This window comes from Bombina bombina, chromosome 8, assembly GCF_027579735.1.
Source record: "Bombina bombina isolate aBomBom1 chromosome 8, aBomBom1.pri, whole genome shotgun sequence".
Classification (NCBI taxonomy): domain Eukaryota; kingdom Metazoa; phylum Chordata; class Amphibia; order Anura; family Bombinatoridae; genus Bombina; species Bombina bombina.
Window position 1 is genome coordinate 177,822,956 of NC_069506.1, and position 144,179 is coordinate 177,967,134.

The following is a 144,179-nucleotide window of genomic DNA, read 5'->3' on the forward strand; positions in this document are numbered from 1 at the left end:
TATTATTCTTTAGCTTTCAAGATTGGACAATGCCAAATTACGAGACCATAACCCTGGCATCCTGTTATTTAAAAACCATCTCCCCTCCATCCCCCCCCCCCCATCGTGCCATTAACTCCACTCGTAATTTTAATCTTAGTATCCTCTACTACAAAACCATGTATTTTTAAAGTATCGATATTGAAATTTATCCAGTTTAAACTAGTGGTTTTAAATAACCATTTTTTATATGATATTAATGTTTTTAAAAATTAAAGAGCTAGCTTTCAATATAAAGGGGTATACTATTAGTTGAAACACTACAAGACTATTATTCCCATTTGTAGATATAGGATAGTTTTTACCAGCAATTAGTGTTATCTAGGCAGGAAGACAAACAGTGTTACATGCTGACCGTAATCCTGGAAAAACACTACTATTTTAATTCACATAAATAAAACTTTTCTTTCATATTTCTATAAATATTTTGTTTGTGGTCTGAACAAACAATATAACTTTTTCCACCTTAATTAAATTTTTTAGCTATTGTCAATACATAGCAATAGAAGAATAGAGTGTATCTTTTTCTGTTTTTAAAATGTAATTTATTATTATGTGTCTTTTACTCATTTATTAACAAATAGAGTTTTTAATTGTGAGTTTTAAACCAGTCATGAATATGGATAAGGACTATATGGCGGCTTTCAAATAGCTGCTGTTCATTTTCCATAAAAGTCTCCATAGCATTTGGCTTATACCTATATGACTATCCACCTTAGCCAGTAACAATTATGGAGGACTAGCTTCACACTGAACTCGTAACCGGATGACAAGTGATACATTAAGATCCAATCAAAACAGATGGGGGCGTGTCGCAGCTCCGCTACAAATCCGACGGATAACCACACAGTCGGTAAATTCCTCTGAAGAAGAAGGTCGTATATGTCCTAGACCTTCGAAACGCGTTAGGACTTCTTATTTACTACACAGCCAATGCCAGATTACGGTAGTTTGGACTGCAGATTTTTTGGATACCACTCACTTTAAATAAGATTGTAAGAGTGATTGCTATGAACACGGATACCGCAGGAGCTGTAATGCAATAGCAGATATACTGTATTCAGGTTTTAATTCATTGATGCTAATAAAATACCTCATATACATCTGAGGTTGTTCTGTGTGAGTAATATTCTTAAGTTATATTGTGCACAGTACTGTTAATTCAACAGGGTTGCACTATTATTGTTCTCTCTCTTCTCATTTACGTATGTGAGCGGAGGTGCTGGGAGACATCTACAAGCCGGTGGACATCTGATACTACGAGGAAAGTCATTCTACTTACCCTGCGCGACACTTACCTCATATGGATTGAGGTTAAGGAGAGAAAGTAGAACCCCCTGAGGGGACAGTGTGCCACACAGCATTGGGATTTCCACTCTTTCCACTTAGTATCACTTCAGGACTGTAATTTCACCATGAACTGCTTGCCTAATATTTGTGCTTTGCCAATTGCATTTGTATTTATCTCACCTGGGGTTTTATATATATATATATATATAGGGAGAGTTCAGTGAAAATTTAATTTTGTCAGGGACACTGTACCTTTAAGCAGTAACGTTCCTTCCTCTCCACCTATTGGTTGCTTTCCTGTTAAAATCCTGCAACTTCCTGGCAATCACTGCTTAGTAATTTTCGTTTGACCTAACAATCTCTTGAAGACCTGAGCTAAACTTGAAATACACCTGAGAAGGGATAAATCCACTGTTTAACTATTTTCCAGTCTCACAAGGACAAATTCAACTTTATCGTCTGTGGCTGAATACACCAATCAATCTGCAACTCATTTGATCAAATCCTCAGAAGAGTCATACTAAATCACATCGAAGTGATAAGGATTTCACAACTCTCACCACTGCTGTCTCTGCCTTGTAAATCAGTCAGTTTGTTTCGTTACCGTATCGGCATCTGTACTACAGCCACATACTGAAGCTGAACCCTCCCCCAACTCAGGCTTCCGCCATCACACGCTGCAGGGAAACGCCGGGGACAGAACCTGAGCAACCGTCTACAGTGTAAGTCAGCCTCATTCAGCAAGGAATAAATAAGGTAACATTAACATCGCTCATTTAATAAAAACGCATTGATGAACTGTTTTGATACCAAGTAATTATTACTCCGGAGAAAAGTAATATCCAATTATATATCCTGTATGATTCAAGGTATTCATTTGTACAGCCTTTGAAATTCATCACATAATTACAAAAGCCTGAACTTCAGTAACAGAAACTCTGGGATTAATTAATCTGTGCAACTTCATACTTGTTACGGACTTTATATAATAATACTTGCTTACTTGCAATAATAATTAAACTCACTGCTACAAAGATACCCTTCATATATATAAGGGGATTCTAAAACCTCAGTGACACAAACAACAACCAGGTTTATTACTTCTGTTTTATAAATAAACTGTGTATTACCTTCTGTATCCACTAACTCATAGCAAAAGAAGTAATCTGCAGCTGAGCTTCTTAAAGGGATAATTAACCTCCTTACATAATTACTAAGCCGCCAGTATGGAGCCAGCAGAGCTTCCTCAAGTAGTGTATAACCTCACACAGAAGGTAGATCAATTAGCACAAGCAGTGCATGACTTACAAATTGAAAATCAATCCCTCAGGAACATTATTAAGGATTCCATTTCGACTAGACCCTCACATCATGATTTAACCCCAGAACCACAGATTGCTCTTCCAGAGCCATTCTCTGGGAATCGTAAACTTTACAGACAGTTTAAGAACTCCTGTCAATTGCTATTCAACTTAAAGCCTAGAACATACCCTACTGAGAGGGTTAAAGTTTTGAGTACAATTTCTTTCCTCAGGGGTGAGCCTCGCACGTGGGCAGACAACCTTTGTGAAACAGATGACCCCTTATTGGGAAGCTTAGAGGATTTCTTTACTTCCTTGGATGAATTATACCAAGACACTGACGTTCAACTCACAGCAGAATCCTCTATGAGAAATCTAAAACAAGGTAAGAGACCAGTGGAGGACTACATAACTGATTTTAAATTGTATGCTACAGATTCACAATGGAACCAAGTGGCTCTCAGGAATCAATTTAGGCTTGGTCTGGCCGATAATTTAAAGGATGAGCTAGCTCGGATTGAACTACCCAAATCTCTGGAAGCACTCATGCGTACAGCCACCTTAATGGACCGCAGGTTACGTGAAAGACGCGCTGAGCGTTATGCAATAGATGCTCGTCCTAGGCCTTCTACTTTTCTACCACCTAGGGAGGCTCCCTCTACAACTAAACAGTTAGACCAACCCATGGAAATTGGAATAATAAGAGGCCCTTTAACTCCTGAGGAACGACTCAGAAGAAGGGTTAAATCTCTATGTATGTACTGTGCCAACCCTGCACATACAGTACAAGATTGCCCTACACTACAAAAAAATAAACGAAGTAAGTTAAACCCTATCTATACATCAGTCATTAACACTAACAAATCTGCTTACTGCATTTTATCTCTTTCCCTACAGTGGGACCAAAGCCAGTTGACACTTGATGGAATTATTGATTCTGGAGCCTATGGAAGTATCATTGATTCAGAAACTGTAAAATCAAATAAAATTCCAACCATTCAAAAAGCAAACCCTATCTGTGTCCGTGTCATTGATGGTTCTACAATCACTACTGGTCCAATAACTCACCACACCATACCCATAAAGGTTTCTGTTGCTGGTCATAGTGAATTACTTTCTTTTGATGTATTACCTTCTCCTCATTTCCCTGTTGTTCTAGGCATTAAATGGTTGCAGCACCATAACCCCCAAATAACATGGACTCCCCAACAAGTGTCATTCAACTCGCAATATTGTTTACATCATTGCAATCAAGATAAAATCCTGTTAAATACTGATACCAATACTCCGGCTTTGCCTGTTGAATATTCTGACTACTCCGATGTTTTCAGTAAAACTGAGTCAGAAACTTTACCACCACATCGTCCGTATGATTGCCCGATAGAACTTCAACCTGGAGCAACTATACCCTACGGACACCTATATCCTCTGAGTCAACCTGAGTTGGATCATTTAAAGACCTACTTGGAAGAAAATCTCAGGAAGGGGTTTATCAGGGCTTCAACCTCACCAGCTGGTGCGGGAATCTTCTTTGTCCGAAATAAAGATTCAAGTCTCAGGCCTATCATCGATTACCGGCAACTGAACAAAGTTACGATAAAAAACCGTTATCCACTCCCTCTAATACCCGAGTTAATTGAGCGTCTCTCGGAAGCCACTATATACTCTAAACTTGATTTAAGAGGAGCGTACAACCTGATAAGAATTAAAGAAGGTCATGAATGGCTTACTGCGTTCAGAACCAGGTATGGGTTGTACGAATATTTGGTCATGCCTTTTGGTTTATGTAATGCTCCCGCCACATTCCAGCATTACATAAATGACGTTTTCCGTGACCTTCTCGACATTTGTGTAGTCGTATACTTAGACGACATTTTAATTTATTCTAAATCTTATACAGATCATGTCGCACATGTGAGGAGTGTCCTCTCCAGGTTACGACAACATAAGCTTTACGCAAAACTAGAAAAATGCATGTTCCACACCGACAGAGTGTCATTCCTCGGCTATAACATTTCACCTTATGGCATAGAAATGCAGAAAGAAAAGGTGGATGCTGTGAAGAATTGGCCTACACCAAAGACCAAAAAAGATCTCCAGAGATTTCTTGGGTTTTCCAACTACTACAGGAAATTTATAAAAAACTTCTCAAAACTTGCAAAACCACTTTCCAGACTTACTAGTTCGTCTGTTGTATTCCATTGGACTCCAGATGCTAACTCAGCTTTCCAAACCTTGAAGAACTGTTTCATTTCTGCACCTATTTTGAGGTTTCCTGACCCAACCTTGTATTATGTTCTAGAAGTAGATTCCTCCGATTACGCCATAGGAGCAATACTATCACAACAGACGTCACCGGATTGTCCCATTCACCCAATATCTTATTTTTCCAAAGTCATGTCTTCAGCTGAGAGGAACTATCCGATTGGGGACAAAGAGCTGTTAGCAATAAAACTTTCCCTAGAACATGGGAGACACTTACTAGAGGGTACAAAATACCCCATTAAGATTTTTACTGACCACAAAAACCTGCAATACTTACAAAGTAACAAGACTCTTTCTGCGAGACAAGTCAGATGGAGCTTGTATTTCTCTAGATTCTCTTTCAACATCATTTACAGACCAGCTAATAAGAATGGGAAAGCTGATGCTTTGTCACGCTTACCAGTAAAACCAGAAAATGAGTACATCAACACTGATGTAATACCAAAAGAAAGATTTATTGGATTAACGTCATCCCTTATGTCACAAATCAAAGAACACACAATCAAAGACAGAAAAGATGTCACATCCGAGCATTCCACTCTTACAACTAAATCCGGGGTTCTATATCATGGTGATAAAATTTATGTACCCCAAGGCATGAGATCGACTATACTGAAGACTTTACATGACTCACCACTCTCTGGTCATCCAGGCTTTCGAAGAACATCAGAACTTATTAAGAGAACTTTCTGGTGGCCCAAGATGGATAAAACTATACACCAGTATGTTAAAACCTGTTTAATTTGCACTACTTCCAAATCTGAAAGAAAACCTCCATATGGATTGCTCATGTCTCTTCCAGTTCCTACAAAACCATGGCAACATTTATCTATAGATTTTATTGTGGACTTACCAATATCTAAAAGTCAAACTACAATTTTTGTTGTTGTTGATATTTTCACCAAGATGGCACATTTCCTTCCATACCATAAACTCCCAACCTCATCAGAGACAGCTCAACTCTTTTTGCACCATATAGTCAGACTACATGGAATACCACCAACTCTCACAACTGACAGAGGTTCCCAGTTTACCTCTCGTTTTTGGACCAACCTCTGCAAACTAACACACATGGATCACAGGTTTTCTACATCCTTTCATCCGCAGACAAATGGCCAAGCAGAGCGAATTAACCAGTGGTTGGAAAAGTACCTAAGATGTTTTTGTGCTTATCATCAAAACGATTGGATGGATTACCTCTCAATGGCAAAGTTTGCTTATAATAATTCTGTCAACTCCTCTACGAAACTTACTCCCTTTTACGCGAACTATGGGTACCATCCAACTTTTTCATTATCTACACAAGAAACAATTGATTCACCTTTAGTGGACGATTTGCATAACTCCCTTGTGAATAACTTTAACTATATACATCAAAATATCAAAGATGCCCAGGATGTCCAAAAGAAGTATTATGATCTTCGTAGAAGGGTACCCCCAGCATATTCCATTGGAGACAAAGTTTGGTTGTCCACAAAGAATCTTAGACTACAGATTCCCAGTAAGAAGATGGCAAGTCTTTACATTGGACCATATTCAATAAAACGAATAGTAAATCAAAATGCAGTTACTTTAGAACTTCCTGATAATTTAAAGATCCATCCCACCATACATGTATCTTTATTAAAGCCTTATGGAGAATTACGTGACACCAGCACTTTACTTCCTCCACCTCCAACTGTTCTGGACCCTAATGAGTATGAGGTTCATTCCATATTGGACTCTCGTATGCGCTCTGGCAAATTACAGTATTTGATACGCTGGAAAAACTTCTCATCAGATGAAGACTCTTGTGAACCTGCTTACAACCTCAAAGCTCCCAGATTGATTTCTGCTTTCCATAGGAGACACCCAGATCGTCCTCGTCCGGTAGCTGTGGAACAGCTCCCTTAAGGGGGGGATCATGTCAGGGACACTGTACCTTTAAGCAGTAACGTTCCTTCCTCTCCACCTATTGGTTGCTTTCCTGTTAAAATCCTGCAACTTCCTGGCAATCACTGCTTAGTAATTTTCGTTTGACCTAACAATCTCTTGAAGACCTGAGCTAAACTTGAAATACACCTGAGAAGGGATAAATCCACTTTTTAACTATTTTCCAGTCTCACAAGGACAAATTCAACTTTATCGTCTGTGGCTGAATACACCAATCAATCTGCAACTCATTTGATCAAATCCTCAGAAGAGTCATACTAAATCACATCGAAGTGATAAGGATTTCACAACTCTCACCACTGCTGTCTCTGCCTTGTAAATCAGTCAGTTTGTTTAGTTACCGTATCGGCATCTGTACTACAGCCACATACTGAAGCTGAACCCTCCCCCAACTCAGGCTTCCGCCATCACACGCTGCAGGGAAACGCCGGGGACAGAACCTGAGCAACCGTCTACAGTGTAAGTCAGCCTCATTCAGCAAGGAATAAATAAGGTAACATTAACATCGCTCATTTAATAAAAACGCATTGATGAACTGTTTTGATACCAAGTAATTATTACTCCGGAGAAAAGTAATATCCAATTATATATCCTGTATGATTCAAGGTATTCATTTGTACAGCCTTTGAAATTCATCACATAATTACAAAAGCCTGAACTTCAGTAACAGAAACTCTGGGATTAATTAATCTGTGCAACTTCATACTTGTTACGGACTTTATATAATAATACTTGCTTACTTGCAATAATAATTAAACTCACTGCTACAAAGATACCCTTCATATATATAAGGGGATTCTAAAACCTCAGTGACACAAACAACAACCAGGTTTATTACTTCTGTTTTATAAATAAACTGTGTATTACCTTCTGTATCCACTAACTCATAGCAAAAGAAGTAATCTGCAGCTGAGCTTCTTAAAGGGATAATTAACCTCCTTACAAATTTACAAGGCCACACCAAATACAAAAATGTTCGCTTTATTGAGAGATAAAAAAAGACACTGAGTATGCCTTTACCTTAAAAACTGTTACATTCTGTGTACCGATGCGGTTCTTCACTTGCCAATTATATGCATAGGGTAATCCGTTGCTCCTATTTCAGAGCCTCTATTCCAGCCTGAAAGGTGGAGGGGCAAGACGCGTAATGTTTGGAAGTGTGAAAGTTTGAAGCATGGAGCTACACGCTATTGCTATCAAGCAGCTCTGAAATAGGACCAACGGATTACCCTACGCATATTATTGGCAAGTGAAGAACAGCATCGGCACACAGAACGTAAGTCTGGAAGAAAGTGGTAGCCAGGAAAAGGCATCGAGTATTGTACTACAGAGTGAAGGTAAGCCGTGCGGGGCCAAGTCTTGCAGTGCGAGTAGAGGTATATCTGATTCCCAGCTATAGAGTATCTTGATCTAAAGAGGAGTCAATACTGGTTTACAGAGATTAATGGCACCTGAACCCAAGCCTAGGGCTATCATGTGGGACAGTTTCGTATTTCAGTCTGACCGGAGCGTGTTTTAACACTTAAGTGTCCGGTTTCTTATAAGACTGTTACTGACCTGGCTTAGGGACATGCTAGCATGTGGGGAATATGAAATGTATACCTTTGTGTTCTATATTTCATCTGCTGAAGATTTTATTGGTACAGTTTTTACTACCCCCTCTTTTCCCATTTTGCACTTGTTCTATTGCTTTAATATAACATTCTTCCTTGTTGTCTTTATGAATTTTTGAGAAGTGATTAATCAGTGGATTCTTGAGGATACCTGCCTTTATATTTTTCATATGCTCAAGGCATCTGATTTTTTAGTCCCTTTTCGTGCGCCCTATGTACCTCAGTGGTTTTTCGCATGTACATTTCAGCATATATACTACATAGTTTGATTTTCAGTTTAGCATTCTTTTGATAGGATGTTTTTCTATTCCTTTGATAAAATCTGCAAAATCAGCCAATAGAATGAGAGCTCAATCCTATTGGTTGATTGGATCAGCCAACAGGATTAAAGCTCAATCCTATTGGCTGATTGCAACAGCCAATAGGATTTCCCCCTTTAATTCCTATTGGTTGATAGAATTCTTTCAGCCAGTCAGAATGTAAAGGAAGTCATTTTGGATGACGTCACTTAAAGTAACCTTCAGTTGACGCCAACAATCGGAAGAAGAGGATGCTCCGCGCCGGATGTCTTGAAGATGGACCCGCTCTGCGCCGGATGGATGAAGATAGAAGATGCCGTCTGGATGAAGACTTCTGCCCACTTGGATGAAGACTTCTGCCGGCTTCGATGAGGACTATAGACTTCTGCCGTCTGGATGAGGATGGATGTTCGTTCTTCGAAAACTGTAAGTGGATCGTCTGGGGTTAGTGTTTAAGGGTTTATTGGGTGGGTTTTATTTTTAGCTTAGGGTGTGGGCACCGTAAAAGAGCTAAATGCCCTTTTAAGGGCAATGCCTATCTAAATGCCCTTTTCAGGGCAATGGTTAGCTTTGGTTTATTTAGACAGAATTTTATTTGGGGGGTTTTGTTGTGTGGGTGGTAGCTTTTACTGTTGTGGGGTGTTTGTATTTTTTTTTTTACAGGTAAAAGAGCTGTTATTTTTGGGGCAATGCCCTGCAAAAGGCCCTTTTAAGGGCTATTGGCAGTTTAGTGTAGGCTAGGTTTTTTTTTATTTTGGAGGGGACTTTTTCATTTTGATACGGCTATTAGATTAGGAGTAATTTGTTTTTATTTTTGATAATTTTGTTTTTTATTTTGTGTAATTTAGTGTTTATTTTTTGTAATTTAGATAATTGTATTAATTTAATTTATTTTATAGTAATGTTAGGTTTTAGTGTAAGTCAGGTTAGGTTTTATTTTACAGGTAACTTTGGGGGGTAATTATCAAGCCGTCTACTTTTCTGGCTTCGCCGGCCCAATACGCCCGCCTAAGCTCGCCTACCTTCGCCGCCGCGGACCTTGAATACGTTCGCCTAAGTTATCAAATAAAGCTGTCAAAAAGCCGCGGGGCGATGAGCAGTGGACTGTGACAGTTATCACTCATCCGATCTCGCTGCCCTTCGGCTTTTTCCCCCCGCAACTAAATAAAGTTACTAACCCCTAAACCGCCGCTCCTAGACCCCGCCGCAACTCTTATAAATGTATTAACCCCTAAACCGCCGCTCCTAGACCCTGCCACAACTCTTATAAATGTATTAACCCCTAAACCGCCGCTCCCGGACACCGCTGCCACCTACAGTATACCTAGTAACCCCTATCCTGCCCCCCCTACACCGTCGCCCTCTATTATAAAATTATTAACCCCTATCCTGCTGATCCCGCACCTCTCCGCAACTAAATAAATAGTTTAACCCCTAAACCGCCGCTCCATGAACCCGCCGCAACCTATATTAAACCTATTAACCCCTATCCTGCCCCCCCTACACCGTCGCCACCTATAATAAATTTATTAACCCCTATCCTGCCCCCCACTACGCTGCCGCCACTGTAATAAAATTATTAACCCCTAAACCTAACCCTAACCCTAATGCCCCCCTAACTTAAATATTAATTAAATAAATCTAAATAAATTAACTCTTATTAACTAAATGAATCCTATTTAAAACTAAATACTTACCTTTAAAATAAACCCTAATATAGCTACAATATAAATAATAATTATATTCTAGCTATCTTAGGATTTATATTTATTTGACAGGTAACTTTCAATTTATTTTAACCATGTACAATAACTATTAAATAGTTATTAACTATTTAATAGCTTACCTAGCTAAAATAAAGAGAAATGTACCTGTGAAATAAATCCTAACCTAAGTTACAATTACACCTAACACTACACTATACTTTAATAAATTATTCCTATTTAAAAATAAATACTTACCTGTAAAATAAACCCTAAGATAGCTACAATATAATTAAAATTACCTTACCAGCCCTTAAAAGGGCCATTTGTGGGGGCATGCCCCAAAAAGTTCAGCTCTTTTGCCTGTAAAAGAAAAATACAACCCCCCCCAACATTAAAACCCACCACCCACATACCCCTAATCTAACCCAAACCCCCCTTACAAAAACCTAACACTAATCCCCTGAAGATCATCCTACCTTGAGTCGTCTTCACTCAGCCGAGCCACCGATGGAATTGAAGAGGACATCCGGAGCGGAAGAAGTTAATCCTCCAAGCGGCGCTGAAGAAATCTTCCATCCGATGAAGTCATCATCCAGGCGGCGCTGAAGAAGTCTTTGATCCGGCCGATGTCATCTTTCAAGAGGCGCTGAAGATGTCTTCTATCCGGGCGAAGTCATCTTCCAAGCTGGGTCTTGAATCTTCCTTCCGCCGACGCGGAACCACCTTCTTCACCGACGGACTACGACGAATGGCGGCTCCTTTAAGGGACGTCATCCAAGATGGCGTCCCCTCAATTCCGATTGGCTGATAGGATTCTATCAGCCAATCGGAATTAAGGTAGGAAAAATCTGATTGGCTGATGGAATCAGCCAATCAGATTGAGCTCGCATTCTATTGGCTGTTCCGATCAGCCAATAGAATGCGAGCTCAATCTGATTGGCTGATTGGATCAGCCAATCGGATTGAACTTGAATCTGATTGGCTGATTCCATCAGCCAATCAGATTTTCCTACCTTAATTCCGATTGGCTGATAGAATCCTATCAGCCAATCGGAATTGAGGGGACGCCATCTTGGATGACGTCCCTTAAAGGAGCCGTCATTCGTCGTAGTCCGTCGGTGAAGAAAGTGGTTCCGCGTTGGCGGAAGGAAGATTCAAGACCCGGCTTGGAAGATGACTTCGCCCGGATAGAAGACATCTTCAGCGCCTCTTGGAAGATGACATCGGCCGGATCAAAGACTTCTTCAGCGCCGCCTGGATGATGACTTCATCGGATGGAAGATTTCTTCAGCGCCGCTTGGAGGATTAACTTCTTCCGCTCCGGATGTCCTCTTCAGTTCCATCGGTGGCTCGGCTGAGTGAAGACGACTCAAGGTAGGATGATCTTCAGGGGATTAGTGTTAGGTTTTTGTAAGGGGGGTTTGGGTTAGATTAGGGGTATGTGGGTGGTGGGTTTTAATGTTGGGGGGGGTTGTATTTTTCTTTTACAGGCAAAAGAGCTGAACTTTTTGGGGCATGCCCCCACAAATGGCCCTTTTAAGGGCTGGTAAGGTAAAAGAGCTTTGAAATTTATTTAATTTAGAATAGGGTAGGGATTTTTCTTATTTTGGGGGGTTTGTTATTTTATTAGGGGGCTTAGATTAGGTGTAAGTAGCTTAAAATTGTTGTAATATTTTTAACATGTTTGTAACTTATTTTTTTATTTTTTGTAACTTAGCTTTTTTTATTTTTTGTACTTTAGTTAGTTTATGTAATTGTATTTAATTGTAGTTATTTGTAGGTAGTTTATTTAGTTAATTTAATGATAGTGTAGTATTAGGTTTAATTGTAACTTAGGTTAGGATTTATTTTACAGGTAATTTTGTATTTCTTTTAGCTAGGTAGTTATTAAATAGTTAATAACTATTTAATAACTATTCTAACTAGCTAAAATAAATACAAAGTTACCTGTAAAATAAATATAAATCCTAAGATAGCTATAATATAATTATTAATTATATTGTAGCTATCTTAGGGTTTATTTTACAGGTAAGTATTTATTTTTAAATAGGAAAAATTTATTAAAGTATAGTGTAGTGTTAGGTGTAATTGTAACTTAGGTTAGGATTTATTTCACAGGTACATTTCTCTTTATTTTAGCTAGGTAAGCTATTAAATAGTTAATAACTATTTAATAGTTATTGTACATGGTTAAAATAAATTGAAAGTTACCTGTCAAATAAATATAAATCCTAAGATAGCTAGAATATAATTCTTATTTATATTGTAGCTATATTAGGGTTTATTTTAAAGGTAAGTATTTAGTTTTAAATAGGATTCATTTAGTTAATAAGAGTTAATTTATTTAGATTTATTTAATTAATTATTTAAGTTAGGGGGGCGTTAGGGTTAGGGTTAGACTTAGGTTTAGGGGTTAATAATTTTATTACAGTGGCGGCGGCGTAGTGGGGGGCAGGATAGGGGTTAATAAATTTATTATAGGTGGCGACGGTGTAGGGGGGGCAGGATAGGGGTTAATACATTTAATATAGGTTGCGGCGGGTTCAGGGAGCAGCGGTTTAGGGGTTAATACATTTATTATAGTTGTGGTGGGCTCCGGGAGCGGCGGTTTAGGGGGTAATAACTTTATTTAGTTGCGGCGGTGTAGGGGGGGTCAGATTAGCGGTGTTTAGACTCGGGGTACATGTTAGGGTGTTAGGTGCAGACAGTTCCCATAGAAATCAATGGGATGTCTGTCAGCAGCGAACTTGTACTTTCGCTATGGTCAGACTCCCATTGATTCCTATGGGATCCGCCGCCTCCAGGCTGGCGCTTTGAAAACCAGGTACGCTGGGCCGTAAAAGTGGCGAGCGTACCTGCTAGTTTTTTGATAACTAGCAAAAGTAGTGAGAATGTGCCGCACTTGTGTGCGGAACATCTGGAGTGACGTAAGAATCGATCTGTGTCGGACTGAGTCCGGCGGATCGAAGTTTACGTCACAAAATTCTACTTTTGCCGGTCTCGAGCCTTTGATAACTAAGGCGAATCAGCCTCGCCACAAATACGCTGCGGAATTCCAGCGTATTTGAGGTTGACGGCTTGATAACTAGGACCCTTTGTATTTATTTTAAATAGGTAGCTAGTAAATAGTTAATAACTATTTAATAACTAGTCTACCTAGTTAAAATAAATACAAACTTACCTGTGGAATAAAAATAAAACCTAAGATAGATACAATAAAACTATTAGTTATTTTGTAGCTAGCTTATGTTTTATTTTACAGGTAAGTATGTATTTAGTTTTAAATAGGAATTATTTAGGTAATAATTGTAAGTTTTATCTAGATTTATTTTAATTATATTTAAGTTAGGGGGTGTTAGGGTTACGTTAGGGTTAGGTTTAGGTTTAGGGGTTAATATATTTATGTAGTGTTAGTGATGTGGGAGGCCAGAGGTTTAGGGGTTAATAACTTTAGTATAGTGGAAGTGACATTGGGGGACAAAAAGTGTAGGTAGGTGGCGGCGATGTTAGCGCCAGCCGATTAGGGGTTAATAAATTTATGTAGTTGGTAGCGATGTTAGGGGCAGCAGATTAGGGGTTAATAACTGTAATGAAGGTGGCGGCAATGTTAGGGGTGGTAGATTAGGGTTTAATAACATTATGTAGGTGGCGACGATGTTGGGGGCGGCAGATTAGGGGTTGATAACTAATGTAGGTGGCGGCAATAATAGGGGCGGTAGATTAGGGGTTAATAGCTGTAATGTAGGTGGCGGCGATGTTAGGGGCGGCAGATTAGGGGTTAATAACATTATGTAGGTTGCGGCTATGTTGGGGGCGGCAGATTAGGGGTGTTTAGACGTGTTTTTTATGTTAGGGTGTTAGGTTTAAACTTAAATTTTTCTTTCCCCGTAGACATCAATGGGGCTGCGTTACAGAGCTTTTCATTCGCAGGTGTTAGGCTTTTTTTTTTTACCGGCTCTCCCCATTGATGTCTATGAAGAAATTGTGCACGAGCATGTCAAAGCAGTGCTTGTATTTGGGTGAGGTATGGAGCTCAACACCACCATATCGCCCACGCAAGCCTGCTTTTTGTAAACTTGCAATAGCAGCGCTATAGGGAGGTGAAATACCGCCACTTTTGTTGCAGTCGTTAATTTCCCTATAGCCCTCAAAACTCGTAATATAGCTGACAGATTTTTCTTTGGCATTTGTAAAAGCCTTCCAAATGCAAAAAGCCCCCTTTGTTGTTTTTTTTCTGCTGGTGGTTTTTTAACATGCTTGGTGCTAATGCTATTGCTAATATGTTTTTCAGATTCTGATTTTTCTTAAAAACAATATCTAGTTTATTGCCCAGTCTTTTTGCAGTCTAGACCAGTTCTTTCTTAATATATTTTTAATTTTCCGGAACCCGTCGTTAAATGTGGCTACAAATTTAACATTATTTTCCTTTCTAGTTATCTGATTTTTCTTTTTATTATTATCGGTCCAATTTCTACTAGATGTGGTTTGAATAAGAGTATGTCTATCTAGAGTTTGGCTCCTTCATATGCTCCCACAATAACTTTTCAGAATTTTTTCTCTCTCTGAATTCTTTTATAATTTGTCTGCTTCTGTTTCAAAATCGTTTGTACTATACAGTTTCTTTTTAGACCCTGGAATTGTCCATACGGAATGTTTTCTATCCACTTAGGATGATGTGCACTCCTAGGGGTATATTTATTAATGTGCGGATGGACATGATACGATGTAGCTTATCATGTCCACCGCACATCTATAAATATCGACAGCATATGCTGTCAGCATTTATCATTGCACCATCAGTTCTTGTGACCTGCTGGTGCAATGCCGCCCCCTGCAGATTTGCGGTCAATTGGCCGTTCGCAGGGGGTGTCAATCAACCCGATGGCATTCGATCGGGTTGATTTCTGTCCGCCGCCTCAGAGCAGGCAGACAGGTTATACAGCAGTGGTCTTTAGACCGCTGCTTCATGACTTCTGTTTCCGGCGAGGCTTCAGCTCCGTACAGAGCTTGATAAATTGACCCCCTAGTGTCCAGATAGCCATTTGTATCGGTCTCTTTACGATATAGTTTGCTGCAGATCATTCCATCCTGAGTGAATAGAGTAACATCTAGGAAATCAAAATGGGTTTTACAATTTCTGAGTGAATTGCAAGTTCATATTGTTAATATTTACACTTGTCGCAAATTCTTCCCATTAATCCTCATCTCAATCCCAAATTATTAAAATAAAGCTACGTCAGACAATAACATTGCTGTTTCTGAAGGTTTCCCCTTCATAGATCATTTCGCCTTTAAACATCCCCCATATACAAATTTGCCAAATTGGGGACAAATTTGGTCCCCATAGCTGTTCTGTTTATCTGTAAGTAGAATTTGGCCCATATTTAACTAGGTCTGGCGGATCTGATCCGACAGTGCGGATCAGGTCCGCCAGACCTCGCTGAATGCGGAGACCAATACGCTCTCCGCATTTACCATTGCATCAGCAGCTCACAAGAGCTGCTGGTGCAACGCCGCCCCCTGCAGACTCGCGGCCAATCCGCCGCCAGCAGGGGGGTGTCAATCAACCCGATCGTACTCGATCGGGTTGATTTCCGGCGATGTCTGAGGGTTATGGAGCAGCGGTCTTTGTGTCTGAAGACTCGCCAGAAACACAGGCCCACAAGCTCCATACGAAGCTTGTTAAATGGGCCCCTTTATCTTCAAACAGAAAGTAGTTCTTTTGTAGTACAAATCGGATAGATAGTATGAAATCTTTCTGTGTATTTGTTAGTTCCTTGACTATGTTCATAGAGTGCTTGATAGCACTAATCCCAGGCTCATGTGGCATAGATGTATATAATGCCGTGACACCTAGGTCTAGGATTTAAATACTAGGTCGACTAGTGACACTTATTATATTTCAATATTTGGCAGAAATCTAATGACACAATCTTATATGTATTTTCCCACTATGGTAACTGCCAACCTTACTAGAAAGGAGAGTGTAGTTGTATGCGATGACTCCTGCTTAGTGTATATACATATAGTATGTATAAAAGATGCAATTATCTGGCAGCTTAATAAATATCTGAGCTGACTAGCCTGTATAATAAAGATAGAAAGAAATGAGAAGCGCTTACAAGAAGTAACAAATATAAGGGCTAATATAAACACTATGTTTAAAATGATAAGGCACTGAACTCCCTGTCAAACAGAGATTATTTGAGCGATACATTATGGACACAAAGTGCTACATTTTGGTACAAGTGTATCTTAAACTGAAAGCCATTCAGTATTGTCTTCGAATATCTATGGATATTCGCAAACAAAGAATTCTCTAGTTTTTAGCTTGAGATTTCTATAATCTTGGACCAATTAGATTACATCCCTCTGCTAGATTTTTAGCACTATTATGTTTTGTATAGTACATTCATAATATTACTAATAGATTATCTACTATAACATTTTACACCGGTCTCATTCTATAGTAATATAATATAAATTAATGTCCTATATAGTAATATATTGTCTTAGTGATCACATTATCAATATCATTTTTATGCATTGATTGTTTTACCATTTTTTATTGTCGGTCCAATAAACATTGAATTATCATTTTAAACATAGTGTTTATATTAACCCTTATATTTGTTACTTTTTATATTTGTTCACTTATCCAGCAGCTTCTTGTAAGCGCTTCTCCTTATTTCGTTCTATCTTTTAACATTTTGAGAGGTTTGGATATCACCTCTTTTTTGAGGAGATAGCTAGGCTGGACATAGGGTCTAACACTATATATTTTTTAATATAGCCTGTATAATAAACCTCTCCATAGATAAGTAAAAGCTGCGCCGCCGCGGCTGCTGGCAGCACAGCAGCAAGAAACAAAGAGGGGATGGTCAGTAATAGAATAGAAGCACAAGATACAACTTAATAGGTCCAGCCAATTAAAATTGCAAAAGTTCAATATACATTCCGCTGTCATTAACCTAGAGAATAGATTTCAAAGCTAAGAGAAATTCTTCTGAGATAAAAAAAATATAGTCAGCTGTGAGTATCATAAAAACTAACGGCTAGATTACGAGTTTTGTCGGTAATGGTGTGCGGTGCTAACAAGCAGTTTCTGCTCACTGCTCACCTACAGACAATGCTGGTATTACGGGTTTTTACAAACCCAACGTTAGCCGCAGAAAAGTGAGCGGAGAGCAAAATTTAGCTCCACATCTCACCTCAATACCAGCGCTACTTACAGTAGTGGTGAGCTGGCTAAACGTGCTTGTGCATGATTTCCCCATAGGAATCAATGGGGGAGAGCTGGCTGAAAAAAAAACTAACACCTGCAAAAAAGCAGCGTTCAGGTCCTAACGCAGCCCCATTGATTTCTATGGGGAAAAACATTTTATGTCTACACCTAACACCCTAACATAAACCCCGAGTCTAAACACCCCTAATCTTACACTTATTAACCCCTAATCTGCCGCCCCCGACATCGCCGACACCTACATTATATTATAAACCCCTAATCTGCCGCCCCCAACGTCGCCACCACTATATTAAAGTTATTAACCCCTAAAACTTAGTCTAACCCTAACCCCCCCAACTTAAATATAATTTAAATAAATCTAAATAAAATTACTACAATTAACTAAATTATTCCTATTTAAAACTAAATACGTACCTATAAAATAAACCCTAAGCTAGCTACAATATAACTAATAGTTACATTGTAGCTAGCTTGGGGTTTATTTTTATTTTACAGGCAACTTTGTATTTATTTTAACTAGGTAGAATAGTTATTAAATAGTTATTAACTATTTAATAGCTACCTAGTTAAAATAAAGACAAATTTACCTGTAAAATAAAACCTAACCTAAGTTAAAATTACACCTAATACTACACTATAATTAAATTAAATCCTTAAATTAACTACAATTAAATACAATTAAATACAATTATCTAAAGTACGAAGAAAACCCCCCACTAAATTACAGAAAATAATAAAATAATTACAAGTTTTTTAAACTAATTACACCTAATCTAATCCCCCCAATAAAATAAAAAAGCCCCCAAAATAATAAAAAGCCCTACCCTATACTTAATTACAAATAGCCCTTAAAAGGGCTTTTTGCTGGACATTGCCCCAAAGTAATCAACTCTTTTACCTGTAAAAAAAAGTACAATACCCCCCCAACATTAAAACCCACCACCCACACACCCAACCCTACTCTAAAACCCACCCAATCCCCCCTTAATAAAACCTAACACTAACCCCTTGAAGATCACCTTACCGGGAGACGTCTTCACCCAACCGGGCAGAAGTCCTCAACGAAGCCGGGCGAAGTGGTCCTCCAGACAGGCAGAAGTCTTCATCCAAGCCGGGAAGAAGAGGTCCTCCAGACGGGCAGAAGTCTTCATCCAGACGACATCTTCTATCTTCATCCATCCGGCGCAGAGTGGGTCCATCTTCAAGACATCCGACGCGGAGCATCCTCTTCTTTCGACGTCGACTGTAGAATAAAGGTTTCTTTAAATTACGTCATCCAAGATGGCGTCCCTTCAATTCCGATTGGCTGATAAAATTCTATCAGCCAATCGGAATTAAGGTAGAAAAAATCCAATCAGCCAATAGGATTGAGCTTGCATTCTATTGGCTAATTGGAACAGCCAATACAATGCTGATTGCATCAGCCAATGGGATTTTTCCTACCTTAATTTCCCATTGGCTGATAGAATTCTATCAGCCAATCGGAATTGAAGGGACGCCATCTTGGATGACGTAATTTAAAGGAACCTTCATTCTACAGTCGACGTCGAAAGAAGAGGATGCTCCGCGTCGGATGTCTTGAAGATGGACCCGCTCCTGACAGATTGATGAAGATAGAAGATGTCGTCTGGATGAAGACTTCTGCCCATCTGGAGGACCTCTTCTTCCCGGCTTGGATGAAGACTTCTGCCCAACTGGAGGACCACTGCACCCCAGCTTCGTTGAGGACTTCGGCCCGGTTTGGTGAAGACGTCTCCCGGTAAGGTGATCTTCAAGGGGTTAGTGTTAGGTTTTATTAAGGGGGGATTGGGTGGGTTTTAGAGTAGGGTTGGGTGTGTGGGTGGTGGGTTTAAATGTTGGGGGGTATTGTACTTTTTTTACAGGTAAAAGAGCTGATTACTTTGGGGCAATGCCCCGCAAAAAGCCCTTTTAAGGGCTATTTGTAATTTAGTATAGGGTAGGGCTTTTTATTATTTTGGGGGGCTTTTTTATTTTATTAGGGGGATTAGATTAGGTGTAATTAGTTTAAAAAACTTGTAATTATTTTATTATTTTCTGTAATTTAATGTTTGTTTTTTTCGTATTTAAGATAATTGTATTTAATTGTAATTAATTGTAGTTAATTTAGGTAATTAATTTAATTATAGTGTAGTGTTAGGTGTAATTATAACTTAGGTTAGGTTTTATTTTACAGGTAAATTTGTCTTTATTTTAACTAGGTAGCTATTAAATAGTTAATAACTATTTCATAACTATTCTACCTAGTTAAAATAAATACAAATTTGCCTGTAAAATAAAAACAAAGCCTGAGATAGCTACAATGTAACCATTAGTTATATTGTAGCTAGCTTAGGGTTTATTTTATAGGTAAGTATTTAGTTTTAAATAGGAATAATTTAGTTAATTATAGTAATTTTATTTAGATTTATTTAAATTATATTTAAGTTAGGGGGGTGTTAGAGTTAGGGTTAGACTTAGATTTAGGGGTTAATACATTTAATATAGTGGCGGCGACGTTGGGGGTGGCAGATTAGGGGTTAATAAATGTAGGTAGGTGTCGGTGATGTTAGGGACGGCAGATTAGGGGTTAATACAATTTAACTAGTGTTTGCGAGGCAGGAGTGCGGCGGTTTAGGGGTTAATATATTTATTATAGTGGAGGTCGATGTCCGGTTCGGCAGATTAAGGGTTAAAAAATTTATTTTAGTGTTTGCGATGTGGGGGGGGGGCTTCGGTTTAGGGGTTAATAGGTAGTTTATGGGTGTTAGTGTACTTTTTAGCACTTTAGTTAAGAGTTTTACACTTCTGTGTTAGCCCATAAAACTCTTAACTACTGACTTTAAAATGCGGTACGAGTCTTGACAGGAGAGGGTGTACCGATCACTTTTTGGAAGACTCGTAATACCGGCGTTAGGCAAATCCCATTGAAAAAATAGGATACGCAATTGACGTAAGTGGATTTGTGGTATTTTCGAGTCTGGCCGAAAAAGTGAGCGTTAAACCTGTACCTCTAAGACTCGTAATACCAGCGGGCGTTAAAAAGCAGTGTTGGGACCTCTCAACCCTGCTTTTTAAGGCTAACGCAAGACTCGTAATCTAGCCGTAATTATAATAACAGGCATGCAGCTATGAGCCTAGCTTTTAAATATATAGACTTACATGCAGTTACTCTTTTGTAAATGCTAATTCTTAAGCTATCGGTATAGTAATAGATCAGGCTAATAGTGTAGAGGGCATATATTAACAACACAGCAGTAGGTATCTGCACTTCTATGAGCTTTTGCGTATTTATAACTGTATACCCACTGTCTATTGTAAGTTAACCCTAGGGCTTGGAGCCAGAATGAGTCTTACTCATATGTGGTTAATATATATTTTGCAGGGGTATAGGACGCTACTGGTATGTTGGTTAAATAATAATACACTTAACTCTCAACAACATAGGTTGAAATTATGAGCAGTCTACAGCTATCATTAAAAACTCAGACAGTAAATCCTCATGAGAATAATAGCTTATTGCCTTACTCCAAAACCTATGCTGGCAGGGATGGGAACAATAATCATAGCTCACAGTGTTTTCTTTCTGGTTCGGGATTACTTACCATAATTCATGAATATTAGTCCTGGTTCTCATATCTTCCTCATCCCACACCTTGTCGCTCAACATGAGGAGCTCTGGTTAAGGTCCGGAGTCCTGAGTATAAAGATTGCTGGTTCCAGAGATTACTCTCTTGCAGGTGGCCCATGTCCACATAACTACGGCTTCCATGAGCAGAATAAAATTCAATACCTGCGATGCCTCCGGCACCAACAAAGTCTGTGCGTGGATGGGAGGAACCTCCCAGTGAAGTGCTACTTTGTAGTGGGTCTAATGCTGCATATGTTCCTCTTCTGAGCGCCGTCCTCGGCTGCCGTACAGACATCAGATTGGGGACCACATGGCCAAACCATGCCACTATCAGTCATGATCCGTTTCAGTAAGAGAGCTGGATACAGCAGCAAGATTCCAGATCGGGTAGCCAAGATGTTGGTCTTAGCTACTTCTCTTGCGTCTGACTCTCTGTCCAGATTGTTATCATGCTCAACTATACGCGCTGTTTCCAGTTCTCTGCGGGTGCCCAGTCCCAGATTTCCCCTCGACAACTGGTCTCTCTCTGGTCTGTCAGTGTCCTCCAGGGGTGCGTGAAGGTGTTGCAGTCGGTGTAATAGGTGCCGAGGCCCCTTAGCATTGCAATCCCGCGGTAAGGTAGCAGTGAGGTTATTTGTGTTATCGCTAGTTTGCAAAACCGCCTTGGAAGGGTTGAAAGCCTCTCTGATGGCCTCAATAAGAGCATTATGATGGACCTCCAAAACATCCACAAGTGTAGTTAAAAGTCCTTTAGTAGCCTCCATGTTTACAAGTATATTTAGCATGTCTTATGGCTGTATGTGTTGCGCCAACACATTAGTTAAAAGTTTAAATAGCAGCATTATGTATCTGCTCCATAACCCGGTTTCCCGAGGGAGGTATTGTGCAGCAGCCCCAGCTACAGAGATAATCGGCCTTACTGAAAATGGCAACCACAATGCAGCTCAACTGAAGAGCATAGGCTGTCAGCGATCTTGTAGTGAGTTCACCCGTGCTTCAAATTTTTTCAGGGCTGGAATCCTTTCAGGGGACATCAGGAGACTGTGAACCTGGTTTTTTGAACTGGTAGTATGAGTTTCTTCCCTAAAGGTTAGATTTAGAGCTGGGAGCTCCTCTTAGATGCGTCCGGTCACTTCAGCTATAGGCTCTGCCCCCAAACTATAGATATTTTTAAAGTAGAAACCCAAGTGGTCAGTTGTCACTCAGTGGTCACTCACCAGTCACTCAGTGGTCACTCAGTGGTCATCAGTCACTCAGTTGTCATTAGTAACAGAGAGCTCACTTAATAAACACCGGTCACTGAATGATTACCAGTCACTCAGTGGTCATTTAGCAGTCACTCAGTGGTTATCAGTCAGTGGTCACTTAGTGGTCACCAGTCACTCAGTGGTCACAGGTCACTTAGTGGTCATCAGTCACTCAGTGGTCACTCAAAGGTTACTTAGTGGTCACTTAGTGGTAATCAGCCACTCAGCAGTCACTTAACTGTCATCAGTAAATTAGTTATCAGTCAGTGGTCACCAGTCGCTCAGTGGTTATTTAGTGGTCATCCTGTGGTCACCGGTCACCCAGTTGTCTACTGTCTCTCCGTAGTCAAATATTACTCCATGGTCCCTTCTGTAGTCAATCAATTATAAATCATTCCAATGGTCTCTGAAAAATCACTAGCCTCAGTGGTCACCCATAACCAAAAGATCAATGAGTGACCACCTGTCCCCATGGTAACCAAGGTCAATCAATAGTCTCTGGTCACTCCACAGATAATTGAAACAATTAGCAGTCATGTGTCATTTATAAATATATATAGGATACTTTGTGATCACCACAAAATGAAAAGGGGGCAAAATAAAAAAATTAAATATATTGCAGAGTTGTTTCATTATGCATAACTAAACATTAATTTTAATTAATACATTAATTTAATGTATTAATTAAAGTTAATACATCCTCCCACTGCATATAATTAATATGAAGAAGTTATTTATATTAATTACTCATGGTGGTAGGAAGGTATGTTATTTGAATTGTATTTATTTCTTTAAAAATGTACTCCCTTCAGACTCTGTGTCATTCTGCATACATTGGGGCCAATTTAACAAGGGCCGAATGGCCCTGAATGTAACTGTTTCCTCGCGAGCCACCGCTGCTCCTTAACTCTGCAGCCTCTGAGGTGACAGACATCGATCTGCCAGATCTCATACGATCAGATTGATTGACATCCCTTACTAGCGGCTGATTGGCCACGAATCTGCAGGGGGCAACATTGCACAAGCAGTTCACCAGAACTGCTTGTGCAATGTTAAATGCTGACAGTGCATGCTGTTGGTATTTAGCGATGCAGGGAGGACATGATTTGCTATAACGAATCATGTCTGCCCAGGGTATGATAAATCTACCCCATTGTGTGTCAAAGACCTGTTTTACAGTATTTATCAGGGAATACCTACAACTTCAGGGGGCAAGTACACAATAGAATATTATGTCATTATATTGAAACAATTGTACATTTCTACATCTCTCTCGGGGCCTGGAGATGATCAAAGGACTCTACAGCTTGGAGAGAAATTGTATTGCAGACTCCACAGGGGCCGAATGCTCAAAAGTGAAAGGGCGTAGCTCTTGAGCATTGTGCAATCTCATTTCTGTATGTGAAGAAGAGTCATTCACCTAGATTACGAGTTTTGAGCGCTATAGGGAAAGTAAAGAACGCAACAAAAGTTGCGTTATTTAACCCCATATAGCGCTGCCATTACAAGTTTAAAAAAAACAGGCTTGTGAGGGCGATATGGCTCAAGTGGTGTTTTGACGTGCTCATGCATGCCTTCCCTATAGACATAATTGAAGGAAAGCCGGCAAAAAAAAACATCTGTGATCGCGGAAACAAAAGCTCCGTAACGTAGCCTCATTAATGTCTATGGGGGAAAAGAAAATAAAGTTTAAACCCTAACATAAACCCCGAGTCTAAACACCCCTAATCTGCTGCCCCTGACATTGCCGACGCCTGCCTACAGTTATTAACCCCTAATCTGCAGCTCCCGATATCACAGCCACCTAAAAAAAATTATTAACCCCTAATGTGCCACTCCCGATATCGCCGCCACTATACTAAAGTTATTAACCCCTATTCAACCACACCCCAACATCGCTGCAACTATATTAAAGTTATTAACCCCTATTCCACCACTCCCCTAACATCTCCGCAACTAAATAAAGTTATTAACCCCTAAACCCGTGGCCTCCCACATCACTACCACTAAATTAACCTACTAACCCCTAAACCGCCAGCCCCCCACATCACAACAACCTAAATTAAACTATTAAGCCCTAAACCTAAGCCTAACCGTAACCCTAACCCTAACGTAAACCTAACCCTAACATAACCCTAACTCTAACATAACTTTAATAACCCTAACACCCCCTAACTTTAACATAATTAAAATAGAGCTAAATTAAACTTACAATTATTAACTAAATAAACCTATTAACCCCTCAACCACCAGCCCCCCACATCGCAACAACCTAAATTAAACTATATTAACCCCTAAACCTAACCCTTACCCTAACGTAACCCTAAACCTAACCCTAACACCTCCTAACTTTAACATAATGAAATTAGATCTAAATTAAATTTACAATTATTAACTTAATAATTCCTATTTAAAACTAAATACTTACCTGTGAAATAAAACCTAAGGTAGCTACAATATAACTAATAGTTACATTGTAGCTAGCTTAGGTTTTATTTTTATTTTACAGGTAAGTTTGTATTTATTTTAACTAGGTAGACTAGTTAGTAAATAGTTATTAACTATTTACCAACTACCTAGCTAAAATAAATACAAACTTACCTGTGAAATAAAACCTAACCTGCCTTACACTAAAAACTAACATTACAAAAAATAAAAAACCTACCATTACAAAAAATAAAAACACCTACCATTACAAAAAATTCAAAACCTACCATTACAAATTTTTTTTAAAAAAAAAAAATACAATTACAAAATAAAATAAATTATCCAAAAAAATTAAGATTATTCCTATTCTAATACCCTTTAAAAAAAAAAAATTACACCCCAAAATAAAAAAGCCTAATCTAGAATAAACTACCAAGGGCCCTTAAAAGGGCCTTTTGTAGGGTATTGCCCTAAGTTAAACTGCTCTTTTGCTAAAAAAAAAAAAAACACCCCCTCCAAATATACATTACTCAAAAAAACAAATAATCAAAAATTAAAAAAATATTCCTATTCTAATACCCATAAAAAACACCTCAAAATAAAAAACCTAATCTAGAATAAACTACCAATGACCCTTAAAAGGGCCTTTTATAGGGCATTGCCCTAAAGATAGCAGCTCTTTTAGTGAAAAAATTACAAAGACTCACTAACATTACAAACCCCCACACCCCCAAAGCCACAAAATAAAAAATAAAACTATCTAAAAAACCTAAGCTACCCATTGCCCTGAAAAGGGCATTTGTATGGGCATTGCCCTTAAAAGGGCATTTAGCTCTTTTACTGCCCAGACCCTAAACTAAAAAAACAAAACACCCAAAAAAGCCTTAAAAAAGCCTAACCCTCTGACGATCCACTTACAGTTTTTAAAGTCCCACTTGAACAATCTTCATCCTGGAGTTGAAGTCCTGATCCAGGTGGCAAGAAGTCTTCATCCAGGCGACCTCTTCAATCTTCATCCCGGCGGCGAAGTCCTGATCCAAGCAGCAAGAAGTCTTCATTCAGGCGGCATCTTCTATCTTGAACCCAGAGGCACAGAGCGGGTCCATCCTGAAGACATCCGGCGCGGAGAATCCTCTTCATACGGTCGCTGCTGTACACTGAATCTTCAATGCAAGGGACGCGATTCAAGATGGTGTCCCTTGCATTCCTATTGGCTGAAAAATTTGAATCAGCCAATAGGAATTAGGGCTGCTAAAATCCTATTTGCTATTCAAATCAGTCAATAGGATTTAAAGGGACACTGACCCCAATTTTTTTTCGTTGTTCAGATAGAGCATGAAATTTTAAGCAATTTTCTGATTTACTCCTATTATCAAATTTCCTTCATTCTCTTGGTATCTTTATTTGAAATGCAAGAATGTAAGTTTAGATGCCGGCCCATTTTTGGTGAACAACCATGGTTGTTCTTGCTGATTGGTGGATAAATTCATCCACCAATAAAAAAGTGCTGTCCAGAGTACTGAAAAAAAAGCTTAGATGCATTCTTGTTCAAATAAAGATAGCAAGAGAATGAAGAAAAATTGATAATAGGAGTAAATTAGAAAGTTGCTTTAAAATTGCATGCTCTTTCTGAATAACGGAAGAAAAATTGTGGGTTCAGTGTAATTTTTTTTTCTGTATTTATATACTTTGTAAATTATAGAGTAGTGTTAGGATTTTTTTAATGTGTAGTTTAGTTTAATTTAATTTAATTGGTAGTTAGTTTAATTTTAATTTAATTATTATATTAGTTTAATTGGTAGTTTAAACTTAGTTTTTTTAATTTGACAGGTAAATTTTAATTTAGTTTAAGCTAGGGAAATTGTAATATAAAGTTAGGGGGTTGTGAGGTTTAAGGGTAAATAGCTTAATTTAGTTTATTTCGATGTGGGGGCTTTCAGTTTAGGGGTTAATAGTTTAGTTTAGTATATTTCGGTGTGGGGGGGCTTGCGGTTTAGGGGTTAATAGGTTTAGTATAGTGGCGGAGATGTAGGGCTTAATAACTTTAGTATAGTGGGGGCGATGTGGGCGGGCGGCAGATAAGGGGTTAATAATATTTGAATAGTGTTTGCAATGCGGGAGGGCGGAGGTTTAGGGGTTAATAACTTTAGTATAGTGGTGAGGATATCAAGGAGCGGCGGAGTAGGGGTTAATATATTTTGAAAGCGGCGGCGATATCGGGAGCGGCAGATTAGGGGTTAAGAAATGTAATATAGTTTTTGCGATGCGGGAGGGCTTCGGTTTAGGAGTTAATAGGTAGTTTATGGGTATTTAGTGTACTTTGTAGCAGTTTAGTTATGAGTTTTATGTTACAGCTTTGTAACGTTAAACTCATAACTACTGACTTTAGATGGCATTACAGATCTTGTTGTTTTAGAGTGAAATGCTTGCTTTTAACCAGAACGCAAAACTCATAATACCGGCGCTATGGGAATCCCATGAAAAAACATAATTTTTACGAGTGCTGTACTAACGTTGCATTACAGGCTAAAAGGCTTGTGGTACACCTATACCGACAAGACTTGTAATGGCTGCGTTAGGGAAAATGATGTGTTATGGGACACAACACTGCTATTTGACTCATAACGCAAACATTGTAATCTTGGTGTTTGTGATTTATATTTTATATTACTTTATACTTCAGATTGGATCCTTTTATAATTAATGCATTCAAGCTTTGCACTTTCTTTTTTATATTTTTAAACATTTAGATCTAGTAGGTATTTTGCAAATTCTGATTATGTTTTGAAAGTTTTACTTAAACAAATTAGGATCATGCTTTATATATTTCTCTGTATCTTTTACAAATGACATTGCACTTTATATTTGCTCTATTGTAAAACTAAAACTGACATCTTCAGAAAGTGGGAGGGACAGTGCAGTTCCCTGGGCTGAATAGGGGAGTTACTAGGGTATGTCTGAAACTCTCTCACAAGTCTTGTCAAATGATGTAAGCATTTTAAACAAGCTGGTCTCATTGATTTATCTCTCCGGCTGTATACAGGTGAAGTTTGCTCAAAATTCACTATACATTTATTTCAACTAACAGAAAAGCAAAATATACTAAAATATAGACAAAAGCAATTTAAATTGTTGTGAAAACATTTCTGTTTGAATTGTAATTTATGCAAACTGAGCCTTTATATCAGTTCCAAGTGTTCTCTAGTTACCTTCTCTCTATCTGGTGAAATGTTGTATCCCAGATAGCGTCATTACTTTCTATAGGAGCCATTTCTCTGGGACTTCTGGGTTCTTTTATTTTTCTTAGAAAATTCAGTATGCACTTTGAAGTATGAACTATAATTTCTCTCCAAACTAGAGAATGTTTGATTATCTGGCCCAAAGAAAGTATAGTAAACTGAAGCTGCCAGATTTTAGGTTTGTTTAAAATAAAAGAAATGCCAAGTGCTATGTAATTTGTAAAAGATATACATAAATATACAAAGTAACTAATCTGTTAAAGCTACACAGAAACTGTGGAATCAGAATTTGTAAAATCACAATTCTAAACACACTGCTGTATACAAAATAAAATAGAAAATAGAAAGTGCAATGTTTAAATGTAATAAAATGTAATCTGAAGTGTAGAGTAATATAAAATACAAAGCACAAAGTGTAAATGCAGCAGAACTGCCATGTCATGCAGTGCTATATTTCACTGGGCTTGTAACTCGTTCACATAGAGAAATGAAAGGAACGCCCCTTGGAGAAGTATAGTAAAATTTGCCATTTTAGAGTTTTGCTAGGGATCATCTCACCTAAGCAGAGAGCTTTCAATCATCCGGCCCTCGTTGTCTATCCATGTGTTTGATACAATGAATAAATCACTTATCTGTATTTAGAAATGGGATAGGGAAGAGATAAAGGGTACAGAGATATTAAAGGGACACTAAAGTCAATATTAAACATTTTGATTCAGATAGAGCATGCAGTTTTAAGAGAATTTCCAGTTTGTTTCCATTATATATATTTTTATATGCACATGTTCTGTGGAACCAGCTCCTACTGAGCATGTGCAAGAATTCACAGTGTATTCTTACATAAATATGTGCTTGGCTATTGGCTGTCACATAGTACAGGGTCTAAAAATTAAAGTCAATTTTAAAATTTGTCAGAAAAAAATGTGTTGCATTGACTATTATTATGCACTTGATTATGCAATTCCACTTTATTTAATTGTCCTGTAAGGTTTCTATTATTGCATATATTTTGTACCCTGAGGAAACAAAATGCAGTCAGCATTAACATTCAGAGTGCTAAGCTTGTAAATATAATGCATGTTGAAGAGGAAGTGAAAGGGTGGGACACAATTCAGTTTATTTAGAATGAAAAAAAGGCTATGTTCTTTCCATTCAAGAAGAGGAACTGACAAAATAAAAGAAAATCCAGATAGAAAATTCAACAGCAAAATCTGCTTACACAAAAATAAAATGAAAATATGTAAGAAATTAGTAAATCGGAGGCTTTCAAGTATATTTTCCCAAGGATTTTGAGACCTTCATAGCATCAAAATATTCTAGGCCAAAGCAAATGTTACTGTAGGGATAATAGGACAGGGGGGTCTTAACTACTTAAAGGGACAGTCTACACCAGGATTTTGTATTGTTTTTAAATGATTGATAATCCTTTATTAGTAATTATTACCCATACCCTAGTTTTGCATAACCAACACAGTTATAATAATACACATTTTACTTCTGTAATTACCTTGTATCAAAGCTTTTGCAAACTGGCCCCTTATTTCAGTTCTTTTGACAGACTTGCATTTTAGCCAATCAGTGCTGACTCCTAGGTAACTCCACATGCGTGAGCACAGTGTTATCTATATGACACGCATGAACTAACAACCTCTAGTGGTAAAAAACTGTCAAAATGCATTTAGGTAAGAGGCAGCCTTCAAGAAATTAGCATATGAACCTCCTAGGTTTAACTTTCTACTAAGAATGCCAAGAGAACAAAGCAAAATTGGTGAAAAAAGTAAATTGGAAAGTTGTTTAAAGTGGCATGCCCTATCTGAATCATGAAAGTTTATTTTAGACCAGGCTGTCCCTTTAATTCTGTATAATAACATGTTGTCATTGTCCAAAACAATTTATTATCTAAAACAAATAACAGTAGGGTACCCTATCAGTTAAAACATAATGCAATATTATAGTTGTGGTAACGAAAGTCCAAAATAAAATGTTGCAAAGCTGATAATATGAGCCAGTGTGCACAATAGTTGTTCCTCAACAAACTCAAGCAGTACCCTTCTACGTGTTTCGGCCCTACCGTGGACCTTTTTCAAGAACCTTGAAAAAGGCCCATGCTGGTGCCGAAATGCGTAGAAGGGTACTGCTCGAGTTTTCTAAACTGGTAAGCATTACTTTATATAGGTCTGGATTGTTACTTGCGATATTGCACTATGTTAATTTTTCTTTCCACAGGTACTTTTTTTCACTAAAGTTACCACAGACTGCGTGTCCGAGAACCTTTAAAAGCATGTTGTGAGGGGTGGGATCAATGGTTAGGTTCCCAGAGGCGGTTGTGGCGCACGAGACTCTGATTAGCACAGAACTCTCTGGGGTGTATCTGCCCTTGGCATTAATGCATGATCGGATTGGTGCGTTTCTCCGTGAGGTGACTGGATGCACAACCAATCAGATAACTGATAGGGTTTGTTGCTAAGGCCTAGTCTCTTCCTGCAGCTTGGAGCTTTGTATGCACACTCCTCAAATGGCTAAATATGCTTAAAAGTGTGGGGGCCTGGTAAACCTGGACATTGGCATGTCCAGTACTGTGTTAGAAGTAAAACCAGGCACACAGTTTGAAACGCAGACTGTCTGCATCAATCCTGGAAAGGTGTCAAACCCTATGTGATGGTCAGCTTGGAAACCCTGCCATCAAATTTTTTTTTCCATTTATTTCATATCCAACAGTGTACACAAAATATAGTTAAGCACATTTACTTTTATATTGCACCACGCAGGGTGAATCAACCTCAAGATCAATGTTATATTGTACAAAAAAGAAAACATTATCATTCTTAACGTATTCTAACATGATAACTAAAACAAAATAATAAAAGCAAAAATAACTGTACTGTAACTGTTGGAGTTTTTCTTTACCCCCCCCCCCCCCAACACATCTATTACAATCAAAACAAAATAAAAAAAAATTATCACCCTCTGCTCTCCGTCTCTCACCTCCATCAGAAATCATTATTAGAGACCAAATATCGTAATATCTTGAACTAAGATTTCTTATGCACTTCTCTTTTAAAAAGAGAAAGAAAAATTACGATAAGCTTCTGAATAACTTATGGGAGCTAGGATACGTTTTTGAATCGTAACTGAATATAGTTTGAGTATAGGATTCCACTTGCTAAATAATTCTTCGACCCTGTCCCTAAAATAGTAAGAGGTGTTGTATGATTCAAAAACTATTGGCTAGATTATGAGTTCTGCGTTAGCCTTAAAAAGCAGCGTTGAGAGGTCCCAACGCTGCTTTTTGACGCCTGCTGGTATTACAAGTTTGGCAGGTACAGGTGTACCGCTCACTTTACTTCCGCGACTTTTGGCTACCACAAATCCCCTTATGTCAATTGTGTATCCTATCTTTTTAATGGGATTTTCCTAACGCTGGTATTACAAGTCTTGGAAGAAGTGAGCGGTACACCCTCTCCTGTCAAGAATTCTACCTCATTTAAAAGTCAGTAGTTAAGAGTTTTATGGGCTAACGCCGGAACATAAAGCTCTTAACTAAAGTGCTAAAAAGTACACTAACGCCCATAAACTACCTATGAACCCCTAAACCAAGGCCCCCCACATCGCAAACACTATAATAAAAATGTTTAATCCCTAATCTGCCGACCGGACATCACTGCCACTATAATAAATGTATTAACCCCTAAACCACCGCACTCCCGCCTCGCAAACACTATAATTTTTTTTATTAACCCCTAATCTGCCGTCCCTAACATCGCCGCCACCTACCTATAATTATTAACCCCTAATCTGCCGCCCCCAACGTGGCCGCTACTGTATTAAATGTATTAACCCCTAAACCTAAGTCTAACCCTAACCCTAACACCCCCCTAACTTAAATCTATTTTTAATAAATATAAATAAAATTACTATAATTAAATAAATTATTCCTATTTCAAAATAAATAATATTTAATTTAATTGTATTTAATTGTAGGTAGTTAAGGTAATTCATTTAATTATAGTGTAGTGTTAGGTGTATTTGTAACTTAGGTTAGGGTTTATTTTACAGGTATATTTGTATTTTTTTCATCTAGGTAGTTATTAAATAGTTAATAACTATTTAATAACTATTGTACCTAGTTAAAAAAAATACAAAGTTGGCTGTAAAATTAAAATAAACCCTAAAATAACTATAATGAAACTATTAGTTATATTGTAGCTATATTAGGGTTTATTTTATAGGTAAGTATTTAGTTTTAAATAGGAATAATTTATTTAATTATAGTAATTTTATTTAGATTTATTTAAATAATATTTAACTTAGGGGGGTGTTAGGGTTAGACTTAGGTTTAGGGGTTAATACATTTAGTATAGTGGCGGCGACATTGGGGGCAGCAGATTAGGGGTTAATAATTGTAGGTAGGTGGCGGCGACATTGGGGGCGACAGATTAGGGGTTAATAAATATAATGTAGGTGCCGGCGGTGTTAGGGGCAGCAGATTAGGGGTTCATAGGTATAATGTAGGTGGCGACGGTGTCCGGAGCAGCAGATTAGGGGTTAATAGTATAATGCAGGTGGCGACGATGTCGGGGGCGGCAGATTAGGGGTTAATAAGTGTTAGATTAGGGGTGTTTAGACTCGGGGTTCATGTTAGGGTGTTAGGTGTAGACTTAGAAAGTATTTTTCCGTAGGAAACAATGGGGCTGCGTTTGGAGCTGGATGCTGCTTTTTTGCAGGTGTTAGGTTTTTTTTCAGCCGTCTCAGCCCCATTGTTTCCTATGGGGAAATCATGCACGAGCACGTTTAGCCAGTTTACCACTACCTGGTATTACAGTGAGAAGTGGAGCTAAATTTGTTCCACGCTCACTTTTCTGAAGCTAGCGCAGCCATTCAGAAAACTTGTAATACCAGCGTTGTTTAAAGTCAGCGCTAGAAAAAAAAGGCTTGTTAGCAACGCACGGCTTTACCGCAAAACTCGTAATCTAGCAGTATTTGTTGTAGAAGGAGATTACGAAAACTGGAATATTTGAGTGGGCGCGCATCCTTCCAATTTTTCAAAATCAAAAGTCTAGTTACCAAAATTATAGTATTTAATAAACTTATATTTGTTGGTTTAGTCAGTACTAGATTAGGGTTGATAAGAAAAATTATATGAATATTTTGTATTTGAAAATTATCTTTATAGAGCTTTCCGTACCATAAATTCACTTTGCCCCAGAATTGTTTAATTTTTGGACAAGAAAAAAACATATGCAAAACATCAGCATTTGCCAAACAACATTTCGGGCACTGTTGATTTGTAGATGAGGAAAATTTAGATAATTTAGCAGGAGTTAGGTATGCGTTATGTAATAATTTAATATGGGATTCTTTCCAGCTAGCTGGAATATTTAATTTTCCAAGTACAGCAAAGCTGAAGTTAATATTAGCAGATTCAAAATAAGGAAAAAAAATTTAACCAAAAAATAACTAATTTATAGAAGAGCAATTGTCCTTGTTTGGCAAACATAATGTTGTATAAGAGAGAAATTGTACATTTTCCCAACAGCAAATTTATTAATACACTCAGTTACCTCAGACCATTGAAAGCCGTCATCCTACCCATAATCTTGTGAGTTAATAAAATGGCGTACTTGAAAGTAGGCAAATAAACTATGTCTAGGAAGATCAAACATATTTATTAAGTTATTGAAAGAGAGAATGTGACCTATGGGAGAGACTAATTGTTGAATATATTTAAGTCCTTTTTGATTTCATTCACGGGAAACAGAATAGTGAATTCCTGCAATAAACTGTGTAGAGCTTTTAATGAAAAAGGAAATTGTATTAGCCTCTGTGATCCAATGCAATGCTATTTTACCTAGAGTGGTTAAATTATATAGTTTAATATCAGGAAGGACGAGGCCACCTACCATCTTATTTTGTGATAGTTTCATTATTGAGATACGTGCCCAGTGCCCTATCCACAAAAATTAAGAGCATGCAGAGTAGAATTTACGAAGCTCTATATTGGGGATAAATAAAGGAAGATTTATTCGTGCTAATAGAGACAAAGGGAATATAGCCCAATTTTTAAGATCTACAATAGCTTTTCCAAATACAGGTGGAAAGTTTAATTTATACCACATATTAGGGTTTTTTATGGAGTATGATACCAAGATAGTTAATACTATCCGAAATTTTAAAGGGATGATCAGAGTAACTCTTTCTGCTTTTTTGAATCCACAAAAGCTCACTTTTTTTGAACATTGATTTTGTAACCTGAAAAGGAACTAAAAAAAAGACAAAGATTTAAGAGTATTCAGGATAGAGTTAATAGAGTCTTCTAAAAAACAACCAATCAGATAATTGATAGGGTTTGTTGCTAAGGCCTAGTCTCTTCCTGCAGCTTGGAGCTTTGTATGCACACTCCTCAAATGGCTAAATATGCTTAAAAGTGTGGGGGCCTGGTAAAACTGGACATTGGCATGTCCAGTACTATGTAAGAAGTAAAACCAGGCACACAGTTTGAAACCCAGACTGTCTGCGTCAATCCTGGAAAGGTGTCAAACACTATGTGATGGTCAGCTTGGAAACCCTGCCATCACATTTTTAAAGGCAAATCTATATACTTTCCTTAAACTTAGGGTCTAATTATTATTGCATATTGCAGATGGTTCCTTGGTTGCCCTGTAGCAAAAAACAATACTGATTGCAGGGTTAGATGGGCCCCCAAGAGATGTGGGCCCACTCACAATTAAGTGCTCTGAGATCCCAGTTGCACATTATTCTTAGCATAGGTCCAATTGCAAAAAAAAGCACTATCTATTGGGCTCCACTTGTAATCTACCCTATAATTTATGTCTGTCTGTCTATTTATCTGTATGGTTGTGTTAGCTAGTTAAAGCAGTAGAAGTTGAATAGTTTATTAACTTCATATGTTTCAACTTAAATCATATTCAATCAAAAAACGTACAAAAAAAAAGCTCTATATGTCACTCACCAAATTACAAGCTGCTTAATATATATTCATAAAATGTAAATAATGTGAAGCATATGGTTTACAGGGATTGTCAGTCTGACTAAAATACTAAGATCTTATGTTTGTCTCTCTTGCCATTGTTTTACACAGATTATCTCTCAGAGATCCCCCTCCTTGTGATGATGTTGATGACCATTTAGACCTGATAAACATTTCAAATGTAAGGCTTTTTCAAGTATGACTATCTGTTGTAATCCTCTTCTTTTTAAACACCTCTCTCCATCCTGATTAGTCATTCATAATGAGCCCATCTGAAACGTATTTTGGTAACCAATATTTTATATAAATAACTCCCCAAGAGTAAGTAAACAGTAGGCATGTTCATTTGTTTTGTTACATATAAAATATTTTTAAAATAATTATAAAAATTATTAAGCATACTGTAAAATATTCTAAATAATCCATAGAATATATCTATATATTTTAAAGAACCTTTAATCATTTTTAATAAATTACATTAATGTATTCTAATAATTTATATGTAATATTTCCATAACAGAGATTCTTGGGTGGGAGGAAACGTATGCTAACCTCACCGTGTTAAGATCTAAATTGAGAAAAACAATGTGCAATGCAAACCACATATTTTACATTCCTATGTTCTTCACATAGAAAATAATGTACTTTTTATTATTAAAGTGAAAGTAAAGTCACCTCTAGTGCTTAACACAATATTGTCAAGCAAATCAAATTAGGTGGACTTTAATTCATGGTTTTTGCCAATGTTATTAATGAAGCTTAAATTATACCTTTTTATCTTTTATATTGTGCCGCGCTTTCTCCGCCAGCCATATTGTCCCTCATTATAACAATGGTTGACAGCTAGTCTTGCCAATCCGCTTTCCCCCCCCCCCCCCCCCAGGGCATTCACCCCCTTTTTCGATACATCATGCGCTTCTTCTGCGCATGCGTTAGGACATTTTCTCTGCATTCTAAAGCAATGCACAGAACGCGCATGCTCTATACCATGCAATTCTTAACAGTAATGGCGTTTTTTCTGCTGCCAGGTGTTTTGCAGCTTATGTGCTTAGGGGTGATTCTAATACACTGTTGAGCTGAACCTCTGTAGGAGTTATATGTATCTCCTAGTAAAAACTGTACTTGTGAATGCATTCAAAAGGGTTAATTGAATCTTCTGTTGCGCATCTAACCTAAAATGTTTACTATGCAACCGCCAATGAAAATATTAAACCACCTATGAAACGTCTCTTTATATGGACACGACATTGAGCGTACAGTTAAGGAGCAGTGTAATAGTGTCTGTCTCTCTGTTCAAGACCTAAATTCTTAATTGAGCACTACACAAGAATGCCGGGTTTTAACGCATGCGGGTGCCGGGTGGGAAGAGGAACATCGAAATTGCCAACAAGTTTATTATTAAAATATATAATTGCTGCTATTTTTTTGTTTTTAAGTGTAAAATAAGTATTAGGAGGCAGGAGCGGTAACAAAATTGACATTCACTTTAAATACTAGGCGATAAGCCTGCACAAAGCTAAAATTACAAAAAATAAAAAATTTAAAATTACAGAAAAAAATAAACAAAGCTATCAAAAATAAAAAAATTAAACCTAAACTGATACCCCTATAAAAATAAAAAATCCCCCCAAAATAAAAACACCCCCTAATCTAATATTAAACTACCAATAGCCCTTAAAAGGGCTTTTGTAGGGCATTACCCTAAGTTAAACAACTCTTTTACCTAAACAAACTACCAATTACCCCCTTATAGTAAAAAACCCCACCCACCAAACCCCAAAAATAAAAAAACTAACACTAAAAAAAACTAAACTACCCATTGCCCCTAAAGGGGCATTTCATGGTCATTGCCCTTAAAAGGGCAATCAGCTCTTTTCCAGCCCATTAAATAACCTAATCTTAAAAATAAAAAATAAATAAAAAAAATGCTAACACTAAGCCCGAAATAGGTCCTCACCATTCCTAAAGTCCGGTGGAGAAGGTCTTCTTCCAGATGGCTCCATTATCTTCTATCTTCATCTGGAGCGAAGGTGCGGAGCTGTGGATCCTCTGTGGCAGTCCTCACTGGCAGCGCGATGCAGAGGTATGGAGCTGTCTCCCCCGACGCATGGATCCTCAGTGGCTGTCCTCAATGGCAGCGGTCCTCGGCGGCATGGAGGCTCCTCTTTATCCGATGTCCGTCGTCCACTAAAGATTGAATGCAAGGTACCACAATCAATTTGGTGTACCTTGCATTACTATTGGCTGAAAAAAAGACGGGAGCTACTGAAATCCTATTTCAGCAAATAGGAATGCAAGATACCCCAATAAATATGGGATACCTTGCATTCAATCTTCAGTGTGCGACAGACGATCGCATGAAGAGTAGCCACCACCCCGCCTGAGGACCGCGGCTGCCAAGGACCGCCGACAAGAACCACCGCCATTGAGGACCACCGCTGAGGATCCAGGCATCGGGAAGACAGCTCCTCACCTCCCCTTCATGCCGCCTTCACTTTGGATGAAGATAAAAATAGATGGAGCAGCCTGGAAGAAGACCACCTCCGCCGGACTTCAGGAACAGTGAGTACCTATTTGGGGTTTAGGTTTAGGCTTTTTTATTTAAATTTTTTTGGTGTGTTTTTTTTTTAGATTAGGGTTTTTTTGGGCTTGAAAAAGAGCTGATTGCTCTTTTAAGGGCAGTAAAAGAGCTGAATGCCATTTTAAGGGCAATGCCCATATAAATGCCCATTTAGGGGCAATAGATAGTTTAGTTTTTTTACTATTAGTATTTTTCTTAGGGGGGACTTAGTATTTTTTATAGGTATAAGAGCTGTTTAACTTTGGGCAATGCCCTGCAAAATGCCCTTTTAAGGTATATTGGTAGTTTAGCTTAGGGGGTGTTTATATATTTTGGAGGGGGGCTTTTTTATTTTCATAGGGATTAGGTATATATATATATATATATATATATATATATATATATATATATATATATTATTTTTTTATATAATTTTGTTTATTTTTTTGGAATGTTAGACTTTTTATTTTTTGTAATTTAATGTTAGTTTTTTTATTTTAATTGTAATTTTGTAGTAATTGGGGTTAATTTAGTGGTTGTTAGGGGGCTTAGTAATTAAATTAGTTATTTGTGTTGTGGGGGTTTAGCAGTTTAGAGGTTAATAGATTAATTAGGTTGATTGCAATGTGGGTGTCTGGTGGTTTAGGGGTTAATGGTTAATTATATATAGAAAAATACTAGTACCAACAGGGCAATGTAGGACATATAAACCTTTAATGTTAGCCCTTCATATGGAAGGAGGTGCAAAAATATGGAAATATAAGAAGAGAGGAATTTAAAAACTGATACCAATATGATTTCTAGAAAAAGATAGGAAGTATAGCACACTTTAACTATCACAGACCAAATCCAGGTTTATACAAAGTGTATATATAAGCATAGTATACACAGATACAATTACCTGCACATATAAAAAAATCTGTTTAATATTATTAAAAAAAGAAGATATCTAACAACCCAAGAGAACCTTACAAGGAACCACTCTATTCAATAAAATATGATTAAATATAGGGACCAGTCCGTATTTATGTTCCATCCAAAGTTAGAAGGTTAGGAAGTTGTTAACTCATGTATCATGTTAGAAAGCATAAACACTGCAGTGTTAACAAAGTTAGTTCATTCATAAAGCGGTTATTGGATCCACAGTCCATATAGTTAGACAGCATTGATTAAAAGTCATTCAGACAAAGCAGGAGTACAGGACAGCAATTTCAAAAGGTGTTTTCTTTAATAATATTAAACACATTTTTTGATATGTGCAGGTGATTGTATCTGTGTACACTATGCCTATATATACACTTTGTATAAACCTGGATTTGGTCTGTGATAGTTAAAGTGTGATATACTCCCTATCTTTTTCCAGAAATCATATTAGTATCAGTTTTTATTTCCTCTCTTCTTATATTTCTATATATACTTAATGGGTTAATTAGGTTTATTGCGATGTGGGGGGTTGGCGGTTTAAGAGTTAATAGGTTAATTAGGTTTATTGCGATGTGGGGGATTGGCAGTTTAAGAGTTAATAGGTTAAACAGGTTTATTGTGATGTCGGGGTTTCACGGTTTAGGGGTTAATAGGTTAATTAGGTTTATTGCAATCTGCATGGTTGACAGTTAAGGGGTTAGTATTTTAATTATGTTATATGCGGATAAGGGGTTAATTACTTTATTGTTTTGCGATGTGGGGGGTTGATGGTTTAGATGTTTGTTAATAGTTTGTGCGGGAGGTTGCTATTATTTTTTTGTACTTTGTGTGGGCAGTTACGTGTATTTATTTTTATTTCTTGCTGGCGGTTACGTGTTTTTTAGTTATTTTGTGTGGGCAGTTTTGGGCAGTTGCGTGTTTTTTTTTTTTTTTTTTTAAGGCTTCGGGTTTGCCTACGCTGCATCCAGGTGGATTCTTTTAGCTGCCTCGCGCAGCCAAAATTCCTTTGAGGATGCATGTGCAACTGGCGACATCGACGGACGCGTTACAAGCGCGATTATGGTATATATATAGTATATACTGTTCATGTAAAATACATAGCTATACCTATATATCTATAAGAATAGATATGGAGGTATATGAATATTCGCAAATATATATAGAAATATGTATTAAAGAATAGAAATAACATTATCCTGTAATTGAAGAACATTGGAATGTGAAATATCTATAGTAAATAAATATATATATATATATATATAAACATACATACATATACATATTTAGACCTGTTAATACAACACACAGAGAAAACCCAGCACTCACTTACAAGCTCTCAGCTAAGATTTAAAAGCAAAAATGGAAAGGTTAGTTACCGCATCTGGCCAAATGGCACAAGCCCAGGTACCACGTCAAGGTCCTTTCCAAAACCTGGGACCCTAAAATAGCCACACAATGCAAGCTTTGAAATCCAAACAAACTGGGAACAAGGGAAGGGTGCACAGGCATATGTAATCACCCTAGACATATACAAAACACGGAAGGGAACTGCACTCTCATACCGGACTGGGTACACATCCAATGACCCTGCAACATGCTCAGGCCTGGGTGCCACTGGCACTCACAGGAAGCTGTGCTGTCCCCAGAGCCACAGGCAGTTAACCCCAGACAGGTGCGCTCGAGCAAAATCGTTTACTCAACTTGTAATACGTGCGCTACTTCCAAGGTGTGCAAACAGGCACGATAAACCCGATATCACTCACATGCAACAGTTAGCACTCCACTTGTAATCTGGCCCTAAATTGTGTTAGGTATTTGGATAAATGTGCTAATTTATTTATGCATATATTTACATTGACTTATACTAATTTTATTTTTTTTAAAAACTCTAAATAATACTACAAAATTAATTAGATAAAAAAATGTAATTAAATACATTTAATATATATATATATATATAAAAAATAAAGAAATAATTTATAAATTAAATGAAAATTGTAAATGTAAGAATTGAACCCAGATTGATATTTCACAAAACAGAAGCCCCACTCAACAAAATGATTGGTTGGAAATATGTAGGTGTCAACATTTATAAATATATCCTTCATAAAGACAAGCATAATCCATTGTTGTAAATATATTTAATTACGACCAAGTTTATTATAATTTGTAACGATTCCAACCTTTTTGTATATATTTAATTCAACCCCAACTGTAAATCATTAAAATAGTAAAATAATGTCCTATTATTTTTTTTTAATTACTTTACTTTAGAAAATGGTAGAGTTCATAACAGCCACTAAATATCCACTACTGTAGTTTATAGTATTGATTTATATTTTGACAGCCTTACTAGTTCCAGTTCTGTTCATTCCTGATCTGCTGGTATTTTGACATTTTTGCATTTACCCTGGACTTGGGCTCCATTTATCAAAGGCCGGGTGGACTAGGCTGTTAGTCTTGAACCTTGTCTGCCCAGCCTCATGGTGAGTGGGCAGCAGTACGAATACTCGCAGTTAATATTGCACAATCCGCTGCTTGTGAAATGCTGCCCCCTGCTTGCATGCGAACAATCGTGCACAAGAGGGAGCTGTTAATCGTCTCGAACTGATCAAAATTATTGCAATCCGTGACTTTCGTTTTTTCTGAGCGAGACTGAAATGCTGGGGCTTCGAAGCAGCTATCACTGATTGTTTAATGGAACCCTTAGGGCTCTGCTGCATACCCTGACATTGTGCCTGTCTGACCTCAGTTATTGTCATCCCTCCTGTTGCATTTTTCGACTGTTTGTTACTGCTGTTGGGCTCTCTCAACTGACTAAAATATATTTCTGACTCTTTGAATGCCCAGTTCGAAAAGATCATCATTGATGTCTGAAGAAATCCAATAACATTTCACTGCTAAACTCGATCCGATCAACATTGCACAATCTGCAATGCCGCACCTGGCTTGCGTGCAGTCAATCATGTTGCTTTAATGAGAATTCCCTCTGAATGCATTGACTCCTATTTATGTTGAAATAAATCTTTATTAAAGGCAACAATATTCACAAGGCAGTACATCAGGGTAGTCACCACATTTAACATCCAAATGGCACAAAAGTACAATCCTTAGAAACTTACATTCCTTTTGGTGCCCATCTCCCCGGAGCATCCCAATAAAAATAATCTTGTTCTTGTGACTGACCATGAGTAATATGTCTCTGTATACATACATTGCCCATTTTATGCTTATTTATAAATCCCTAGTGAGAAAAACATGTTAACATAAACAGAAAAAAAAAAAAAGAACGACAATCATAACTGTGGTACTAGTAATGAGCAACTTTTGCTCAAATCAATTTTAGGCCAGACTCTGATAGGTCCTGCACCGAAATAAAATCTATTAGTTGGGTCTAGTCTACTTGAGAAGCTGTGGTCCCAAACTCCCTCCTGAAGTTTACATGAAATTCCCCTTGTTAACCGTATGTGTGGTCCTCACTCCCTCCCATTTATTGTCCAGTAAAACCATATATTAGTAAATTGTTCCCTGGTATCTTGTATTGAGGCCGAGATTTCTGACATAGTTTATATGTGCTCTATCTTACCCAGTATCTCCTGCCAATCAGGGGCCCCCACTTTCCAGTGTCTGGCTATGCAGACTCTGGTTGCCGTACATAGGATCTTGATAAATGTGTTTATGGCCTTGTTAAATTGTGTAAAATTAAAATTAAGAAGGGCATGTGCTGGTGTTAGAGTGATATGTTCCTGCAGTAACCTGTCCATGAGGCTCTTGAGTTTTTCCCAGACTGTGCTAATGTGAGGACATGTCCACCACATGTGGAGATATGTACCCCTTTCCCTGCATCCCCTATAGGATTGGTTGGAGCCATTCTGTGTGAAGTGGCTGGTTTTCTCTGGTGTGAGATACCATCTGAAAACCGTCTTTATGCTGTTTTCTCTTAAAGGGACAGTCTACACCCTATTTAAATCTTACTCACCTATTGAAACACACAAAACTAGCATTCTTAGTTGGGGCCATGCTACAGCTGCTTGAAAGCTGTACCTGTATTCTTGTAAAACATTTATTTTCTTAACGGCCTAAAATGGCCGTCAAGCTCCGCCCCCTGATTCATTCTTGTCCGTATTGTGGCTGTCTTATGTGACCAGTATAATAGTGCACGTCTGATTTTTTTAATGCTGTTGCCTGTTACAGCGCATGCTCATTTTGTTTATTGTAGCCTCTAAAGCAGCGGACTGTAATAGAAGACGGACCGTTCTTTATTTTTTGAAGTCACTATATTTTATTTGGGGTTTTTTTCAGCATTAGCTGTTCTCTTTTTTTTTTTTTTGCCTTTGTTTTATTTCTTGTGCAACACTGTTTTTAAAATACTTCTATATGTATAATATATTGGCAATAATTCATTTATTTATTTAATAAAAGTGATGTATTTTAGTATAATATTGTACTGAATCTTGTATCTTTTTAGTATACATAGTAACATTTAACTTAACTGTTTCAAATTATTGTTCATATTAGGAGGTTTCCATATGATTTTTTTTTAATGTATTGCATTAAATTAATAATCTTACTCATATATTTTCATGATTTTTATAAGATATGCAACCGGATGATTATCTGTAAAACAATTCTATTTTTTGACTCACACCATTAACAATATCTATTTTAAAATATACTTATTTCAAATATTCTCCCCATGTCCTGTGCGCACCATCTGTTGGATTTTGATGCTTGCCCTGCAAGTGCAGGTCTTGATTAAGATATTGCCGGAAAGTTATCTTGGTATTACTCTTGAAGAGGAGAGGAGATGGAGAGGAGCTGTGCACTTCTTTAACACATTTACTATCCCTCCACACCAACTACTCCAACAGAATACTGCACTTTATTTCTTGTCAGTACATTACATCTATTTTGGAAGCTTTGGGGTTAATTACATCTGCTGGCATAGAGTAGTTTAAAGAAGCAACCAGCGGAGGAAGGCTGCTCTATCTGAAATTGCCAATACTTCGTTAGTTTCCCAGTTTTATGAGAAGCTTTTGATCCTACACTATTGTTTGTCTGGCCGTAACAACTTCCTCCCACTATCTGATTTTCTGAAACTGCATGGAAAAACGCTACTAGTGTTCCTATTTTATTACCTTGCCTCTCCCAGCTCTATCCTTAGCAATAAACTATTTAAGATGACCCCTGACTGGATAGGAAATGCTGCTAGTGTCCAGACATGATCTCTCTTACAGACGGTTCATCTTTTACCCGCAGTCTTCAGCATTAGTTTTACTTTCCTCCCTCAAATAATTTTCCAATGTAATTCGATCACTGGTTGTAATTATCATGTTTATAAATATAAATGTATATATTTCATCTTCTAGTGGAGGTGGAGCCTATAATTCAAATATTTTAATCATAAACATATCACACATGAAAAATAAATTATAGAATTGTTGTTACTCAATAAGAAAAGCATATTTATTTTGCTCATATGATACCTAATAATCACCATTAACAAAATACATTTTGTTTTTAAATTATCTTCAAAAAGAACACATTTAAGATTACCTTGTGTAACTATTTTAAAACATGCATCCTTTACAGAGTTACTTTGTATAGCTTAAAGGTTATTTATTTTATGTGTATGTGCATCAGTATTTGTGTGCTTTGTGTGTGAATATGTAAGTATGTATGTATGTGTTTATTTATTAATTTGATTGCGTTTATTTTATTGTGTGTGTATGAATTGACTTATTACCTGTGTGAGCATTTAAGTGTAATTTGTAACAATATAGACCATTTAAATCATGCATGCCTATCTTGTATTATGCTCATAACTTACTTTTCTTTTAGACTTTGCACAATGAAGTAATTACAAATACCACATTTACTGCAATTTTAATTTTTTTCATACCAAATCTAAATTTTATAATAATAGTACTACATGACCTCTTGTGGAGTCCTCACACAATTTATCTTACGTTTTCTTTAGCTACTCACTATTCTAATTGTATTTTCAATCTCACTACGAATAACTTAATAATCATAATAAATGCAAAATCATACAAAGATATGTCTTTTTACATAATCCACTTTACACACAGACATTTTTATTTCTAATTCGTCAATATGAATATATAATCTTCTAACATTTATTCTATAACACACCTGGATCACCATCCCTTTTATCTGATAAAAATCAATCTATTATTTAATAGTATATACATTTTTAGATATTAACAAAGTCTTATTATTTAGTCATATTCTACACATTCACACAACTGTCCACTTTCGATCATCAGTGATATCCATCTTATAATTTCCATAGAAATGTCCTCAAGGATCCTTCACAATGTACATTTCTGAAGCATTCTACTAAACCACTCTCTATTAGGCTTTTATCATCCCTACATGATCATTATTATGTAGATTCCAGCACCATTCTAATATATCCTGTTCAAATAATGCAACAGTCTGCAGGATAATCACATATCCCCTTTCCCTAATGCAAGGGTCTGCAGCATCTTACCATCCACTAACACAATTGTCTGCAGCATCGTAACATATTCTACTCACCAAATACTAGTGTTTGTAAAATAATCTAATATCCTCTTCAGCTACTGCAAACATCTGCAGTATTCTTACATATCCCATTGCCATAATCTAAGATCTTACATCCTCACACGACCCATTCTACTAATACAAGCAAATGCTCACATATCTTTTTGTTATACATTCAACCTCCTTATCATCCTGCATCCAGGTACCTACTGCATCATCATAACCACATAATCTCTCCTGGTATGTTCTAAAAAAATATACTATAGATGTCAGTGATGTCACAGTTTTCAATCAACGTTATCCTCACACAGTAAAAACAAATCTCTTTTTGCAGTCACACCTAGTATTAAACAATTATTCAAATAAAGAGACCTACTTCGTCAATTAATACTTTTTTAGATTTTTTTGAATAAATAGATCTAAAAATATTAATTATTTATAATGATTTAAATATTTTAGTATTGTTATATTTTTTTCTTTTCTTTGATGTATTAAGAATGTTGCTATCATTTTTTTAATGACATGCTTGACGAAAAGAGCATCTGTGGTGATACAGTGTAAATTGTACTTTACTATTCCTTGAAAGAGTTTTTTTTTAATATTTGAAGCTGCAGCTGTGTGTGAGATAAGTGTTAGGGAGGCAGGTCTAAAAGTGATTGCGGGTTGGGAAGGGAAAGACCGGTTCAGGATGGAAGAGACCAAGAAAGAGAGAAATATACAGGGAGAAGAAAAAAGGATTGTTCAAAAAGAAAATGGGGAAGGATTTCTTCAACATAAAATTAACATACCGCAATACAAAATAAGCTGTAGAATAAATATGACAAAATAAAGAAATCAACCGGAACGAATATAACAAAGTAAAATAAACACGGACTGCATAGGCAGCAACACTCCTAGGTATTAACTACGCATGCGCAAATCAGTATGCGCGTTCAAGAGAACTTATTTACGAGTCAATGGTAATTGACTAACAATAAAGATAGCCTAACTTAGACACAAGAGGGGGCGGAGCTTGACAGCCATTTTAGGCAGTTTAGAAAAGAAACGTTTTACAAGAAAACAGGTACAGCTTTCAAGAAGGTGTAAAATGTAACCAATTAAGAACACTAGTTTCATGTGTTTCAACAGGTGAGTAACACTTATAATAGGGTGTAGACTGTCCCTTTAAGTCTGCATTAGTCAGTCCCCTGCAATAGTCAAACATCACCTGATCCCATTGTTCCCTTGTTAAATTCAGTCCCGTGTCAAGCCCCCATTTCACCATCAGCGCTGACTGGTTCGGCACCACGGCTCCCTGCAGGGCTATGTACAGTTTTGATATCAGTTGCTTCTGTCTATCCGGGGTGGAGCAAATCCGCTCCAGGGGGGTCATAGTCTGAGTTGTCCAGGGATAGCAGTAACTATGTATGGCGGAGGAAATCTGGAGGTATAGAAACCAATGTAGCTTCAGTGGTTGAATTTTGTCTTGTATTTGGGAATATGTCTGTATTTGATTTCCCTCCATAAAATCCGCCACCCTGTAGAGACCTTTATTGCGCCATTTCCCCATCTGTTTTCACACCTCAGGCAAGAGGAGAGACCCTACCAGCTTGATTCTGGAATTTGCAGGCAAAAGTTTCAGAGTACCCGTGAGGGATCTCCAAATCTTAATTGTGTCGGTCATGGCTAGTGATCTAAAGCTTCGGTTGTCTAGTGGGTGCCTAATTTCCCACAAAGCGTCTGCGGGGCATTCATATCCCCCAAGATCCGCTTCCAACCTAGTCCAAAGAATCCTGTGATTGTTTTGGCTCAGTAAAGAGGTTCGGGCAAGTCTGGCTGCATGAAAGTAGTCCACTAGGTTCGGTATGCCCCCCCCCCCCAGTTGTCTATGTCTAGATAAGGTATGGGAGGCAATTCTTCCCTTCTTATCATTTCTTAGGAAACTGTTAAGGGATGATTGTAGTTTTAGTAGGTCTGTTTTAGGTACTATTATGGGCAGGGTCATAAAGAGATATAAAATCATGGGCAGGACATTCATTTTAATGGCCGATAGTCTCCCATACCAGGAGAAGTTATAAGATCTCCATTTTTTAAGATCTCTATCAATAGTTCTGAATAGTGTGGCATAGTTTAAGTCATGTAAGTCATGATAGGAATCTGAAATTTTGATACCCAGGTAAGTAATTGATTTTTTGGCCCAAGTAAACTCAAAATGTGCCTTGATTAGTTTTTTGTATGTGGTGGTATAGACAATGGGAGGGCTTCACTCTTTTCCAAGTTAATCTTGTAGCCCAAAACCAGTGAGAAGTCATGTAAAGGTTAGGGAGAGAAATCAGGGGCTTAGTTATAGTCAAAAGTACGTCATCCGCGAAAAGTGACAATTTGTATTCTGAATCCCCCACTCTCATCCCAGAAATATCAGGATTTTGTCTGATGGTGGCCGCAAGTGGCTCGATGCACAAGGCAAAGAGTAGTGGGGACAAGGGGCATCCCTGTCTCGTGCCACTAAAAATCTCAATGGGTCTGGATTGAAAACCTGCTGCTCTAATAGCCTCTGTTGGGGCAGAGTAAATCCCCTTTATCGCTCTCATGAATGCCCCTCTAAATCCCAGCTCTGTCAGGATGGTTGTCATATAGGTCCAGTCTATTCTGTCGAACGCCTTCTCCACGTCCAGCAAGAGGAGCAGAGAAGGCTTCCCTGTGGTCTTTAGGTAATCCACCAGTGCAACTGTCTTCCTCACATTATCTGGGGCCTCCCTGTCTGAAATAAAACCAACTTGTTCTGGATGAACCAAGAGTGGGGCTACCCTCTTGAGCCTATTGGCCAGAATTTTTGTAAGGATTTTGAGATCTTGATTTATCAGAGATATTAGCTTGTAGCTTTGACATCTTTCTGGGTTCTTACCCGGCTTGGGAATTACCACGATCTTAGCCCTTAATTCATCTGTCGGTAGTTCATTACCTCTTATGACATTGTTGCAGAATTTCTGCAGATGTGAGACCAATTCTGACTTAAAGATTTTGTAGTATTCTGCCGGGTAACCGTCTGGTCCCGGTGTCTTGCCTAATTTCAGATCTTTAATCGCCAGGAGGATCTCCCCTGCCGCAATGTCAGCATTCAAGTCCTCAGTGTCTTGTTCGGTAAGTTTGTTTAGTTTGGCATTTGCTAGTAATCGTCTCAGGATTTCTTGTGTCTGTGGTATGTGATCTACCTTTTTCCCATCATAAAGTGAAGTATAATAGTCAGCAAATGTGTTAGCTATCTCTTGTGGATGGGATGTGCGTTCCCCATTAGGTTTTTGCAGTATTGGGATTGAGAAGTCCCTAACCCTCTCTCTTATTTTGTGTGCCAGGTACCTATCCGGTTTGTTTGAGTATAAATAGTAGTGAGCTTTTAGTTTCTGTATTGCCCTAACAGAGTGAGAATCTAACAGGTCAGCCAGGTCTTTTCTCTTAGCTTGGAGAGTCTTAAAGATAGAAGGGGAAAGTGTTTGTTGGTGACGCTTCTCTAGTTCGTCAACCTCCGCCTGTAGTTTATGTCTAGTCTCTAGAGCTTTCCTACTTGCTCTTGCCTTTGCTTTGATCAGTAATCCCCTTATAAATGATTTATGAGCAGTCCAGGGGTAAATCGGGTTATTAGTTGATTCCTCATTCACCGACCAGTATTCCCCTAGTGCCCTAGAGATAGTCGTGTGAGTCTCCTGGTGTTTAACTGTCGCCGGGTCAAAGGTCCATGATCGTTGTCTGCTCGTGCTTATAATACCCATCAATTCTATCTGTATTAGAGAGTGGTCAGACCATACGCAGGAGTGTATGGACGATGAGATTATATTTGGCAGTAAGGTCTGACTGAGGAAGATGTAATCTAACCTCGAATAGGACTTGTGGGCATGTGAGTAGAATGTATAGTCCGTAGTCTTACCATATTTAGCCTCCCAGGAGTCAAGGATATTGTGCGTAGTCAGAGCGTCTCTAATGGACTTCGCTATGTTATTGTGTCTCTGTTGCTTATTAGTCAATTTGAGGCCTGTCGCTATCTTGTATGGGGTCAAAGATATATTAAAGTCTCCAGCCAATATGATACGGGACTGTGACCATTGTGTTAGGAGATGTGATATTTGTCTGAAAAAAGAGTCTTGCTTCTCGTTAGGAGCATATACATTGCATATAGTAACTGGGATGTTCTGTATATTTCCCCTAACAATTAGATATCTGCCCTCAGGGTTCGTCATGACCTCTTCCGTGTGAAATTGGAGTGAATGATGTATAAGGATAGACACCCCCTTTTTTTTGTATCTGTGGTCGAGTGATAGTGTATAGGGAATTGTTTGGACCAGTATTTGGGAATCACCATTTTAGTGAAGTGAGTCTCCTGCAACATTATTATATCGGCCTTTGTTCTAGAGTATTGGGTGAGGGCCATTTTTCTTTTAATGTCTGAGTTCAGGCCTCTCACATTGTGTGAGATCATTCTAATGTTTTGGGCCATTATTCAAGTCTTTCCCCCCCTTGTGTCTGGAGCGGGACCACTTTCTCCTTTATCTATACAGTTTGTACCACTTAAAAAAAACTATTTAAAAACATATTTGGTAACATAGAAAAACATTTGAACTATTTTAATACCAGAGTGTCGAGTGTCTGGGCCTAATGCCCATACCCCCTGTTTAAACATACTCGATAATAACTTACCAAATAGGCATAACAAACGTGCATTTAGTATCTTAAAGTAAATATAATTAACATTGTGTTAAAATGATTACCAAGTGTCCTGGCTTATCCAGGTTTCACCCCTTTATTGCATCAATGATCCCCTAGTTTAAGTAACCTTTCCCTCTTTGTCAGGAATATAGGCCATATCTTTCCCCCTTCCTGTCAACCCAAACACTTGTGGTGTCCTTGGCCTTCAGTGTTCATGGTTTAGTCTATTCTTTGACCCTGTTAGCAGAGGTAGAGGCCTTCCCCTCTACCTAAATGCTTGTCACCCAGATTCTCCCCAGATATAGGGGTAGAAACCTTAAGTTCCAGGCTGGGGGTATGTTCTCAACAAAAATCCCACCTGTAAAAAGAAGGGTTAATACAGTACTCATCTGTTAAGGTCAGTATCCCAGTATCACAGGAGCCTCAGCAACTCTTTAAGTCTTCTGATTCTTCTTGGTGACCTTCGTCCAGTTTCTAGCTCAGTAGTGGGAATTTGATGTATTCCCCCCCCCCCGCTCCTGCGGGGGGAGCCGAGGGGGGTCAAGACCCAGGTGTTTGCAAATTTCAGGGATGTCATTTGGATCTTTGATAGTAAATGTCACCCCATTCTGTATGATAGTAAGTGCAAAAGGGAATCCCCAACTATAGTTGATCTGGTTCTTCCTCAGTAATTGCGTGATCGGTCTCAGAGCTCCCCTCCTTTGTAGCGTTTTCAAACACAAGTCCTGAAAGAACTGGACCACTGAGCCCTGGAACTTGAAAGTAGGATTCTTTCTTGATGCAGCAAGGATAGCTTCCTTTTCCCTGAAACGGAACATCCGGACAACCACATCCCTTGGTGGCACGTCTCCTTTAGGTTTTGCCCTCAAGGCCCTGTGGGCTCTCTCCATCTGGAATAAATTCTCGTCCATTTGCCCAGTTATGGCCTGAAAAAGCAGAGTCACGTATCTGTCTAAGTCTCCAGGAGACACAGACTTGGGGATTCCTTTCAATCTAAGGTTGCATCTGCGACTCCGATTCTCCAGATCCTCCATCCTCTCTTGGATTGAATCTAGCTCCATTTGTTGTGAAGCCACCTGTTGAGATAGCGTTGTAACCTCTTCAAGTGTAGAATTTTCGTTGTCTTCCAGTGTCGCCACCCGGTTGCCCAGGTCTTGAACTTCCTGCTTAATTTCAGCTAGACTGCTGGTGACAGATTGTTGCATAGTGTCCATTTTTTCTAAGAGTCTATCAAAATTAGCAGATATGTTCTGTTTGGATACCAGATGTTTAATATCTTCTTTGGTAACCGGGGTTAAATCTTCCATGCTGGATGTATTATTTGTATCCAAATCTACCTTCTCCTCCTGGTCTCTGGTTTGTGTTTCTGTTTGCTTGTCTCCTCTAGCAGGCTTAAAGAAGAGATTTGCAGTGGTGACTTTACCTCCCAATGCATATTTGGGAGGTTTTCTTTGAGACATTGTGGAGGGTTAAACAGATAGTGTCTCAGCAAAATTGGAACTTTCCTCCAGTTAACTACAAGAGGTGCCTGTTGTCAAAAGCAGTATTATTCTGAGGAGATCCAAAGAGAGAATCTGTCCCCCTCTCAGATTAAGTTAATTCCCAGATCACTCCTTCATTGCCAGTTCTGTACTTAGTGATGGTAGCTAAGAGGTCATTATTAAGATCTTCCGAGGGGTAGTGGCTTCTTCAAACACCTGATTCCATCTATATTATATCCATTAACCCTTCACTGTAACATAGCTGCCAGTCCTGTATAGTTATGGCCTTACTGGGTCAGTAGCTCTAACATTTGGGCCTACTACTGTTACCTCCACTGATGGGGACCAGCCTGCTTAGGCCTACTGTCTGTTGGTTGGGAATCAGGCCTTGTCTGTCTTTTTAATCCCTGTGCCGGGTCTTATTCCATCTGTGGCCCTTAAATATCCCCTTGGCTTATTGTTTTCATGCCTCTCTGTAGCGCAGGCTTTATATAATTAGCCCGGTCCTGCATCCCTCCTCTCCCTTATGTTGCGCCTGTCAGGTGATTAGGGCCGTCTCGGCGTTGTAGCCGTTATTAAATTTAAGTGCCTTCCCCCCTCTTCTCCACTCCAGAAAGCACTCACCCGGATCGGTATGTGAATCCCTGCAGCACCATAGCCTCAGAGGGTGTTCTGTGTGTTCCGGCGCTCAGAGCAGGCAGTCCTGTCCCCCTCGTGGGTTCCAAAGATGGCGGCTATTCCTCCTACCCGGCCCTTCACTGGGAGCATATCTTACTTGTATCTGTCGCCTAGGAGTAGTCCCGACCGCCGGATCTGTTGTGGGGGGTACAGCACTCAATCTCCTCTCTGATCCTCCAGTTTGTGGGGGTGTTATCGCTCCTATCAAGGCATTTGCACACTTTCTAGGCACGGAGCTATTAGCCCACATGTCTACATCGCTCTCCCTCAGGCTCCGCCCCATTGACTCCTATTTATCAAGGTCTGTGCAAACATTTCCAGACAAGGAACTTATCTGAACGCCTTAGGAGCCTTCAATGCAGCATCTGCAGCTGGAATTTAACATTACACAACTAAACGCTTGCCCAGCCCCACCGACTGCTCTCTCACAACCAACTGAGAAAGAGCAGGGTTTGTAATCATCCCAGACAAATAAGTCTGCATGTTTTGATATCTGCGACCTCAGAGGTGCCTTTTAAGTTTTGTTTGCAGGCTGGTACCACAACAGCCCTGAAGCTGCATAGCACCTTGATAAATGGGACCACAATACTGATTTTAACCACTCTTTTCTAAAGTTGGAAGTGATGTTTATGGATGTAGATGTTGAATAACACAGGAAGCATAGGCAGAATTAGCAAGGTAGTTGACAAACAAGAATAAACGCTGTCGAATTTCTGCTACTGAAAAAACAATAAAATACAGGTAGCCCTCATTTTACACCGGGGTTAGGTTCCAGATGGAATGGTTGTAAATAGAAATGGTTGTATATTGAAACCCAGTTTATAATGACAGTCAATGGGAAGTGAGGGAGTTAGGTTCAGGCCCCTCTCAAAATTGTCATAAGTAATACATTATTTTTAAAGCTTTGAAATGAAGACTTTAAATGCTACACACCATTATAAGCATAATAAAATAATCACACAACACATACTATATAATCAAACTAAGTTTAATGAACAAAAACATTTGCTAAACAGCACCTAATAAAATAATCACACAACACAGATTGTATCATCATCAAACTAAGTTTAATGAACAAACATTTTTTTACTTGCATTTTTCTGGAAACAGTTCTCTGCATTGTTAGGATGTTAGATAATATCAGGTCAGCAGCTATTTTATGCATTCCAGTCTGGACTGATTTATAGATACAAGGGAAGTGGCTGCTAGATCTTGTTCCTTTGAAAGCTGCTCGATATCTCAGGTCTGGTTACACTGATTAATTTCAGCTTGCTTGTGTTGCATATCTTTGCTGCAACACAAGTGGACAGCTCCACCTACTGGCTATTTTAATCAATGCACTGCTTCTCAATGCTTTTTAATAGCAGTCACATGACTGAAAAAAGGGCGTTATTCTGAAACTGCGCAAATTGAACCGTCGTAAACCAAGGGCCACCTGTACAGATATAAAATATGTGCAGGCTGAGATCTCACATCCCACATTCATTTTATTGTATTTCTAGTTCAATGAAAAATTAAGATGCAGGTCACATTTAGGATAAACTAAACTATAAACTCACTAACATTACAAAGGCAAAGTAAATATATATATATATATATATATATATATATATATTTATACTAGGTCTAGGGGGCACTCAGAATGCTTGTAAAGGGTTAAATATTACGTGCTGGCAGTCCCAAAAACATGTATTATATTTATAAAAAAGAGATAGAGCTCAATAAGATCAATTGAGCTAAAGCAGACCACAGGCCGCACAGTAAAACAGACCCACACTATAATTACAACAGTGATACCTTCATCAAGTATGCTTGAACATATCTAAATTTATTAAAATTACAAAGCCAAAAGCATGAGCAGATGTAGGTCCTGCAACCAAAGAAAAACACACTTGTACTACCCAAAGATAAATAGCATGCTAGCAAATTATTGAGCCGACTCGTTGAAAGTCCGCCTATTGTTCCGGGCACTTAAGTGTTAAATACACGCTCCGGTAATTTAGTGAACAGCTACTACCGTCCTTGATTCTCTTCGTTGCTGATATTGATCCGGTACCGGATTTATGTATGCACAGACAGTCAATGATAGGCAATAGTTACTGCTTAGGTCAAAGATGCTTATTGAGCTCTATCTCTTTTTTATAAATATAATATATATATATATATATATATATATACTATTACAGTCAACAGTTCTATTAAATAGATGTTTAATTTTTTTTTTAAAATATTGCACATTTTGATCCTTGATAACTTTCACAATGAATGTAAACTCTCAAGCTAATAAAAAATAATGGGCTAGATCCTATGAGAGGCACAGTATAACCTATTACAAAAAGAGTAGACATGGTGGACTTAGGGCCACATCTGATGAAGCCCTAAGTCCGGCCCGGAAAAGGGGAGGGGCGAAACGTGTAATGATTGGAGTATCTGACACAGCGTGGTGAACGCCAACATGGTAGAACAGCTGTGGGGTCGCTGTAACGATTGCTGTACACACCACTAGAGTAGCAAGTGAAGTGCTGCATCGGCTGATTGCATCACAGTGAGACACACTGCGGAAGGGATCCTGTTTGGAAAATACCTGCGGCTTATGTGGTTGAAGTGAAGGTAAGCCGTGCAGCAGTAAGTCTTGCACTCAGTTTAATCCTAATAACGCTAAGCATCTTTGACCTAGCAGTAACTATTGCCTATCATTGACTCTCTGTGCATACGTAAATCCGGTACCGGATCAATATCAGCAACGAAGAGAATCAAGGACGGTAGTAGCTGTTCACTAAATTACCGGAGCGTGTATTGAAAACACTTAAGTGCCCGGAACAATAGGTGGACTTTCAACGAGCCGGCTCAATAATTTGCTAACATGCTATTTATCTTTGGGTAGTACAAGTGTGTTTTTCTTTGGTAGCAGGACCTACATCTGCTCATGCTTTTGGTTTTGTAATTTTAATACATTTATATATGTTCAAGCATACTTGATGAAGGTATCACTGTTGTAATTATAGTGTGGGTCTGTTTTACTGTGCGGCCTGTGGTCTGCTTTAGCTCAATTGATCTTATTGAGCTTTATCTGTTTTTTATAAATAATATATATATATAATATTACAGTCAACAGTTCTATTAAATAGATGTTTACATTTTTTTTAAATTTTTTGCACATTTTGCTCCTTGATAACTTTCACAATGAATGTAAACTCTCAAGCTAATACAAAATAATGGGCTAGATCCTATGAGAGGCACAGTATAACCTATTAGAAAAAGAGTAGACATGGTGAGCCGAGCCATCTGCAATGCAGGTTTGTTAACTTGAACAAAGCAATCGGGATTTATTTTATTTTATTATTGGAGGAAACACTTTAGAAAAACCAGAAAGTAGCAGTGATCAAGAATAAGAGAACTTTGTGCTGCTGTACTGAAGAGGTTGAAGAATTAAGATTCTTCAACTGTATTTCAGGGCCAATTTTCTTTTGTAATTCAGGCAGAGGACACCATTTTAATAAAGTTTCCAATTTACTTCTATTATTAAATTTGCTTTGTTCTCATGATATTATGTGTTGAAAAGATAACTATATAGGCATCTGGATTACTACATGGCAGGAAAAAGTGCTGCTATATAGTGCGCTTGCAAATGAATAACATTCTTGCAAAATAACTGCTATATAGTGCTCCAGAAATGGGCCGGCTCCTAAGCATACATCACTGATTTTTAACAAAAAATACAAAAAGAACAAAGAAATATCGATCCTAGAAGTAAATTAGAAAGTTTTGGGGGGTTTTAGATCTCTTGAAGGTCCTTTTGTTTCTGTCATTTGTGGGAGGAATTTTAGATTTAGGGGGGTTTGCAAGTGAGGATTGTGTAGGGGGTATGGATTGTGTGTGGGTCTGTTTGTATTTGGGGTGGGTTCTGTACAAGGCCTTTGTTAAGTTGAAGGGGAATAGTGCAGTGGGAGCCATTGGGATAACTGTATTGGAACAGGGTCCCAATAATTGTTAATTGTGGTTTGGGAAGCTGGGATATGGCAGGTAGGGTTTAAGGGCTATAACATTAGCATCTATCTAATATCAGTAGTATAATGGTTGGGGTCAGAAACTGTCTGATGGCTGCTCATATAAACCAACTGTAAGATGTTCTTATTATTTAGCGACCCATATATTGCATGTGGTCACTAAATAATGGCTCTAAGTTTGATCATGTTGCTAAAATGGAGCTGCTTCAAGAAACCTGCTGTTACTAGATTATTCCCTATCGGCTCCGTTATAGAGACTTACATGTGATCTAAGGTAATTTTTACCAATAAGGAGAAACTGACTAAAGTGCTTTTAGTAAGATAAGAACATACAGTATAAAAATATGTTTAATGCTTTAGGAGATTCAATAGAATACTATGAGTATATACATAAAAGAAGTTAAAAAGGTTCCATATGGAAAACTAATCCAATTAGTTAGGTTGGAGATGAGAATTCAAAGCTTGACTCAAGAATGAAGAACAACCGGTCGAGGATAGATTGGGAGCATGTAAACTCTTATGTGGGGGTTTGCAGTTGGTAGGGGGTATCACTTTTGAAGACAGAGATTCTTCTGTTTAAACAATGAGATAGTACAGGAAGTAAGGTTTAATTGAACTTAAAAAGTTCTAGAAAAAAATTGCTGTTGAGCATGTAGGAATAATTTGCATGTTGAGGTCCAGAGTTTAGGAACTGATGGATGAGTTGATTTGGGATCAGGATATCCATAAAACATATAGGAATTAGATAGGTGCTTGTTTAGCTTCCAGTGGTTATTTTATACATGAGTTTTTAGAGATTTTTTGTGGTTAAAGTCAAACACTCCTTATAGTTGGTCATTGCTACAATTCTAAAGGAGTCAAATATTTAACACCTACTTTAATACTACTGGTTATAATTTGCCTAAAGAATTATAATGTATATGTAAAAGGGACTTAGGGCCTGAAGATCATTAGACAGTGCACTTAGGTCTCTAGACTGGCAAGATTATTTATGAATGCTCACCAGTACTTCGATTTCCCTGGTACATTACTAAAGTGCGCAACGAAAATTGTAAATATCATACAAAACTGATAATTAAATCATTCAAACACAAATATGCAGGACATTTTTTTATTTTTTAGATGCATCAAAAATTGTAACAAAATTGTTCACCAAAAATCATATTTTATCAAAAACGTAAAATTTGTATGTAAATTACACTGGAATAAATCATATTAACTGCACTAAGATATACGTTGGTTTTCACATGTTTGCTTAGGGGCCGATTTATCAAATGTCTGTCGGACATAATCCGATATTGCGGATCATGTTCGACAGACATCGCTGAATGTGGACAGCATACGCTCTCCGCATTCAGCATTGCACCAGCAGTTCTTGTGAACTGCTGCTGCAATGCCACCCCCTGCAGATTCGCGGCCATTCGGCCGCTAGCAGGGGGTGTCAATCAACCCAATCGTATTGGATCGGGTTGATTTCCGGCGATGTCTGTCCGCCTCCTCAGAGCAGACGTACAGGTTATGGAACAGCGGTCTTTAGACCGCTGCTACATAACTTGTGTTTCTGGCAAGCCTGAAGGGCTAGCCAGAAACATGGCCCTTCATGTTCCATACCTAGCTTGATAAATGGGCCCCTTAGTGTTAAAAATCATGTTTCAATACCAAATCTTTAACTTTTGATTACTTTCCAACTGACTAGATTATGAGAGGTGTGCTGTTACATGCGAGCGATAAGGGGTTTATCATGGCTCTTTGCGCATGTCGGAAGTAGCACAAGTAATACAAGTTGATATGTATATATAAGTATATGTATATATGCATGTACAGATGTATTTATGTATTTATATGTGTATATATATACTGTATATATGTATTTACAGACATATATACACAAATAAACACATAAATACATATGGATACATATATAGACATATTTATAAGCGCATTGGAGCCCTTTGAAATTAAACAGCTGAAAATAAAAATATATCTATGCAATATTCATACTTAATGAAGTGTTTAACTGTATTTAGTGTAAATATTTCACATTTCAATGTTCTTCACATAAGGGAATATGTTCTAAGTATATATATATATATATATATATATATATATATATATATATATATAGATAGATAGATAGATAGATAGATAGATAGATAGATAGATAGATAAATAGATAAATAGATAGATAGATAGATTTTACCAAAAAACATTTTATATATATATATATATATATATATATATATATACTGTATATATATATATATATGTATTTATGAATAAATAGAACATATTCTGCTATGTAAAGAACATTAGGATGTGAAATATTAATATTTCAGGTTGGGTAAGTGCACTTGGTTAAACGCGATCGGGTTTGCACGACTTTTTGGGTGTTAGTTTTTTTTCCACTTTTTGCACTCTATTGAAATCTATGGGGGATTACATTAACGCAGACTCGATATTCTAACTTTGGATTTTTGCGCGCGTCGAGTTAGCAAGCGAAAACATTTTACTTTCAACTTGTAATACACGTGCTACCAAAGGCACACAAAATGCTGAATTCGAGCGGAGTTAATGCGCAAACTACTGCTCCACTCATAATCTAGCCCAGAGACAGTTAAAGGAACAGTCAAGTCTAAAATAAACATTCATGATTCAGATAGGGCATGTCATTTTAAACAACTTTCCAATTTACTTTTATAACCAATTTTGCTTTGTTCTCTTGGTATTCGTAGTTAAAAGCTAAACCTATGTAGGCTCATATGCTAATTTCTTAGACCTTGAGGCCTCCTCTTATGTGAATGCATTTTGACAGTTTCACCACTAGAGGGCGTTAGTTCATGTGTGTCATATAGATAACTTTGAGCTCAGGCACATGAAGTTACCTAGGAGTAAGTACTGATTGGGTAAAATAAAAGTCTGTCAAAAGAACTGAAATAAGGGGTCAATTTGCAGAGGCTTAGATAAAAGGTAATCACAGAGGTAAAAAGTGTATTATTATAAGTGTGTGGGTTATGCAAAACTGGGGAATGGGTAATAAAGGGATTATCTATTTGGGTGTTGACTGTCCCTTTAAGGTAATTTTAATAATGGAATTAATAACGTGATGGAATAAACACTTCTGACATAAGTGAGATTAGAATGGACTACAAATTTAAAGTGAATGGCAATTTTCATGTGAAAGTGCCCGATTTTTTAAAAAAAATATTAAAAACAGGGGCACTTTCATTCATGAAAATTGACATTGAACCGGATTTTAAAAATACTTACCTTTTTCTTCTGAAATGCCGGATCATCGTTCTGAAACAATGCCCCCGCCTACTTCTTCCTGGTTAACTTACCCAGCAATGACAAAACCGGCTTCCTCCAATCACGGCGTTGCCTCAGGCAATGATTCCCCTGGGGGGGAGCCGTGATTGGAGGATGCCAGAATCATCATTTCTGACGTATGAAGAGGCTTGCAACAGGCTGGTGAAGCGCTGGAGCGGCTTCAAGAAGAAAAGGTAAGTATTTTAAGAAAACGGGTGAAATGTAAACTTTCATGAATTAAAGTGCCCCTGTTTTTAATAGTATTTTTAAAAACCGGGCACTGTCTTGAAAGTTTACATTCACTTTAAGACTGACGTAAAATTAGAATAAATATAAACTAAAAATATTAGTATTAGAGTGAGCAGCTCATCACTTCTTAACGCTGTCGATATAAACTAAAAATATAAGATCAAATATTTTTCTATGTTTTTATAAGTTAGTTAAAAAGAGGATCAGGCAAGCAGACTGTTATATGATATATTTGATAAATTGTGGCCCTCTTGTAAAATAGAAAGCACGGAACAAACTGATTGACGAGTTCTCCCGCTATTGGTACGTATCCATTATAACATCTGTTTCCTTCATGCCCCTGGCAAGCTGACTCAGAGAACGTTCTGGTAGAGGTGGCTGTTTAATCCTCTGCAAAGTATGAAAATGTTTATATAGAATGATACCCATAAAAATGAAGATAGCTGTTGAGAGCAGAAGGCGGATTGAGTTATGCGTGGTATAATCATCATCACCTGCTGGAAATGAGATGAACATTGTATTAATACTTTATCAAAGCAAACATTAGCAATGTGTAAGGCAATAGTGCTCATGCATGATTAAAGGAACATGAAACACAATTTATATTCACTTATGATTCAGATATGACATATGTTTTTAAACAACTTTCCAATTTACTTCCATTATCTAATTTGTTTAGTTGTCTTGTTATCCTTTGTTAAAAGGATACCTGGGTAGGCTAAGTAGTCGCTGACTGGTGGCTGCACATACATGTCTCATGTTATTGGATTACTCAATGGGGCCGATTTACGAACTGTCAGACAGTCATGGTCTGCTGTAGCGGATCATGTCCATCCGACATCGCTGAATACCCTGTCAGTATTTAACATTGCACAAGCAGTTCTGGTGAAATGCTTGTGTAATGCCGCCCCCTGCAAATTCGTGGCCAATCGGCTGCTAGCAGGGGGTGTCAATCATCCTGATCATATGCAATCGGGCAGATTGATATCCGCCACCTCAGAGGAGGAGGACGAGTACAGGACCTGCTTCTTAACTCCTGTTTCCGGCGAGCCTGAAGGCACGGTTGGAAAGAGAGGCATTGGGGCCGATACGGGGTTGGTAAATCAGCCACAATGTATTAACTATCTCCCAGTAGTGCTTTGCTGTTTTTTCAACAAACAATAAGAAGAGAATTAAGCAAATTACATAGTAGAAGTAAATTGAAAAGTTGTTTAAAATTGTATGCTCTATCTGAATTAAGTTAGAACATTTTGGGGTTTCATGTCCCTTTAACATTGTTTATTAAAATTCTGTGAAAGATTTAAACATTTTCTGAAGAGGTAAAATATAAACATTTTTACTAGCAGTTTATTAACAAATATATACATTTTATTTAGAATTTATGGGAAAATGTGTCTATGGAAAAATCACCTTAATGTATGTGGATTTTTATAGAATAATCAGTTACTACTTTAATATGTGGATGTTTTTCTTACAACACTTACCTTCCACAATGGACAAAGGATAACTTAGTTTAGAATACGCATAATTGTAATCGATCATTATCTTATATGTGCAGTAAAAGTTCTGCTTAATTTGAGCTGGATCATTAATGACAAACATCCCATAATCCTTGTTCACAACTGTCACTTCATCCACAAGATTTTCTTCATCCATCAACAGTTGAAACCATATTTTATTGTATTTACTTGGTGTTCTGCAGAAAATTCTGACAGTTCCATTTCCATTTGGATCTGCTTCCCAAGCAATAGAAGGTTTTGGAATTTCTAAAATATTTAATAAGATGATAATGCACAATCAATTATTAATTAAAAGGTTTGTTTTAGATAACATGCATTTAAAGGGGCATTCAAGTGTGAACAAAATACTCATTTTATTTAGAACACTCATTTTTTGTTGTTGTTTTTTTTAAAAAATCCTTTATTTTACTACGTTTTCCCTAAATAAATACAGGCCAATCTAGATGAGGATACAGAAGGTGTACAAATGAGAAGCAGGCATACAATCATGTGCTTCCCCCTGGAATAGGGCCCTCAATTCCTCCTGTACTTGTAAGATACATTTTGTTTTGTCTCAAAAATATTGTATCATCCTTATTCTTTTATCCTTTGTACCCATTCAGAATTTGTTGGCACTTTATAAATAAAGTAGATTCAGAATAATAATAATAATAATAATAATATCCTTCAATCAACGGCCATATCTATATCTGGAGCGGAATGGGGGTGGATGTTCCAGTAGGAAATCATTGACTACATGTTAACAACCTTTTTGAAGAAATTCAGCACCTAATAAAATTACATTTATTTCAAATGTAAATGCTCAGAGCTTTTTATATTTACTCTAAAATGTTCCTTTACTACCAAATGAGGTTGGAAAAGTCTTGCTAGTATAATACACAACACATGAGAAATTGTGTACTAATGACATACTACTGGAGTGATGCTAAGCGGGGTACCCAAGGTACAACCCAGATGTCAACAACCAGATGTCAACAATCAGTAAAGTCTAGTCAGACTAACCATTCTTTTGGCTGATTGGAATAGCCAATAGAATGCAAGCTCAATCCTATTGGCTGATTGGATCAGCCAATAGGATGAAAGCTCAATCCTATTGCCTGATTGCAACAGCCAATATAATTGTTTCCCCTTTAATTCCTATTGGCTGATAGAATTCTATCAGCCAATCGGAATGTAAGGGACGCCATCTTGGATGATGTACCTTAAAGGGAACCTTCATTCTACGTTGACCATCGTAAGAAAAGGATGCTCCGCTAATAATATCTTGAAGATGGACCAGCTCAGCGCCGGATGGATGAAGATAGAAGATGCCGTCTGGATGAAGACTTCTGCCCGCTTGAATGAAGACTTCTGCCAGCTTCAATGAGGACTTCGGCCCACTTGGATGAAGACTTCTGCCGGCTTCGATGAGGACTTCTGCCGCTTGGATTAGGACGGATGTCCGGTCTTCGAAAACTGTAAGTGGATCGTCGGGGGGTTAGTGTTAGGTTTTTTAAGGGTTTATTGGGTGGGTTTTATTTTTAGCTTAGGGTTTGGGCAGTAAAAGAGCTAAATGCCTGTTTAAGGGCAATGCCCATCAAAATACTCTTTTCAGGGCAATGGTTAGCTTAGGTTTATTTAGATAGGTTTTTATTTGGGGGGTTTGGTTGTGTGGGTTGTGGGTTTTACTGATGGGGGGTTGTTTGTTTTTTAACAGGTAAAATAGCTGATTTATTTGGGGCAATACCCCGCAAAAGGCCCTTTTAAGGGCCATTGGCAGTTTAGTGTAGGCTAGAATTTTTTTTATTTTGTGGGGGCTTTTTTATTTTGATAGGGCTATTAGATTAGGAGTAATTCATTTTTATTTTTGATCATTTTGTATTTTTTTGTAATTTAGATAAATGTATTTGATTAATTTAATTTATTTTATTGTAATGTTAGGTTTTAGCGTAAGGCAGGTTAGGTTTTATTTTACAGGTAACTTTGTATTTATTTTAACTAGGTAGCTAGTAAAATTGTTAATAACCATTTAACAACTAGTCTACCTAGTTAAAATAAATACAAACTTACTTGTGAAATACAAATAAAACCTAAGATAGCTACAATATAACTATTAGTTATATTGTATCTAGCTTAGGTTTTATTTTACAGGTAAGTTTGTATTTTGTTTTAAATAGGAATTATTTAGGTAATAATTGTAAGTTTTATTTAGATTTATTTTAATTATATTTAAGTTAGGGGGTGTTAGGGTTACATTAGGGTTAGGGTTAGGGTTACATTAGGGTTAGCTTTAGGAGATAATATATTTATTTAGTGTTAGTGATGTTGGAGGCCAGATGTTTTGGGGTTAATAACTTTAGTATAGTGGCAACGACATTGGGGCGGCAGATTAGGGGTTAATAACTGTAATGTAGGTGGCGGTGATGTTAAGGGCGGCAGATTAGGGGTTAATAGTTTTACGTAGGTGGCGGCGATGTTAGGGGCAGCAGATTAGGGGTTAATAACTGTATGTAGGTGGCGGCGATATCGGGAGCGGCAGATTAGGGGTTAATAGTTTTATGTAGGTGGCGGCGATGTTAGGGGCAGCAGAATAGGGGTGTTTAGATGTGGTTTTTATGTTAGGGTGTTAGGTTTAAAAGTAAGTTTTCCTTTCCCCATAGACATCAAAGGGGGTGCATTACGGAGCTTTTCATTCCGCGATTGCAGGTGTTAGACTTTTTTTTAGCCGACTCTCCCCATTGATGTCTATGGGGAAATCGTGCACAAGCACGTCAAAACACTGCTTGTATTTGGGTGAAGCATGGAGCTCAACGCAACCATATCGCCCGCACACACCGGGTTTTTGCAAACCTGTATTAGGAGCGCTATAAAAGGTGAGCGATGAAAATAACGTACACGAAATTAGCGAGCAGCCATAAGACCATAACTTGTAATCTAGCTGAAAGTGCGGTACTGATGTTGCGTGACAGCCAAAAAGGTGTGCGGTACAGCTATTCTGACAAGACTTGTAATAGCATCGTTAGGGAAAAAGCATTGTTACGGGTCATAACGATACTTTTTGAGTCATAACGCAAAACTCGTAATCTGGCTGACAGTGATCCTTCCAGAGCTTCCTCATGCAAAACACTCACCGGACCAATATCACCATGTCACCCTTATATTAATATTGAATAAATTAGCTTTTTCATGTTTACTATTCAGGTATTTGACAGCAAATGGATTTATGTATATTTGTGTGTACATACGTATTTGCCCAGAGAAGGGTTAGCGCACACACGTGTTTGAGCTCTTCCCAGTCAAATATCTTAGAACATGCAATGTAAGTTGTATTCATTTTTAACACGTTTGATTACAGGGCTTGTACTTTTAATAGTGGGATTTCGCTACCAAAGGCGAGACCATGCTATTTCAGGAAACCTGCAGGATTAGGGCGGTGTAATAGCACGGTCTTGCTGCTGACAGTGAGACCCACGCTATTATAGGCAAAAATAACGTAACAACCAGGCACATACACTAGAATTTTTATTGTTTAAGAAGATAGATAATCCCTTGATTACCCATTCCCCAGCTTTGCATAATCAACACAGTTCTATTAATACACTGTTTACCTCTGTGATTACCGTGTATCTAAGACTGCCCCCTTATTTTAGTTCTTTTGACAGACTTGCATTTTCGTCAATCAGTGCTGACTCCTAAGTAAATCTACGGGCGTGACCACAATGTTATCTATATGGCACACATGAACACCCTCTAGTGGTCACAAATTTTCAAAATGCATTCAGAAAGAGGTGGCCTTAAAGGGCTAAGAAATTAGCATATGAGCCTACCTAGGTTTAACTTTTAACTAAAAATACCAAGAGAACAAAGCAAAATGTATGATAAAAGTAAATTAAAAAAATTGTTTTAAATGACATGCCCTATCTGAATAATTAAATTGTATTATTGACTAGACTGTCCCTTTAAGGGTTTAAAAGGATAGATAATGTCTTTACTACCCATTCCCCAGCTTTGCAAAACCATCATTGTTATAGTAACATACTTTATCACATTTAAATCTCTAAATCTCTGCCTGTTTCTAAGCCACTACAGACAGCCTCTTATCAGAAGCTTTTTCATTTACTTTTCACAGCAGGAGACTGCTAGTTCATATGGGTCATATAGATAACATTGTGCTCACACCCATGGAGTTATTTATGAGTAATTGGCTAAAATGCAAGTCAATAGATAATAAATAAATAGCCATGTGATCAGGGGGCAGTCAAAAGAGGCTTAGATGCAAGGTAATCACAGAGGTTAAAAGTATATTAAAATAACCGTGTTTGCTGTGCAAAACTGGAGAATTGGTAATAAAGGAATTAACTATCTTCTAAGCAATAACATTTTTGGAGTAGACTGTCCCTTTAAGGTGATAGATTAAATTTGTACTATACTATTCTACATGTATGGCTAGCGGTGACTTGGTATAATCCATTTTAAACAAATATGCAACAAATTATAAAATATGATGCAATAATATTATTAATAACAATTGGTATTATATAATAGTTCAGCAGTATTACCTTTAATTTGTATCAGCAAAGGATTGCTTGACTCAGAATGAATTATTTTATTGTCTATTTTTTTTCTGTAGCAACATGAATATTGTCCCATGTCTTTTTCTCTTGCATTTTTAATTTGATATGAAGAATAATTTCCGCCTTTAGTATCCTCCATAAGTAAAACATTATTTTTATAAAAGGAAAACATTACATCTGAGTAGAGAGTACTGCATGTTATTGTGACAACTTGTCCCGGCTGGACAATCATATGTGGTTCAACTATTATATTTGGTTCTTTGAGGGTATCTGCAAAATGTAAAAAGGAAAAAAGCATAAAATAAAAGTTCGGGAAAAATAAAAAATAATAACATTTAGTTCTGGAGAAAGAAAAACACTACAGCAAATATAATACAGCTTAAAAATATTTTGCTTCGTAATAAAGGATGCAAGGTTGAGTTGGCCCAGTAGTATTTTAATTTGTATTGTAGTTGGTTGATCCCTAGCTTAACCATGTCTCATAATTAAATACTGTACACATAACGAAACTCCTGCAACATAATGTACTATGTATGTCTACATATATATAGGTATATAGGCTCTTCATTTAGAAACATACAATGTACTTTTTCAAAATACATGAAAATAAGCTAAATGTAAGTAGCATGAAATTCTTGCTCTTTGGTGGTATGTAAGTAAAATTATATATATGGTGCCATATAGAGAACCTATTAAACATTTCTAAACTGAATAGGAAAATAACATGACTGTGCCTGCACATGACAGATACACACTCCCTAGCTTGTCCTGGGACAAGCATCATGGCTGGCTGCTTAAAGTGAATACTTAGGAAATTTGAGGTAAAATATCTTCCTTTTTTACGTGGAGATGTTCAGGCGAAATTTTCTAGTTAGCTTTTTAAAGCTATGCTGCATTCGTTTCAAGTACTTACACATTTGGGTATCATGTCCCTTTAAGTTACAAATTTCTATTATACCTATGGATTATGGCAAGTAAATTACGTAAGGATGAAAGGATTAAACATTGTTGAAAATTAGAACATTCAGAGCATTAAACATTGCAACAAACAAATCAGACTCCTACACAATGCACCACATTCTGGAAGGCCCATGACAGTGGCAACGGAGGAGAATAAAGCTCTTGCTTCTGATTGTTTTATTAAAAGCCCCAAAACATCCACCCATCGATTCGTACTTCTCTAGAATTGGATATTAGTGAGAGATCAGTGTTATCGATGCTATGGAGTATCAAGGGGAAACCATCCCACTAATAGTGCAATGGTTCGATTGAGGATTATTCCAAACGTAGATTACAGTTCTGTGCAGTTTTTTCAATGAAGTAGATACACATTTTGATTTTCTACAACACATCATCTGAACATGTAAATAGGCATAGTTGTCTATTGGGACAATACTAATCCTCAATGGGACCATTGAAGCTAAAGCAATTAAGCATTTAAAGGACATAAAACACAACATTTTATTGTATTATTCAGCTAGAGCATACAGTTTTTTTTCCAGTTTACTTCTATTATCAAATGTGTTTCATTCTCTTAGTATTCTTCATTAAGGGAGCAACAATGCACAACTGGGAGCTACTGGGAGCTAGCTGAACACATCAGATGAGCCAATTAGAAGAGGCATATATGTGCAGCTATCTCCTAATAGTGCATTGCTACTTCTGTGCCTACCTAGGTATGCTTTTCAACAAAGGATACATATAAAATGATGCAAATTAGATTAAAGTAGTAAATTGAAAAGTTGTTTAAAATCGCATGCTTTGGGGCCTATGTATCAAAGATCTTGCGGACCTGATCCGACAGTGCAGATCAGGTCCGCAAGACCTCGTTGAATGCGGAGAGCAATACGCTCCCTGTATTCAGCATTGCACCAGCAGCTCACAAGAGCTGGTGGTGCAACGCCGCCCCCTGCAGACTCGCTGCCAATGGGCCGCCAGCAGGGAGGTGTCAATCAACCCGATCGTACTCGATCAGGTTGAATTGTGGCGATTCCTGTCCGCCTGCTCAGAGCAGGCAGACAGGGTTATGGAGCAGCGGTCTGTCTAGCAATCAACATTCCAATTCATCCCAGTGGTTTCAATATGACTGAGGTTAGGACTCTGCGTAGGTCACTCAAGTTACTCCACACTAAACTTGTCAAACCAAGTCTTCATAGACCTCTTTGCACAAAGAAGCACAGTCAAACTGGAACAGGAAAGGGCCTTCCCCAAACTGTTGCAACAAAGTGCCAAATGTATGAAACAGCGCACAGACAAGGTTCTCTACTTGAGCACTTGTCCACACAGCTTTGCATCATTACACACTCAAGCAAGTGTGTAATACTGCCCCTTTTGTGTGTGCGATCAATCGTACAAAAGAAAGGCTTGAGTAGGATGTACGGTGTACGCTGTGATTTCTCAAAACCAACTCAGAGGTCATGGACATTGTAAAAAGCAGTGGTCTGATGTGTCAACCTGTCCTGCAAGAGCACCAAAGCAGCTTACGTTGCTTAGTATATGGAGCCCAAAACTGAAATCACCCAGTTGTCTAGAACTCGTAAAAACAGCTCAGACCATTATATCTCCTCCACCAAACTTTACAGATGGCACTATGTCTATATTAGGTAGGTAGCATTCTCCTGACATCCACCACAACCAGATTCTTCCATCAGACTTTTAGATAGTGACGCATGATTCAGCTCTCCATTTCCACTGCTCCAGAGTCCAGTGGTGGCATTCTTCACTGCAGCATGTTGTTTTGAGGCTTGTTTACAGCTGCCAGTCCTTAAAAAACTATTTCATGAAGCCCCTTTACACAGTTCTTGTGCTGATGTTGGTTTCAGATGCAGTTTAGAAATCTGAAGTGAGTGATAGAGCAGATGTTAGGGTTACTTGATCAGCTCTCTGTGGCTCTGCTTTGTCAGTTGACGTGGTTTTCCACTTGGTGACTGGGCTTCTGTTGCTCCTAGAAGCTTCCACTTCATAATAATAAGCACTTAAAGTTGACCAGGCAGTTCTAGTAGGGCAATAATTTTAAAAACTAACTTGTGACAAAGGTAGCATCATTATCATAGTGCCACCAAAGTCACTGAGCTTTTCAGTATGAAGAAAATCAAGTTTTATAATACCAATAATATTTAAAGGGATGCTAAACTTTCATGCAACAAATTTCAAATTTACTTCCATTAGAAAACTGTGCACAGTCTTTTTATATGCACACTTTTTGAGGCACCAGCTACTACTAAGCATGTGCAAGTTCACATTATGGACTAGATTACGAGCGGTGTGCTAACTGTAGCGCTCAAGCGATATGGACTTTTTTGCACATGATCAAAATAGCAGGCATATAATGAGTTAAAAATAAACGTGTTTTCTTGTGCGCAATTTAATTTAATGTGCTTTGGGTTAGAGCAACTTCAGAGCTTGCATAAAGGTAAACGTACATGTAAAAATACAGTTATACTCATATAAACACTATCTGATAAAAAGCATTAAAAATAAACACATTAATAACAAAAAATGAAAGGGACAGTCTAGTCAAAATTAAACTTTCATGATTCAGATAGGACATCCAATTTTAAACAACTTTCAAATTTACTTGTATCCTCAAATTTCCTTTGTTCCCTTGGGGGTAATTTTGAAAAGCTAAACCTAGGTAGGTTCAAACTGATTTCTAACCATTGAAAACTGCCTTTTAGCTCAGAGCATTTTGGAAGGTTTTCAGAGTAAGACTGTACTAGTTCATGTGTGTCATATAGATAACATTGTGCTCACTCTCTGTGGAATTATTTAGGAGTCTGCACTGATTGGCTAAAATGTATGTCTGTCAAAAGCACTGAGATAAGGGGGCACTCTCCAGAGGCAGAGATACAAGGTAATCACAGAGGTAAAACATATATTAATATACAATATCTGACAAAAGTGAGTACACCCCTCACATTTTTGTAAATATTTTATTATATCTTTTCATGTGACAAAAGATAAAAGATAGGGAGCAACGAGTAGTAGTAAATGAATCATACTCAGATTGGACAAAGGTAATCAGTGGAGTCCCCCAGGGATCATTACTGGGCCCTGTTCTTTTTAATTTTTTTATAAATGACTTGGAGCAAGGATTAAATAGCGACATCTCTATTTTTGCAGATGATACTAAGTTAAGTAAAGTCATTAGGTCAGAGCAGGATGAACTTTCGTTACAAAGGGACTTGCAAAAAATAGAAGTATGGGCAGGTAAATGGAAAATGAGATTTAATAAAGGAAAATGCAAGGTTCTATGTTGTACATAAGCAGGCAATGTATTATTTAAATGGGACAAGACATAGCCAAACAGAGGAGGAAGGGGATTTGGGGGTAGTAATAGATAACAAGCTAAAGATGCGTGCACAATGCAGAGCAGCGGCTTCAAAGGCTAATAAAATACTAGCATGTATTAAAAGAGGCATTGATTTAAGGGAGGAAAGCATAATTCTGTCACTATATAAAGCCCTGGTAAGACCTCACCTTGAGTATGGAGTGCAGTTCTGTGGACCGATTGCAAAAAAAAAGATATTGCAGAACTAGAAAAAGTTCAGAGAAGGTCCACAAAGCTAATAAGGGAATTGGAAAATTTAAGCTATGAGGAGAGGCTAGCCAAACTGGGTCTGTTTTCTTTAGAAAAAAGGCGCTTGAGAGGTGACATGATTACTTTATATAAATATATTCAAGACCCATGTACAGAGATGGCAGAAGCTCTGTTAATTACAAGAAAATTGTTTGTGACAAGAGGTCACAATTTAAGGTTGGAGGAAAGGAGATTTAATCTCCTGTAACAGAAATGTTTTTTCACTGTAAGAGCAATAAAATTGTGGAACTCATTACCAAAGGAGGTAGTGAATGCCAATACCCTAGATACATTTAAAAATTGTTTGGATACATTTCTGTCTATAAACACAATTCATAGATATGATTGCTAGTATTAAATGGGTCACCTTTTAGTGGAATTATTTAAGCTTAACTGGAGCTTTTTGTAAGTATTTTAAATTTGTATAGGTTGAACTTGATGGACTTCTGTCTTTTTTCAACCTCATCTACTATGTTACTATGTTACTAACAATGAAGAAATTACACTTTGCTACAATGTAAAGTAGCGAGTGTACAGCCTGTATAACAGTGTAAATTTGCTGTCCCCTCAAAATAACTCAACACACAGCCATTCATGTCTAAACCGTTGGCAACAAAAGTGAGTACACCCCTAAGTGGAAATGTCCAAATTAGGTCCAAAGTGTCAATATTTCGTGTGGCCACCATTATTTTCCAGCACTGCCTTAACCCTCTTGGGCATGGAGTTCACCAGAGCTTCACAGGTTGCCACTGGAGTCCTCTTCCACTCATCCATGATGCCATCACAGAGCTGGTGGATGTTAGAGACCTTACGCTCCACCACCTTCCATTTGAGGATGCCCCACAGATGCTCAATAGGGTTTAGGTCTGAAAACATGCTTGGCCAGTCCATTACCTTTACCCTAAGATTCTTTAGCAAGGCAGTGGTCATCTTGGAGGTGTGTTTGGGGTCGTTATCATGTTGGAATACTGCCCTGCGGCCCAGTCTCCGAAAGGAGTATGTCACAGTAAATGTTGGCATTCATGGTTCCCTCAATGAACTGTAGCTCCCCAGTGCTGGCAGCACTCATGCACGCCCAGACCATGACACTCCCACCACCATGCTTGACTGTAGACAAGACACACTTGTCTTTGTACTCCTCACCTGTTTGCCACGACACACAATTGACACCATTTGAACCAAATACATTTATCACAGGACATAGTTCCAGTAATCCATGTCCTTAGTCTGCTTGCCTTCAGCAAACTGTTTGGGGGCTTTCTTGTGCATCATATTTAGAAGAGGCTTCCTTCTGGGGCAACAGCCATGCAGATCAATTTGATGCAGTGTGCGGTGTATGGTCTGAGCACTGAAAAGCTGACCCCCCACCCCTTCAACCTCTGCAGCAATGCTGGCAGCACTCATACGTCTATTTCCCAAAGACAACCTCTGGATATGATGCTGAGCACATGCACTCAACTTCTTTGGTCGACCATAGCAAGGCCTGTTCTGAGTGGAAGCTGTCCTGTAAAACCACTGTATGGTCTTGCCCACCGTGCTGCATATCAGTTTCAGGGTCTTGGCAATCTTCTTATAGCCTAGGCCATCTTTATGTAGAGCAACAATTATTTTTTTCAGATACTCAGAGAGTTCTTTGCCATGAGGTGCCATGTTGAACTTCCAGTGGCCAGTATGAGAGAATGTGAGAGCGATAACACCAAATTTAACACACCTGATCCCCATTCACACTTGAGACCTTTTAACACTAACGAGTCACATGACACTGGGGAGGGAAAATGGCTAATTGGGCCCAATTTGGACATTTCCACTTAGGGGTGTACTCACTTTTGTTGCCAACGGTTTAGACATTAATGGCTGTGTGTTGAGGTATTTTGAGGGGACAGCAAATTTACAATGTTATACAGGCTGTACACTCACTACTTTACATTGTAGCAAAGTGTCATTTCTTCAGTGTTGTCACTTGAAAAGATATAATAAAATATTTACAAAAATGTGAGGGGTGTACTCACTTTTGTGAGATACAGTAACTGTGTTGGTTATGCAAAACTAGGGAATAGGTAATAAAGAGTTATCTATCTTTTTAAACAATAACAATTCTGGTGTAGACTGCCGCTTTAAGGACTCAAAGATAGATGGTATAAGGTGTTTGAAAAAAAAGGGCTGCAAGGGGCTGTAACATATATATGCATACATGTATATGTCTAAATATGTGTATGTATAATATATATATATATATATAGATATATATATATAGGTATATTTATATGTGTGTGTACAGATCTATTTATGTGTGTATATATGTATTTACATACATGTATACACATATAAACACATAAATACCTATGTATAAACACACACACACATATATATATATATATATATATACACACAGTGGGTATAAAAAGTCTACACACCCCTGTTAAAATGGCATGTTTCTGTGATGTAAAAAGATGAGATAAAGATAAATCATTGCAGAACTTTTTCCACCTTTAACGTGACCTATAAACTGTACAACTCAATTGAAAAACAAACTGAAATCTTTTAGGTGAATGGAAGTAAAAATAAAAAATAAAATAATATGGTTGCATAAGTGTGCACACTAATACTTTGTTGGAGCACCTTTTGATTTTATTATAGCACACAGTCTTTTTGGGTATGAGTCTATCAGCATGGCACACCTTGACTTGGCAAGATTTGCCCACTCTTCTTTGCAAAAACTCCAAATCTGTCAGATTGCGAGGGCATCTCCTGTGCACAGCCCTCTTCAGATCACCCCACAGATTTTCGATAGGATTCAGGTCTGGGCTCTGGCTGGGCCATTCCAAAACTTTAATCTTCTTCTGGTGAAGCCATTCCTTTGTTGATTTGGATGTATGCTTTGGGTCGTTGTTATGCTGAAAGATGAACTTCCTCTTCATGTTCAGCTTTCTAGCAGAAGCCTGAAGGTTTTGTGCCAATATTGACTGGTAGTATTTGGAACTGTTCATAATTCCCTTTACCTTGAAAGCAAATGCCAAAGCATGATGCTACCACCACCATGCTTCACTGTGGGTATGGTGTTCTTTTCGGTGATATACAGTGTTGTTTTTGCGCCAAACATATCTTTTGGAATTATTGCCAAAAAGTTCAACCTTGGTTTCATCAGACCATAACACCTTTTCTCACATGCTTTTGGGAGACTTCAGATGTGTTTTTGCTAATTTAGCTGGGCTTGGATGTTTTTCTTCATGAGAAAAGGCTTCCATCTTGCCACTCTACCTCATAGCCCAGACATATGAAGAATAAGGGAGATTGTTGTCACATGTACCACACAGCAAGTACTTGCCAGATATTCCTGCAGCTCCTTTAATGTTGCTGTAGGCCTCTTGGCAGCCTCCCAGAGCAGTTTTCTTCTCGCCTTTTCATCAATTTTGGAGGGACATCCAGCTCTTGGTAATGTCACTGTTGTGCCATATTTTCACCACTTGATGATGACTGTCTTCACTGTGTTCCATGGTATATCTAATGCCTTGGAAATTCTTTTGTACCCTTCTCCTGACTGATACCTTTTAACAATGAGATCCCTCTGATGCATTGGAAGCTCTCTGCGGACCATGGCTTTAGCTATAGGAAGCGACTAATAAAATGTCAGGAAAGACCTACTAGAACAGCTGAACTTTATTTGGGGTTAATCAGAGGCACTTTAAATGATGGCAGGTGTGTACTGACTCCTATTTAACGTGATTTTGAATGTGATTGCTTAATTATAAACACGGCTACAACCACATTATTTTAGTTTTTTTTGTTTACTTCCCTAGACCTAAAAGATTTCCATTTGTTTTTCAATTGAGTTGAGGTCACATTTAAAGGTGGGAAAAGTTCTGAAATGATTTATCTTTGTCTCATTTTTTTTACAGCACAGAAACCTGACACTTTAACAGGGGTGTGTAGACTTTTTATATCCACTGTATATATATATATATATATATATATATATATATATATATATATATATACATGCATTAGAGCCGTTTGCAAATACCTGAAAACATGAAAACATTTATTAACATTTATTCAATATTAATATTTATTAATACTTTTAACTATGTATTTACTGTAAATATTTCATATTCCAATGTTATTTACATAGGGGAGTAAATTCTATCGGCTAGATTAAGAGTTCTGCTTTTTAACGCCCGCTGGTATTACGAGTTTGACAGGTACAGGTGTTTAACCCCTAATCTGCCGACCGGACATCGCCGCCACTATAATAAATGTATTAACCCCTAAACCGCCACACTCCCGCCTCACAAACACTATAATACATTTTAATAACCCCTAATCTGCCGTCCCTAACATCGCCGACACCTACCTACAATTATTAACCCCTAATCTGCCGCCCCCAACGTCGCCGCTACTATATTAAATGTGTTAACCCCTAAACCTAAGTCTAACCCTAACCCTAACACCACCCTAACTTAAATCTATTTTTAATAAATATAAATAAAATTACTATAATTAAATAAATAAATCCTATTTAAAACTAAATACTTACCTATAAAATAAACCCTAAACTAGCTACAATATAACTAATTGTTACATTATAGCTATTTTAGGATTTATTTTTATTTTACAGGCAACTTTGTATTTATTTTAACTAGGTACAATAGTTATTAAATAGTTATTAACTATTTAATAACTACCTAGCTAAAATAAATACAAAATTACCTGTAAAATAAATCCTAACCTAAGTTACAATTACACCTAGCATTACTCTATAAATAAATAAATTAACTAAATTAAATTAAACTAATTACAATTAAATTAAATAAACTAACTTACGAAAAAAACACTAAATTACAGAAAATAAAAAAGAAATTAAAATTTTTAAAACTAATTACACCTAATCTAATCCCCCTAATAAAATAAAAAAGCCCCCCAAAATAATAAAATTCCCTACCGTATACTAAATTACAAATAGCCCTTAAAAGGGCCTTTTGCGGGGCATTGCCCCAAAGTAATCAGCTCTTTTACCTGTAAAATAAAAATACAATTCCCCCCAACATTACAACCCACCACCCACATACCCCTACTCTAAAACCCACCCAATCCCCCCTTAAAAAAACCTAACACTAACCCCCTGAAGATTACCCTGCCTTGAGCCGTCTTCACCCAGCCGGGCACAAGTGGTCCTCCAGAGGGTCTGAAGTCTTCATCCTATCCGGGCAGAAGAGGACATCCAGACCGGCAGAACTCTTCATCCAAGCAGCATCTTCTATCTTCATCCTTCCGGAGCAGAGCGGGTCCATCTTCAAGACATCCGACGCGGAACATCCTCTTCCATCCGACGACTAACACTAAATGACGGTACCTTTAAGTGATGTCATCCAAGATGACGTCCCTTCAATTCCGATTGGCTGATAGAATCTTATCAGCCAATCGGAATTAAGGTAGGAAAAATCTGATTGGCTGATGCTATCAGCCAATAGGATTGAGCTCGCATTCTATTGGCTGATTGGAACAGAAAATCGGATTGAAGTTCCAGCACTGGTATTACAGTGATAAGTGAGTCTAAATTTGCTCAACGGTCACTTTTCTGAGGCTAACGCAGCCATTCAGAAAACTTGTAATACCAGCGTTGTTTAACATGAGCGCTGGAAAAAAATGCTCGTTAGCAACGCAAGTTTTTACCGACAAAACTTGTAATCTAGGCGTAAGTATTTTAAATATATATATATATATATATATACACACAGAAAAAACATTGCGCTAATAATGCATGAAATTAAACTGCAAACAGTCTCTCCTGACGTACAGTATTTTTTAAAGACAGCTGTAACTGCTGAATTCACTATCACCAGTGGATATAGGAGGAATCTTTTCAGTAGTTGTGGCAGGAACAGCGCTCATAGAAAGGGAGAGAAGTAGAATAAAGGCAACCAATAGTTTAATATGCACACAAATAGTGGTGAGTGTTAGATGCAAAAAACTTGCTCACTTTGTTAGACCTCAAACATGTGAAGTATGTGATGTTCACGGAGGGGATATATATCCCTATCTGTGGTAAAGATGTGTCTCTGTTTCTCCTTCGACTTCTTGGAGTATGGTATAGAAGAAATGAACGTGACTCCCAATGTAAGTTAAACAGATTGTTTTTTCTCTGTAAAAAATTACTCTCTAGTAATGTGTAAAAAAAGCTTATTTATTTTCTTATAAACTGTGGACTTAGTGTGAGGATCCAGGTATTCACCTATGTACAATTCCAGTAAATCAAATTGTCTCAAATCAGAGTTTCCCACAGGGGGAAATCTACAAGTATTATACAATTTCTTAGATTTCAATGGGGTACTAGGATCCAGAAAAATTTGGAATGATAGATATAAAGTAGATATTTCAGAGAGAATAGCATTCAGGCTGCTTTATATAATTTGCATGTAGAGAAGTAAAAATGTTACAAAATGCATTTCCAAGAAAAATACTGTGTTTTATAGTCAGGTCTTACCTTTGACATAAATGTTCAATTCCTCACTAGGTCTTGAGCATGCAGACTGAGAGCAATATTGGCAGGTGTAAAGGCCAGTGTGGTTTTCCTTGGCATTGGTGAGTTCAAACTTTGACATAGTTTGTTTTAATGTCATATTCACATTTGTCCCGTTCAATACTAAACGTAATTCTTTTGCTTCAGTTGAGTTTGTTAAACAGTGAAGTTTGATAGTATCACCAATCACAATCTCATCATAGGGATCGTCTATTTCCACTAATAATTCAGGTTCTGGTTTTGAAAAAAAGAACAAATCATACAAACTAAATTTTTACATTTATCTTGAAATGCTACACATCTAATTAGTGTATAGAGTAATCATATTAGACTATTTGGAATTTTCTGTAAATGAAAGAAAAGGAATTAATTGAAGGATGAATTATTAGCTTTAGATTCCTTACGTCATGAGACTAATAAAACAAGCAGGTAAAGGGGAAATTGTCATAGAGATGACTAACTCTGATTGTATACAATTTTTGAGAGAATTAAGTGAGCAAGAAGCTTCTATTGTGCTTGGTATTAACCACACTTGATTTTTAGAAACTGCTAAGGAACTTGGTAAACAATGGTCTACAGGACATTATTTTTTCACAGTGAACATTTTAAATTCTTAGAGAAAGTGCTATATGGCCATAAAACAAAGTGAGCCAGAGAAGCCGATTTATCAAAGCTTCAACTGATAACACAATGGAATCTGCTTGAATCTCGCGTCATATTCAATGCAAATTGAAACCGCCGTATTTAACAAAGCATCAATATTGTCAAATGTTGAAATGTGTGATGTAATGTACGCTCCCGCGATCTCAATCTGACACAGATCAATGCTTGCGTCATTTCAGATGTTTCAAATTCACATTCGACTCTATTTGACCCTCTTCCCAATTTATCAAACATTCAACAGGTACGCTCGCATCTATTCCGCTGAAGGGTACCTATCGTTCAAACCGCCACCATTGAGGCAGCGAATGCTATAGAAATCAATGGGAGTCTGAAAACACAGAAAGGTTATGTTTGATGCTGCAAGACAATGAAGCATATTACATAATAAAAGTAAATTAGGGAGATGTTACTCTACTTATGGATTATGTTACATCTTTGTCTCTCATTACAAAGCAATTACAAACTCAAATTTGGTGCACTAGTAAATATAGGTATAAAAATGAAATAAATACATTACATAATATAGCTAACTTCTTTTTTTGGATAAATCTATTTGCACCATGTTTAACGTATGTGTAATGTTCATGGGATATCTCTCTATCAGACTAAACTTGGCCAGTAGTCTTCTTATCCCGGCGTCAAGTGGAATGATAGGAAATATACCAGAGCAGAGTAAGATAGTGAAATGAGGTAAGCAGTACTTACGGTAGGCAGGGTAGTCCTTCAGGGCAATAAGAAGAAGACGACAGAGAATGGGCAAGAGAGGCTAAGTCTGGCAACAGGAAGGCAATCCAGCAGTAAAGCAGTTCATGGGTGAACCAATAGAAAGAGCAGGAACAGGCCAGTTCAATATCAGAGTTCAATATCAGTATGGCAATCCAGTAGTTCAGGGGTTAAGCAAGCAGAGTGGTCAGACAGGCAGAGTTCAATATCAGTATGGGAATCCATCAGTTTAGTGGTTAAGCAAGCAGAGTTGTCAGACAGGCAGAGTTCAATATCAGTATGGCAATCCAGTAGTTCAGGGGTTAAGCAAGCAGAGTGGTCAGATAGGCAAAGTTCAATATCAGTATGGCAATCCAGCAGTTCAGGGGTTAAGCAAGCAGAGTGGACAGACAGGTAGAGTTCAATAACAGTATAGCAATCCAGCAGTTCAGGGGTTAAGCAAGCAGAGTGGTCAGACAGGCAGAGTTCAATAACAGAATAGAATTCCAGCATACAGTAACACAGCACCCAGGAGCACACAAAGCAACACCTATATTTGGGCAGTGTATGTAAGCAGCTCAAAGGATCCGGCTTCAGAGGAAGAGATGTGCGGCGATAAAGTCATCGCCGCATGCTCACAGGAACCGCCGCGTCCCTGGTAACAGCCAGAGTAGCAAGCTCTGCGTCCCTGGCAACAGCCAGGGTGGCGCAGGAAGCGGCGTGACAGTATGTAATACAAGTCCCACTCTCCATTTCACACCAAATTTGACGCAACACTTTTCACACCAAGTTTGACGCAAATTCATAAACAACCCACAACCTAGTGAAGTTTTCCACCACTTTTGATTGGGATAAACATAATCATATGATTTATGACATCAGCCAATCTAATTGAAATATACATTTTATACTATCAGTAACTAATCAAATTGCTCGATACTTGTGTCATTAATCACTCATCAGAACTTGTAAGTGCCATTTGTTACATTGTGCATTATACTTTGAAAGTATGTATATGTGAAATTAGTATTTAAGATAAACATTGATGATGACATTAGGCCACACAGTATAATATTTTAATAATCGAACTATATATATATATATATATATATATATATATATATATATATACATATATATATATATATATATATATATATATACAAGTATTTGCAAAGATATATGTACAAATTCTAGCATTAATAATCATTTTAAAAAAAACATGAGATAGGCATCAGGATTTCTAGAAATACAAATATACAGTACATTAATTTATGTGAAAATATCATATATCACTTTTTTATAACAAATACATAGAAAATAACTATCTATAAGATATTAGTGTTTGTTCAGGTATAAATCTAGCTATTTCTTGGACATTAACAGATGAAAAATAAAAGATTACCTTTAGAGAAATTTTATTGTTCATGGACAGTAATGAAATGGTATAAATAAAGTTGGAAAAAACAGAATATCCGTGACATTAATGAGTCTTATTTATCAACAGTCCGATGTTCATCGCTCTGTACTTGATGCACGTGTGTTTTACAGAATTTTTAATAAATAAGATCATTGTATGTAAATTCACATCAGCGATATCTAGCGATGTCTGGCGAGCGTATTGACGCCAGTGAATGCACAGAGATTGATATTTTGATAAATCGTCCCCAGATTGTGCAATCGAGAATGCCATGAAAACTCTCACAGGCCCCACCTGCCAATACTGCCATTAGTCTACATGCTAAGAACCAAGGGCCTTTTGATTTAAAGCTCTCTGGTCTGACAAGATTATGTATTAAGTCTCATCAGTACCGCAGGGTCCCTCAAAGAATTTTGGGCTAGATTACAAGTGGAGCGTAAAATATTGCTTGAACCTAGCGCAGCGAAGAGGGTAAGTCACGCAATGATGGCCAGCAAAGTGAAATATACTGTATATGTATATGAATATATACAGTACATATATACATATATATATATATATATATATATACAGGTATATATATGTTTATATGTGTATATATACATATTAACACATAAATATATGTATATAAGCATATATATTTACAGGGAACACAGTCCCCCATAGACTGCAGTGTTAAGGCACTTTTCAGTGCCGTTTTTTTCTATTACCCCACACCCGCCACTTTTAACCCATAAAAGCTGCTTTGTGCAGTTGTTTTTATTTTACAAAATGCTACATTTTTTAAATAAAAAACTACAAGACTATTACATTTGGGCCTAATTGGGGGACATTTAGAAAATTAACCTGACATCTGATCTCTGGTTAATTTTCCAAGCACTAATTGCTACCACAAGCTTGCGGTAGCAACAACCAGCCACTTGTAATGGCTGGTTATTTATCGTGTCCGTAAAAACTGACAAATTTGCCCGTTAACGGGCGTGCGATAAATTATCCATTCACTTGTAATCTAGCCCTTTTTTCTGTTATTGCTATGCAGGGTTCTGGGTGTGAAGGAGAGACATATAATTAATATATAATGCTCAAAAGGAGAAAAAAAAGATTTTGCATGACTTCTAAGCCAGCACCTTTTTGATCATATGGCCCTTAGTGAGGAAGAGAACATAGATAAGACTTGTCAATATAAATTAGATACTCACCACCATGTAAGATACTCACCATCTGGTATACTTTGGCTTATAACCAACAGAGAACCTGAAACATATATATATATATTTCATTTTAGAACCATGCTTAAAATTGGTAATTATCTACATACATGACAAGGTCCCAAACCAGTACATTTCATCTGTTCAATTAGAAACCATATGGAGTACATTTTATTGTTAGTCATCTATTGACAGCACAACAACAATATAAGGAATGTCGTGTTTGGTGCAACTTAAAATATAACTTTTATTAATAAACAATTAAAAAATGGGAAAACTATAAAAACATCCTCTCCTGCTTGAGAATGGTCAAATTGCTCTGATTATAGTCTCTTCTATCTTTTATTAACAAATTCCCCTAATGAGGAATAGTCCATAGACAATTGGATGTAAGATTTATTAGAATCCCTTTAAATTGTCAGAATTCAAATACTTAAATATGAAGACCAATTTCTATGCCTCACTTGTAAATCAACTCAAAAAACTGGGTTTGGAAATTATACTAGGCACCTATTTGACAAAGTGATACCTTCATAATGTGTCACAAGAAATAAGTCCCAATATTGTAATATATACCAGTGAGTTATATCACTTTAAATAACTAGCATCCATGTACAATTTATATATAAATGAGATCTGACATTAAAGGGACATGAAACCCCAAAAAATTATTTCATGATACAATATTAAACAACTTTCCAATTAACTTCCTTGTTATCCATTGCTGAAATGTTTATCTAGGCAAGCTCAGGAGCAGCACAGAAACTAGGCTCTAGCTGTTGATTGGTGGCTGCATATATATGTTGCTTGTGATTGGCTCACACGTGTGTTCAGTTAGAAACCATTAGTGCATTGCTGCTCCTTCAACAAATTATACCAAGAGAATTAAACAAATTAGATAATAGAAGTAAATTAGAAAGTTGTTTAAAATTATATTCTCTATCTGAATCATAAAAGAAAAAAAAATGTGTTTCTTGTCCCTTTAATAATACCAAAAGGCTCACTATAATTCTATGAGGCCTATTTATCAAAGGTCTTGTGGACCTGATCCGACAGTGCGGATCAGGTTTGCAAGACCTCGCTGAATGCGGAGAGCAATACGCTCTCCATATTCAGCATTGCACCAGCAGCTCACAAGAGCTGTTTGTGCAACGCCGCCCCCTGCAGACTCGCAGCCAATCGGCCGCCAGCAGGGTGGTGTCAACCAAAAGGCTCACTATAATTCTATGAGGCCTATTTATCAAAAGTCTTGCGGACCTGATCCGACAGTGCGGATCAGGTTTGCAAGACCTCGCTGAATGCGGAGAGCAATACGCTCTCCGTATTCAGCATTGCATCAGCAGCTCACAAGAGCTGTTTGTGCAACGCTGCCCCCTGCAGACTCGCAGCCAATCGGCCGCCAGCAGGGTGGTGTCAATCAACCCGATCGTCCTCGATCGGGTTGAATTGTGGCGATTCCTGTCCACCTGCTCAGAGCATGCGGACAGGGTTATGGAGCAGCGGTCTTTAGACCGCTGCTTCATAACTGCTGTTTCTGGCGAGTCTGAAGACTCGCCAGAAGCACGGGCCCACAAGCTCCATACGGAGCTTGATAAATGGGACTCAATATCTCAAAAAACTGATATTGATGAGAAACCCCAGTGGTCTGTAAATATACTAGGCAATGATACTAGAGATTTATAAATATACATCTGGCTTTTCGCCCTGAAATTTTTGTAAAAGTATCAAATAACATTCAAATAACATTCAGGTAGATTACGAGTTGTGCGTTCGTCTTTTAACGCTGAAAAAATTGTCATTTCAGCGTTAAAACAGCACCGCAGTCATTACAAGTCTTGTCAGTATAGCTGTACCGCAAGCCTTTTAGTCTGTAATGCAACGTCAGTCCCATACTCGTAAAAATTAAGTTTTTTCATGGGACTTCCATAGCGCAGCCATTACGAGTTTTGTGGTGAGGCCAAAAAGCTTGCGTTACACCCTATACCGACACCCTGTACCATCATCTGAGAGCAGTAGTTATGAGTTTTACACAACAAAACTGTTACATAAAACTCATAACTAAAATGTTACAAAGTACACTAACACCCATAAACTACCTATTAACCCCTAAACCAAGGCCCTCCCGCATCGCAATCACTAAAGTAAAGTTATTAACCCCTAATCTGCCCCTCCCGACATCACCTTCACTAATAAAATTTATTAGCCCCTATTCAGCCGCTCTCGGACATCGTCACCACTATAATAAAGTTATTAACCCCTAAACCGCCGCCCTCCCGCATCGCAAACACTATTTAAATATTATTAACCCATAATCTGTCGGCCCACATCGCCCCCCCCCCACTATACTAAAGTTATAAACCCCTATTCCGCCACTCCCCAACACCGCCGCCACTAAAATAAAACTATTAACCCCTAGACCACAAGCCTCCCACAACGAAATATACTAAATTAAACTATTAACCCCTAAACCGAAAGCCCCCACATCACAATAAACAAATTTAAACAGGTAACCCCCTAAACCTAACGCCCCCCTAACTTTATATTAAAATTACAATTTCCCTATCTTAAAATAAATTAAAACCTGTCAAAAACTAAGTTTAAACTAACACTTAAACTATTATAACTATTAAACTAAAATTAAACTAACTACCAATTAAAGAAAACTAAAATACACATAACAAAAATCCTAACACTACTATAAAAATTACAAAGTATCTAATTACAAAAAATAAAAAATACTAAATTATGAAAAATAACAAACTAAATTATCAAAAATAAAAAAGAATTACACCTAATCTAATAGCCCTATAAAAATAAAAAAGCCCACCCAAAATAATAAAAAAAAACCTAGCCTATAATAAACTACCAATAGCCCTTAAAGGGGTCTTTTGTAGGGCATTGCCCTAAGTTAAACGGCTCTTTTACCTGTAAAAAAAATACAAAACCCCCCCAACAGTAAAACCCACCACCCAACCAACCCCCAAAAATAAAAAACCTAACTCTAACAAAAACCTAAGCTACCCATTGCCCTGAAAAGGGCATTTGTATGGGCATAGCTCTTTTGCATTGCCCTGAAAAGGGCATTTAGCTCATTTAAGTGAAGGTCAAGTCCGGCACTCTAGTTAACAGTATTATATTTAACATTAGAAAATATTATTATGTTCAATCATCAAAATTTTTATAATTATGCATTTAGTATGAATTTTCCTTTTACATTTACCGTCCGTATTGCCGCAATTGTCTGCCCGACATGTTCCCTCTTTTGATTGACATATTTTCTCGATCTAACATCCAATTCCTTTACTTCCCCCGGGGCGTCCTGCCCCTTTTTACCTGCGTCATCATTCAATAGTGCGCATGCGTGTAACTGCTGGTGTCATCATCGTCGTCATGCTTGTGCATGTTTTGCGCATGCGTATTAGCTTGTCTTTCTGCATTCGATACATTGAATCAGTCAGTACGGAGCGAGCGCAATTGAAGAAAGCACGTACAATTACATTGTTTTTTTTCATTCTAAGCTTCAAAACTGGTAAGTATCGTTTCAACAGATGCCCCAAAAAGATACTTTTCAAAAATAATTGAATAAATTTAAAGTGTAATAACAAGTATTTATTACTGACTTGACCTTCACTGATTACTGATTACTGATCGGAACAGCCAATAGAATGCGAGCTCAATCTGATTGGCTGATTGGATCAGCCAATCATATTGAACTTGAATCTGATTGGCTGATTCAATCAGCCAATCAGATTTTTACTACCTTACTTACGATTGGCTGATAGAATCCTATCAGCCAATCGGAATTCGAGGGACGCCATCTTGGATGACGTCATTTAAAGGAACCTTCATTCGTCGTTAGTCCGTCTGTGAAGAAGGATGGCTCCGCGTCGGCTGCTTCAAGATGGTCCTGCTCCACGCCGGATGGAAGAAGATAGATGCCGCCTGGATGAAGACTTCCGAGCATCTGGAGGACCTCTTCTACCCGGATAGGATGAAGACTTCGGACCCTCTGGAGGAGCTCTTCTGCCCAGATAGGATGAAGACTTCGGACCCTCTTCTGGACCTCTTCTGGCCGGATAGGATGAAGACTTCGGAACCTCTTCTGGACGGATCGGTGATACCCAGCTGGGTGAAGATAAGGTAGGAAGATCTTCAGGGGATTAGTGTTAGGTTTTTTTAAGGGGGGTTTGGATGGGTTAGATTAGGGGTATGTGGGTGGTGGGTTGTAATGTTGGGAGGGTATTGTATGTTTTTTTTACAGGCAAAAGAGCTGTTTTCTTTGGGGCATGCCCCGCAAAAGGCCCTTTTAAGGGCTGGTAAGGTAATAGAGCTGTTAACTTTTTATTTTAGAATAGGGTAGGGCATTTTTTTATTTTTGTGGGCTTTGTTATTTTTTTAGGGGGCTTAGAGTAAGTGTAATTAGTTTAAAATTCTTGTAATCTTTTTTTATTTTTTGTAATTTAATGTTTTTTTTTTTTTTGTAATTTAGTTTAGTTGTAGGTAATTGTAGGTTGTTTAGTTAATTTATTTATTGATAGTGTAGTGTTAGGTTTAATTTTAACTTAGGTTAGGATTTATTTTACAGGTAATTTTGTAATTATTTTAACTAGGTAGCTATTAAATAGTTATTAACTATTTTATAGCTATTGTACCTAGTTAAAATAAATACAAAGTTGCCTGTAAAATAAATATAAATCCTAAAATAGCTACAATATAATTATTCGTTATATTGTAGTTATATTAGGGTTTATTTTACAGGTAAGTATTTAGTTTTAAATAGGAATAATTTATTTAATAAAAGTTAATTTATTTAGTTACATAAAAATTATATTTAACTTAGGGGGGTGTTAGTGTTAGGGTTAGACTTAGCTTTAGGGGTTAATACATTTATTAGAGTAGCAGCGAGGTCCAGTCGGCAGATTATGGGTTAATACTTGAAGTTAGGTGTCGCCGATGTTAGGGAGGGCAGATTAGGGGTTAATACTTGAAGTTAGGTGTCGCCAATGTTAGGGAGGGCAGATTAGGGGTTAATACTATTTATTATAGGGTTTTTGAGGCGGGAGTGCGGCGGTTTAGGGGTTAATACATTTATTATAGTGGCGGCGAGGTCCGGTCAGCAGATTAGGGGTTAATAAGTGTAGGTAAGGTAGCGGCGATGTTGGGGGGGGCAGATTAGGGGTTAATAAATATAATATAGGGGTCGGCGATGTTAGGGGAAGCAGATTAGGGATACATAGCTATAATGTAGGTTGCGGCGGTGTAAGGAGCAGCAGATTAGGGGTTAATAATAATATGCAGGGGTCAGCGATAGCAGGGTCGGCAGATTAGGGGTTAATAAGTGTAAGGTTAGGGGTGTTTAGACTCGGGGTACATGTTAGAGTGTTAGGTGCAGACTTAGGAAACAATGGGGCTGTGTTAGGAGCTGAACGCTGCTTTTTTGCAGGTGTTAGGTTTTTGTTCAGCTCAAACTGCCCCATTGTATCCTATGGGGAAATCGTGCACGAGCACGTTTTTGAAGCTGGCCGCGTCCGTAAGCAACGCTGGTATTTAGAGTTGCAGTGGCGGTAAATTATGCTCTACGCTCCCTTTTTGTAGCCTAACGCAGCCCTTCAGAGAACTCTAAATACCAGCGTTGTTTAAAAGGTACAGGGTGAAAAAAGCAGCGTTAGCTACGCGGGTCGTTACCGACAAAACTCTAAATATAGCCGTCTGTTTTTACAGATATATACAAATACATTATCTAACCCCATTTCTAAAGTAAGATACTGATTATTACTTTTACAATTTCGTATACATAATAAATACATTACTTATTTACATTTTTACCGTATTAAATTGATTATAGCTATACTTGTTTTTACATATAAACACATAGATAAAGTGATGCACTTCTTATATATATTGTTTTACTTTATCTATTATTTTTAATTAAACTGGGTTTGGGATGGCTTCCACATATATAAAGTATAAATATCAAGTCTTATATTAATTTATTTCATAATAACAAACTATCATTACTGTTCCAATCGATATTTACGCTGTGTTTTTATATATATACAAAAACATTATATAACTGCATTTCTAAAGTAAGATACTGATTAATATTTTTCTAAATTCATATACATAATAAATACATTAACTATTTACATTTTTACCGTATTAAATTGATTATATCTATACTTGTTTTTACATGTAAACACATAGATAAAGTGATGCACTTCTTATATATATTGTTGTACTTTGTTATTTTGAATTAAAGATGGTTTAGGATGGCAACCACATATATAAAGTGTAAATATCAAGTCTTATATTCATTTATTCCAAAATATAAAACTATCATAACTGATCCAATCGATATTTACGCTGTGTTTTTAGATAAATAAAAAACATTATATAACAGGATTTAAAAAGTAAGATACTGATTAATACTTTTCAAAATTCATATACATAATAAATAGATTACTTATTTACATTTTTACCGTATTAAATTGATTATAGCTATACTTTTTTTTACATGTAAACACATAGATAAAGTGATGCACTTCTTATATATATTATATTATATATATTATATTATATATATATTGTTTTACTTTATCTGTTATTTTGAATTGCACATGGTTTGGGATGGCTACCACATATATAAAGTGTAAATATCAAGTCGTATATTACTTTATTTCAAATTATCAAACTATCTTTTTATATCTTATACATTATACATTGCATACCCTATTTTTTAAATCAAAATTTATTTCTATCTATACTTTTCAGTATTACTGTTTTATTCTTTTCTTTTATGTGAGTATATCGTTCTTTAGCTTTAGAAGTCATACTATATCACTGTCTTATCTAATGAATTAATACATTTGTATGTATGAATGTTATCTATTTATGTCTAAATATAACTAAATTAGCAATCACTTTGTAGACTTTATTCATTAAATGTTATGATTTAAAATGTATATACTGCACACTATGGCCTAGATTTAGAGTTTGTCGTTAGCCGTCAAAACCAGCGTTAGAGGCTCCTAACGCTGGTTTTGGGCTACCGCTGGTATTTAGAGTCGTGTAGGTAAGGGTCTAACGCTCACTTTCCAGCCGCGACTTTTCCATACCGCAGATCCCCTTACGTCAATTGTGTATCCTATCTTTTCAATGGGATCTTTCTAACGCCGGTATTTAGAGTTGTGGCTGAAGTGAGCGTTAGAAATCTAACGACAAATCTACAGCCGCAGCAAAAAGTCAGGAGTTAAGAGCTTTCTGGGCTACTGCCGGTTCATAAAGCTCTTAACTACTGTGCTGTAAAGTACACTAACACCCATAAACTACCTATGTACCCCTAAACTGAGGTCCCCCCACATCGCCGCCACTCTATTAAAACATTTTAACCCCTAATCTGCCGACCGCACACCGCCGTCACCTACGTTATCCCTATGTACCCATAATCTGCTGCCCCTAACACCGCCGACCCCTATATTATATTTATTAACCCCTAATCTGCCGCCCCCAACGTCGCCTCCACCTACCTGCACTTATTAACCCTTAATCTGTCGACCGGACCTCACCACTACTATAATAAATGTATTAACCCCTAATCCGCCTCACTCCCGCCTCAATAACCCTATAATAAATAGTATTAACCCCTAATCTTCCCTCCCTAACATCGCCGACACCTAACTTCAAGCATTAACCCCTAATCTGCCGACCGGACCTCACCGCTACTCTAATACATTTTTTAACCCCTAAAGCTAATTCTAACCCTAATACTAATACTTACCTGTAAAATAAACCCTAATATAGCTACAATATAAATTATAATTATATTGTAGCTATTTTAGGATTAATATTTATTTTACAGGCAACTTTGTAATTATTTTAACCAGGTGCAATAGCTATTAAATAGTTAATAACTATTTAATAGCTACCTAGTTAAAATAATTACAAAATTACCTGTAAAATAAATCCTAACCTAAGTTACAATTAAACCTAACACTACACTATCAATAAATTAATTAAATAAAATACCTACAATTATCTACAATTAAACCTAACACTACACTATCAATAAATTAATTACATACAATACCTACAAATAAATACAATTAAATTAACTAACTAAAGTACAAAAAATAAAAAAGAACTAAGTTACAAAAAATAAAAAAATATTTACAAACATTAGAAAAATATTACAACAATTTTAAACTAATTACACCTACTCTAAGCCCCCTAAAAAAATAACAAAGCCCCCCAAAATAAAAAAAATGCCCTACCCTATTCTAAAATTAAAATAGAAAAGCTCTTTTACCTTACCAGCCCTTAAAAGGGCCCTTTGCAGGGCATGCCCCAAAGAATTCAGCTCTTTTGCCTGTAAAAAAAAAACATACAATACCCCCCCCAACATTACAACCCACCACCCACATACCCCTAATCTAACCCGAACCCCCCTTAAATAAACCTAACACTAAGCCCCTGAAGATCTCCCTACCTTGTCTTTACCACACCGGGTCCCGATCGGTCCAGAAGAGGGTCCGAAGTCTTCATCCAAGCCCAAGCGGGGGGCTAAAGAGTGACGTCCATCCTCCGGCTGAAGTCTTGATCCAAGCGGCGGCTAAAGAATTCCATCTTCGGGCAGAAGTCTTCATCCTATCCGGGCAGAAGAGTCGATCAGGACCGGCAAAAATCTTCATCCAAGCCGCATCTTCTATGTTCTTCCATCCGATGACGACCGGCTCCATCTTGAAGACCTCCGGCGCGGATCCATCCTCTTCTTCCGACGACTAGACGACGAATTAAGGTTCCTTTAAGGGACGTCATCCAAGATGGCGTCCCTCGAATTCTGATTGGCTGATAGGATTCTATCAGCCAATCGGAATTAAGGTAGGAAAATTCTGATTGGCTGATGGAATCAGCCAATCAGATTCAAGTTCAATCCGATTGGCTGATCCAATCAGCCAATCAGATTGAGCTCGCATTCTATTGGCTGATCGGAACAACTTTCTCACATATCCACATTATTAATAAGCAATTTTGATTGACTGTTTATATGACTCTAATAAAAGAATGTTATTTTTAACCAGCATTTTTTGTATAGTTTTTTAATTGATTTAGAACTAACTAGTTTTAAGAAAACATTTTTAAGAAAACGTTTTTTTCTACACATTTTATATAAACATATACATAGAAATATATATATAAAAAAACTACTGATACCATTGTCATTTGGTAGATATTTAGCCAGTGTTTTTGCACACAGGCGCACACATATAAGACAATCATAACTGCCACTAAAACAAATCATTCAGACGACTTGGGGTGTCTGATTTTTATGTGAAGTTTTATCTACCACCAGCGCATTGATTTTTAGATTTTACCTATAAATACTTCAACTTTCTACCCCTTTTAAATATCTTGCTGCAGGGACATGGCAAACAAAGAAAGTATATTTGACCTAAGATCCAGTATGTATGAAGATCTGAGAATACTGATAAATAAGTATAAAACAGAATTTTTGAGAACCCTTGAAAGTAAAAAGAAACACTAGATGAATTAATGGCAATCTTAGAGAAAAAAATGACTACTGAACTAAAACATAGAACTGAATACCTATTTCTAGAAAAATATTTAGAAGTCAAAAGAGTCCCAAGGGGACTTAGAATTAAAAAGGAATGTGCATTTAATGTAGATGACGAAAGTTTTAAAAAGAAATGGAGAGAAATTTTAGAAGAGGCCTCCATAAAACTAATGAAGTTAATTAAAGCCACAGAGGGGATGCACTAATAACCTTGGGCAATGAAATTAATGAGATAGAATATAAACTAGCCAAATTTATGGACTGTATAGAGTTTAAAGAAAAAGAAAAAAACCTTAAAAAAACTATGGATGAAATGAAAAATTACCTACTGAAAATAAAGGTAGATAAATTTGATAGGGATGAACAAGATTATAAACAGTACGAAGAGGGTAACTTCACTGAAACTTACACATCTCATAGATGGAGATTCAATAGGTTTAGGACTAACACACAACAGAATCAAGGTTTGGATCATACTGATAACAATCTGAACATACGTATAATAGGAACACAAATCAAGAAAGAGAAAAAGATAATTATGAGACAAAGATGAAACACAATGATTACTATTATAGTAATAAGTCCCAACAGATAAATAGGAGAAATTAAAGTTCTGATTCCTATAACAGATGACCACAATATGGAAATAGAGAAAACAGTAATTATGGTTACAATAGAAACTATAACTACTCTAGAGGTAACAACTATAACCAACATACACCTAGAAGGAATCATATATCAACATACAATAGATTTGCCCCTCTAGACAGAGACACTAATATAACGAACGACTATAACCATGATTCCAGAAGAACACAACATTGGAATGATAGAACTTACACACAACATCATTCACATCAATCTACATTAGGAACAAATAGACACTCTCTATATACAGAAACATACGGCCAAAATCATGAAGTACAAAAACATTTTACTAATGAAAAAAGAGACATACAACAACCATCAACCTCAGGATCAGGGGATAATGCTCATCATTTTTTAGAGAGAGGCCCACTAGTAAAAAAAATACAAAATTTAGACCAAAGAGAACAAAGACAAGGTCAAAGAAAAAGAAACCTATCAGGAGAAGAGGGAGGCGTGGAAGGGGTCTATGTAAAACCCACAGACAAAAGAAAAAGATAAATAACAGTAACAATAACAGAAAAAATGGCATTTATAATTTGAGCAATTATATTTTAAAAGATGAAGAAAAAAACATTCTATCTAAAGGGCTCTCATTTGCACCTGCTAAAAAAATTAACAAGTTCAACACCTATATAGATGCTCATAAATTTGTTAGATCTCTGACTCTCAAAAGATATTTTACAAAAACAGCATTAGAAAGAGAAGTAATACAGCAAGGTGAGTCTCTTAATCATCAAAAAGATTCTAATGGATTTATTCATTCAGGTCTAAAAAATAGATCGTCATTTTATCCAAAACATGAAAAGGGACCAATAATAGAGACCTTTGAAAAACTTATATTGAATGACATAAAGAATATATCTGACAAAAAAATAAAAAAAGTTAAATTTAATCTATCAAGAAAACAAGAATTGCTTATTCAAGAACTGGAAAATAACCATGAAATAATTTTTAAAAATGCAGACAAGGGGGGCGGTATTGTTATTTTAGAAAAAACACACTATAAAAAGATTTGCTAGGATCTCCTCAATGACACAAATACATATAAAAAAGTAGAATTAACCCCACCACGTTTTTCACCTGGGAATTAAAAACATTACTAACAAAGAATAAACAACTAGGAGTCATTAACAAAAGAGAATTTGACTTTTTACTTAATAAAACACCAAGGATCCCAGTCTTTTATATATTGCCAAAAATACATAAATCTTTAACAAACCCCCCAGGTAGGCCGATAATATCAGGCATAGAATCAGTCACAGCGAATCTTTCCAAATACATTGATAGGTATCTCCAAAATTATGTAGTGAAATTAGATTCCTATCTAAAAGACTCCACAGAAGTCCTAAAACTCCTAGAAAATATAACTTGGGAAGAAAATATGTGGCTAATAAGTTGCAATGTTACATCATTGTACACGATCATTGATCATATCCAAGGAATAGAGGCTGTTAAACAATTTCTTAATGATGACCATAATATGAAACAAGAACAGAAAGATTTTATTTTGGAGAGTATTGATTTTATTTTAAAACACAATTATTTTCTGTTTGAAGACTTTTTCTACACCCAAATTTGTGGAACTGCAATGGGGACTAGGTTTGCACCCAGCTATGCTAACATTTTTATGGGAGTTTGGGAAAAACAATTCCTTGATACTCACGAGCTAGGTGCAAACCTAGTCCTATACAAAAGATATATAGATGATGTAATAATCATTTGGAGAGGGACCCCTGAGAATTTTGAAATAATGTTTAACGAAATTAATAAAAACAACTATAATATACGCTTCACCAAAGAAATAAGTAACACAAATTTAAACTTCCTCGACTTAGAAATTTATATTTAAAATAATACTATCAATACAAGAACCTACTTTAAACCGGTGGATAGTAACAACTTCATCTATTCAAGTAGCTGCCATCACCAAGCCTGGAAGAACAACATACCGAAGGGACAAATGTTGAGGGTAATGAAAAATTGTAACAGACCTGAGGATTACGATAACCAATCTAAAGTACTTAAGGCAAAGTTTATAGAAAGAGGCTACAGGGAAGAATTTGTAGAGAATATTAGACAAGGAGTAGGAAAAATGGAAAGAAATACCATATTAAATAAAAATAATAAAAAATCTAGTGATAACACCCACCCTAAACATAATAAGCTAAATATTCCATTCATAAGTGACTTCAATGCAAACTATAAAATAACAGAAAAAATATTAAAGAAACATTGGCACATATTACATCAAGATAAAATGATTGGCCCCTTCATCACTGAAAAACCGAGGTTCATATACAGAAAAGCTAATAATTTAAAAAACATACTTGCCCCAACCCAAATCAAACAGCATAAAAAATAGACAAAGATCTAACAGGACAGGATCTAAAAGGTTTTTTCCCATGTTTCATATGCAAATCCTGCAGACATTCCAAGAAAAGTAAAACAGTCATATCACATATTAATAAAAGGGAATTTAAAATCCAAGAATGTATAAGATGCACAGATAAAAATATTGTCTACATGATTCAGTGCAAATGTGGAATACAATACGTAGGCGAATCAGAACTCCCCCTACATGAAAGAATACGTGAGCATATTTTATCTATTGAAAATATGGACGAGGATAGAAATAAGGACCTACCCGTCCCTAAGCATTTTAAAGCCTGTAATAACGGTAATCTAAAATTTTTTAACTATATGGGTATAGCCAAACTACAAAAACAAAAAAGAGGGGGAGATAATAAAAAAAGATTATTGCAGCTAGAAAGAAAATGGATCTACAATTTAGACACTCTTCACCCACAAGGTCTGAATTTAGAAATAGAACTGAGAAGTTTTTTCACATAGATCATAACACATTCCTACAAAAATTGTAACATCCACAGTCTTTATATTGAGATTGTTTCACCCACCTATCACATAGTTGTTTGTTTAAAAAATATATATTCTCTATCTCTATATGTACATATAATATAGTCTTCTATTACCAGAGAAAAAAACGTTTTTAAAGTTTATAAACAAATTTTTATGATAATTTTTCTATCTGAATAATATATTATTTTCATTTTTATTTTACAATTGATGCAGGTCATATATAGACATGTACAGTCTTTTTTAACTTATAGTAACAGTTAGGGAATACACCAGCAGAGAATTAATATAAATATAAAAATGAAAAAAAGAGAACTAAGACAACCGATTTTATTGCAGCTTTTATTCCAGTTTTCACTAAAAATATTTATTTATTTATTTTTTGATAAATAAGAATATATGAATAATCTACATTGTTTCTTAAACATATTGGAAACTACACACACAATTGAAATTGGTTTTTTTAATGCTTCAATACACCAATTAAACAAATTACTTAATCAGGAATAACGATAAGGGTATAAAAGATGAGACTCCTAGCAGGTCTGACAGAAGCTTGAGAAAGGCTCTTTGGAGCTGAAACGCGTTGCTTTGGATACAGACTGATTACTGATTGCTTTGGATACAGACTGCTTACACCGCACTGGAGAAACCCTGCTCTTTGCAATCTACTGCCTATCTGTCAATCTCGCATTTGGTGGGCGTGCCGAGACCGGACATGGAAGCGACAGAGGCAACTCACAGGAGACATACACGCTGTAACAAGCGTTCCTAGAAACTTTGAATGGACAAAGAAAGTTTCTCATCTATACTTCATCTGGACATGCAGGTACTTTTTCCTATGACTTGGAACTTCAAATAAGGTACCTTATTCAGAAATAAGTTTAAAAGTTTGTTGACCGACAACACCGCAAAAGACTGCTAAGTGTTCAATAATTATTGTGATATACAAAAAACGGCTCAACACCTAGCCTAATCTTATGGTCATATTTCAAAAAAGCTAATAACAAACACCTATTGTTGAACCAGGTGTCAGAGTTATCTTCAAGAACGATTTCTAACAATTGTATTTCTAACAATTGTATCCTATTTCCAATTTCTGTTGCAGTTTATGAGCTAAAAGCCAAATCCCTTATGAGATCTTGAAATCAGGCCCATTAAAATATATGTTTAAAACATACTTTTTACTTTAATGCTGCAAATTCTGCTTATAGATTCCCTCATTATTCAGTAAATATAAAAATGTCTTGATCCAGTGGCGGCTGGTGAAATTTAAAGATGGTGGGGTGCTTGACTCCACCCTTTAAATAAAGCCACACCATCAGATGGCACTACCAATTCATTAATTAAATAAATAAAAGGTAGACAGAAACACAGAAAAACACTCGGGGGAGTGGAAGAGAGAGACGGGGGGAGAGGAAGAGAGACACAGAGGGTTAGAGAGAAAGAGAGAGAGACACAATCACACACAGAGGGTTAGAGAGAGAGAGAGAGAGAGAGAGAGACACAATCACACACAGAGGGTTAGAGAGAGAGAGAAAGAGAGACACAATCACACACAGAGGGTTAGAGAGAGAGAAAGAGAGAGAGACACAATCACACACAGAGGGTTAGAGAGAGAGAGAGAGAGAAAGAGAGAGAGACACAATCACACACAGAGGGTTAGAGAAAGAGAGACACAATCACACACAGAGGGTTAGTGAGAGAGAGAGAGACAGACAATCACACACAGAGGGTTAGAGAGAGAGAGAGACACAATCATACACAGAGGGTTAGAGAGAGAGAGAAAAAGAGAGAGAGACACAATCACACACAGAGGGTTAGAGAGAGAGAAAGAGACACAATCACACACAGAGGGTTAGAGAGAGAGAGAAAGAGAGAGACACAATCACACACAGAGGGTTAGAGAGAGAGAAAGAGATAGAGAGAGATAGACACAATCACACACAGAGGGTTAGAGAAAGAGAGAGACACAATCACACACAGAGGGTTAGAGAGACACATAAGGGATGAGAGAGTCAGAGGGGGAGGAAGAGAGACAGAGAGAGAAAGAGACCATGGGGGAGAATGACACATAAGGAGAGAGAAGGATAGATAGAGAAAGAGAGACACACACAAGGGGGGGAGGGACCACTGCATTTTTAAGTAATATTTTAAGTGACTATCAAATGCTAACAGTCTACAATCTATTTTAAATATCTGAAACAGAACAGCATATATGAATGGGAGCATTAATAAATTATTATTTGTTGTCTACATCAGGGTTGTCCAACATACACCTAAGGAAACACTGGTTTAAAATGAAATACTATAGCTACAGGAGCAATGGAGAATATTTGATACAACTCATTCTAAACTGCTTGGTTTCATTTTACATTACCATGCTGTTGGTCTAGCTTACTCTTGTCAAATAACAACTCATCCATACAAACAGCAGAGCTACAGAGAGTTCAGAAAGTGAGACTATAAATTAGTGTGCAGTACAGAGGCAAGCTGCTAAGGTAGTGGGTGTAACGTTTGAGTAAACAAAATACAAAAACGATCCTTAAAATGCTGTAAAAGAGTAAAAAACAAAAAACACTAAACCACATTCATTAAATTATCATTTTCACTAACAGAATCCCTATCAGCAAAATCTAAGGTTGCAGAACTTACTTTAATAAAAATGTGGCTAAAACACTGCTCTCAGCAAGTCTGCATCTCTTCCTGCTCTGTAAGAAAGTGACAGTGGCACATTCCACTGCACTTGGAGGGGAGTACATAACTCTCTTTTTCACTTTAGCAAAGCTGGCAGCTTCACAGGACAGCAACAAAATAAATGAAAGTTGTTTTTTCCCGTTTTTGTTTTGTTTTATATGATTAAACATCCAGCCCCAACCCTAAGTTCCACTTACTAATGCCTCTCACTGGATTGGTTCAGCCCAAATAGGACTGCCTCAAATAAGCACTTATAGGCCATGCAATGATCTTAACCACTTTCATCCAGTAGGTGACGCAGCATGTTGTGTAATGGTGGGCAGACCTGCTTGTGCCTTTCCATTGCACAACATGTAGCTGTGAAAATAATATGCTGGGGGAAAAAATTGCAATGCCTCTAGTGACTGCACATCACTGACAGTATATATAGATAGATATAGATAAATATAAAGGTTAAAGGATTCCAAAAGCACCCGTCTAGCGAAATTAACGCATGAGTGGAAGCACTAAATTTATCTCCACTCGTACTCTAGCCCTTTATGGCTATCACCTACTAATGAAAGTGGTATAAGACCTTACATCGTAAAGAGGAGGTTCCACTCTGTGTTTTAATACCACTCTGAGTTCATATAATTTTGTGTTTTATAGGGGGTAGGGGGTCTAATAGTGCCCCCTCCCCTAACAAACACTGCACAGGTGTGTCCTGAAACTTAGAGGGGGATGTTAGCCCTCATTTAAAAAAAGGCAATTCCCTCTTTCACATGAGCTGTCACATACCCCTGTAAGAGGCAGTTCAGATCACTCTTATAGTGTCAATAACCTGCAGATGCACTTAAAGGTACTGTTTCCTTGAAGGGGGGGGCGTCTCTAACAGAGCCCCTATCTCCCCCTTCTTTATGCTAGAGTAACAGGTGACCTCTCATATGAAATGGTAGACACCAAATGTGATCAATTTCGTAAGAATTTATTAATTTTCTTTAAATTTCATAGAACAATCATTTGGATATTCAAATGCACATGTCTAGTATTTTTTTTTACTGTATCTCCCTTTCTTTTATAGAGGAATATTATACAAAGAGTTGTTTTCATAGATTTACTCTATGGGTCTGTTTTTCCAACTGACTGGTTTGGAAGATTCCAGTTATTATACTCACAATGTATCTTTCATGTGTACAGTACTTATATATTCAACACATTTTATTGTCTATACTTTTGTCTATTAAAAAGTAAATTGTAGTTTTTTTTTGTCACAGACACATAATCTAACCGCAGGTCATCTCTTTGCAATTATTAATTATTGGCCAAGAAATATCATATTTATTTATTGAATACTAACCAATTCACTTTTTTGATATCTAAACGTTCACTTTTAGATTAACTTATTAAAATTTGGAAAGTCAATGATCATCGCACTAACCTATAAAGTTAGTTTAGCAAAAATTAAAATAATTTCCATCAATTAAAAGGTTACAGGGTGATTTTGTAAATTGTTAGATGTCACTTAATTTTCACTAATATCTGTATTCCAGACAATTATGTCTAAAATATCTGAGTGTTGCTTGTAGTATTTGGCTGTGTTTTGACTATTTATGACTAAAATTTAATAAACAAAATGATTTTGTATGGTGGTCATGTAAATAATTCTTTTTAGTCTTGATCTATTGCAATTAGTAGCCCTGATAGTCAATTCAAAATCATTTAACTTTGGGCCACACTTTGTTAAGTAGATATACTTGGATTTTTTTTATTTAGTTAATTATTTACTTTATGGTTTGTTTGGTTGCTTATATTACTACCAGAATAATTTCAATGATTTTCTCAATCTTATCCTTTCAGCATATTTATGCTGTTTAATCTAACCCCCCCAATGGAAGATGTCATATGGATCCTTCATCAGAAGAGACATTTGTTGCACATACTGCAAGTTGCAATACTGATAATATGACAATGTGTTTTTTTCTGAACTTAAGGGAAATAAGCATACTTCTATCCCACTTGAGGCTAGCTCGTTGTTCAGAGAGCCGATGGATAAGAAGATGGAAATTTTTCACAGAAAAATGTTTCAGCATACGGGTTACTTGTTTCAACCAGCAGCAGCTGTTGCCTCGGTTGCTGGAGCTGCAGCCTACTGGTGCGACTCCTTAGCGGATTTGATCGAGGTGAAGGGTCCCCTCGACGTTATCCAAGAAAGAATTAAAGCCGGGAGAATTGCTAATTCTTTTATCTGTGATGCAAACATGCAGATTTTTCACCTGAATGCGAAGATTTCAGTTTTTTTGGTACAGACCCATTGGGCGCTCTGGCTGAAGTCCTGGTCTGCGGACATGACTTCTAAGTCTACATTACTTTCCCTCCCCTTTAAGGGAAATATTTTATTTGGTCCAGGCCTGGACTCCATTATCGCCACGTTTACAGGGGGTAAGGGTGGCTTCCTACCGCAGGATTAAAAGAACAAGTTTAAGGGACAAGGATCTAATTTTCGTTCTTTTCGTTCTGAGAAGTCCCAACGTCAGCAGTCCTCCTCTAAACCCGAGCAAACCAAAAACACTTGGAAGCCGGCTCAATCCTGGAATAAATCCTAGCAGAACAAGAAGCCGGCCGAGACCAAGTTGGCATGAAGGGGCGGCCCCTGATCAGGCGCTGGATCATGTAGGGGGCAGACTGTCACTGTTTTCAAATGCTTGGTTCAGGGACGTGGAGGATCCATGGGTCTTGGAGGTCATAGCTCAGGGATACAAGATAGGTTTCAAAACTCATCCACCCAAGGGCAGATTTCTCCTCTCACGCCTGTCTTTAAACCAGAAAAGAGGGAAGCCTTTCTGGGGTGCGTGCAGGATCTGTCCTCCTTAGGGGTCATTGTCCCATTTCCTATCGCAGAAAGAGGTTTAGGATACTATTCAAACCTGTTCGAGGTCCCAAAGAAGGAGGAAACTTTCCGCACAATTCTGGACCTAAAGTGCTTAAACAAGTTTCTAAATGTCCCAGAGACACAGACGTTGCAAGCTAGCTTCGGCATGTCTTGCCCTCTGGACCTCCTTAAAGCCATCTGTGGCTCAGTGTATGGAGGTAATTGGTCTCATGGTGTCCAGCATGGACATAATTCCCTTTGCCAGGTTCCGTCTCAGACCATTACAGCTGTGCATGCTGAGGCAGTGGAACGGCGATCATTCGGATCTGTCTCAAATGATTTCCCTGGACAGCCGGTTGAGAGAATCACTCTCATGGTGGCTCTGTCCAGATCATCTGTCCCAAGGGACATGCTTTCTAAGACCATCCTGGGAGATTGTGATTACAGACGAGAGTTTATTAGGATGGGGAGCTGTTTGGGGTGCCAAGAAGGCACAGGGCCTGTTGTCTCAGGAGGAACGCTCCCTCCCAATCAACATTCTGAAACTTCAAGCAATCTACAATGCTGTGAAGGCTTGGCCTCTTCTGGGTTCGTCCCGGTTCATCAGATTCCAATCAAATAATATAACCTTGGTGGCTTACATCAACCATCAGGGGGGGCGAGAAGCTCCTTAGCAATGAGGGAAGTATCTCGAATTCTGGAGTGTTCGCTGTCAGCGATCCACATTCCGGGTGTGGACAACTGGGAAGCGGATTTTCTCAGCAGACAATACTTTCATCCGGGGGAATGGTCTCTCCATCCCGAAGTGTTTACGGAGATATGCAACAGGTGGGGGACGCCGGAGACAGATCTCATGGCATCTTGTCTCAATACCAAGCTACCCAGATATGGGTCAAGGTCCAGGGATCCTTAGGTGGAGCTAATAGATGCATTAGCAGTGCCTTGGAGGTTTAGTCAAATTTAGCTTTTCCTGCCATTACCAGTCCTTCCTCGTGTAGTGGCCTGCATCAAGCAGGAGCAGGCATCAGTAATACTGATTGCTCCATCATGGCCGTAAAGGATGTAGTTCACGGATCTAGTGAGGATGTTATCTTCTCCTCCATGGAGGTTACCTTGTCACAGGGATCTGCTGGAACAAGGTCCTTTAGTTCATCAAAATCTAGATTCTCTGAGGTTGACTGCGTGGAGATTGAATGCTTAGTCCTTGCCAAAAGAGGGTTTTCTGAGAGAGTTATTGATACTCTCATTCAAGCTCGTAAGCTGGTTACTCGTTCCAGCTATCATAAGGTGTGGAGAAACTATTTATTCTGGTGTGAAGAGCGTGGATTTCCCTGGCATAAAGTTAAGGTTGCCACTTGCCAGGATTCTATTGTTTCTCCAGAAAGGACCAAGGGTCTTTCGGGCACTTCCCTAAGAGGACAGATTTTGGACCTGTCTGTTTTACTGCACAAGAGGCTCTTGGAGCTTCCAGTCCAGTCTTTTCTTAAGGCTCTGATTAGGATCAGACCTGTGTTCAGATCTAAGGCTCCTCCTTGGAGTCTGAATCTGGTTCTTAAGGTTTTACAACAGGCTCTGTTTGAGCCTATGCATGAAATTGACATTAAGTTGTTGTCCTGGAAGGTTATTTTTCTACTGGCTATTGCTTCTGCGCGCAGAGTTTCTGAGATTGCCGCTTTGCAATGTGAGCCACTTTATCTGGTGTTCCACTCTGATAAGTCTGTCCTACATACTAAGCTAGGGTTCCTCCCTAAGGGCATGTCAGACTGCAACATCAATCAAGAGATTGTGGTTCCTTCCTTGTGTCCTAATCCTTATTCTTTGAAGGAACGTTTGCTTCATAATTTGGACGCGGTTCATGTCTTGAAGTTTTATCTTCAGGCTACTAAGGATTTTAGACAAAAGTCTTCCTTGTTTGTTGCCTATTCTAGGAAGCGTAAGGGTCAGAAGGTCTCTTAGACTTCCTTATCTTTTTGGTTAAGGAGTTTTATCCGCTTAGCTTATGAGACAGCGGGACATAAACCTCCTCAGAGAATTACGTCTCATTCTACTAGAGAAGTGGCTTCCTCTTGAGCCTTTAAAAACGAGGCCTCTATGGATCAGATTTGTAAGGCGGCTACCTGGTCCTCCTTACATACTTTTTCTAAATTTTCAAAGTTTGATGTTTTTGCTTCAGCTGAAGCAGCCTTCGGGAGAAAGGTTTTGCAGGCTGTGGTGCCCCTTTAGATTAGGGTCCGCCTCTCTTTTTGTCCCTCCAATTTTCATTCAGTGTCCTCTAGAGCTTGGATATGTTTCCCAACAGTAAGGAATGAAGCCGTGGACTCTCCTTATATTAAGAAGGAAAACATAAATTATGCTTACCAGACAATTTCCTTCTGTATAAGGAGAGTCCATGCCCCCCCTGTTCTCCGATGGGCGGGCCCTTTAATTATATTTTTCTTCTGGCACCTTTTATACCCTGATATTTATCCTACTGTTCCTTGTTCCCTCTGCAGAATGACTGGGGGATAGGGGAAGTGGGAGAGGTATTTAAGCCTTTGGCGGGGGTGTCTTTGCCTTCCCCTGGTTGCCAAGTTCAGTATTTCCCAACAGTAAGGAATAAAGTCATGGACTCTCCTTATACAGAAGGAAATTAAATTATCTGGTAAGCATTATTTATGTTTTCAAAATAGGTAGAAAATCTCTTACCAGCTATCTTATATCATGTCCCCCAAAGCGGAACAAATACAGTTAAATGCTTCCCTATTTTTTATAAATGTTTTTCTACATGCAAAAAAAGTGATGTAATCATTATTCTCATAAAGTGAGAAAACTACTTTAAATAAAGCAGATTGTTTTACAGAAGGAAGAAATTGTAGTATCACAGGAAACCCAAAAATAGTATGATAAATCAGTAGAACAACAAACCCTATGACCAATAGTTTGCAAGAAGAAATGGCAAATGTAAATAAATATATAAAGACAAAAGGAAAGTTGAAAAAAAAACAAGAAAGCTGAATTATCTACTAACTCAGACTGAGGGGAAAAAAACATAATTTATGTAAGAATTTACCTAATAAATTAATTTCTTTCATATTGGCAAGAGTCCATGAGCTAGTGACGTATGGGATATACAATCCTACCCGGAGGGGCAAAGTTTCCCAAACCTCAAAATGCCTATAAATACACCCCTCACCACACCCACAATTCAGTTTAACGAATAGCCAAGAAGTGGGGTGATAAAGAAAGGAGTAAAAAGCATCAACAAAGAAATTTGGAAATAATTGTGCTTTATACAAAAAAAGCATAACCACCATAAAAAGGGTGGGCCTCATGGACTCTTGCCAATATGTAAGAAATTAATTTATCAGGTAAATTCTTACATAAATTATGTTTTCTTTCATGTAATTGGCAAGAGTCCATGAGCTAGTGATGTATGGAATATCAACACCCAAGATGTGGAACTCCACTCAAGAGTCACTAGAGAGGGAGGGATAAAAATAATAACAGCCATTTTCCGCTGAAAAAATAATCCACAACCCAAAATAAAAGTTATTCTCATAATGAAAAGAAAAACTTAAAACATCAGCAGAAGAATCAAACTTGAAACAGCTGCCTGAAGAACTTTTCTACCAAAGACTGCTTCTGAAGAAGCAAATACATCAAAATGGTAGAATTTAGTAAATGTATGCAAAGAGGACCACGTTGCTGCTTTGCAAATCTGATCAAATGAATCTTCATTCTTAAAAGCCCACGAAGTGGAGACTGATCTAGTAGAATGAGCTGTAATTCTCTGAGGCGGGGCCTGACCCGACTCCAAATAAGCTTGAAGAATCAAAAGCTTTAACCAAGAAGCCAAGGAAATAGCAGATGCCTTCTGACCTTTCCTAGGACCAGAAAATATAACAAATAGACTAGAAGTCTTCCTAAAATCTTTAGTAGCTTCAACATAATATTTCAAAGCTCTCACCACATCCAAAGAATGTAAGTATCTCTCCAAAGAGTTCTTAGGATTAGGACACAAGGAAGGGACAACAATTCCTCTACTAATGTTGTTAGAATTCACAACTTTAGGTAAAAATTTAAATGAAGTCCGCAAAACCGCCTTATCCTGATGAAAAATCAGAAAAGGAGATTCACAAGAAAGAGCAGATAGCTCAAAAACTCTTCTAGCAGAAGAGATGGCCAAAAGGAACAACACTTTCCAAGAAAATAGTTTAATGTCAAAAGAATGCATAGGCTCAAACAGAGGAGCCTGTAACGCCTTTAAAACCAAATTAAGACTCCAAGGAGGAGAAATTGACTTAATGACGGGCTTGATATGAACTAAAGCCTAAACAGTGAATATCAGGAAATTTAGCAATCTTTCTGTGAAATAAAACAGAAAGAGCAGAGATTTGTCCCTTCCAGGAACTTGCAGACAAACCCTTATCCAAACCATCCTGAAGAAACTGTAAAATTCTAGGAATTCTAAAAGAATGCCAAGAGAATTTATGAAAAGAACACCATGAAATGTAGGTCTTTCAAACTTGATAATAAATCTTTCTAGAGACAGATTTACGAGCTTGTAACATAGTATTAATCACTGAGTCAGAGAAACCTCTATGACTTAGTTCAATTTCCATACCTTCAATTTTAATGATTTGTGATCCTGATGGAAAAACGGACCTTGAGACAGTAGGTCCGGCCTTAACGGAAGTGGCCAAGGTTGGCAACTGGACATCCAAACAAGATCTGCATACCAAAACCAGTGTGGCCATGCTGGAGCCACCAGCAACACAAACGATTGTTCCATGATGATTTTGGATATCACTCTTGGAAGAAGAACTAGAGGCGGGAAAATGTAAGCAGGATGATAACACCAAGGAAGTGTCAGCGCATCCACTGCTTCTGCCTGAACATCCCTGGACAGGTATATGGGAAGTTTCTTTTTAAATGAGAGGCCATGAGAGCTATCTCTGGAAGACCCCAAATCTGAACAATCTGAGAAAACACATCTGGATGGAGAGACCACTCCCCTGGATGTAAAGTCTGATGGCTGAGATAATCCGCCTCCCAATTGTCTACACCTGGGATATGCACCGCAGATATTAGAAAGGAGCTGGACTCTGCCCAAGCAAGTAACCGAGATACTTCTTTCATAGCTTGGGGACTGTGAGTCCCACCCTGATGATTGACATATGCCACAGTTGTGATATTGTCTGTCTGAAAGCAAATGAATGGTTCTCTCTTCAACAGAGGTCAAAACTGAAGAGCTCTGAGAATTGCATGGAGTTCTAAAATATTGATTGGTAATCTCGCCTCTTGAGATGTCCAAACCCCTTATGCTGTCAGAGATCCCCAAACAGCTCCCAAACCTGAAAGACTTTTGTCTGTAGTGATCACAGTCCAGGTTGGCCGAACAAAGGAAGCCCCTTGAACTAAACGCTGGTGATTTAACCACCACATCAGAGAGTGTTGAACATTGGGATTTAAGGATATTAACTGTGATATCTTTGTATAATCCCTGCACCATTGATTCAGCATACAAAGCTGGCAAGGTCTCATGTGAAAACGAGCAAAAGGAATCACGTCTGATGCTGCAGTCATGAGGCCTAAAACTTCCATGCACATAGCCACTGAAGGGAATGACTGAGATCTGAAGGTGCCGACAGGCTGCAACCAATTTCATATGTCTCTTGTCTGTTAGAGACAGAGTCATGGACACTGAATCTATCTGGAAACCTAAAAGGTGACCCTTGTCTGTGGAATCAAGAAACTTTTTGGTAAATTGATCCTCTAACCATGTCTTTGAAGAAACAACACTAGTTGATTCATGTGAGATTCTGCAGAACGTAAAGACTGAGCTAGTACCAAGATATCGTCCAAATAAGGAAACACCGCAATACCCTGCTCTCTGATTACAGAGAGTAGGGCACCTAGAACCTTTGAAAAGATTCTTGGAGCTGTTGCTAGGCCAAATGGAAGAGCAACAAATTTGTAATGATTGTCTAGAAAAGAGAATCTTAGGAACTGATAATCTTCTGGATGAATCGGAATATGAAGGTATGCATCCTGCAAGTCTATTGAAGACATATAATGTCCTTGCTGAACAAAAGACAGAATTGTCCTTAAAGTCACCATCTTGAAAGTTGGTACTCTTACATAACGATTCAAAATTTTCAGATCCAGAACTGGTCTGAATGAATTTTCCTTCTTTGGGACAATGAATAGATTTGAATAAAATGCCAGACCTTGTTCCTGAAAAGGAACCGGCATGATTACTCCTGAAGACTCCAGGTCTGAAACACACTTCAGGAAAGCCTGAGCTTTTACTGGATTTGCTGGGATACGTGAGAGAAAAAAATCTTCGCACAGGAGGTCTTACTCTGAATCCTATTCGATACCATTGAGAGACAATGCTCTGAATCCATTGATTTGGACAGAATTTATCCAAAAATCCTTGAAAAACCTTAATCTGCCCCCTACCAGCTGAACTGGAATGAGGGCCGCACCTTCATGCAGACTTAGGGACTGACTTTGGTTTTTTAAAAGGCTTGCATTTATTCCAATTTGAGGAAGGCTTCCAATTGGAAACAAATTCCTTGGGGGAAGGATTAGCTTTTTGTTCCTTATTTTGACGAAAGGAACGAAAAAGGTTAGAAGCCTTAGATTTACCCTTATCTTTTTTATCCTGAGGCAGAAAAAAAGCCTTTCCTCCAGTAACAGTTGAAATAATAGAATCCAACTGAGAACCAAATAAATTATTACCTTGGAAAGAAAGAGATAATAATCTAGACTTAGATGTCATATCAGCATTCCAAGATTTCAGCCATAAAGCTCTTCTAGCTAAAATAGCTAAAGACATGGATCTAACATCAATTTTGATAATATCAAAAATGGCATCACAAATAAAATGATTAGCATGTTGCAGTAAGCAAACATTGCTAGATATGTCAGAATCCAATTCTCCAACCAAAAAGTTGATGCAGCCGCAACATCAGCCAAAGAAATTGAAGGCCTGAGAAGATGACCTGAATATAAATAGGCTTTCCTTAGATAGGATTCAAGTTTCCTATCTTAAAGGATCTTTAAAAGAAGTACTACCTTCCATAGGAATAGTGGTAAGTTTAGAAAGAGTAGAAATAGCCCCATCAACTTTGGGGATCTTTTCCCAAAACTCTATAGAAATTGCTGGTAAAGGATACAATTTACCTGGCTTATTCCATTCCGTAGACATCATATCAGAAATAGCATCAGGAATAGGAAAAACCTCTGGAGTAACCACAGGAGGTTTAAAAACAGCATTTAAACGTTTACTAGTCTTAATGTCAAGAGGACTAGCTTCCTCAATATCCAAAGTAATTAACACTTCTTTTAACAAAGAACGAATATACTCTATTTTAAACAAATAAGTAGATTTGTCAGTGTCAATATCTGAGGAGGGATCTTCTGAAATGAAACAGAAAGTGCGGACAGTCCGTAAGTAAAATCAAAAAACTTTATTGTGCAATTAGCGTTAAAATGCAGGAACAAGCAGGTATAGACAGAGTAGGTGTATCACCTAAGCTGGCTTACGTGTTTCGGCGTTAGCCGTAGTCATAGCCATAGGTGTAGGGTGTTACCCCTGTCTTATATAATATGTGTTAAAATGTTATTGGTTGATAAATATTCAGATTAAGAACAACAAAGAATACGCCTAGTCATTTGTTACAGACCTTTCACAGTAACAGTTGTTGTAAAGAGGATACTTTGAACAGACAAATAGTATTTAACATGTGCATACAAAAAGAAAAGCAAAGAAATATATACACACTCTAACTCTCCATACAACAACAAAAGTATAGGTAATTGTAATAATAAAGTAATAGAAAAATATATATGAAAAGATCTATTAAACAATATTTTTGATAATGAACAATTACCTAAATTTCAACTAAGACAGGAATAAAGTATATGTCAATATGTATAGACATTATCGTACAGTATAAGAGCATCAAGATAAAATATCCAGATAGAAATATACAAAATCATGTTCTGTGTTAATATCTGTATAATCAAAGATATTTAACTCTTACATACAATTCCCCTTATATTATCATATACAAAGATAGAGTATGACTGCAAATAGAAATGAACATTAAATCATAAGAATGTTAAATAATTCAGGATAGTTGCATGAGCGTATTGTATATTTGTATATGAAGTGACATTCCTAAGCTTATAGTCGCTAATATGAAAATATATGCTAAACCTTGTAAAGATCTAGTAGCAAGTTCAGCTAGGACTGTATCTTACTTGCATACTGGATTAGCTAGTATGCAGGGTTTACTCCATATAGAGCTATTTCAGGCACAAACTGTTCACTTAAAAGTAGCATTGAATGGAAATTTTACTGAAAACCTTACAGAAAACCTGAGTGTCAAGTATATAACATATTAACAATTAATTTATTTTAGACCAATGTACCACAAGGCTTAAATAATGAATAATTGAAACATAATAAATAAGATGGAAAATAGAATAGAATAAATGGTAAAGGGGACTTTTGGATGTAAGATCAAACAAAAGATGCACTGGATGAAACTATTCCCAAAAATTAATTAGGTCATATTTAGAATTAAGACCTTTGGGGATACGTGTCTCCAATTTAAAAATCCAGTACATCTCTCGCTTGGCCAAAATCTGGTCCCTGTCACCCCCTCTTTTAGGCGGTACTATCTTCTCAATTATGCACCATCTAAGGGAGTCAACACTTTTGTTATGCCTGGTAGCAAAATGCTGCACCAAAGGTGTAGCAGCTTTTCCTAGTGACAGTGTGGACAGATGTTCCCTGATCCTAGAGTTGGCATCTCTCCCAGTGAGTCCTACATACTGTATGTGACAAAGTGTGCATTCTAAAAGATACACTATACACTCAGTGGTACAGTTCAAACAAGATTTAATATCAAAACTCTCCCCTGTCACACATGATCTAAAGCTTGTGGTAATAAATGCAAAATCACAGGGCCTACACTTTCTGTGCCCACATCTAAACATACCCGGATGTCTTAACCATGAAGATTCCGAGTTGTTAATCTGTTTCAACTGAGTGGGTGCCAATCTTGTGCCCAATGTGTGATTTTTGCGGTATGAACACTTAAGGCCTATTTTGGCCGTATCCTGTAAAGCATCATCAGCCACTAATAGTGCAAAGTGCTTCTTGATTATTGCACAAATTTGGGAATATTGGGAACTATACCCTGTCACAAAATAAACACCATCTTTACCTGTAGATTTACAGGGCACTCTGTCCCTGGTAATTAGAGATTGTCTATCAATAGAATCTACCTCTCTCCTGGCTCTCAAGATGTCCTTTTTGGGGTATTTTCTTTCTTTTAATCTTACCACCAAGTCATCAGCAGCTACTAGGTAATCTCTAGGGTTGCTACAGTTACGCTACCGCATATCTCACATGCTCAGGATGGCTGCTAGTAGCGTGAAGAAGGGTGTTCCCAGATATCGGTTTGCGATAAACAGTAGAATCAATAGTACCATCCTCTTTACCAATAAGAGTCAAATCCAAAAAGTTAATGGACACCGGATTGTATTCGAATGTGAACCGCAAACCGTCACTGTTATTATTAAGATAACCTACAAAATCCGAAATAAGATGCTGGGGACCACTCCATATCATCAGCAGGTCATCTATAACAGTGTTTCTCAACAGCCGGGCCGCGGCCCACTACCGGGCCGCGACGGCCCTGCTGGTGGGCCGCAACCCGACATTGCCTCCAGACACTCACTCTGACAGGCCCGGCTTTACACATCTCCTAAATTTTGGACGGGCCTGTCAGAGTGCCACTGCGCATGTCAGTTTGCGCACTGTGAGCATGTAGCGGCAGGCGGACACACTGTGACCGGGTAGAAGCGGCGGGCGGTGTGCAGAGCGTGAAGCATCGGCTCACAGGTAAGTAAGCCCACTGACACCAATGACATAATTACGGCCACTGACACCAATGTATGTATTTAGGGCGGTCACTGGACACCAATGTGTATTTGTAAACTTTGTATATATATATATATATATATATATATATATCCCACTGAAACCAATGAATTATAAAATATTAACCCACTGTAAACCATATATATATATATATATATGGATCCCACTGACACCAATGAATTATCATATAATTAACCCACTGTAATATATATATATATATATATATATATATATATTATAATTATATGATAATTCAGTGGTGTGGGATCCATATATAATATATATAAATGGTTTATAGTGGGTTAATTTTATAATTCATTGGTGTCAGTGGGTGAGGGAGGAGAGAGAGAGAGAGAGAAAGAGAGGGAGGAGAGAGAGAGAGAGAGAGGAGAGAGAGAAAGAGAGGGAGGAGATAGATAGAGAGAGAGAAAAAGAGAGAGAGGGGAGGAGAGAGAGAAAAAGAGAGAGAGGGGAGAGGAGACGAGAGAGAGAGAGAGAGAGAGAGACAGAGAGACAGAGAGAGAGGAAAAAGAGAGAGAAAGAGAGAGGGGAGAGAGAGAGAGAAAGAGAGGGGAGGAGAGAGAAAGAGAGAGGGGAGGAGAGAAAGAGACTGTATATATATATATATATATATATATATATATATATATTTATATCTTCCAAACCTACTGCAACCCACTCCCGATGCTTACTGGGCCCTGGACCGGTCCGGCTAAAACTTACCGGGCCTTGAGGTCACTTAGGTTGAGAACCACTGATCTATAAAACGTTTGTACATTTTGATGTACTGTCGGTAGGGATTTCCCTCTCCAAAGATGTGGGTCATTTCCCACCACCCAGCACAAGATTGGCATAGGATGGTGCGAACTTGGCACCCATGGCCGTACCACACCTTTGGAAAAAGAAATCCCCCTCAAATCGAAAAAAGTTGTGTGTAAGCAAAAACCTGGCCATCTCCACAACAAACCTCTGAAAGTCTTCGGAGTAGTTAGTGAAATGAAATAGGAAAAACTGTAAAGCCTTCAACCCCATAGAATGGGGAATGGAGGAATACAGTGACACTGCATCTATAGTGAGCCACACATATTCCTTTTCCCAAGTAATATTTTGGACTATACTCAATACATGTTTAGTATCCTGAATGTGAGAATGCAATGAAAGGACTAATGGTTGCAACAAAGCATCAAGCCATTCCGATGCATGTTCCAAAAGTGAATCAATGCCGCTGATTATGGGTCTTCCCTGCACATTGGAGAGGGACTTGTGTACCTTAGGTAGATGATGGAACCATGGGGTTTTGGGATGATCCACTATCAAATAATCAAGTCTGTTGGTCAATAAACCCCCCATGCATTCCATCATCCAAAAGGCTCATCAGGTCTTTCTTGAAATTAGATGTTGGATCACCAGACAATCTAGAATATTCATCAGTATTATGCAACTGTCTGTGAGCCTCCACAATGTACATGGCACGGTCCATAACCACGACAGAACCACCTTTGTCTGCCGGACGAATGACCAGAGAATCTTTATGTTCAAGTGACACCAATGCTTCCTTTTGTGTTTTTGTTAAATTATGTTTTCTTTTTGACCTGTCAGTGGCAATGCTATTCCCTAGAGACACTAGATCTCTTTCAACCCTAGCGTGAAAGGTTTCCAGAACAGTACCCCTAGACTGTACCGGATAGAAAGAGGATTTACTCTTAAACTTGGGTCCACTACTAATGATGTCAGAATCAGTTCTTGCCTCAGACTCAATCATTTGTAGTGCAACAATGTCACAGGCCTCTGAAAAATTAAAGGCACTGTCCGGTTGACAGGTTAAATTGGTCTGATGGTTAGGCTCATTCTGGACAACACCAGAAGTGTGGAAATGTTTTTTAAGAGTTAGATTCCTTACCAATCTGTTCACATCTATCAGAGTTTGGAAAACATTAAAATCTGATGTGGGTGCAAACCCAAGACCTAAACCTAGTACATATTCTTGATCACAATTTAATACTGTACTGGACAAATTAATTACATTATTATTTTTATTTATTTGTATTTGATTTATCAGATAGATCCTCATCAGAGGAGGATAAATCATTATGTTGTCGGTCATTTGAAATTTCATCAACTTTATGAGAAGTTTATAAAAGACCTTTTACGTTTATTAGAAGGCGGGAATGCAGACAAAGCCTTCTGAATAGAATCAGTAACAAATTCTTTAAAATTCATAGGTATATCTTGTACATTAGATGTTTATCATGACAACTATTACAAATGACATTTGGAGATATAATTTCCACAATCTTACAACAAATGCACTTCGCTTTGGTAGAACCGATGTCAGGCAGCAAAGTTCCAACAGATACTTCTGAGGCAGGATCAGATTGAGACATCTTGCAAAATATAAAAGAAAAAACAACATATAAAGCAAAATTATCAATTTTCTTATATGACAGTTTCAGGAATGGGAAAAAAAATGCAAACAGCATAGCCCTCTGACATATAAAAAGGCAAGAGGCAAACCGCAATGGGGTATAAAACAAATTAATAATTTGGCGGCAAGTATGACGCACAACGTAAGTGAAAAAATTTTTGGCACCAATAATATCTGGAAAGGACACACTTGCGTTACTAACGACGCAACCATGTGTAAGGCTTCCGCATCAACTACGACGCCGGAAATGACGAACTTGCGTCAACGGATGTACTTTTCACGCCAAAAAAATTCTCGCGCCAAGAAGGACGCAATAAAGTCTAGCATTTGGCGTACCCGTGGGCCTAATGCTACCCGCAATTTGTAAGAAAAAAGTAGTCAATTTGAAAAAAAGACTAAACCCCAGGTAAGGAAAAAATATTTCTTAATATGTTTATTTCCCAAATATGAAACTGACAGTCTGCACAAGGAAATACATGAACATGACTCATGGCAAATATAAGTACAATACATATATTTAGAACTTTATATAAATGCATAAAGTGCCAAACCATAGCTGAGGTGTCTTAAGTAATAAAAAACATACTTACCAAAAAAGACACCCATCCACATATAGCAGATAGCTAAACGAGTACTGAAACAGTTATCAGTAGAGGTAATGGTATATGAGAGTATATCGTCGATCTGAAAAGGGATGTAGGAGATGAATCTCTATGACCGATAACAGAGAACCTATGAAATAGACCTCCGTTAGGAAAATCATTGCATTCAATAGGTGATACTCTCCACGTCCCTCTGACATTCACTGTACTCTGAGAGGAATCGGGCTTCAAAAAAGCTGAGAAGCGCATGTCAACGTAGAAATCTTAGCACAAACTTACTTTGTAAAACTGAATTGTGGGTGTGGTGAGGGGTGTATTTATAGGCATTATGAGGTTTGGGAAACTTTTCCCTCCTTGTAGGATTGTATATCCCATACGTCACTAGCTCATGGACTCTTGCCAATTACATGAAAGAAATAGAAATACTGCAAATTCTCAAGTGGAGCCTTTTAACTTGTGATCACCACTTGTGATGCAGGATCCCATGGCAAAATGTAAGATTGGGATCTCACAAAACCAATCTTGTGAGAGCAGGACCCTGTCAATCACCCAAAACTCACGTGCTAGGGGGGATTACCTCTGCCATCTCAGAGGTGAATGCAGCTTGACAGGTTTACCTCTAAGGCAGGGGTGCCAGCCTCATTTGAGTCACGGGCCATGTTCCATACAAGTGTAACTCACGTGGGCCGCACGCTACCTACATATATTGCCATTGCTAAACACAGCAGTGGTGTTTGCTATAACTTTAAGCATTTTAAAAGATTGTGTTCTGTAACCTCTAAGTAACTTACTCCGGCTTTATGAAACACGCTCTAGTGCTTTTAAGAAGGTGACACACACGCTTCATCAGGTTCCTCTCCCAGAAAAAAAAAATATATACCTCTATAAAATATTTATTGATCAATTATAAAGTATATGGTTTTAGTTAAAGAGAAAATTATGAAAAGGAATGGGCAAAAATGATGTGTGAAATCAGTGCTGCCATAGTAATGAACAAATAAATAAGTACTGCATGTGTCAAATAAATTGTTATGCACTTATCTGTATTTGCCTTTATTTTTTTTTCCTTTTTAAACAATGAGGCTCGTTAAAGTTTCAGGGGTTTTAATGATCTTGTTACCGTAGTGCAGCTACTCACTATACAACTAGTGAATCACAATGCCGGAACAAATGGATACAGTCATAGTGGTGGTGAGCTGAATAGAGGTTGCACGCATGCTCAACCCTAACAGTAATCATGCTCTCTCTATTAAGCATATTTTAATTATTATTTTTCATGGAGGAGTTGTGGGCCACAACAAATTAGGTTGTGGGTCGCATGAGGACGTGTGACACCCCTGCTCTAAGGTCTAGAATGATCAAAAATTCTCCACCATAAACAGATATGATGTAAAATGTTTGCTGGAGAGGTGGGAGCATTATATTATAATGCACATGTCTCTCTTTAATGTACAGAACCCTGTATAGTAAGATGAAAAGCTCTCAAGCTAAAATGTCTAATATTCATTGAGGGACCTGCAGTACTGGTGTGGTGACACTTGTCTCGTCAGACCAGATAGTTTTGTAGAATTGGGCTGTAAAACGTAACTTTAGCGCTGCTAAATCTGTTGGCGCTTTACAAATAAATGATAATAATAAGTCCTTACTGATTTGTATTGGGAAAACTCAAGAGACAGAGGGATAGATTACATGTGGAGCGCTAAATTATTGAGCTCTCACAAATGGGCAAATTAGCGCTCCAAAAATTAACCAGAGATAAAATTAAAAACAACTGCACTAGGCCGTTTTTCAGGTCTAAAGCTGGTGGGAGTGGGGTGTGTTCCCATAGACCGCAATGTAAATATATATATATATATATATATATATATATTTATCTAAAGACAGCTGCTCCATAACTTGTCTGTCTGCTCTGAGGCGGTAGACAGAAATCAACCCGATCAAATTGACCGTGCTAGTGACCGATTGACCGTGAATCTGCAGGATGCGGCATTGCACCAACAGTTCACAAGAACTGCTGGTGCAATGATAAATGCTGAAAGAGTATGCTGTTGGCATTTATCGATGTGCAGCGGACATAATACGCTACATCGTATCATGTTCACTCGCACATTGATAAATATACCCCAAACTCTCCAGCTTACATTTGGCAAAAAGAAATAGCAAGACCTGAAGGTGTAACATGCTTGGAACCTGTGATAAAACTTCATACACACCCAAGAATACTTCTATTCACCCCACTGACCAAGGCTATGAGACTCATTTTATAATGGAAAAATAAAGTACACTTTAAGAGTTGCTCTTTTTGATATGATTTAAACTTTGTATTTTGAAATTAAATTGTACACAAAATGCAGTTTTTGTGTATATTCAATATTTTAAATGGACAGTAAAGTCAAAATGAAACAAATGGATTAGAGCAAACAATTTGCCAATAATCTTTTATTAGCAATTTTACTTAGTTCTCTTGGCATCTTTGTTGAGTAATCCTAGGTGAATTTAAGAAAGTGCACGTCTTTAGCCGTTTGGCAGCATTGTTTGCAGCAATGTTTATAGCAATGTTATACATTGTAACAAATATTGCTGCAATAAAATGCTACAGACACATGCATTCTCCTAAGCTTCTATCAGCCTACATAGCTTTACTCTTCAACAAAGAATACCAAAAGAACAAAGCAAATGTAATAGACGTAAATTAGAAAGATGTTTAAAACTACATGCTCTATCTGAATCATGAAAGTTACTTTTTTTTACTTTAATGTCCAATTCAGTAATAATTTGACTACATGACTTTTATCAATACAAATGTAATGTGTGCTTTAACTAAAAAAAATCAATTTCAAACATTAAATATGTGTAAATTCTTTACTTATTATTTATTGAACACTATACAGTAATGTATGTGTCTGTCCCTCACATATAGAAATGTAGGGTACACCCCTTCGTCAGATACACAGCTATCATGATCAAATTTGCCTTTTAAGTATCCTGTGAGGGACCTTGTATCACTGACAGATCTTTTTAGAGAATCTTGGCCTGAGTAGAGAGCTTCAGAGAATTGGGCCCAAATTCTAATGTGTGCAACTGCAACTGCCAATCATATTATCCCCTTAAGCCCTTGTTAGGTTAAAAAATATTTTATATTTGTGAGGGTAACACCAGTCTTTGCATTCAAGCATTATTTCTATTTGGGAACCTTTTTTGTTTTGACGTTATATAAAGCACTATAACTACTACCTTGTCCACTATTTAGAGGCAATAAAACTTCAGCCCAGCAATCTACCTCAAGCCACTTTTTTTATAAATTACTACTGCTACTATGACTAATAATAATGATAATAATAATAATACTTTTTATGTTCACAAACCTTTCATAACAATCATATGCATATTTCATTTTTTTTCTGCTGGAAAATTGATAGTTATATATATATATTTGCTATTGTCACAAGAAAAGCAAATCTGTTTGTCTGGGTTGGATGTTTCATATTTAAAATGGACTGTAATAAGACCTAAACATAATTCCATTCTGATTTCAAGATTTACTATTACATTAGGGTTTGCTTTAAATTTAAACAGCACACCAGACCCCTTGTGAATTGTTTATACCAGCAAAACTAATGGCTCAGTTTGTCCAAAGCATTGCAATTTAATTTGAAACGTGCTTTAAAGGGACATAAAACTGCAAAAAGAAAACTCTGTAATTTGTTATAGCATTAAATTATTGCAATATGATTTGCATAAAACTAAAGAGTTTAATCCCTGCAAAGAAATTACGGGTGGCGCGCTAACTGCTGTGCGCGAGTGAAAAAGGGTTTATTGCGGGTGTTTGCGTGCAGTGAAAGTAGCGTTCGTATTACAAGTTGAAAGTAAACATGTTCACTTGAGCGCAATTTAATTTAATGCTCGATGAAGCGACTTCAAAGCTTTGGTTAACTGTTATGCGACACTAAAAAGTGGCACAAACACATTAAAATCATATTTAAAAGTACAGTAACACTCATAATAACACCATCTAATATAAATTATTTTTTAAAAAATGCATTAAAAATTATAAGGTGTGGGGGGGCGGAGCCGGCAGCTGCAGAGATGGCAGCATAACTCCGGAGCTCCGCTGTAAAGGCCGTTATATCATTAGGAATCCTCATCATCCTTGCTCCTAAACTCTCCTACAACATTCCCAAGCCGCATCTGACATCAAGCCACAAATATAACCCTTTGCTGGTCATCAGGGGCCACAACCAAGCTCCCAGGAAGGCCCACAATCTAAAACAAAGGGCCCCAAGACTGAAAAATAGCACACGATTTTCGAGTCGGACCGGAAAATAAATTTAACCCGGGGATTGGGCCTACACCGGAACTCTGCTTCCTCCAGGGTAAGAACTTTTTATATACCTTACTATACCAGCTCATCCACACAGAGACAGGCACATTCCCTAACTGTAACCTGGCCACAATAAATAATCAGCAACTGCATGGCCTGTGCAAGTCTCTACCACACATTGATGCTAGGGATTGGGCCTAATACAGGAACAGCTCCAGATTCAGACCAGCTGCACAATCTAACCTAATTTTCCTGCCTAATTAATGAAATAGGATCTGCAGCTCTAATACTTCAAATATCCTTGTGTACATCAGAGGAAATAATTAACAGTTTTGCTGCCTTTAAAGTGGATGTAAACTCACTGCTACTCGACAATCACAACTGCTTTATCATCAAAAAATAACATAAGTTTAATTCATGAATTTTGTTAAAACATAATATATAAACGATGTATATACCTCTATAACTATAAAAGTCTCAGTTTCTCCCTCCGCCCGCCATTTTGTTCCGCTTTCCTTACATTGATTGACATTTCCCTAAACAAATAATGTGGCGTACCCCGTGGCGTCCAGCCCCTTTTTCGTAACGTCATTTTATATTTTTGCGCATGCGTCTTTTATATGCGCATGCGTAAAACCACTTGTGCTGGCTTTGGAAGTGCTGCGCGCACACGCTCTAAGCATGCGCATATAAAGGCCGCTTCTCCAAACTTCGTGTATTTCCCAGGAACTGCAAGTAAGTATCTATGCTGCTCCGCAAACTGTTTGAAATTGTAACAATATATTTCGAGTATTGAAAGAGCGGTTTGGAAGTGCCTGACTGATTAGTAATGCAAATCCAGCAATAATAACTAAATTAGAAGCGCATGCGCACAAAAGGGACCCATCGAGAACGCGCAAGGGTAGTACGTCATAGAGCGGGTGGGACCGCTCTAGACGTTATGCGCTTAAAATGAAGGAAGTTATGGATGGGAGGAGCTCAGCCTGAAAACGGAGCAAACTTACTAACGTAAATATAAGTTTATTTGTTCGTTATATAAATTACAAAAGTATGCGGTATTGATAAAAGAGTGCTTAAGAACAAATTTGGAAGTTCAATATGTAAAATATTTACATCCACTTTAACCACTGATTCTGCAGCTCTTTTGAAACATAAATCATCAGTAACATTCAATGCTTGGCTTTTAAACCCAGCCTGGAGATAAAACCATTCTTTCCATAATTTGTTGCTGTGATTCTAGTGCAGACCTTAACCTTTCCATCTGCAATATACCACTGCTGTGCATCTTTTATTTACTGTTTTGAGGACTAATTCTTACACCTACATATACCTCATAAGTGTTACGTGACATAAGACAATCTTGTCACAAGAGACCCAGGAGTCACGCCACGTGTATCCCTGGCCCAGCATGGCGACTAAACACATTATCAAACACGATAAAATGTCAAAGTCTATCACAGGGAAATCAAGCCTTATGTACTCTTTTTTTACATAGTTCAGACACAACGAATACCTCTCCTGCCTCCCTTAAAACTGGTGACAAAACTCCTCAAACCCTGTCACAGGAATCTCAACCAAACATAACTTTACCAGCTGAATGCCAGCTCTCTCCTTCATTTTTGCAAAATTTACCATCGAAAAAGGACATTGCGGACATAGTCCCTTCCTGTATTAGAGAGGAGCTGTCTGAATTAAAGCAGGACATTCACACCTTAGGTTTTCAAGTTGAATCTCTTGAAAGTAACTAAGAAACCATTAAAGAAGATGTACAGCAACTAACTGACCAAGTAACCTCTCAACAGGAGACCATACTTTCTCTTCAAGATAAGCTCGACGACCTCGAGAATCGAAGCAGGCGCAAAAATATGCGTATCAGAGGAGTGCCAGAGTCAGTCTTACCCAGGGATTTCCCGGTTTATTTGCAGGATCTATTTCGACATCTGAAAGAATCTTCCTACACTGAGGATATCCTATGGGTCAGAGCTCATAGAACTTTGAGACCAAAACCTCCTGACTCAGCCCCGCCACGGGATATTGTGATCCGTTTAAAGAACTTTCAAGAAAAAGAAATGCTCTTACGACAATCCCGCAAAATTCAGCCTGTAAGATTTAGAGGTAATGTCTTACAATTCTTCCAGGACTTATCAACCCGCACCTTACAACGCAGGAAGGAATTTTCACCTCTTACTGCCATGCTAAGAAATAAGAGAATCCCTACAGATGGGGTTTTCCAACACATCTTTGGACCATCAGCAATAACACCCGTGTGATCTGCAAAACTCCAGAGGACACTCAAACTTTTTGTACAGCACTTGGACTTAAACCACCTATGGAAATTCTACCTGAACCACAGAACTTGCTAATCTCCAAGGGACAAATCAATCGAAATGAGTCCTGGCATACAGCCCTTCCTAAGAAAGCCAAATCAAAAGAAGCCACCACAAGAAGGCAACCCACTACCAGCTTGACCTCCTCTGAAAATTCACCTTTGTGAACTCTTTTACATCTAATTCAGTAATACTGAACAAATTGATTGACATTTTGGTGAATGTTGCCCCCTCGGGACAGGCAAGTACAGGTCATCATTATTTAGTCTTGTCTTTTTGCAACTCAGCAATTTAGAACCCTCTGCTATTATCAGAATGAAAGCAAAGGCAGACTTAGATAACCCCTCTCCCACCATGCCTATCTCATCCTCTTCCCCCTTCCCACCTATCCTTTCTCCTTCCTACCCACCCCTCCGACCTACCTACCTCACCTTCCCCACTTCAGGATTCCTAATCAATATCATTTAAAATATGTAAAATTTACAGGGCACTTTATGGTACTGCCCCCAACTTACTCTCAGTTATGACCTATGATAGGCAGAGAGATTTTTTGTTTTTTGTTAATATGTTAATGTTTTTCATGGTTTATAATGTTATAACGTTTGTTATGAGATACTGTTTAAGTTATCACCTGTCAAATGAATGTTTTTCTCCTGCAGAGGTGTGCTCACACATTAGTAAGATACATATATGTAATGGGCTCTATGTGACCTCATACACACAACCAAACAACATACCCCAGCAAACACACCATGTCGCCCAAAATTAAGAACGATGAAACTCGTAAACTAACCCTTCTCACACAAAATGCTAAGGGACTCAGCTCACCCCACAAACGATCTAAAGCCCTTTTAGACCTTTCAAAAAGACAGGTAGACATCTTATTCCTACAAGAGTTAACTATTATATATAAAAATCAGTGCGCCAAATCCCAATATATAAATTGGAAGAAACAAACAAACAGAGTGTCAAAATTAAAATTAAAAACACCTATGCAGATATATACAAAGTGACAGCTGCAAAAATAAAAACAGTGTGATTAAAAACCCAATCAAACCAATATTGTAAATGGTGGAAATATAGTATTGGACAGTTCATCTAGTCCATAATCCAAATCCTGAAATCTGGAACGGATGGCAGGCTACTTCTTCGAATTTCTTGTTGGTGTCCCAAGATGTTAAACTCTGCAGAAGTGAATGATAAAAAAAGAAGGCGCCACCATAGTGCACAATCAGATGATAATAACACGCCAATAAAACAAGTAAGACCGTACTTACAAGCTGTATGACACTTGAGAAGTGTCACAAACGCCTTCTGGACTGTTAGGAGTCGTCCAGCTAACTCACACTGATGGATTTCAGAACTCCTCTGGGGTGTGAGGGCGGCGATGGTCAAAAGCAAAACAGCATCCAGCAACAGAGGTTTCACAGAGCCGGCTCGTCTTGTACTATCCACTGTTATTGTAGGTACATTGATGGATACAATGTAACAGATGGATCAATGAGATGAGTAAATGAATGAATAAAGGAAAATTCGTGGCAAAAGTCTTGTAAAAGTGAACAGACTTTATTTAAAGTACATAAGCACAACGTTTCTCGGTCTCTCCTGACCGTTTCCTCAGGTGCAATATACATAATAGTTAAAACCACGAACTTTTATTGCCGAGTTCTCGGTGTCTACTAAAAGGAACTGCGCATGCGTGAAGGTGTGACCACTATTAGAGCTACCATTGGTCGCTGATATCCAATGGTAAGAGGAAATAGTGTTCATGCCTCTGTGTGAGATAAACAGCGTGAGTAAAAAACTGCTATCAATGGCAGACAACCACAATCAGGCCGTGCAGGGCTCAACTAACCGAGCATATCAAAAGATTGTGTATATTAAAATATGTATCAAAAATTATATTTTGAATAAGTGAATATATATAATATATACACACAGCGTAAAAAATAAATAAATAGATCTAAAAATTATATATATATATTAATTCCCATTAGGTCGCTCTTAGTGGTGACACCCACAGCGCAACTCAAATTCTACAGCTAAACAGGTTGAACCAGAATATCTCTCAGTCAAGATGTAAATGATATAAAAAAACACTATTACTTAATATATAATATAAAACTGTAGATCGGAACCTCATGTAAAAAGCCTATAAAATACAATACATTCAAAAACATATATACATGTTTCTGAAACATAGACAGAGTTCAAAATTAAATAAAAGCACAAATGTGTCATAACTGATTATTGGACTTAATAAATATATGCAAATATATCCCACTCTGAAGACATATATAGAAATGTATATATACACATATGCATATACACATGTATGTAGATGTATATAAGGTTATAAATATAACTATACATGCATATATGCACATACACACATCACATACCCACTGAGTACCGGTAAGTCAACAATACATGTGGTATCACAAATGAAATACAATATGCCTGTCATATAACAGTCATAATACATCTGTACTGTTAACACTTAGTGTATTCCACGTCCCAAAAGGCAATAGTGATAGATATATCCACAAAAAGCCCTATCAATATGATCATCATAGTATAAACTAACAAATGTTAAAAGATATAATATAAAAAAATAATATAAATAATATTAAAATTTAGTTAGTTAAAAGCTGCCATATCGATATTGGCATTAAGTCCACCAGGGGACAAGCTTTTGAGTTTCCATATCCAAAAGGTCTCCCTTTGTCTTAAATGTAGAAACCTATTTCTGCCCCACTTGGGTAGGATCTGTTCTAATGGAAATATGGAAAAACTATCAGATGGTGTGGAATGGCAAAGACTAGCATGTTTGGGGACACTGTGGTTTTTTATATTGTTTTCTATGTTTCTTTTGTGTTCCCCCCACCTCTTTTTTAGGGGTCTGGAGGTCCTCCCCACGTATTGGACCCCACATACACACTCCAAGAGATAAACGACAAAGGGAGAGTCACACGTAAAGTGTGAGTTAATATTGAATTTTTCTTTGGTTGTAAATGAAATAAATTCAGTTCTGTTTGGATTTGTAAAAGCACATAGGCCACAATGCGCCCGATTACATTTAAAAAAACCTGGTTTGCCTAGAGCTGTAGAGTCCCTATTCCTAAGGCTGCATCCCTTGGCTTTGTTTTTCGGCTGATGTACTTTCATCACTACTTTGCTGGGTGCCAGCTTATTTTTTAAAGTGGGCGCTCTTCTGAAAGTGCATATTGGTTGCTTGCTCAATGTACTGGTAAGAAGTGGATCATTCTCCAGGATGTACCAATATTTTTCTAAAATGCCTTTGATCTTATTATGGTTATTATTGAATTGTGTTACAAATCTAACCCCCGTATTACTTAGCTTAGTAGGAGTTTTTGGCCTATCTTCTTTGTTGGTCACTTTATTTGCCCCTGTATATTTAATAAAAAAATCCTCTCTACATTTTTTTCTGGCTTCAAAAAAGCTGGTCTCGATTAAACTGCTAGGGAAATTTTTCTCCAAAAACCTTTCCTTTAAAAGGTTGGCCTGTATATCAAAAGTTTTCAAATCAGTGCAGTTTCTGCGCAACCTACAGAACTGGTTGTATGGTATATTCTTTTTCCAGGGTAAGTAGTGGTTGCTTTTAAAATTAAGATAGCTGTTAGCATCCACTGATTTGAAAAAAGTTTTAGTAGAAATATTACCTAGGTTATCCCATTCGAGTATTAAATCCAGAAAGTCTATACTTGTTTCATCCATTTTGGATGAAAAATGCAGACCCATATCGTTATCATTTAATCTATCAACAAAATTTTGGGCCTCTATATGGGTACCTTCCCAGATAAACAAGAGGTCATCAATGAAACGGCCATAGAAGACCAGATTCGCCACCGAGTCGGAGGAATAGATGTATCTGTCCTCAAACATGCCCATAAATAGATTGGCAAAGCTCGGGGCGAATCTGGTCCCCATGGCCGTTCCCTTGATCTGCAAAAATAATTTTTCTTGATACACAAAATAATTGTTCTTCAGAACAAATAAGATACACTCTAAAAGGAATTCCCTTTGCTTGTCTGGCATATAGATGTCTTGTTTCAAATAATATTCAATGGCATTTATGCCTAAATCATGGGCTATATTTGAATACAAAGCCGAGACATCACAAGTCAGCCATAAGAGTTCCCTATTTTCCTTCTTGATTTTGGATATCTTATAAATGAGATCCGGGGTATCTTGAATATATGAAGTTAGGGTGACTACTGATTTTTTTAGGAATTGATCCACATATTCAGATAGATTACATGTGAGATTGCCAATACCCGAAATGATAGGCCTCCCAGGAGGATCCACCAAATTTTTGTGGATCTTCGGGAGGTGATAATAATAAGCCAAATTCGGATTACTTGGAATTAAAAAATCTCTTTCTTTCTTAGTTAGAATACCTTCTAACCAGCCACGATCTACCATTTTGACCAGACTGGCCAGAAATTTATTAGTGGGATTGAAAGTAAGGACTTTGTAATACTGTTCATCATACAAAATCCTATCGGCTTCTCTTATGTAATCTACACGATTCTGTATAATTATTCCTCCGCCCTTATCTGCTTCTCTAATTACTATGTTATTGTTGGAAGCTAGTCTAGATAGGGCTTTGATTTCATAAACATTCAAATTGGAATCTTTGGTTTTAGCTCCTGGTAATTTTCCAAAGTCTTCCAATACTAGTTTTTGAAATAATTCAATGTTTAAACCTGCATTGGGTGGATTGAAATTTGATTTGGGGGTTAAATTTGAATGTATACAATCTTCAAAGAGATCCGCACAAAGAGTATCCGGATCAAAATATACAATATCCATAGAAGGACGTTCACTCATGTCATTTGTTAAAATTGGTTTGTGGCCTGAATCTTTTAGTTTCTTTTCACAGAAATAACGCTGTAAAGACAGTTTACGAACAAATTTGTTCAGATCCACAAACAAATCAAACAAATTATGTTGATTTGATGGGCAAAACGATAATCCCCTATTTAAAACGCAAATTTCTTCATTAGAGAGAACGTGGTTGGATAAATTGTATATATTTTTACTCATGCGTTTAAGTTTCTCTTTTTTGGAAGTCTTACCTCTCCCTCTGCTGCCACGTTGGCGTATGATCTTTTTCTTGGTGTAGTGGTAGCCAATTTTTCTCCCTCTTGGGCCCTTTCTAATTGTTTTAATCTCATGGGTGCATGTCTGAGATGTGGCGGGGTGTACATTTGTTTTTGATTGTACTGAAAAACCTGAGATTTATTATTCTGTCTGTTTTCATCTCTCTGATAACTGTTGTTATAATTAATTTCATTTTGTTGAACTCTAGATTTACTCCCCTGGTTCCTGTTTTGGAAACCACGGTTTCTATATTCTAATTCTTCCTCCCTATTGTATTGTTGAGTATTATGTTGATATTGGTTATATCTATATGTATGTGGACTGTTATTAAAATCCTCTCTTTCCCAATTAGAGGTGGAAGATTGACTATATTCCCTATGGTTAGAATTAAACGGGGTATTATTCGAGTTTCTAAAACTCAAATTTTTCTTTTTATCTTTGGGTTTCTTATAATTGACTTTTACCCATGATTTCTCTTGGGGTGTATCACTTTCCGGTGAACCACTGTTAGGTTCACTTTCTAGAGTTCCCTTCTGGAGGTCATACACTTTGCCTTCTAGATAATCTTTCTCGTCTCTGGCTAGTTTTTTGATTTTAGTGTGTATAATTTTCTTTTGGAATATGTCTGATTTTTCTTGTACTTCTTTTATGTGTTTAACATAATCAGTATTAGATTCATGTTTGATTAGGGTATTCTGAATCTCCTCAATTTCTAACTCTGTTTTGTTCAATAGAGTTGTTCTAAACTCGATTAGTAGGTCTATAAGTTTCAGTGAACAATCTGTCAGAGTAGCTTGCCATTTTTCAGTCAAATCTGCATCTTGTTTAAAGGAACATAGTTTAGAAATTCTAAGACCTCTAGGGATCTGACCTCTCTCTTTGTATTTTTTGAGTGTGTCAATATCCCACCAATGCCTATGCTCATTTTTTAAGGCATCCTCTAGTTTGTGGAATAGTTGTACCATGGAAAGATCATCTATGGTTTCATCTGACATATCTTGTATATTCTCATGGTTACTCAGGGCTTCCCTGAGTTTTAGCCTTTGGTCTTTATTTTGCATGGTAAATATGTGTAGATATAAAATATAATATAAAGTTCAAATGTGAGATTATCAATAGATAACACTTCTATAATAGCCAGATTATGTGTATTTTAGTATGTGTATAGTGATAATGTGAATCAATATTTATAAGAATCACATGTGATACAAAAGTTATATAAATATAATCTATAAATATGCAAAACAGTGCAGTGATTGCAAACTAGATATAAAAACCACTATTCCAATCTATGTGCATATGTGCACAAATAATGTGGTATCTAGAATGTATGCACAAATAGTGCGGTATCTTAAATGTTACCCACCGTATAACCACATATATAATGGCCGATAGGTGGTGTATATTAAATGTAGTCGCTAACTGATCAATACCCAAAAAACAAAAAGTTAACTATTATATATAAAAATCAGTGCGCCAAATCCCAATATATAAATTGGAAGAAACAAACAAACAGAGTGTCAAAATTAAAATTAAAAACACCTATGCAGATATATACAAAGTGACAACTGCAAAAATAAAAACAGTGTGATTAAAAACCCAATCAAACCAATATTGTAAATGGTGGAAATATAGTATTGGACAGTTCATCTAGTCCATAATCCAAATCCTGAAATCTGGAACGGATGGCAGGCTACTTCTTCGAATTTCTTGTTGGTGTCCCAAAATGTTAAACTCTGCAGAAGTGAATGATAAAAAAAGAAGGCGCCACCATAGTGCACAATCAGATGATAATAACACGCCAATAAAACAAGTAAGACCGTACTTACAAGCTGTATGACACTTGAGAAGTGTCACAAACGCCTTCTGGACTGTTAGGAGTCGTCCAGCTAACTCACACTGATGGATTTCAGAACTCCTCTGGGGTGTGAGGGCGGCGATGGTCAAAAGCAAAACAGCATCCAGCAACAGAGGTTTCACAGAGCCGGCTCGTCTTGTACTATCCACTGTTATTGTAGGTACATTGATGGATACAATGTAACAGATGGATCAATGAGATGAGTAAATGAATGAATAAAGGAAAATTCGTGGCAAAAGTCTTGTAAAAGTGAACAGACTTTATTTAAAGTACATAAGCACAACGTTTCTCGGTCTCTCCTGACCGTTTCCTCAGGTGCAATATACATAATAGTTAAAACCACGAACTTTTATTGCCGAGTTCTCGGCGTCTACTAAAAGGAACTGCGCATGCGTGAAGGTGTGACCACTATTAGAGCTACCATTGGTCGCTGATATCCAATGGTAAGAGGAAATAGTGTTCATGCCTCTGTGTGAGATAAACAGCGTGAGTAAAAAACTGCTATCAATGGCAGACAACCACAATCAGGCCGTGCAGGGCTCAACTAACCGAGCATATCAAAAGATTGTGTATATTAAAATATGTATCAAAAATTATATTTTGAATAAGTGAATATATATAATATATACACACAGCGTAAAAAATAAATAAATAGATCTAAAAATTATATATATATATTAATTCCTATTAGGTCGCTCTTAGTGGTGACACCCACAGCGCAACTCAAATTCTACAGCTAAACAGGTTGAACCAGAGTATCTCTCAGTCAAGATGTAAATGATATAAAAAAACACTATTACTTAATATATAATATAAAACTGTAGATCGGAACCTCATGTAAAAAGCCTATAAAATACAATACATTCAAAAACATATATACATGTTTCTGAAACATAGACAGAGTTCAAAATTAAATAAAAGCACAAATGTGTCATAACTGATTATTGGACTTAATAAATATATGCAAATATATCCCACTCTGAAGACATATATAGAAATGTATATATACACATATGCATATACACATGTATGTAGATGTATATAAGGTTATAAATATAACTATACATGCATATATGCACATACACACATCACATACCCACTGAGTACCGGTAAGTCAACAATACATGTGGTATCACAAATGAAATACAATATGCCTGTCATATAACAGTCATAATACATCTGTACTGTTAACACTTAGTGTATTCCACGTCCCAAAAGGCAATAGTGATAGATATATCCACAAAAAGCCCTATCAATATGATCATCATAGTATAAACTAACAAATGTTAAAAGATATAATATAAAAAAATAATATAAATAATATTAAAATTTAGTTAGTTAAAAGCTGCCATATCGATATTGGCATTAAGTCCACCAGGGGACAAGCTTTTGAGTTTCCATATCCAAAAGGTCTCCCTTTGTCTTAAATGTAGAAACCTATTTCTGCCCCACTTGGGTAGGATCTGTTCTAATGGAAATATGGAAAAACTATCAGATGGTGTGGAATGGCAAAGACTAGCATGCTACCAATGGTAGCTCTAATAGTGGTCACACCTTCACGCATGCGCAGTTCCTTTTAGTAGACGCCGAGAACTCGGCAATAAAAGTTTGTGGTTTTAACTATTATGTATATTGCACCTGAGGAAACGGTCAGGAGAGACCGAGAAACGTTGTGCTTATGTACTTTAAATAAAGTCTGTTCACTTTTACAAGACTTTTGCCACGAATTTTCCTTTATTCATTCATTTACTCATCTCATTGATCCATCTGTTACATTGTATCCATCAATGTACCTACAATAACAGTGGATAGTACAAGACGAGCCGGCTCTGTGAAACCTCTGTTGCTGGATGCTGTTTTGCTTTTGACCATCGCCGCCCTCACACCCCAGAGGAGTTCTGAAATCCATCAGTGTGAGTTAGCTGGACGACTCCTAACAGTCCAGAAGGCGTTTGTGACACTTCTCAAGTGTCATACAGCTTGTAAGTACGGTCTTACTTGTTTTATTGGCGTGTTATTATCATCTGATTGTGCACTATGGTGGCGCCTTCTTTTTTTATTCCTACAAGAGACTCATTTTAAGAAAAACAAGGAACCCAAATATTTTGGGAAAACATTCACCACTCACTATCACAGCTCCAACACCTCAAAAAGAGGTGGAGTTAGTATACTACTGCATAAGTCTCTTCCCTTCACCCATATCCAAACCTCTAGAGACACTGAAGGCCGATTTCTCGGCCTAGTGGGTCTACTTTATGGCAGACCTATCACCCTGGTAAATATTTACGCCCCAAATGTAAAGCAAGCCCCTTTCTTTAAACAAATATTTAACCGCATTGTAGACATCGCAAAAGGACCTATCTTTGTTGCGGGGGATTTTAATGTCCCCATTCACCCTACAAAGGACAGCTCCAATCCCACAATAGCGATATCAAAAAAGGTCACTAACGTATTATGGACAGGTTTGAGAAACCTTAACCTCCACAACACCTGGCGTTTTATCCACCAGGACACCCGAGACTATACCTTTTTCTCCCATCCTAACAGAACATATAGTCGCATAGACTACATTTTAACCAATCAACCAGCCCTAGCCTTAGTCAACAGATGCGTTATTTCCCCCACATCATGGTCAGACCATTCAGCGGTAAAACTAAACATATCATGGACAAACACCCCACTAACATCATATACGTGGAAATTAGATAACTCCCTTCTTAACAATCCAGACACAATTAAAAAAACTCACTAGCACCATTGAAGAATATTTTAGATTGAATATCCCCTCAACGGCCAACAAATATACAATATGGGAAGCACATAAGTGCGTGCTCAGGGGCGAATTAATTAAATTAAAGGCTCATTCCCAAAAACTACACCGACAACAATATAAAGAGCTATTAGACACCTTTGCCCGACTGGATTTGGCCCATAAACAATCCCCTACAAACCCTGATATACTGACTGACTTACAAAACGCTAAACAAGCATTAGACGGCTTCCTACAAATAGAATACCAGACGCTGCATGCAAAAACTAACAGCATGTTTTATTATGAAAGCAACAGGTCGGGCAAGTTATTAGCAAGAGCCTTGAAAAAAAAGAGATTGAAATCCTATATTAACGAGATACAAACACCTAATTGTCCCCACACCCTAAAAACTACTAAAGATATTCTACAATCCTTCCATGACTATTATTCCACCCTATATAATATTCAAAGTAATGCACCCTCTCAAGGCCCTACCCCAGATCTGATCTCTTATATCTCCAGTGCACATCTGCCCACTATAACAACTGATCAACTTAACACCCTCAACAAACCCATTACCCAAACTGAACTCCTCACGGCCATAAAATCACTTAACAATGGGAAAAGCCCAGGGCCGGATGGTTTCACTGGAAAGTACTATCACACCTTCTCTTCTCAACTCTCCCCTTATCTCACTCAATTATTCAACGAGGTAACGGACACTAATCCATTCCCCCAATCCATGCTAGAAGCGCAAGAAGTAGTGATCCCAAAGCCAGGTAAACCCCCTACAACGCCCGCTAACTTTCGCCCAATCTCCCTTCTTAACATAGACATCAAACTTTATGCTAAAATATTGGCCACCCGCATAAACTTAATACTCCCAACAATTGTACATATTAATCAGGCCGGTTTCACTCCTCTTAGAGAGGCTAAAGATAATACAACCAAGATTCTATTACTAATGGAACACACAGTTCACAACCATATCCCCTCCGTGTTCATTTCTATGGACGTGGAGAAAGCCTTTGATAGGCTAAACTGGCAATTTCTGAAGGAGACACTTACACAATTCAGCTTCGACTCAATCTTCACTGGAAAAATATTCTCCCTTTATAACAGCCCCCAAGCCAAAATAAAGCTGAACGATACCTTGTTCCAACCATTTTCAATCACAAACGGAACGAGACAGGGATGCCCCCTCTCCCCTATATTATTTATCCTTGCAATGGAGGTCCTAGCATCACATATTAGACACAATACAGACATACAGGGGTTCACAATTGCTCACCAGGAATATAAAGCTACCTTATACGCTGATGACCTCTTTCTCACACTAACACGACCCCATAACTCACTTCCCCCCTCATTCAAACACTACACCTATACGGCAATTCTTCAAACTTCAAAATAAATATTACCAAATCAGAATTGCTCCCACTTGGATTACAGATGGAGGAAATCACTGCAATACAAGCACTTGCACACTTTCGCATACAATCGTGATCTATAAAATACCTTGGTGTGTATATTTCCCACCTTACACAAGTCACACTGGACACCAATTATAAGGCCATAGCAGACTCAATCCAAAACACCCTGCGCTCCTGGAACAATAAACCACTCTCATGGTTAGGCAGAATTAATTCAGTCAAAATGATTCTTCTCCCCAAATTACTATACCTGTTTCAAACACTACCGATCCCAATCCCCAAATCTGTGATACACAACCTTCAAAAATCCTTTATTTCCTATATATGGCAACACAAAAGACCTTGGATAGCTACTGCCACTCTCTATCGCCCCAAAGAATTGGGCGGCCTCGGGATCCCAAACCTTACCCAATATAGACTGGCTAGCTTCTACACCAGAATAATACACTGGTGCAGACATTCAGTTCACAAAGAATGGGTTCTTCTAGAACACTTGTTATTGCATACTTCACATCTTGGCAGCAAGTGCTGGCTACATCCCTCCAAAAGAAACTTACCTACATATCTTCCAACAATCACTAGAGAAACTTTAAAATTATGGGACACATCCATAAAACAATATAACCATATCTCAACTGTACCCTCTCCACTAACACCCCTTTGTGAAAACCCAGATTCTCCAATACCACTCCCCACCCACACAACTCAAACACCTCACATTATAAACTCCTCTCCCTGCCTTACAGTCATTCAAAACGGGAAAATCAAACCTTTAACCGAACTCGCCCCCATCCTGGACAAAATACACATAGAATGGCTTAAATACCATCAACTAACAGACTTCCTTGTCAAACATCCACATAAGCTACTACTTTTTCGCTCCCATACGGGTTTCGAAAGCAGCTGCATCTATGACACCCTACACAGGGGCTTTCTATCTTTTACATACCAATTACTTATGCAGCCGAGCAGCACATCCCTCCCCTCGTACACACAAAAGTGGGAAACAGAGATTGGCATTACACAAACCCCTAAGGAATGGCAAAAAATCTTCTCCTGCATGACAAAATCTTCCTCATCCATATATGTAATGGAAATGAATGTTAAGTTATTATATAGATGGTACTACACACCCCACCGACTTCACACCATTTTCCCTACACACTCGCCGGAGTGTTGGAGAGGTTGCCAAAACATTGGCAACCCCACACACATCTGGTGGACATGTCCAACAGCCCAAAAATATTGGGAAGCTATCAGAGTTGAATTCGAAAAAGTTCTATCTCTAAGTCTCAAACTCGACATCTGGTTTTTCATCTTTAATAAATTTACCAAAATAACTTGCAAACTCCGACTAGCTCTACTGACTATCATGACAAACTCAGCAAAACGACTAATCCCCAAAAACTGGAAATGCAATACACTTCTATCTATCCAGGTCTGGAGAGAAACAACTACTCAGTCTCTCTAACTAGAAAAATATCGCTTTACTCGTAACAAACGAATAGCCGACTATCACTCTATATACTTTTTGTGGGATGAATATCTTAATCAGACACCCCCCACGCTCAAACCCACCACCCGAACATCCACTTCTTAAACTCACATTCACTGACTACCCTTAGCTGACAGACCAGACGCCTTCTCTTATTACCTTAACTTGAACAGAAGGTCATTTCAAGAGCCCGATAATCACTGACACAACAGTTTACGCCTCTGCAGGAACCATGTACGTATGAATATATATTTATACATCCATTTGAATTGTTCATTGTATTTTCTCATTCACTTAATTGAATTAATTTCTTTCTCACCTTACCTATGCAATCTAAATTTGTCCATTGAATGATAAATATACCCACAACTCATATATGTCGAAAAAATGTATCAGGTATATGGAATCATTGTTACTACACTGTTGCATATGTAACTGTTTTAATTCTGCGTTGTATGCAGTGATTTTATGTTCAATAAAGCTTTTGAAAAAAAATAAAAATGTATATTTATATGTGTGTGTATATATGTATTTACAGACATATATGCACATATAAACACATAAATACATATGTATACATATATACAGAGATATATAAGTGCATTGGAGCCCTTTGCAGTCAAGTAGCTGAAAACATGTAAAATAATATTTATGCAATATTCATATTTAATAAAGTGTTTAACTGTGTATGTACTGGAAATATTTAACATTCCTATGTTCTACACATAGGGGGATATGTTCCAAGTCTTTATAAAAAAGATAAAAAGAGAGGCGCCAGACCCATAAAGCAGTATCGTTTGGATGTGAGGATAAATAACAAGCTAAAATCCCCCTTTCGTAGTGAATACTCAGAATTGTGGCGGCACTTAATACGTGCCCTTCACTGCGTGTCGGGACCGTTGTGAGTCGCCCGACAGACACCCCCAGGCAGATGACGTCACTGTCAATGCTCCAATGCGCTGTCGGCAGTATCGGTCTATGGGATCTCCTTGGGCTCAGCTGGAACTGGCAGCATTCAGTATCACCGTGGGAGTATGCGATGGTAACCTTATTAGCAGTCAACAGACAGGTATTCAGAGACACAGGAGCACGTAGGTGAAAGTAAAATCTTGGTTTATTGTAGTAAAAACAAACAGCAACGCGTTTCTCGGCTACAATGCCGTTTCATCAGGCTGTATCATATCATACCATTACTCTCCTTAAATACCTTACGTGCACCTGTCTGAGGGCGGTCTTACAACCACTACCTGTCTTCCTCTCTAAATATTAACTCTTACCTGTCTGACTATCACTCACTTGATGTTTTACCATATGGATCCAAAACTTGGAGATAGATGTATTTTTCCATATATACAAATAAGATATAATAAAAATACAGAGTACTAAAAATCAGATCTACTGATACAATAGATTATACTATAGATAACTTGGACATTTCTCAGAATAATTCACATAAATGCAGGCTCACTTAGTATTTTGCCATATGTATCCAAAGCTTTGTAAAAAGAATATTTATCAAAATAAATACAAATATTAAAAATCTAAGATACTAAAATTAAAATTGCCAGTATAATAGGTTATGCGCTAAATGACTTGACATTTCTCAAAATTATTAACATGAATGTAAGCTCAATCATACATGAAATTTGAGGAAGGATAATCCATACATTTAATTGACTAAATAGCTTCATATAACCCTGTACATTCTCCGCGTTCAGATATAGCTTTTGCTTACATATGATGACGGTGTGAATAACAAGCAACTCCCACATAGATACATATATAAAAAATGTATACACAGACATAATGCCTTAAGAATTAACTGACTCATCTCTGCAAGTTACATCCATACTGATGTGCATATCTATACGTATACACATGTGAGACATGCTTGTCTACCTTAACCCATCAATTTATTTTTCCTTATAGATGTGTGAATATATAGATAGTTTACAAATTTAGTCATCGGTATGACACTAATATTGATCCGTGGAATGTAAATACTTTCAATATTTTAACTAAATGGATACATTTGATATGTGAAATATAAAGGGTTTGGGCACTTTTTAAAGAATATTATATGTGACTAGGTGTGACTAAAATCAGATTAAATTATGCTCACTAATCATATAAAGAATAAGATGGGCCAAAGTATCTGGATAAGTTCAATCGATGATATAACATACTGGTGATGTTTATCAGGTGACCCATCTTCCAACCAATCTCATATGATGATATCTAATTTCTCCGTGTGCAACTAAATATCTCCGATCAGCATATGGGGGGAAAGAGAGAGCGAGACCCACTGGACACTCAATTGGCCTTAAAATGCTGCCAAATCTATATTTAGATTTAAGCCATTAGGATGAAGGCTTTTCAATATGTGTATCCAGTAGGTCTCCCTCTGTCTAAGTCTCACCAGTCTATTGTACAGATGTGATATGGGAATATGTTCAATGGGACAGATGCTGAAGCAGCCAGTGGGACCATTGTGTTTAAGATTACAGTGTCTAGGTACACTATGTTTCTTATAGTCATTTTCCATATTCCTTTTATGTTCAGACCACCTCACGCTCAATCTTCTACAAGTTCTACCTACGTACTGTACCCCACAGATACAGGATAGTAAGTAGATAACGTATTTGGATGCACAAGTAATGTGACCTATTATTGAAAACTGTTTACCTGTGATGTTTGATTTGAAAGTTGTTTGTTTGTGTTTCATCCTGGCACACAGTTTACACCTTCTAATATTGCATCTAAATGATCCCATTGGTAGTATACTCATACTATGTCGTTTGCGTGTAATTTTGTTCTTAACTACCTTACTGGGGGCCAATATTGATTTTAAGCTGGGTGCTTTTCTATAAACTATTTGGGGTTTATTACTTAATAGGTCTTTATAAATAGATATTCCTATATATATATCTGTACCTATATACGATCTATATATACTGTATATAGGTATAGATATATATTTTACCAAAAAACGATCATATATATATATATATATGTATTAAAGAATAATTGGAACATATTCTGCTATGTGAAGAACATTGGAATGTGAAATAATCATATTTCATGACGGGTTAGTGCACTTGAGAAAACGTGATCAGGTTTCTACAACTTGCTGGGTGTTCGTTGTTGTCCCCTGTTTGTGCTCCATTGAAGCAATATTTCAAGCACGTCGGATTAGCGTTTGTGTTAAAACTTCTTACTTTCAACTTGTAATACCTGTGCTTCCTGACACACGCAAAAAGCTTATTCCTAGCGGAGTTAACACATGAGCGGGGGCAATAAATAGCGCTCCACTCATAATCTAGCCCAAGATGTGTACAGATAGTAGAAGTACTTAAAAAAGTCTCTTAAAATTGCATGGACTATAGGAATCATTAACGTTTAATTGTTACATAAATTTACCTTTAAATTAAAGTTTTGTAGTTGTATTTAAAAAACACATTGTGGTGTCATCACACCTTTACTGTTTATTTACCGTTTTACCACATAAAAGCTAAATATCACTCTATGTACTATACCTATGTATGCAGTTTAAAAAAACACTAATAATTTTTCTAATAAAGCAATCCTCAGATATTGCTTCATATTTTACTAATTTGTTTAACTGACCAAAATGGGGAAAAACATAACTGGAAAAATATCTGATTGATTTTAAAGGATACTGGCAAAAACAATATCCATCTGCATAGATAGAGAGACAGGGGAACAGATAGACAGACATATAGATTAGATAGATAGATAGATAGATAGATAGATAGATAGACAGACAGACAGACAGACAGACAGACAGACAGACAGACAGACAGACAGACAGATAGATAGATAGACATCTAGATTAGATTGATAGATAGATAGATAGATAGATAGATAGATAGATAATAGATAGATAGATAGATAGATAGATGATAGATAGATAGATAGATAGATAGATAGATAGATAGATAGATAGATAGATAGATAGATAGGTAAATCGATAGATGATAGATAGATAGATAGATAGATAGATAGATAGACAGACAGACAGACAGACAGACAGACAGACAGACAGACAGATAGATAGATAGATAGATAGATAGATAGATAGATAGATAGATATAGATAGATAGATACATGAGAGATGTACCTGCAACCTGCACTAATAACGGCTCCCCTGCATGAGGATTGCATGCAAGTAAAATATGGGCTACAGATACTGATTAACTGTATTTTAATAAAATAAAAATGTTAGTACGGATCACTCATTGTCTAGACTAAAATCTTTTAAAATAAAAGCCTTTAGTACTGCTAATGAAACACTTTTCCTTTATTCTCAGTGACCCTAAGCATATAATATAATGTAAAAAAGCACACAAAACAATTTCCTTATTTACTGTGAATATAAGTTATTATAATCATTCCTTTTAATTACTGTAGCACCCAGATGTGTCACTTGCACTACATTTGTACAGCAGACAGGGCTATTTAGTAGAACAGGAGGTTCACCATCAGTAATGCCTAGTATCCTTGAAACTAAGTTTGATGGGCAAGTTTGTTTGTACCCCTTTATTGTATGATCTAGAACAACCCCATTGGATGCATATACTCATTATAACTCGTATTTATAGTATATGTAAAAGGTAGCAAGGGGAAATCTAGTTTCAGTAATATATCTGATGACCCTTCTTATGCATGTGACTATAAAGTACATAATTAAACAATACTCATTAATATCGATAATTTAGCATGATCTTAAATGACTAAAATCCTATAAAAGGCTTCATAAAATAGTCACTAATTGTCACTAGATGTTTTGAATAAGGTCACAAGGCAGGTTTAGTAAATCAAAAACCTCTCATTGGATTTCTCTTTCTACATTTTGGTTGCTGTTTCATCTCTGAGCAAAGATCTTTCTTAAACCTATTAATGCCTTTCAGTGAAAAACAAAGCTGAAGACTCTACAATCTTAAATAGATATTCTAATGAAAACATAAAAAATAAACATTTTAGTTGATAGTTTAAATTAGTACTAGTGCCACTTAAAACAATGCTATATAACTAAAGTCCTGTCTGGAGCAAAAACGCAGGGCATAATCCATGATTGGCCGCTGTGTGCATATGCCACTACTAATTGGCTGTGTATCAAGTTAAATATTTTATTATCCTTCAATAAAATTACAGAATAAATTGTCATCTTACATTCAAGAAAAAATGTATATATTTACTAAATCAAATTTTCTTGACAGATGTCAATATTCCCAGTTCCCACTAAGATTTAGTGATATAGAAAGTTTGTTAATATCAATTTCAAAATAAAATACAAAACTTTTGAATCTGTCTCTTTTCCAAAAATGTCTTAGCATGTTATATCATTCAAACATAAAATTAAGGAACAAATATTTAATTTTAACATAAAATTAAGAAGCTACAAAGAATTCTAGAAAAAGTACTTAAAAAACAAAAAAATGAAATAGCTTCTTGCATTTCTATTAGTAATGGCTGGTAATAAGTAGCATTAGATTGATAAGTAAAATAAGCAATATACTTACAGGAGAACATAATAGTTGCAGAGATAAGGGAATTCATGTTGATTTCACTAAAGCTTATAAATGTAACTGAAATCAAGAATATGTCTGAGGAGGAAGTAATCTGCCACCTCATTATGAAAATGTTAATCTCATGTTATAAAAAAAAATACCATTATCATTTTCATTCATTGGCTGTCTAAAAATATTGCCAAAGCCCAAAATAATGGGTGTGAAAAAAGTTAAAAATTTGCTGTGTTTTAAAATTAATTTCTCTTCTTCTAAAATTATATTTTCTGTAATCAAAACAATCAGGTTTTGTAGTCAAAACAATCACATTACAATTGACTATGACAAGGGTTTTGCCCAAACTTGGAACACTCTTTAGTGTCTATGGTACTTTTTAAAGTTGAAAAAACTTTAAGGAAACATTAAATATATTAATTATATTAAAAATTAAATATGTATTGCTGATACAAAGAATGTTTATGTACTACAATTACAGCCAATAAAACCAAACAGTATGGTGGTAGCCCTGAGGTAGAGTGCCAGCAAATTTCTTATGACTGTTAACTTGTGCTCTTTAGCCATATGTTTGCCACTCCCGGACAATGAGGAAGATTACAGATTGCAGTCATTTAGCAAATCATAGCTGCAGGACCATAAACAGCTGCATATTGTGACAGGTAGCAAATAAAAGGCAGCAAGAAATTCATTCACAACTTCTTGTGATGAATCTCTGTGTCTGAGCTAATTCTTTCTCTTTCCCCTTGCATTAAACTAGTGTAAAGTTCTTAAATTAGTCACAGCGCAGGATAAATCTTAATGCAAAGAGCTCAAATATAAATGATTTGCTGCATTGAATTAAAGGATCATTAAAGTCATTTATATTGTATACATGAATAAAATATATGAGCATTTAAAGCTTTAATGCTTGAGCGTTTAAACCTGTTAATTATAAAATTGCTAAGAATGCTATGAAATAATAAAACTGATATTATTGATTAGTTGAACATATCATCAATATTGAATCAATTGATCAATCCTCATCTTTGATCTTTGTTTTGGCTGTCTATCTCTTGATTCAGTAAAGGTTTGAGAAATCTCTTGAAAAATCCTCTTGATAAACCAATTTAGGGCTAGATTACAAGTGCAGCACTAATGATAGCGAGGGCTCGATTAGCAATTTTGTTTGACCGTGCTATTATTACTTTGCAACTTGATAATACAAGTTGATGGTTAAATGGCCTTTATGCAAGAAGGGTTAGCATGTCCGACTTCACTTGGCGCAACCTTTACATTCAATGGATACCGCGCATGCTATAAATATCACTCATATTACAGTTGAAAGTTATAGATTGCGTGCGAGTGAAAGCCCAAATAGCGCTTAAAAAATGAGCGTGCCCTAAAGTAAAGTGTAATGATAAAAATAAAAGTCACACAAAACACAACATAAACACATTTAAATAACATATTACACTCAAATAAGGGTTTAAAGGTATATTGTATATGACAAGGTTATGGACTGGGAAGGCCTCAAAACTATATATATATATATATAAATGTATTTTCCAGTAGTTTTAAAAATATGTTTATGTCAGCTTATCCTCCCAAAAGGTCTAAAAGTGTATTAACATTTATTTATGTTAAAAAAATGATGTTTTTTTGATATTAGTAAAATAAATAACAATAAATTTAAATTCCTTGTATCTACTGATTCATTGTTATACTCATTGTCTATTGATCCACACAGATTTCTACAAAATAACCTGCAATTGTGAGACTACAACATGCTTTCTATATTTAACTTTTTTACAACTAAAACCAAAAATGAGATAAGAACCTTTCATAGTTTCAGACAAAGGGCCTTACTGTCTAAAGTTCACCACTGGTATGGAATAAAATTATTATGCCAACATTCACATGGGCAGACTTCCCTCAATTATCTAAAAAAGGTGGCTGATCCTGGAAAACCAAGCAAGTAATATAGCTTTTTGAAATGCAGAAGCTTTCAGGGTAGTGAATATAATATGGAGCACCCAGAATGTATAGTAACATTTTTGGAAGCACATACAAATCAAATTGCACTATTTGCAACATAATTTGCATTAACTGCTAGTTTGACATATGTGACTTTTTCTATCAGTGCAATAAGTGCATCTCATGTTGAGGCAAACTCTCCAGCTTACATTTGGCAAAACGAAATAGCAAAACCTGAAGGTGTAACATGCTTGGAACCTGTGATAAAACTTCATACACACCCAATGAATAGTTCTATTCACCCCACTGACCAAGGCTATGAGACTCATTTTATAATGGAAAAATAAAGTACACTTTAAGAGATGTTCTTTTTGGTATGGTTTTAACTTTATATTTTGAAATTACATTGTACAGAAAATGCATTTTAGCTGTGTATATTCAATTTTTTAACTGGGCAGTAAAGTCAAAATTAAACAAATGGATTGGGTAGAGCAAACAATTTGCCAAATATACTTTTAAATCAATTTTATTTAGTTCTCTTGGCATCTTTGTTGAGTAATCCTAGGTGAATTTAAGAGAGTGAACGTCTTTAGCCATTTGACAGCATTGTTTGCAGCAATGTTTATAGCAATGTTATACATTGTAACAAATATTGCTGCAATAGAATGTTAAAGACACATGCATACTCCTAAGCTTCTATCAGCCTACATAGCTTTACTCTTTAACAAAGAATACCAAAAGAACAAAGCAAATGTAATAATAGACGTAAATTGGAAAGTTTTTTTAAAACTACATGCTCTGTCTGAATCATGAAGGTTACTTTTTTACTTTAATGTCCTATTTAGTAATAATTTGACTATATGACTTATTATCAATACGAATGCAATGTGTGCTGAGTAGAGAGCTTTAGAGAATTGGGCCCAAATTCTAATGTGTGCAACTGCAACTGCCAATCATATTATCCCCTTAAGCCCTTTTTAGGTTAAAAAAATATTTTATATTTGTGAGTGTAACACCAGTCTTTGCATTTAAGCATTATTTCTATTTGGGAACATTTTTTTGCTTTGACGTTATATAAAGCACTATAACTACTACGTTGTCCACTATTTAGAGGCAATAAAACTTCAGCCCAGCAATCTACCTCAAGTCACTTTTTTTTTTTTATAAATTACTACTGCTACTATGACTAATAATAATGATAATAATAATAATACTTTTTATGTTCACAAACCTTTCATAACAATCATATGCATATTTCATTTTTTTCTGCTGGAAAATTGATAGTTCTATCCCTTCGGCAAAATGCAGGTATACATTTTATTTAACACAGGAGTGTTAAGTTATTTGCATAATTTTGTTTAAATACATACTAGACGCATCGTATGGTAAAACAGTAGTTTTGCTATTGTCACAAGAAAAGCAAATCTGTTTGTCTGGATTGGATTTGTCATATTTAAAATGGACTGTAATAAGACCTAACCATAATTCCATTCTGATTTCAAGATTTACTATTACATTAGGCTTTTCTTTAAATTTAAACAGCACACCAGACCCCTTGTGAATTGTTTATACCAGCAAAATGAATGGCTCAGTTTATCCAAAACATTGCAATTTGAATTGAAACGTGCTTTAAAGGGACAAAAAACTGCAAAAAGAACTTGTTATAGCATTAAATTATTGCACTATGATTTGCATAAAACTAAAGAGTTTAATCCCTGCAAAGGAATTACGGGTGGCGCGCCAACTGCTGTGCTCAAGTGAAAAAGGGTTTATTGCGGGTGTTTGCGCGCAGTGGAAGTAGCATTCGAATTACAAGTTGAAAGTAAACATGTTCACTTGAGCGCAATTTAATTTAATGCTTGTTGAAGCGACTTCAGAGCTTTGGTTAACAGTTATGCAAAACTAAAAAGTGGCACAAAACACATCAAAATCATATTTAAGTACAGTAACACTCATAATAACACCATCTAATACAAATTATTTTTTATTAGAAGTCTTAAAAATAAAGATACATACATATACGTGATGAAATATGTATGTGTGTATATATATGTGTGTGTGTGTGTGTTTGTGCACATATGTATATTTATATGTGTATATATGTATTTACAGACATATATACACATATTATAAACACATAAATACATATGTATACATATATAGAGAGATATAGAAGTGCATTGGAGCCCTTTGCAGTAGCTGAAAACATGTAAAATAATATTTATGCAATATTCATATTTAATAAAGTGTTTAACTGTGTATGTACTGTAAATATTTCACATTCCTATGTTCTACAAATAGGGGAATATGTTCTAAGTCTTTATAAATAGATATTCCTAAATATATATATATATATATATATATATGTATCTGTACCTATATACAATCATATATATATATATATATATATATATATATATATATATATATATATATATAGGTATCTGATGAAGGGGTCTGTTTGAACCCCAAAACATCAATATTTTTTTAATTCACTACTAAGAAGCCCTGAGAGTGCATTAATTATATATAAATATGTATTAAAGAATAATTGGAACATATTCTGCTATGTGAAGAACATTGGAATGTGAAATAATCTTATTTCATGATGGGTTAGTTCACTTGAGAAAACGTGATCAGGTTTCTACAACTTGCTGGGTGTTCGTTGTTTCCCCTGTTTGCGCTCCATTGAAGCGATATTTCAAGTTCGGCGATATTCCAAGTTTCGGCTTTTGCACACGTCGGATTAGCGCTTGTGTTAAAACTTTTTACTTTCAACTTGTAATACCTGTGCTTCCTGACACACGCAAAAAGCTTATTTCTAGCGGAGTTAACACATGAGCGGGGGCAATAAATAGCGCTCCATTCATAATATAGCCCTAGATGTGTACAGCTAGGTCCTAAAGACAAGAGGCAATTTCCAGCTAGCTGTAATAGTGCCTTGCTACTCCTAAACCTACCTCAGTATGCTTTTTCAACAAAGGCTACCAACACAATAAAGTAAATAAGTAAATTTGATAGTAGAAGTACTTTAAAAAGTCTCTTAAAATTGCATGGACTATAGGAATCATTAACGTTTAATTGGTACATAAATTTACCTTTAAATTAAAGTTTTGTGATGGGGCGGAGCTAGCTACTGAAGTAAACGGCCGCAAATTTACAGAGCTCCCAGCTCTAAACATGTTAAAGGCGCTTATTTATCCTCTTATGCACAGGAGGCTGGTTGTGCCAGAACAGCCCTTATGTCAGATGGACAGTTCTTGCCCAGGCGGAGCTCACAGATATCAGCTGTGGCGGTTGCCTCTCCAAACACTACAGCGCCTCAGTATGTGGGGCAACTCGTCCAGCCGCTAACACCTACCAGACCCTTGCAGTGTAGAGAAGTTTCTCTTTCATCTTTCAACCTTGTGGCCCGGGAGAAATGCGATGTTGTGGCTCTGTTGCACAGTGAGGATCCTCCTTTGTCTCTGCGCCGAGACCCCGGCAGACAGCTGATGGAATGGAAGGGTGAGTTTGGCATCGCCCAGAGCGATGTTCTTGTGTCGCATGTGAGAGAGAGGTCCTGCTTCTGTGCTCTTGGTGATTATCCTCATCTTATAGGGAGAGTGGGTCGATTGTTCAGCTGCCCCGCTGGTGGCCTGGTGGGCCTCTCTCAATTGTTGCTGCATGTCATCAGCCGTTGCTATAGTCTGGACAATACCGGTGTGGGATCTCCCACTATAAATGGGCCCAGCGCAATGAACAGAATGGGAGTGGGATAAGCTCTTGTGGTTACCCTTACTGTGGCTATCACTGATGGCCTACATTGACCCTGAAGTTCCTAGGGACTAGGGACTAGGACTAGGCACTAGGGGGAATCTGAATCTATCATTATTTACTTGCTCCCAAACGAAAGTGTATAGATCTGATATGTTATATTATGCACTGTAATTTCTATGCCATTTACTCGGGACCCTGGAAGCTTTTGATGGATCTTCGAGGGGGTGACAGCTCTCTAAGACTTTGGACCATAGTTTTGAATAGCCCCTTACTAACAAGACGGCTGTTTGATTTTAGAAGGCAGTTCATCCATGTTCCACAATCCAGCCTTTGTTGAACACTTAGCAGTTACAGCCCCAAACGTTGGAATTGGCTAATCATAAGGATACTCATACACAGCTGCTTTGCTAATCTCTTTTTTATAAATGCATGAGTATGTTTGTTGTAACATGTTTTGTTTGGGGCTGATTTATTATTCTCAGCATATCACTTGTTATACTGGATCCCCCCCATCAGATTGCATGATAATAATATTGATGTCTATTTGAACTAACTGCTGTTTCTCTCTCCCTCTCTCTCTATCTCTCTCTCTCTCTCTCTCTATATATATATATATATATATATATATATATATATATATACATTCATTTATGTAACTGTTGAAAGGTTTACAATGTGTTGTAGATTTGTCATCTTATGCTACATTATGCAGCTTTTACAGCCCAGCAGCTCTGTGTACTATTATTATGACATGCCGGATTGAGTGCCATTTTCTTGTATTTTTCACTAAACGTCTTCTCCCCTGAGTTTGTACTAATATACTTAGCCCATAGGTGTTGAGAACCTGTTTGCAACTTAACCCATGATCTATATATCTCTATGGAACCATTTACAGTCAGTGCTATCGTAAAATGACTATTTATTCCTGGAAGTAACAGGGCCATCCTATTTTACCTACATGGTTTAGACTTTATATTGAAATTGCCTAGCAGTTTATCTATGTGCATTGAGATATTAATAGAATTTATATTTCATACTATTTTCATGTTTATCTACTTAGGGTTAGATTGCAACCTCTCTAGTTATCTCTCAGCTTTATAGCAGATTTTATACGCTATACTTATCCCCAGAGAGCTTTGATATAGCTTCTGGATGGGACGCACCGCTGCCAGCGGCCGGGGCGACGT

General features: G+C 37.3%; 1 protein-coding gene across 1 annotated transcript; it reads right to left on the reverse strand.

Annotated features, from left to right (window-relative positions):
* Positions 1-59,948: 59,948 nt before the first annotated feature.
* On the reverse strand, positions 59,949-110,348 carry LOC128638919 (immunoglobulin superfamily member 1). Its single transcript, XM_053691047.1, has 5 exons — positions 110,282-110,348; positions 76,785-77,054; positions 65,710-65,994; positions 61,136-61,417; positions 59,949-60,145 (listed from the first exon to the last, which is right to left on the reverse strand). The coding sequence occupies exons 1-5, from the start codon at positions 110,346-110,348 to the stop codon at positions 59,949-59,951; spliced, it is 1,101 nt and encodes a 366-aa protein (XP_053547022.1).
* Between the last annotated feature and the right edge of the window lie 33,831 nt (positions 110,349-144,179).

Coding starts and splice junctions, on each gene's coding strand:
- LOC128638919 (XM_053691047.1), bottom strand. CDS start 110,348: ATGGCCAGGTTTTTGCTTACACACAACTTTTTTCGATTTGAGGGGGAT. Junction 77,055..110,281: donor TTTCTTTTTCCAAAGGTGTG/GTACGGCCATGG, acceptor TTTCAAAACCAG/AACCTGAATTATTAGTGGAA. Junction 61,418..65,709: donor TTTGCTGATACAAATTAAAG/GTAATACTGCTG, acceptor TAAATATTTTAG/AAATTCCAAAACCTTCTATT.